The following is a 144,179-nucleotide window of genomic DNA, read 5'->3' on the forward strand; positions in this document are numbered from 1 at the left end:
TCAAACACGCTATATACCAAAGATTCTCTTTGTCTTTATTTCATGTTTTTTTCATTATAAAAATTTGTTTTATCAGTTTATACTCAAATCAGCACTTATTCGTACTTTCAGACTTCTGTCGGTAACAAAAAGTTGAAAGATACAATATTCTCTAAGTAAAAGCCTTCCCGGGTACACGGCTGCCTAAACATAGAGCAGAAGGTGTATAAGAACCCACATAGGCAACATCCAAATTTGTCATATTACATATACCCTCCCTTTCATTAGAAGCATTTATAAATACAGAGATAACTAAACCAAGGTATTCTATCCCTGGGAACAAAATAAATAACCTGTCATATATTATAGACAGACTTTTTCCCAGTTAATGTATTAATTGCAAACAATTTTCACCAAGGCATTTATTCTCACGACATTTATTTAAATAAATTGTCAAGAAAACCTATATGTATCATTATTTGTAAATATATTTTTACAAACTGTCACTTTATTTTTAGTACAATTATTAAAAGTTACGTTTTAAATATCTAATATTTGATGAAGAGTGCCCCAACATAGAGTCTTTCTCCTCTCCTGTGTTAGTGATTCAAATTTACTGACTCTGGGAGCACCACCTACTAGTAATGGGTACACTTTGTGTACATTATTAGTTTAAAGTCGGTCACAGACCAAGAACCTATATTGGTCCATGTCTGTATCAATAACCAGTTGCGGAACTATCCCTGTAAGATTCATATTAAAAAATCATACAGAGCAGATGATTGGTTGCCATGGGCAACTTCTCTGTAGTCTCAGTGCTACGGGGCAGTGAGTGGGAGGAGTGTCAGTGATACCATCATTCCTGGCAGAGACTGAGCCACTCCCAGTGTATGGCAGTGTGGTAGCCACTAGTATTAGGTATGCAAGATCTGCAGTCACTGTGTATAGTACATCACCCTTACCTTGCCCCGGCTGGTCATGGGTTCAGGCACAGTTACCAGAGGGTCCCCTGAAGAATCAGGTCTTTAACTACAAGTACATTGTGGGTGTGGACTACAGGTGTCGGTGCAGCGCATAAAGAATTGGGCGCCAGGCCATCTCAGATAAACAGCATAAAGTTTATTCAAACATCAAACAGGGAGATTGCAGGGATAACTTGTGAACACTCCTCCAGCACAAAGCATAAGTTACAGTGGATCACATATCAGGGCACCTCCTCCAGCGCATTGCTTAGTCGCAGCGGCATATACATGGCAAACAGCATTACGTACCAGGGCATTCTGTGACCAGTAGTGCTACACATCAGGTGACCGTCTCTCTCTCTCTTACTTGGCGAGGATTCTTTTCCTTGGGGGCGCTTACTCACGCCGCGTGGCTTTCCGACCACTTCACCCAGATACCTCTTGAGATACTTTTCCATGGGGGCGCTTACTCACGCCACGTGGCTTCCGACCACTTCACCCAGATACCTCTTGAGACTCACACCATTAGCACACTTTTCTCCTGGCATCACCCTTTCACTGGATTCTGCATACTGCTGCTCTCACACTGTGATGTCTCCCTCTGTCATCAAGTGCTTTGCTGTGGCTGGCATCACTCCCCACCTAAACATGTGGGGAGCCCTCACTGGGGCTACATCTTTCTGGCTAAATTCACCTCACTGTCTGCTCACTCTCCTCACTGACTGTCCTCCTCCTAGGCTGCTGCAGGACAACCTTTTTATAACCCTGCATTCCCAGGTACACATTCTATCTGGTGAGTCATGCCCTTTGCATTTTGCAGACTAATCTGTATAGCTTTGAGCTGTGCTGTTAACTCCTTCTGTGCTGCAAGCCGTAGGCTGCTGGCACAGTGCTATGCAACTCCAGCAAACATTTTACTTTTATTAAAGTCATGCTGGCACCTGTAGTGCCACGGTTGATTTGGGCTGCAGTTTCAGGGTATCACAGCAGCACTAAGGTGGGTATTCAATTAGGGCAGCTTCTTCGCATAGGCCACAAAAACTGCACTTTTTGATATTTTTTTAGAGTGAATGGAGATTCACCCTATTCAATAGCAGGGCTGTTTTGTTTCCTAGGTGAAAAAATCAGCAGGAGTGAAAAACATGTGGATTGGCGAATCCATGTGTTTTCACACCTGTGGAAATGCAGGCAGTTTTTGGCGATTTTGAGACATTTTTCACCAATGCCTTTTTCGCCATAAAAAAAGGGAAAAGTCATTGCCGCAAATGCCTTAAAAGCGGGCAAAAACAGCCAGCAATTGAATACGCAGGGGGGTGAATTTGATAGCTCCGAAATTGTCGGAGCTAATTGGATACCCCCTAAGAGTGCAGTCGGTGTCTCAGCTTGTCCAATGATGCGTGCTGAGTATCGGTGGAGAACAGACCACCCTCTTGTGTCCCCCTGTCCTTGTATGCAGCTTCCTAGTTCCCTGTGGAATCCTGCAGATCCCAGGCAGTCCCAAGCTCACTGCCCGTCATCGGCACTCCGGTTGGTTAGCGTGTCGGTGGGAACTGCACCGGGGTATCACCATTAATCAGTTTTAATCAAAGGGAATCAACACCATTCTGCAAGTGTTTGCTACTGGATACATGTGTGTGTCAGAGTCAGTTATCCATGTACTTTAGGACAGATGGGCACAAGCGCCCATCAACACGGCATTAGAGAGCCTGGCCCGGCCCAGATACTTTTCAGGGGGCGTGGCTACTCATGGGAGGCGTGACTCTGCACACTTAGAAAAAAAAATCAGAAAAAAATAGTGTTTTAAGTGCCTCTCTCCTGTCACACTGCAGTCCAGCACACGCTGAGGAGAAGAACTGCAAGTTCTGCGGCCAGGTAAGGAGGAGGGGACTTGGGCCCCCTCTGGGCTCCTCCATCAGGCCTGGGCCGGGTAAATAGTACCTGATCCCTTGTTTAGTGTGTCCCAGTTCATCTAGCAAAATGCAATCTGAAAATGACTGAGAATGTGATAAAGCTAAATATTTATCTTATATAAAACCCTTTATGAGGTCTAAGAACACTGTACGCTATTTACGTATGGAGTACCGTAAGGGTACGCTCGTTGCGTAACAATCGCTTAGCCGTGGTCGAGACGCTCAAGCGTCACGTTCGCTCACGGCCAAGAGATCACAGGCAGGCACGCTATTGGCTGCCGACTAACGTAATGATTCGCTATAGCGAAGCGGACGCTCGGGACCACGAGGAGATCACCAGCGGCGCTGACGCTCACAATGTTAAACCTTTATATCTAAACCATAAACAATGTAATATGCTGTAAAACCTTAGTGTAGAGATAGGGTGTAGATGCAACACAGTGTAACCTTATTAACTTAAAAGCTGTTTGAGCGTCACCGACGCTCTGAGAATACTTAACACTATAAGAAATACACAGATACCGTGCTTAGGGTCCAACGCCTAATATATATATATTATGAATGTTATACTTGCAAAAGAATTAATACAATACAAGTCATACACTACAATATAACATAGACTACCTAACCAGATAACTACACATGAAATACAATACTATTACGTTTAAGAGAATACGAGAGAAAGAGAAGAGAGAGAGAGAGAGATATGGCCCATAACAACAAGAAAGACAATATGATTGCGGAGAAAACTTACGCACAAAGGAAACGATCGCATGCGCCTCTGGACATCCAGCTCCCGATTTTCAGCAATGATAACCGTTGAAGAGTGAGCTGGATGTGATCGGCTTGTCTATTTATGCCCCACACACAATACAATTCAATGGTCCCTACAATCTCATTGTTCATTGGACACAGGAATTCCTCCTCGCATTATAACAAAAGGTCATAGGTTGATTCATACAGGTGGGCTGTGACAATTTCCAACTGCTCAGGTGGGAGGGAAACTGGGTTTCCCGCCGCATGGATAAGTAAGTGCAAATAATAGTAAATGGACATAAACTTCATATGTCCATAATTATTCGCACGAGCGATTAATCCGCTTCAAACCAACACCGGAATATTGCTAATTAAATACTCTTCCGATGGATACTAAACACCACTGTATTACTCCTGTCTGACCCTTCGTATCAAACAAAGGGGGATTTCTCTGTTCATGAACATTCTACATTAACCAAACTTTCAGAATCTATCAAAGGGACCATGATCTACAAAATACATTATATAGTGAAAATATGTAACGATTGAGTCGCACGCTACGAACACATGAACTCTACCGTAAATGCACATACCGCGCGCCCGCGGGTGCCCGCAACAGCGAGTATGCGCACGCACGGGAGAGCACACGCATGCGCAGCGCAGACCTGTGTGAGGTGCAAATATGGCAGTGTGCATCGTGATATTTTTCTGACTTTGACAGTCCACCCTTTGGCAGTCAACAATAACTGCCACTTCCTAAAACCTTTCAAAAAGAGAAAAATATATGTCAGGGGTTAATACATTTACATGGTTGGGTAGGGGAGGAGAGGAGAAGGTAGGAAAAGGGTATGACCTAGTGAGATAGCAGAAGCATGTGTGTATGAATCCGTGTTTGGGGGTCATGTATCATCGTGCCGTACGTGTTTTAAATCAAGCTTCGAGGTATTGCGAAGTATACATTTGAATTCCTTCTTATCCCGCGGTACGGGTCTGTGGATGGGCTGTCAAACTTTACCGAGCTCTTTTCGGCTGTGGTTGTAACAAAATGGGGAGCACATTTTAGTTGATGATACATGAATGGGGGAATATGTGATTGCTGATATCTGTGCCTGTATTCCCTATACTATGTGTGTAATTACCTGAAGGTTGTAGAGATGAAGAAAAGACATAATTACGGTAAATGCAGTGGTATTCTATGTCAGGTAAATGAACATTTGTCGGTTGAAGTCTTGTTCGGTGTCTGTTGAATGCAGTCTTCTTTGTGCTTTTGCCCATAAGGTGCGAGCAAAAGCTTTGTCAATGTCCATAGATTTACAAAAGTGTTGGGCTAGCGTAATTTTAAAATTTCTAGGGAAACTGGGGATCTATGGCAAAGTTCATCAAAAATCTGTGTATCAGGTTGTTAAAACTTCTTCTTTAATCCATCTGTTGTCTGTATATCGGCTCATCAAATTCCTCGTCCAAGTGGGTCTTTTTACCTTGGAGAAAACGGAAAAGCAGGTGAAAGAAACGGACCGTAGAAATCGCATTTTCATCACATCATTGTTTCTACATTTGGGTCATAAATCAAATCCATTGCAATTACAATTTCCTCACTCCTTAAACTCATCACCCTGGTACTTTGTTTACACTTCGTTAAAGCCTGACCGCATCTAAATATCAAGCCAATCGTTATGATAACACCTAAGATACATAGGAGAAACTTCCCTACATCCATTATGACTCCTTGAGCCCATTCTCCTAAACCGGAGAACCAATTTCGCGGGTTCAACCATGACACCCAACCAGTCAGCTCATTACTCACAGCAGCAAGGGCGAGATTGTGTCTCCTGCGAAATTCCCACTTCAATTGGAGAATATCGTCCATCTTTTGGTCTATGACCTCGACCGGGTCCTCGGTACTATTTGTAATATATGTGCAACATTTCACGCCGTACTGCGTTGCCAGTGTGACACAATATCCACCTGTTACTGCCGTGAGGTAATTGAGAATCATTCTATGCTGAACCAGTTCTGTTTTATAAGCTTGAAGTTCTCTTCCAGTATACCTAAACGTGTCATCATACATTTCTGTGATATTGTCTAACAAATTTGCGAGCGCAGATATGTATTTATAATTCAACACTCCTCTGGCGGTGCGAGTGAAATCTAACGCGATTAGAAACTGAATCCCGGTGGATTCATGGATCATGTCAGAGGCCGGATGCTCTGTTCTTTCTATCAGGAGCCGTTTAACTACGTGCTCGTAATGGGTGTGAATATAAGGAGCTTGGGCAACACGGTGTATATCTTTCATTTTGGCATGTGATACAGTCATTACTTCAGGCAGTACTTTTCCAATATAACACAATCCTTCAGAGTTTGGGGCAAGCCACTTATACGCCTTCCTCCCGCATATGAAATATGCATCATCGGGGAGAACATATGGGACGGAGTAGGACATAACCATATTACACATCTTCCAAGTGAAATCTCCTAACCCTAATTCTCCCATCTGTCTAGTACACGTATCAGCTTGTACGATATGTGCACAGTATCCTGGTGATACCTCTCCAACTCTTGTAATCCTATTTCCTAGGGTATACCTATATCGGAAAGATTTTCCTCTACTGGCTATGTGGCGTATAAGCTCTGTATCTGTCGGCATTCTATCTGCTCTATATGAAAAGGTCATGGTTTGGTTACTCCATGACACTTCCCAATTTCCCGGCTTTCGGGGATTGGAAATGTTAAAACATATTAGGGATCTGTCCACATGATATTGGTGGAGCTTCAAACTAGGAGGACTGGAGATATTAAACCTCCTGTCCACCGGCCTCCCACCACTTAGCTCAAGTACCTCCCCTATCGTTAAAGGAAATGGTACTAGTCCTGATTTGCTATGACCTTGAGGTACTTGAGAGCATACCCAACAATCTGTTTGATTTAACACACTACCCACTAAGGAGTGATAGTCACTCAATGGATGCCGGTCCATGTGGATATTAAAACTGGATTGGCATTTCTTAATGCACCCATCCTCGACTACATTGTCACAGAGCCTACAGATACAGTTTTCCTCAGCTAACAATCCTTCACAATTCCTTCTATGGTCAATGCTATCGGATCGTTTTCTGATACTCGCCTTTGCTTGTTGGTTAAGTTGTTCTTGGAAAACTACGCCTCCATCTCTGTCATCAGAACTCATTCCAGAACCTCTCTCGACCTCCATGGTACTCTCGCCGGAACAGACTGCTCTAGTCAACATCATGGTCAACAGGAAAATCCGGATAACAGTCTCTTGGGGCAAGTCCATCTTATAGGAGGAAACGAAGAAGAATGAGGAAGGGGAAAAATAATTTGAGGGAGAGGGGATGGGAAGTGGAGAAAAACAATAAATGGGAACAGGGAATCGACAACTGCTTTTGATCTTGTGATTCTCGGTGCTCAGGTGCCGCCTCAGTCCTCCTGGAACAGACACTCCAGTGATACAACGTCCTCTACCGTCTGTTCCTTATCACGGGACCTCTCTGGATCAGCAACCTTCTTACAATGGGACGAATGAACCCAAGTCTCTCTCTCGGCAACTTTCAATGCTGTAGTGCTAGTCAATAAGACTTGGTATGGTCCTTCCCATCTGTCAATAAGGCAACCTGAGCGTAGAAAATTCCGTATCATTACATAATCCCCAGGTTCAATGTCATGACAATTACTATCTGGTAAATCAGGAATCACTAACTTCAAATTATCATTTTGATTCCTTAGCTGTTTACTCATGTTAATCAAGTACTTTACAGTCACTTCATTGTTACACTTCAAATCATCCTGAGGGTTAATCATAACATGCGGTTGTCGACCAAACAAGATTTCAAAGGGAGACAGATTAAGAGGGGACCTGGGAGTGGTTCTGATGCTGTATAGTACAATGGGTAAAGCTTCTGGCCATGTCAATCCTGTTTCTGCCATAACTTTGCTCAGTTTATTTTTAATGGTGCTGTTCACTCTTTCCACCTTCGCACTCGCCTGTGGACGGTATGGAGTGTGCAGCTTGCTATCAATTCCCATCAACTTACACATTCCTTGAAAGACATCACCTGTAAAATGGGTACCCCTATCACTTTCAATTATTCTAGGGATACCATATCTACATACAAATTCCTGCACAATTTTCTTAGCAGTAAACATAGCGGTATTTGTGGCCGCAGGAAATGCTTCGACCCAATTTGAGAAAACATCTATACAAACAAGTACATATTTCAAATTTCGACAAGGGGGTAATTGAATGAAGTCAATCTGTATTACTTGGAAAGGGCCGCCTGCAGGTGGGATATGAGATGGTTCTGTTGGTATTGCCTTTCCGATGTTCTTTCTCAAACAGGTAAGGCATGACATTGCTCTCTTACTTGCATGAGATGAAAATCCTGGGGCGCACCAATATGCTCTTACCAACTTGCACATTCCTTCCTTGCCCAGATGAGTCAGCCCGTGTGCTGCCTCAGCTAAACATGGAAGATATGCTCTGGGGGCCACCGGTTTACCTTGTCCATCCGTCCAGAGTCCTGAGGACTCCTGGCCATATCCCTTTGCCTTCCAAACTGCCTTTTCCTGTGTGGAACACAAATTTTGCATCTCACACAACTTCTGTGTGTTGATGGTATTAAATACCATCAGTTGTGTGGTGTCTGTCTGTCTGGGGGTACCAGCTGCTAACTTAGCTGCTTCATCTGCTCGGCTGTTACCAAGTGATACTGGGTCTTGGCTATATGTGTGTGCTTTACACTTGATAACAGCCACTCTGTCGGGTTCCTGTATCGCTGTTAGAAGCCTTTTGATGTGAGCTGCATGCGCTATCGGTGTACCAGCTGCCGTCATGAAATTTCTGAGGCGCCATAGGGCTCCGAAATCATGGACTACCCCGAATGCGTATCTAGAGTCGGTGTAGATATTGGCTGATTTGCCCTTAGCCAATTCACATGCTCTGGTTAGGGCGACCAGTTCAGCAACCTGGGCTGAGTGAGGTGGGCCTAGCGGTTCCGCTTCTATGGTGCCTTGGTCATCTACGACTGCGTATCCAGTACACAAGTCTCCCGAGTCTGACTGTCTGTGACAACTACCGTCCGTGTAGAAAGTTAGATCTACATCTTCCAGTGGGTTGTCACTGATGTCAGGCCTTGCGGTAAAATTTTGGGTCAAATATTCCATACAATCATGTGTGTCTTCCTTTGTGTTAAATTCTCCTTCCCCACCACTCTCATCCTCCACCCTTTGTGCCTGTCCAGGCACACCTGGGAGATATGTTGCAGGGTTTAATGCACTGCATCTCCTTATGGTGATGTTTACGGGGGCCATTAGTGCCAATTCCCATCTTGTAAACCGCGCTGATGAGACGTGCCTGGTTTGGGCAGAATTTAGCAAGGCTGACACTGCATGTGGTGTATGAATTGTGAGGTTGTGACCTAGCACTACATCTTCGCTTTTCGTTACTAGCAATGCTATCGCAGCAACGCTTCGCAAGCATGTGGGGAGGGATCGCGCTACCGTATCTAGCTGAGCGCTGTAGTATGCTACTGGCCTGCTGGCATCACCGTGCTTTTGGGTTAAGACGCCTGCCGCGCAACCCGCACTTTCTGTTCCGTACAGCTCAAAGGGTTTCCCATAGTCTGGCATACCTAATGCTGGTGCCTGCGTTAGGCACTGTTTAAGTCTCTCAAATGCCATCTCGGACTCGTCTGTATGCGAAATCCGATCAGGTTTGTTTGAGGAGACCATCTCCTGCAAAGGTAACGCTAGAATGGAAAATCCTGGGATCCAGTTACGGCAATACCCACACATTCCTAAAAATGTTCTGATCTGTTGCTGGGTTTTTGGCAGAGTCATGTCTCTAATTGCTTGAATTCTATCAGCGGTCAGGTGTCTCAGTCCTTGTGTTAGACAGTGTCCCAAATATTTTACCTTAGTTTGGCATAATTGCAACTTGTCTTTGGAAACCTTGTGTCCTGTGTCTGAAAGATGAAACAGGAGCTGTTTCGTATCCTTCAGGGATGCTTCCAATGAATCAGAACACAGTAGTAGATCATCCACGTACTGTATTAATACTGATCCACTCTCTGGTTGGAAAGACTGTAAACAATCATGCAAAGCCTGGGAAAAGATACTTGGACTGTCTATGAACCCTTGTGGTAATCGAGTCCATGTGTATTGGACTCCTCTGTATGTGAATGCAAACAAATATTGGCTGTCAGGGTGCAGAGGTACCGAAAAGAAAGCGGAGCAGAGGTCAATAACAGTGAAAAATTTCGCAGTGGGAGGGATTTGCATAAGGATGACAGCTGGATTTGGCACTACGGGGAACTGACTCTCAACTATTTTGTTAATCCCCCTTAGATCCTGCACTAGCCGGTAACCCCTCCCCCCACTCTTTTTAACAGGGAAGATGGGACTATTGGCAGTGCTGGACGTTCTTACCAGAATGCCCTGTTGTAGCAAGCGCTCTATTACGGGGTACACTCCTAACTCCACCTCTGGCTTCAGAGGGTACTGTGGGATTTTTGGAGCTATCCTACCATCTTTTACTTGAACAACTACCGGAGCTACGTTTGCCATTAATCCAGTGTCCTGTCCGTCTTTAGTCCAAAGTGACTCTGGTATCTGGGATGTCATTTCCTCTACTTGGGATGGAGTCCTATTTGTCATAATGGTATGTGACATTAATTTTGACGGGGAGTCTAACATGTCTCGCACTTCCTGAGCGTGATTCTCAGGTATGTCCAAGAATACACCTTCAGGAGTACAATAAATGACGCACCCCATTTTGCACAATAAGTCTCTTCCCAGGAGATTAGTCGGTGCCGATGCAGCCAGCAAAAAGGAATGCTTGGTATGTAACGGCCCTACTGTAATCTCGGCTGGTTTGCTAACAGGGTAGTGCTGGACTACTCCTGTTACTCCTATGGCTGGAATTGTCTTACCAGTGGTTCTCATGCCCACTGTCGAATTTATCACTGATTTGGCCGCCCCTGTGTCTACAAGAAAGTTTAATGATTTACCAGCTACATTGATTGCAATTTCTGGTTCACTCCCAAGACTTGCAATCAATTTTACTGGCTGCAGATTACAGGTATGGCCACACCCCTATTGGGTATGGTGACCTCCCTGAATCCCGCTGGCAGCAACTACTTGTGAAGGGGTGAAATGGGAACTACCAGTGGCTTGCCAGTCTCTGTTCGGGGGGTATCTTTTTGTTTCCCCTGTATGTGGCTCATAACTCCGTCTCTGCGGACCTTGCTAACAATGTCGTGTGTCGTGTCGTTGTCTAGGGGGTTGGTATGATCTTTGCGAATTTTTCGTTCTACAGTCTCGTGCTATGTGTCCCTGTTTATGACAAAAATAACATGTTACCACATTTGACTTACCCACAGGGTTTGGTGATATAAACACAGGCTGTTTTGTGGTCAGGGCCTGTATACTTACTGACATTAACTTATCACCTTGCGACTCCCTGTGTCTGGTGATATTCCGGTCGTGATCAATAGCAGCCTCTCTCAAAGTAGCCACCGACAGACCTCGCCAACATGGTTGTGTGGTCTGTACCCTGGTCTTTAATGCCTCTTTTAAACCATCCATTAGCACAGATACTGCTACTTATTGATGGTTTGCATTGGTCCTAATGTCCTCTATGCCAGTGTACTTTGCCATTTCTAATAATGCCCGGTGAAAATAATCAGCAGCTGTTTCTGACTCTTTTTGTTTAATGGAAAAAATTCTATTCCATTTGGCTACAGCTGGGAAATACTCCTTTAATGTAAGTTTATTCTTTTTACGTTATCTTTGTTGTACACATCTGTAAGAGGTACATCCTGATCCAGTCCACAGTCAGCTAAAAATTGAGCTGCGTCGACATTGGAGGGTAAACATGCCCTCAGCAATACCTGCCAATCTTTGTTATTGGGCTCTAAAGTGTTTCCTAGGTCTCTGATGTATTTTTGGCTAGCAACTAAGTCTTTTCTGGGGTCAGGGAATTCAGACACTATGGTCCTTAATTCCATTCGGGAAAACGGGCTGTACATGGCAATGTTCCTAACAGGAGTGACTCCTGAAGTGTCCGTTTTCCCATTTGGCACTACTATTACCTTAACAGGATTAATTCTAACAACATCATTCTGTGTAGATTCTACAGCCTGTGGTGAAATAGTCTCAGCATAGTGTATGGTGCCGTACTTACCCGTTGATACGACCTCACCTGTCCCTCCGCTAGGGGGCTTTGTTACTAATCTTATGGGTTGGGCCGTGCCTACTGTCGTTTCTGATATGGTGGCTGCTAGAGAGAGCGCCGATATTGTTGCCGATTCGTCTTCCTGATCACACTCCTGGGGAAAGTTCAAAACAGGGTACAACTTGCACGGGTTAATACTTGCATGGGTTAACTTATTAACATTATCCTTAACATTTATACAGTTGCTAAGTGCCTGTTTGTTACCCCCTGATGCGTCATTCTCCGCAACCAATTTCTCTCCTGATATGTATGGTGGCGGCGGGGCCGTGGCTATCAGTTTTCTGATAGGGCCAGATCCCGCCGCCTGAGCCAATCCTCTCTGTATTTCACCCTCCTGTTGCCATAGCTGCAAATAATCATAATGTTGGATTCGTCTCTTTGCTGATTTAATGAGACATATCCTTCTCCTTAAATTCATTAACACTTCTGGGCTGAAGCTACCTACTCTTGGGAATTTCTCCCCGTCATGTACAGTCATTTTCTCCCATTCATCACATAAAATTTCTGTGTGCCTTCCGTATTTTTCACACATTACGTACCTTGCCGACCCGACTGGTCGGTTTACAGAATCAACCCGAACCGAGGTTGATCGCCCCCTTCTTGAACAACTGGCCCCCATAATTTGCAGGTGTTGCTTGCTCTACCTCTGACCTTTATATCAGGGTCTTCAGCGAACCCTTACAAAAAAACAAAATATGCAAAGATAGGTTGACGGTGAAGTTTACCGAGCACCTCACTCACTCGCCCACGCCGACCAATATGCCCACACACTGATATAGTGCTGGCGTACTCGAACCAGGGCCCCTATTAACCTGAGTTTACTGGAACATGTGGGTGTGATCCGAAGAGCATTAACCCTTTCCAGTAAAGGTGGGGTTGTCGGATAATTCCTGAGTGACCAGAGAATTTCCCTTTTTGGTTAAAATAAAAAAATTCACAAATCACGTTAGAATGTACAAATAGCGTTTATGACCGGGTTTGTACACAAATGGTACTGGTCAGGTTACTAACTAATGCACACAATTACGTGCGGTACAATCGTTCAGTACATAAGCAACTAATCTTATGTACGGAGCGACCAGTGGAATCGACATTCAGCAGCTGCGAATTCCTTCAGCCTGAGCTTTATTTTCCTATATAGGTGTGTCGCAACAACCCTTCTTTGGTGTTGTGCCTTGTTTCTATAGCGGACTTCCTTGTCTGCTGTACCTGGACCTCCTGGTCTGTTATGCGACCTCCTGGTCTGACCTCCTGGTCTGTTACAGTATGACCTCCTGGTCTGCTACACTCTAATGCTCAAATTTTATATATGTTTAACCAGAGATGCCTCCCTAGCCACCATGTATGTCACTTACACGTATGTACCTTCACGAGAACTCGATGATTTCTGTGGTTCAATCCCCAAAATTGTAAAAACAAACACTCACTCATCACATGTACACTTTTGTTTCTATTTCTATTTCTGCGCAAAAATTTTTCTTTAGACCAGATGTGTTGTAATTTTGGAGAAGGATCTGTTAATTTAAATTTCGGATTTAAAATAGATTTGCGCTATTTATCGCCTGATGCGCTATTTATCGCTTGTTGCGTTACTTATCGCCTGTTGCGCTGCTTATCGCCTGTTGCGCTACTTATCGCCTGTTGCGCTACTTATCGCGCCTGTTGCGCTACTTAAAAATCAACACTATCGTGTGACTTGAGTTACGTGGGCGTACCCAGACGCTCCGTTGCGTAATTTACGCTGCGTGCGTCGGCCTTTGCGTACGCGAGTCTCAGTCCTTTGTTAGAGACACGTGTACACAAAATCAATGTCCACCGTAACACAACTAACACGTTTATCAATGTAGATGATCCTCGATCGTCTACAGCGCAACACACCAATCTCTCCTTTTACCTTTAGGTAGAGCTGTGTGTGCTTTACACTTTACCTTAACGCATTACTTTTACACTTTAACTATGAAATAGCGACAAATCTCTCTTAGCACGTTTTATCAATTATAAAATGGCAAACAGGAGAGTGATATATGAAAATACACGAATGAAAAAGAAGTGCAGATATGTGCGTGTGTACGCAAGACAGAAATAAACAGTTTTAAAAGACACTAGCGTGTTGTTCTTACCTCCGGTTCCGGATTCCTTCAGCACCCTTTACTAAGCGAAGCAGACGCTTATCCCGTCAGCACTGCGAAGAATATGATCTCCCGCCCTTTGCTGATGGATAATGTCTGCTGAAATTACCTAGCAGAGATATGTGAAGGACAGGACGAGCCGCCAATTGATAAAGCTAAATATTTATCTTATATAAAACCCTTTATGAGGTCTAAGAACACTGTACGCTATTTACGTATGGAGTACCGTAAGGGTACGCTCGTTGCGTAACAATCGCTTAGCCGTGGTCGAGACGCTCAAGCGTCACGTTCGCTCACGGCCGAGAGATCACAGGCAGGCACGCTATTGGCTGCCGACTAACGTAATGATTCGCTATAGCGAAGCGGACGCTCGGGACCACGAGGAGATCACCAGCGGCGCTGACGCTCACAATGTTAAACCTTTATATCTAAACCATAAACAATGTAATATGCTGTAAAACCTTAGTGTAGAGATAGGGTGTAGATGCAACACAGTGTAACCTTATTAACTTAAAAGCTGTTTGAGCGTCACCGACGCTCTGAGAATACTTAACACTATAAGAAATACACAGATACCGTGCTTAGGGTCCAACGCCTAATATATATATATTATGAATGTTATACTTGCAAAAGAATTAATACAATACAAGTCATACACTACAATATAACATAGACTACCTAACCAGATAACTACACATGAAATACAATACTATTACGTTTAAGAGAATACGAGAGAAAGAGAAGAGAGCCCATAACAACAAGAAAGACAATATGATTGCGGAGAAAACTTACGCACAAAGGAAACGATCGCATGCGCCTCTGGACATCCAGCTCCCGATTTTCAGCAATGATAACCGTTGAAGAGTGAGCTGGATGTGATCGGCTTGTCTATTTATGCCCCACACACAATACAATTCAATGGTCCCTACAATCTCATTGTTCATTGGACACAGGAATTCCTCCTCGCATTATAACAAAAGGTCATAGGTTGATTCATACAGGTGGGCTGTGACGATTTCCAACTGCTCAGGTGGGTGGGAAACTAGGTTTCCCGCCGCATGGATAATTAAGTGCAAATAATAGTAAATGGACATAAACTTCTTATGTCCATAATTATTCGCACGAGCGATTAATCCGCTTCAAACCAACACCGGAATATTGCTAATTAAATACTCTTCCGATGGATACTAAACACCACTGTATTACTCCTGTCTGACCCTTCGTATCAAACAAAGGGGGATTTCTCTGTTCATGAACATTCTACATTAACCAAACTTTCAGAATCTATCAAAGGGACCATGATCTACAAAATACATTATATAGTGAAAATATGTAACGATTGAGTCGCACGCTACGAACACATGAACTCTACCGTAAATGCACAAACCGCGCGCCCGCGGGTGCCCGCAACAGCGAGTATGCGCACGCACGGGAGAGCGCACGCATGCGCAGCGCAGACCTGTGTGAGGTGCAAATATGGCAGTGTGCATCGTGATATTTTTCTGACTTTGACAAATGATACAAGTGATAAATAGACACACATACTGTAGTAATAAACGTAAATACACCTAATACTGTAAATTCCATCAAAAACGACCTCTACAGACATACAGCTGTGTCCTCACACACCCAGCCTCAATATGCCCAGCACTGTGCGATGCCCGGTGTGAGTGAGGCACCAGGTGTCGTGTGCCTCTGCTAATGTCAGGTTTCTCTCTGCATATTGTTTGACGACTATGGCCCTCATTCCGAGTTGTTTGCTCGCTAGCTGCTTTTAGCAGCATTGCACACGCTAAGCCGCCGCCCTCTGGGAGTGTATCTTAGCTTAGCAGAATTGCGAACGAAAGATTCGCAAAATTGCGAATAGAAATTTCTTAGCAGTTTCTGAGTAGCTCGAGACTTACTCCTACACTGCGATCAGCTCAGTCAGTTTCGTTCCTGGTTTGACATCACAAACACACCCAGCGTTCGCCTAGACACTCCCCCGTTTCTCCAGCCACTCCCGCGTTTTTCCCAGAAACGGCAGCGTTTTTTCACACACACCCATAAAACGGCCAACGGCCAGTTTACGCCCAGAAACATCCACTTCCTGTCAATCACACTCCGATCACCAGAACGAAGAAAAATCCTCGTAATGCCGTGAGTAAAATACCTAACTTTTGAGTAAAATAACTAAGCGCATGCGCTCTGCGAACATTGCGCATGCGCAGTAAGCGACTAATCGCAATATAGCGAAATTCGGCAACGAGCGAACAACTCGGAATGAGGGCCGATGTGTCTTAGTCAAAATATGATGTGACTAGGACGCACCTGGAGTCTGTGTAGGAAGCACAACGGAACTTAGCTTGGAAAAAAGCTGCAGCCGCTGCCTCGTAGCACTTTGTATACAGATTCAGACTCAGTCACACACAGATATTCAAGTGTTGCACATGAAATTACTCTCTAGTTATCTCAAAACCTTCATTGTAGACAAATTGGGATTAACAGTCAATTCCTGTATCCATAACATCTCTCTCGCTCTCTCAGATAAAAGTTTGTCCCTATCTCCCTCTCTTTTTATTAAAACAAGATGCTCTATTGCTTCAAACTTTCATTTATCAGGGTTGGAACTGTGCAAACTAATAAAATGTCTACATAATAGATGAGTCTCTGCTTTGTTTTTTATGCTACGATCGTGTTCTTGGATACGAAAATTTAAGTTGTAATATTTTCTTTCCAATGTATTTTATTTTTTGCTCTCGTTTGTGCTCCAAGTGGGTATCTCTCTGGGAGCCTGATGTACTAAGTGGAAAATGCGGTAAACCCCCTGTTTACCGCATTTTCCTGATGTACTACTAACCCACGTCCGGCAGGTCAGCGCCGCGGCGGGGTTCGCCAGCTTTAGCTGGCGATAGTCCATAGAAGCCTATGGGCTTCTCTCTGCGGCGCTGTGTGAGGGATCCGATCAGATCCCTCCCAGCATGCCCTGCGGCCGCCCCCGTCACCCCGCGCATGCGCAGACTGACTCCTGGGGCCGAATACCGGAAGTCAGGCTGCCGCTGCGCATCGCGGAGGACAGCTCTTATCGGAAGAGCTGTCCTCCGCAATGCTGATCGCATATGTTAGTACATATGCGATCAGCATCGTGGCGCAGGGCGGCGATGGGCAGTGATGTACATTATTACATCCCGCCCTGGGAGAGAGGGGACCAGACACTGGTGTATTTATTATTGGATGCAGTGTGTGTGGTGCACACGGCCCCCCTGCAGGGCCCACACCGCATACCATCTCTTTTTTAATACTTACCCTCCAGAGTCCCGCGGTGGCAGAACCAACACTGCAGAAGCCACTGCGGACATTCTCCCGGAGTTTCACACATGCGCAGTAAGAAAATCAATGGAGCCATTTTCCCGGAGACCTGCGTATGCGCACTAGACTCTGGGACAGCACTAGGGTCCCCAAGTGACCCTAGTGCCCAGAGTCTACAGTTCAGCTGACTAAAGGGGAGGGGGTCCAGATGGAGTCTGCATAGGGCCTCCTGCTCTCTTGAAGCGGCCTGGGACAGTGATTTGTCAGGGACAGAACCGGCCCTAACCAACATGGTGCCCTAGGCAAGATTTTGTCTGGTACCCCCTAGCACCACCACTAGTTTTGCCTCTGACCCTGCACCCCTTGTCTGCTTGGATACAGATGCCACAATACGTCATGCAGCAGGAGATGCCCCGCGTGAGTCAGCTCTGCTAACGTTGGGCACCCTTTTTTAACGAAAATGCTGCTTATTTGCATTACTATGTGGCTAGGATGCAAAAGCATCTTCTGCTGATTAAAATGATATGCGGCATGACTATATTCTGTATGTGACTGTGGCTATATCTGCATACGAAATGCTACACTACAGTGATTTCCAGGAATACACTGTAATGTTGAATTTCGTATGCAGATACAGCCTCAGTCACACTCAGAATATAGGCATGCTGCATATCATTTTAATCAGCAGAAGCTGCTTATGCCCCTGGGCATGCCAAATGCCCTGGGCAATTGCCTAGTTTGCCTATGCCTAGGGCCGGCTCTGGTCAGGGGTCCTGTGATTTGTATGGGTAGACCTAAATATAGATCAGGAGTGTTGACATGCTAGTGTATGTAGTACTCTAAGGCAGCTGTAGACTTCTTTGTCATCTGTATCATTTACCATGCTTTGGTATTTTGTGTTACTGGTGTAAATATGGCTACAAAGTATAGTGCTTGCACTGATACCTGCACAGTATGTATCTAAGGGGGTCATTCCGAGTTGTTCGCTCGTTATTTCTCTATCGTCCTAGTGGATGCTGGGGTTCCTGAAAGGACCATGGGGAATAGCGGCTCCGCAGGAGACAGGGCACAAAAGTAAAGCTTTCCGATCAGGTGGTGTGCACTGGCTCCTCCCCCTATGACCCTCCTCCAAGCCAGTTAGATTTTTGTGCCCGGCCGAGAAGGGTGCAATCTAGGTGGCTCTCCTAAAGAGCTGCTTAGAAAAGTTTAGCTTAGGTTTTTTATTTTACAGTGAGTCCTGCTGGCAACAGGATCACTGCAACGAGGGACTTAGGGGAGAAGAAGTGAACTCACCTGCGTGCAGGATGGATTGGCTTCTTGGCTACTGGACATCAGCTCCAGAGGGACGATCACAGGTACAGCCTGGATGGTCACCGGAGCCTTGCCGCCGGCCCCCTTGCAGATGCTGAAGTAAGAAGAGGTCCAGAATCGGCGGCAGAAGACTCCTCAGTCTTCTAAAGGTAGCGCACAGCACTGCAGCTGTGCGCCATTTTCCTCTCAGCACACTTCACACGGCAGTCACTGAGGGTGCAGGGCGCTGGGAGGGGGGCGCCCTGGGAGGCAAATGAATACCTATTTTGGCTAAAAATACCTCACATATAGCCTCCGGAGGCTATATGGAGATATTTAACCCCTGCCAGAATCCGTTAAGAGCGGGAGACGAGGCCGCCGAAAAAGGGGCGGGGCCTATCTCCTCAGCACACAGCGCCATTTTCCCTCACAGAAAGGCTGGAGGGAAGGCTCCCAGGCTCTCCCCTGCACTGCACTACAGAAACAGGGTTAAAACAGAGAGGGGGGGCACTAATTTGGCGTTAGAAATATATAAAAAAGATGCTATAAGGGAAAACACTTATATAAGGTTGTCCCTATATAATTATAGCGTTTTTGGTGTGTGCTGGTAAACTCTCCCTCTGTCTCTCCAAAGGGCTAGTGGGTCCTGTCCTCTATCAGAGCATTCCCTGTGTGTGTGCTGTGTGTCGGTACGTGTGTGTCGACATGTATGAGGACGATGTTGGTGAGGAGGCGGAGCAATTGCCTGTAATGGTGATGTCACTCTCTAGGGAGTCGACACCGGAATGGATGGCTTATTTAGGGAATTACGTGATAATGTCAACACGCTGCAAGGTCGGTTGACGACATGAGACGGCCGACAAACAATTAGTACCGGTCCAGACGTCTCAAAAACACCGTCAGGGGTTTTAAAACGCCCGTTTACTTTAGTCGGTCGACACAGACACAGACAGGGACACTGAATCCAGTGTCGACGGTGAATAAACAAACGTATTCCTTATTAGGGCCACACGTTAAAGGCAATGAAGGAGGTGTTACATATTTCTGATACTACAAGTACCACAAAAGAGGGTATTATGTGGGATGTGAAAAAACTACCGTAGTTTTTCCTGAATCAGATAAATTAAATAAAGTGTGTGATGATGCGTGGGTTCCCCCCGATAGAAAATTATGGGCGGTATACCCTTTCCCGCCAGAAGTTAGGGCGCGTTGGGAAACACCCCTTAGGGTGGATAAGGCGCTCACACGCTTATCAAAACAAGTGGCGGTACCGTCTATAGATAGGGCCGTCCTCAAGGACCAGCTGACAGGAGGCTGGAAAATATCATAAAAAGTATATACACACATACTGGTGTTATACTGCGACCAGCGATCGCCTCAGCCTGGATGTGCAGAGCTGGGGTGGCTTGGTCGGATTCCCTGACTAAAAATATTGATACCCTTGACAGGGACAGTATTTTATTGACTATAGAGCATTTAAAGGATGCATTTCTATATATGCGAGATGCACAGAGGGATATTTGCACTCTGGCATCAAGAGTAAATGCGATGTCCATATCTGCCAGAAGATGTTATGGACACGACAGTGGTCAGGTGATGCAGATTCCAAACGGCACAAAGGTGTATTGCCGTATAAAGGAAGAGGAGTTATTTGGGGTCGGTCCATCGGACCTGGTGGCCACGGCAACTGCTGGAAAATCCGCCGTTTTTACCCTAAGTCACATCTCTGCAGAAAAAGACACCGTCTTTTCAGCCTCAGTCCTTTCGTCCCTATAAGATCATATCTGCCCAGGGATAGAGGAAAGGGAAGAAGACTGCAGCAGGCAGCCCATTCCCAGGAACAGAAGCGTTCCACCGCTTCTGACAAGTTCTCAGCATGGCGCTGAGACCGTACAGGACCCCTGGATCCTACAAGTAGTATCCCAGGGGTACAGATTGGAATGTCGAGACGTTTCCCCTTCGCAGGCTCCTGAAGTCTGCTTTACCAAGGTCTCCCTCCGACAAGGAGGCAGTATGGGAAAAAATTCACAAGCTGTATTCCCAGCAGGTGATAATTAAATTACCCCTCCTACTACAAGAAAAGGGGTATTATTCCACACTATATTGTGGTACTGAAGCCAGAAGGCTAGGTGAGACTTATTCTAAAAAAATTTTTTGAACACTTACAAAGGTTCAAATCAAGATGGAGTCACTCAGAGCAGTGATAACGAACCAGGAAGAAGGGGACTATATAGTGTCCCGGGACATCAGGGATGCTTACCTCTATGTCCCAAATTTGCCCTTCTCACTAAGGGTACCTCAGGTTCGTGGTGCAGAACTGTCACTATCAGTTTCAGACGCTGCCGTTTGGATTGTCCACGGCACCCCGGGTCTTTACCAAGGTAATGGCCGAAATGATGATTCTTCTTCGAAGAAAAGGCGTCTTAATTATCCCTTACTTGGACGATCTCCTGATAAGGGCATAGTCCAGGGAACAGTTGGAGGTCGGAGTAGCACTATCTCGGATACTGCTACAACAGCACGGGTGGATTCTAAATATTCCAAAATCGCAGCTGATCCCGACGACACGTCTGCTGTGCCTAGGGATGATTCTGGACACAGTCCAGAAAAAGGTGTTTCTCCCGGAAGAGAAAGCCAGGGAGTTATCCGAGCTAGTCAGGAACCTCCTAAAAACAGTGCATCATTGCACAAGGGTCCTGGTAAAAATGGTGGCTTCCTACGAAGCAATTCCATTCAGCAGATTTCACGCAAGAACTTTTCAGTGGGATCTGCTGGACAAATGGTCCGGATCGCATCTTCAGATGCATCAGCGGATAACTCTATATCCAAGGACAAGGGTGTCTCTCCTGTGGTGGTTAGAGAGTGCTCATCTTCTAGAGGGCCGCAGATTCGGCATTCAGGATTGGATGCTGGTGACCACGGAGCCCAGCCCGAGAGGCTGGGGAGCAGTCACACAAGGAAAAAATTTCCAGGGAGTGTGATCAAGTCTGGAGACTTTTCTCCACATAAATATACTGGAGCTAAGGGTAAATTTATAATGCTCTAAGCTTAGCAAGACCTCTGCTTCAAGGTCAGCCGGTATTGATCCAGTGGGAAAAACATCACGGCAGTCGCCCACGTAAACAGACAGGGCGACACAAGAAGCAGGAGGGCAATGGCAAAAACTGCAAGGACTTTTCGCTGGGCGGAAAATCATGTGATAGCACTGTCAGCAGTGTTTCATCCCGGGAATGGAAACTGGGAAGCAGACTTCCTCAGCAGGCACGACCTCCACCCGGGAGAGTGGAAACTTCATCGGGAAGTTTTTTCCACATGATTGTAAACCGTTGGGAAATACCAAAGGTGGACATGATGGCGTCCCGTCTGAACAAAAAACGGGACAGGTATTGCGCCAGGTCAAGAGACCCTCAGGCAATAGCTGTGGACGTTCTGGTAACACCGTGGGTGTACCAGTCGGTGTATGTGTTCCCTCCTCTGCTTCTCATACCTAAGGTGCTGAGAATTATAAGACGTAGAGGAGTAAGAACTATACTCATGGCTCCGGATTGGCCAAGAAGGACTTGGTACCCGGAACTTCAAGAGATGCTTACAGAGGTCTTATGGCCTCTGCCGCTAAGAAGGGACTTGCTTCAGCAAGTACCATGTCTGTTCCAAGACTTACCGCAGCTGCGTTTGTCGGCATGGCGGTGGAAAGCCGGATCCTAAGGGAAAAAGGCATTCCGGAAGAGGTCATTCCTACCCTGGTCAAAGCCAGAAAGGAGGTGACCGCACAACATTATCACCACATGTGGCGAAAATATGTTGCGTGGTGTGAGGCCAGGAAGGCCCCACAAAGAAATTTCAACTCGGTCGTTTCCTGCATTTCCTGCAAACAGGAGTGTCTATGGGCCTCAAATTGGGGTCCATTAAGGTTCAAATTTCGGCCCTGTCGATTTTCTTCCAGAAAGAATTGGCTTCAGTTCCTGAAGTCCAGAAGTTTGTCAAGGGAGTATTGCATATACAACCCCCTTTTGTGCCTCCAGTGGCACTGTGGGATCTCAACGTAGTTCTGGGATTCCTCAAATCACATTGGTTTAAAACCAGTCAAATCTGTGGATTTGAAGCATCTCACATGAAAAGTGACCATGCTCTTGGCCCTGGCCTGGACCAGGCGAGTGTCAAATTGGTGGTTTTTTCTCAAAAAAGCCCATATCTGTTTGTCCATTCGGACAGGGCAGAGCTGCGGACTCGTCCCCAGTTCTCTCCCTAAGGTGGTGTCAGTGTTTCACCTGAACCAGCTTATTGTGGTGCCTTGCACCTACTAGGGACTTGGAGGACTCCAAGTTGCTAGATGTTGTCAGGGCCCTGAAAATATGTTCCAGGACGGCTGGAGTCAGGAAAACTGACTTGCTGTTATCCTGTATGCACCCAACAAACTGGGTGCTCTTGCTTCTAAGCAGACTATTGCTAGTTGGATGTGTAATACAATTCAGCTTGCACATTCTGTGGCAGGCCTGCCACAGCCAAAATATGTAAATGCCCATTCCACAAGGAAGGTGGGCTCATCTTGGGCGGCTGCCCGAGGGGTCTCGGCTTTACAACTTTGCCGAGCAGCTACTTGGTCAGGGGCAAACACGTTTGCTAAATTCTACAAATTTGATACCCTGGCTAAGGAGGACCTGGAGTTCTCTCATTCGGTGCTGCAGAGTCATCCGCACTCTCCCGCCCGTTTGGGAGCTTTGGTATAATCCCCATGGTCCTTTCAGGAACCCCAGCATCCACTAGGACGATAGAGAAAATAAGAATTTACTTACCGATAATTCTATTTCTCGGAGTCCGTAGTGGATGCTGGGCGCCCATCCCAAGTGCGGATTATCTGCAATACTTGTACATAGTTACAAAAATCGGGTTATTATTGTTGTGAGCCATCTTTTCAGAGGCTCCGCTGTTATCATACTGTTAACTGGGTTTAGATCACAAGTTGTACGGTGTGATTGGTGTGGCTGGTATGAGTCTTACCCGGGATTCAAAATCCTTCCTTATTGTGTACGCTCGTCCGGGCACAGTACCTAACTGGCTTGGAGGAGGGTCATAGGGGGAGGAGCCAGTGCACACCACCTGATCGGAAAGCTTTACTTTTGTGCCCTGTCTCCTGCGGAGCCGCTATTCCCCATGGTCCTTTCAGGAACCCCAGCATCCACTACGGACTCCGAGAAATAGAATTATCGGTAAGTAAATTCTTATTTTTTTTCTCGCAACGGAGCGATTAGTCGCTAATGCGCATGCGCAATGTCCGCAGTGCGACTGCGCCAAGTAAATTTGCTAGGCAGTTAGGTATTTTACTCACGGCATTACGAGGTTTTTTCTTCGTTCTGGTGATCGTAATGTGATTGACAGGAAGTGGGTGTTTCTGGGCAGAAACTGGCCGTTTTATGGGTGTGTGCGAAAAAACGCTACCGTTTCTGGGAAAAACGCGGGAGTGGCTGGAGAAACGGAGGAGTGTCTGGGCGAACGCTGGGTGTGTTTGTGACGTCAAACCAGGAACGACAAGCACTGAACTGATCGCAGATGCAGAGTAAGTGTGGAGCTACTCAGAAACTGCTAAGAAGTGTCTATTCGCAATTTTGCTAATCTTTCGTTCGCAATTTTGATAAGCTAAGATTCACTCCCAGTAGGCGGCGGCTTAGCGTGTGCAAAGCTGCTAAAAGCAGCTTGCGAGCGAACAACTCGGAATGAGGGCCTAAGCTCTGTATTTAGGATGCACAATTGCACATATCATAAGATGCGTCTTAATAAAAAATGCAGATTCAATTTCAGAGTCAGAACTGCGCCCTGCACATTTGTACGTATGCAAAAGGTCATTTTTTAAGTCCACCTCTAAATCACCCTGTAAGGCTGTCAGGAACACTTTCAGGGAGAAGTGAATGTTTAATGTTAAAGTTTGTTGCGCCGTGCCATTAGCATTTGTCAGATACATATTTTATTCATTTCAATCCTCCATTTTTTTTTTTTAAAGCCCCAGATGCGTGTGTCTGAGGACAGAAGCCATTACTAGCAATATGCTAAATTATTGGCATACAGAACAGCGACGGTTTGGCAACTATGAGACAGATGTATGAAACAAATTCCCACTTAAGTTATTTCTCTGTGACTTTGAAATGCCCCTTCCAGAGTAACAGGCTTTATATGAGATGTACAGTATAACATCACCATTAAGACAGACGGGTATTAGTTGGTTTATTTTTTTACTCCTGCTTTGCTGTTTAATCTGCTTTTATATGTTTATGAGGACAGCCAGACAAGTAAAGACTTAATAATCCCAAGACAAAAAGTAACAGTCGTATCTCTGGCAGTAACTGGCAAGTTCTGCGAGGTTCTAAAGATCAATTTACATATTTTATTATTTTACAACATTTTTTTCACGTGGGTACAATAAGGCTTCTGAATGTACGTTGGGCCTAATTCAGAATTGATCGCAGCAGCAAATTTGTTAGCAGTTGGGCAAAACCATGTGCAGTGCAGGTGGGGCAGATGTAACATGTGCAGAGAGAGTTAGATTTGGGTGGGGTTTGTTCAAACTGAAATCTAAATTGCAGTGTAAAAATAAAGCAGCCAGTATTTACCACGCACAGAAACGAAATAACCCACCCAAATCTAACTCTCTCTGCACATGTTACATCTGCAGCACCTGCAGTGCACATGGTTTTGCACAACAGCTAGCAAATTTGCTGCTGCGATCAACTCTGAATTACCCCCGTATTCCACAAATGCTGGACACTGCAATGCACATCTGAATGTGGACACACCCCTCTGAAGTCAGACTCTCTCTTTGCACATGTTACATCTATCCCATCACCAGTGCAGCATGTTTTTCCCAAGGTGCACAGTTACCTGCTCTCTTCTGCTTTGCTCCTAGCACAGAATGAGGCCCTATGTACCTGGTTCAGATACGGTCAGTAGCGGATCTTGCCACGGGCAAGCAGGACTTTTGCCCAGGCGCCGCCTCCCGGAGGGCGCAGGGCGCCATCCGGAGGGCGCCGCACCAGGGCAAGATCCGCTGCTGCTGTGTGCCCCCCGCTGCCCGCCTGCTACCACTGGCCGCTGCCCCCCCCGCCCCCGCTGCCGCTGTGAAGGGAAACTAGACGCGTACGCGTCTAGTTTCCCTTCGTGGAGAGGTCCTTTACTGTGCGGTGCGCGATGACGTCATCGCGCACCGTACAGCAAAGGTCCTCTCCACGAAGGGAACTAGACGCTACGCATCTAGTTTCCCTTCGTGGAGAGGACTTTTGCTGTGCGGTGCGCGATGACGTCATCGCGCACCGCACATCATTTCAGTCTGTACAGGGGGCGTAAATGACCACGTCCCTTGTATGAAGCCACGCCCCCTAATGCCGCCTGGGGCGCTCAGAGCGCCAGAACCGGCCCTGAATACGGTCACAAGGCGGCTATTGTACGCAAACCGTTCTTGTTGTTTTTACGGCGCATGCCTCTGAGCTGCAGTGCACATCTATGGTGTTTTAATTGCGATTGCAGTCGCAGCGAGGAGTTAGCGACAAAGTGAGTGACAGGGAGACAGCGTTTGGGGCAGTATCGGGGAGTGGTCGGGTAAACGCAGACGTGTCGTGGCCGATCAGACAGCGTTTACTGGGCGTGCATAAATTAGCAGTTGCCATCTCACTTGCCGCTGGAGAACTCTCTGTGTCCTGGGAGAGCCGCATAGCCTGCGCGTCTACAGAGGCACTCAGACTCTGCGCCATAACCAGATGTGCAGCGATGATATCGATGTACGCCATCGGCCGGAAATAATGCGATAGCAGTGGCTGTCTATGCTCAGGTTAGCTTCTGCCCATAATAGCATAAAATCGCAACTGCACACAGCAAGAACACCCGCATCTTAATTAGGCACCATGCTGTCTTTTTGTATTGCACACGCCCTGGGATGTCAACGGAGGAGCTGTGCTAAACATTGGAGAGAGATAAAGCACCGACCAGTCATCTCCTAACTGCCATGTTACAGGCTGGGTTTGAAAAATGACAGTTAGCAGCTGATTGGCTGGTGCGTTATCTCTCTCCACTACCGCAGCTAATTAAATATCCCCCTTTATCCCGTATATTGTGTTAATAATATGTAGATGTTATGGAATCAATGGCCCTCATTCCGAGTTGTTCGCTCGCTAGCCGCTTTTCGCAGCAGTGCACACGCTAAGCCGCCGCCCTCTGGGAGTGTATCTTAGCTTAGCAGAATTGCGAACGAAGTATTCGCAATATTGCGAAAAGATTTTTCTTTGCAGTTTCTGAGTAGCTCGAGACTTACTCTGCCAGTGCGATCAGTTCAGTGCTTGTCGTTCCTGGTTTAGACGTCACAAACACACCCAGCGTTCGCCCAGACACTCCCCCGTTTCTCCGGCCACTCCCGCGTTTTCCCCAGAAACGGCAGTGTTTTTTCACACACTCCCATAAAACGGCCAGTTTCCGCCCAGAAACACCCACTTCCTGTCAATCACACTCCGATCACCAGAACGAAGAAAATACCTCGTAATGCCGTGAGTAAAATACCAAACTTCTTAGCAAATTTACTTGGCGCAGCCGCAGTGCGAACATTGCGCATGCGCAGTTAGCGGAAAATCGCACCGATGCGAAGGAAAATAACGAGCGAACAACTCGGAATGAGGGCCAATGTTTATTAGGCATTTGTGAGGTATTTTGTTTTTGAATGGAATGCTGCACAGGTTAGGGATGAGAAACTCACCATCAGATTCTATGCTACGGGTGAGCACATGTGCATACCCTCCACCACTGCCGAACCCACCGAAAACCGGTACAAATTTAGAAAGGGGATATGGCCACAGGTAAAGGTGACGTGGCCCGGCGACGCTCCCATAGGAATGAATAGCATTGGAAGACGCCAAAACCCCTTACAAAGCCCTTTTTGTCTGGTACAAAAAAAAAATGGTACTGTACCGGACAAACAGGTACAGCTGGAGGGTATGCATGTGATGTCTGGCTGGGACCATGAGGGAAGTAGAAAATGGATGAATTACCCACAATACCCTGAGAACCCAGCTATGGTGGGATGTGAGCTGCAGTACTTCTGTTCTGACCACTAGATGGCGCTGATAACACAAATGACAAGTCCATAACAAATACATTGATTGATATAATGGGTGTGGTATGGAAGGTCGATAGTAACTAGGTCGACCACTGTTAGTCGACAGAGTCTCTAGGTCGACATGTTCTAGGTCAACAGTTCAAAAGGTCGACATGAGTTTTTTTATGTTGTTTTGGTGTCGTTTTCTCCATACAGTGACCGTGAACCCCAATTAGTGCCCTGTGTCCCCTCGCATGGCTCACCATGCTCTCGGCACAGGTTACTATTCCCAATCGTAGTCCACGTGGATGGTTAAGTATGAAAAGGTTCACAAAAAGAAAAAAATTGTGAAAAACTCATGTCGACCTTTTGACCTAGAGACCCCGTTGACCTAGAAACCCTGTCTACCTAGTTACTGTCGACCTAGAGACTGGATCCCGATCTAATAATGTATATCTCTGGCAACAGAAGCTTACAAAGTCCGGTGCTGCTGGTTTGGTCTACCCATGCTGCCAAAACTCTCCAGTACCCTCCTCTTCCTCATGCAGCAGCCTTCTTTTCTCAGTTACCACGCTTATCATGCCAATACCATCCTCAATGTCTATAGGAACTGGCACCCGGCATTTTCTTTCTTTTTGTACCTGCAGTCAGCTGACCCATGATGTCAGGAAGGTGGAGAGTTCCTATTGGCTGCTGCTGTATTAAGGCTCCCCGCACCGTTCCTGGTTCCTCTTTGTCTCACCCCCTTGGCTCAGTTCTGATACACCTAGTTTTAGCCTGACGTGTTATCTGACTATTCCTCTGCTTTCTCCCATTTGGCTTTGATGTTCCTTCAGCGTTTCCAGACCTGGCTTTATGGCTACTTGAGCTATCACGCTCATTGCTGACACAGGGTGCTCCGAACTGTGTGCTGGGTGCAGATAAGCCCCTAATGGGCAGAGGTGGTTGCATCTTGGCATGCGTACAACCCTGCACTAGATGGAAGTAGGGTTTTTTTTATGGACACTTTTATAAATCAGTGTACAGCCGATTTATACCCAACCCTGCATCGGGCCCAACAGTACTGAAGACAAATACAAAAAACAATATTGTTTTGTGTCTGTCAGTCCGATGTAGAGTTACAGAATTCCAGATCATATTTATTGCAGAGTCTTGATACTGGGGATTCCAGACATAGGGCAGGATGTATCCAAAATGTGAAAACTGCTGTTAGCCTAATACATATGGATCCCCAAATGTAGTAAAATGATCTTCATCAGGTTCCACCGCACAGCAAACCCCATAAGGTCTACCTTGTGCCCACATGCACTAAGCTCCAGAGAGCGTTACTTTCCAGAGTGCGTAGAATTATCAATAGATGGCGTTGCATGCATATTCAACCCCTGAGTCAGGAACCAAAAAGTTACCTTATTGTAGAGCTGCCCTTAGATGATAATACTCACGGTGCCAATGGGCGATCCTGGAGGTGAGTATTCAAAAATGTCCATTAATGATCACATCATACTCTAAAGAATCCATATTTCCACACTTGCACCCCCTCGATCCCTATTTCCATTCATAGGAAGTAGGAAGAGAAAGCAACATACAGCTCCAAACTGTAAAACTTATTGCGCATCCACCATAAACCAAAGCAGATTTTTGCAGCCCATAATTGGAGTCCCATCCTGCTCTGACGAGGCCCTTACTGCGTTACCTGGTGAGATACCTCAGATCTTTGCTAGTCCTGTCCTGGGGAATACGCTGCATGCACCTTTAGATGAAAGCAACTTTCTTCCCAACTCTGGGGAATTTATTTTATGATTCAATGAACTTCAGACGGATTTGTGCATGGTGCCCGTGCAGGTTTATATGTGCTAATGAGATTCCTTTGCACTGTTCTGTCCCAACTTCAGTAACCTGTCCTCTTTGTACTTCTCCTGCTTCCCACATATTGCATTGCATGCTCATTCCAGGATATTTGGGGGAATTTGTGTTTTCTTTTTGCTGTTTCCATATTGTGCTAATTGCGTAATGCCTGTGTTATCCCTACTTGTGCTGTGACATGGAATTAATGAATTAGAGGAATAAATTATATGGTTATTAGACATTTGCATTCTTTTTGCTTTCTGGAAATCATCAGGGAAATAATAATGAATATATAATGCATCGGGTTTCATTGTGATGAATTAACGAGGACGCTGATTTAAAGCTTTTTAAATTACTTCTGAAGATGAATTTTAATGCCGGCAATTTTCAGATATGTCATTTGTTATGTTTCATACAAAAGGACCACATCCAGATGGCTAATGCATTGTAAGATTCATTCTAGGAATTCCCCGCTGTATCTGCCCCGACGCCTTGCGTCCGAATCACGTACAACGTACTTTCATCAAATTAAATAACGTTTTACAGATCATGCTACAAAACACTGTTTTCCTTTAACCATTTCAAAATGATTCAGATTGTGGAAAAAAACGTTTTCCCTCTGCACGCTGGGATCACACTGACTACTATAGTAACAGAGAGGCAGGTAAAGTGCAATTCATTTTAAAATATCCTTAGAGTTGATAGTAGAGGGATTGTGATCAGCGGCTGCTCCTTTTTGATAAATAACAAAATAATCAGAAAAAAAAAACAGGATCGGAAGTTTGTATGGTAGATAAAAACAACGCAGTGTCCATGTTTAGGCCTCAAATAAGGAGAATGTTTCAGGATGTTCCAATTATGCTGTTAATTATAATGAATTTTTCAGTATTCTGAGAAAATACAATTTAGAGATGAAAACTTTTGGGCGGTATCCTAATAGCCCCAATGCAATTTCGGCCAGTCAAAACAGATGGATATTGCAATTAATGACCGATGGTCGTTATTGTAGTATCCACTTAGAGACCGTTTTGATTGGCCGAAATTGGAGCTGCGATTGCATGAAAACGAAAGGGATGAAGATGCGTCATCGCTTGGAGAGTAATAAAATGGAAAGTGAAAAAGCACCAGCCAATCAGCTCCTAACTGCCATGTCAAAGGTTCTGTTTTAAAAATGACATATACAGATGGAGCCCTGCTCATCTATCCCTTAAATAAGATTAGTTGAGCCAGGGCAGTTGGACTTAATCCCCTGCTGTAATTACTTAATCCCCTGCTGTATTGTTCTCTCTGTATTGTATTGCAGCTGAGAACAATAGATGAAAAGGCTTATGCTAATAAGCCTTGGTGCACCTAGGTGCAGCAGAGGAAGCCTAGGTGAGCGAGGCTCTATCTGTAGCAGCTGATTGGCTGGTACTTTTTCACCCTCCGTTTTATCACTCTCCAAGCAATGACGCCTAAATCTCGGGAATGGGGGGGGGGGATCGGGAAAGATGTTGTGCCGCACCCAGCAAGTGGCACCCCTAGGCACGTGCCTAGTGGGAAATCCACCACTGCATCTCTTGACAAATTACAGCTGCTGTGGCATTAGCATATTTTTGGGTCTACCTCTGAATCAGGCACTATCACTATCACTTGTGTGTTTAATCCTCTGCATCTCCTAAGAAATACAGTATCGTAGGTTTATGTGGTTTGTCGCATTGTTATTATACACCAAAAATATATGTTGTGACGGTGAATAATGGAAAAGGAAAAATACTTTAGAACACATATTCAGTCCAGATAAAATGGGTTTAGATTGTGAGTGGGGAAAAAAATTAGAGATGAGCGCCTGAAATTTTTCGGGTTTTGTGTTTTGGTTTTGGGTTCGGTTCCGCGGCCGTGTTTTGGGTTCGAACGCGTTTTGGCAAAACCTCACCGAATTTTTTTTGTCGGATTCGGGTGTGTTTTGGATTCGGGTGTTTTTTTCAAAAAACACTAAAAAACAGCTTAAATCATAGAATTTGGGGGTCATTTTGATCCCAAAGTATTATTAACCTCAAAAACCATAATTTACACTCATTTTCAGTCTATTCTGAATACCTCACACCTCACAATATTATTTTTAGTCCTAAAATTTGCACCGAGGTCGCTGTGTGAGTAAGATAAGCGACCCTAGTGGCCGACACAAACACCGGGCCCATCTAGGAGTGGCACTGCAGTGTCACGCAGGATGTCCCTTCCAAAAAACCCTCCCCAAACAGCACATGACGCAAAGAAAAAAAGAGGCGCAATGAGGTAGCTGTGTGAGTAAGATTAGCGACCCTAGTGGCCGACACAAACACCGGGCCCATCTAGGAGTGGCACTGCAGTGTCACGCAGGATGGCCCTTCCAAAAAACCCTCCCCAAACAGCACATGACGCAAAGAAAAAAAGAGGCGCAATGAGGTAGCTGTGTGAGTAAGATTAGCGACCCTAGTGGCCGACACAAACACCGGGCCCATCTAGGAGTGGAACTGCAGTGTCACGCAGGATGTCCCTTCCAAAAAACTCTCCCCAAACAGCACATGACGCAAAGAAAAAAAGAGGCGCAATGAGGTAGCTGTGTGAGTAAGATTAGCGACCCTAGTGGCCGACACAAACACCGGGCCCATCTAGGAGTGGCACTGCAGTGTCACGCAGGATGTCCCTTCCAAAAAACCCTCCCCAATCAGCACATGATGCAAAGAAAAAGAAAAGAAAAAAGAGGTGCAAGATGGAATTGTCCTTGGGCCCTCCCACCCACCCTTATGTTGTATAAACAAAACAGGACATGCACACTTTAACCAACCCATCATTTCAGTGACAGGGTCTGCCACACGACTGTGACTGATATGACGGGTTGGTTTGGACCCCCCCCAAAAAAGAAGCAATTAATCTCTCCTTGCACAAACTGGCTCTACAGAGGCAAGATGTCCACCTCATCTTCACCCTCCGATATATCACCGTGTACATCCCCCTCCTCACAGATTATCAATTCGTCCCCACTGGAATCCACCATCTCAGCTCCCTGTGTACTTTGTGGAGGCAATTGCTGCTGGTCAATGTCTCCGCGGAGGAATTGATTATAATTCATTTTAATGAACATCATCTTCTCCACATTTTCTGGATGTAACCTCGTACGCCGATTGCTGACAAGGTGAGCGGCGGCACTAAACACTCTTTCGGAGTACACACTTGTGGGAGGGCAACTTAGGTAGAATAAAGCCAGTTTGTGCAAGGGCCTCCAAATTGCCTCTTTTTCCAGCCAGTATAAGTACGGACTGTGTGACGTGCCTACTTGGATGCGGTCACTCATATAATCCTCCACCATTCTATCAATGTTGAGAGAATCATATGCAGTGACAGTAGACGACATGTCCGTAATCGTTGTCAGGTCCTTCAGTCCGGACCAGATGTCAGCATCAGCAGTCGCTCCAGACTGCCCTGCATCACCGCCAGCGGGTGGGCTCGGAATTCTGAGCCTTTTCCTCGCATCCCCAGTTGCGGGAGAATGTGAAGGAGGAGATGTTGACAGGTCGCGTTCCGCTTGACTTGACAATTTTGTCACCAGCAGGTCTTTCAACCCCAGCAGACCTGTGTCTGCCGGAAAGAGAGATCCAAGGTAGGCTTTAAATCTAGGATCGAGCACGGTGGCCAAAATGTAGTGCTCTGATTTCAACAGATTGACCACCCGTGAATCCTTGTTAAGCGAATTAAGGGCTGCATCCACAAGTCCCACATGCCTAGCGGAATCGCTCCCTTTTAGCTCCTTCTTCAATGCCTCCAGCTTCTTCTGCAAAAGCCTGATGAGGGGAATGACCTGACTCAGGCTGGCAGTGTCTGAACTGACTTCACGTGTGGCAAGTTCAAAGGGCATCAGAACCTTGCACAACGTTGAAATCATTCTCCACTGCACTTGAGACAGGTGCATTCCACCTCCTATATCGTGCTCAATTGTATAGGCTTGAATGGCCTTTTGCTGCTCCTCCAACCTCTGAAGCATATAGAGGGTTGAATTCCACCTCGTTACCACTTCTTGCTTCAGATGATGGCAGGGCAGGTTCAGTAGTTTTTGGTGGTGCTCCAGTCTTCTGTACGTGGTGCCTGTACGCCGAAAGTTTTTCTGGCCACCGACAGCATCTCTTGCACGCCTCTGTCGTTTTTTAAAAAATTCTGCACCACCAAATTCAAGGTATGTGCAAAACATGGGACGTGCTGGAATTTGCCCATATTTAATGCACACACAATATTGCTGGCATTGTCCGATGCCACAAATCCACAGGAGAGTCCAATTGGGGTAAGCCATTCCGCGATGATCTTCCTCAGTTGCCGTAAGAGGTTTTCAGCTGTGTGCGTATTCTGGAAAGCGGTGATACAAAGCATAGCCTGCCTAGGAAAGAGTTGGCGTTTGCGAGATGCTGCTACTGGTGCCGCCGCTGCTGTTCTTGCGGCGGGAGTCCATACATCTACCCAGTGGGCTGTCACAGTCATATAGTCCTGACCCTGCCCTGCTCCACTTGTCCACATGTCCGTGGTTAAGTGGACATTGGGTACAACTGCATTTTTTAGGACACTGGTGAGTCTTTTTCTGACGTCCGTGTACATTCTCGGTATCGCCTGCCTAGAGAAGTGGAACCTAGATGGTATTTGGTAACGGGGGCACACTGCCTCAATAAATTGTCTAGTTCCCTGTGAACTAACGGCGGATACCGGACGCACGTCTAACACCAACATAGTTGTCAAGGACTCAGTTATCCGCTTTGCAGTAGGATGACTGCTGTGATATTTCATCTTCCTCGCAAAGGACTGTTGAACAGTCAATTGCTTACTGGAAGTAGTACAAGTGGGCTTACGACTTCCCCTCTGGGATGACCATCGACTCCCAGCGGCAACAACAGCAGCGCCAGCAGCAGTAGGCGTTACACGCAAGGATGCATCGGAGGAATCCCAGGCAGGAGAGGACTCGTCAGAATTGCCAGTGACATGGCCTGCAGGACTATTGGCATTCCTGGGGAAGGAGGAAATTGACACTGAGGGAGTTGGTGGGGTGGTTTGCGTGAGCTTGGTTACAAGAGGAAGGGATTTACTGGTCAGTGGACTGCTTCCGCTGTCACCCAAAGTTTTTGAACTTGTCACTGACTTATTATGAATGCGCTGCAGGTGACGTATAAGGGAGGATGTTCCGAGGTGGTTAATGTCCTTACCCCTACTTATTACAGCTTGACAAAGGGAACACACGGCTTGACACCTGTTGTCCGCATTTCTGGTGAAATACCTCCACACCGAAGAGCTGATTTTTTTGGTATTTTCACCTGGCATGTCAACGGCCATATTCCTCCCACGGACAACAGGTGTCTCCCCGGGTGCCTGACTTAAACAAACCACCTCACCATCAGAATCCTCCTGGTCAATTTCCTCCCCAGCGCCAGCAACACCCATATCCTCCTCATCCTGGTGTACTTCAACACTGACATCTTCAATCTGACTATCAGGAACTGGACTGCGGGTGCTCCTTCCAGCACTTGCAGGGGGCGTGCAAATGGTGGAAGGCGCATGCTCTTCACGTCCAGTGTTGGGAAGGTCAGGCATCGCAACCGACACAATTGGACTCTCCTTGTGGATTTGGGATTTCGAAGAATGCACAGTTCTTTGCTGTGCTGCTTTTGCCAGCTTGAGTCTTTTCATTTTTCTAGCGAGAGGCTGAGTGCTTCCATCCTCATGTGAAGCTGAACCACTAGCCATGAACATAGGCCAGGGCCTCAGCCGTTCCTTGCCACTCCGTGTGGTAAATGGCATATTGGCAAGTTTACGCTTCTCCTCCGACAATTTTATTTTAGGTTTTGGAGTCCTTTTTTTACTGATATTTGGTGTTTTGGATTTGACATGCTCTGTACTATGACATTGGGCATCGGCCTTGGCAGACGACGTTGCTGGCATTTCATCGTCTCGGCCATGACTAGTGGCAGCAGCTTCAGCACGAGGTGGAAGTGGATCTTGATCTTTCCCTAATTTTGGAACCTCAACATTTTTGTTCTCCATATTTTAATAGGCACAACTAAAAGGCACCTCAGGTAAACAATGCAGATGGATGGATTGGATACTAGTATACAATTATGGACGGGCTGCCGAGTGCCGACACAGAGGTAGCCACAGCCGTGAACTACCGCACTGTACTGTGTCTGCTGCTAATATATAGACTGGTTGATAAAGAGATAGTATACTCGTAACTAGTATGTATGTATAAAGAAAGAAAAAAAAACCACGGTTAGGTGGTATATACAATTATGGACGGGCTGCCGAGTGCCGACACAGAGGTAGCCACAGCCGTGAACTACCGCACTGTACTGTGTCTGCTGCTAATATATAGACTGGTTGATAAAGAGATAGTATACTCGTAACTAGTATGTATGTATAAAGAAAGAAAAAAAAACCACGGTTAGGTGGTATATACAATTATGGACGGGCTGCCGAGTGCCGACACAGAGGTAGCCACAGCCGTGAACTACCGCACTGTACTGTGTCTGCTGCTAATATATAGACTGGTTGATAAAGAGATAGTATACTCGTAACTAGTATGTATGTATAAAGAAAGAAAAAAAAACCACGGTTAGGTGGTATATACAATTCTGGACGGGCTGCCGAGTGCCGACACAGAGGTAGCCACAGCCGTGAACTACCGCACTGTACTGTGTCTGCTGCTAATATATAGACTGGTTGATAAAGAGATAGTATACTCGTAACTAGTATGTATGTATAAAGAAAGAAAAAAAAACCACGGTTAGGTGGTATATACAATTATGGACGGGCTGCCGAGTGCCGACACAGAGGTAGCCACAGCCGTGAACTACCGCACTGTACTGTGTCTGCTGCTAATATAGACTGGTTGATAAAGAGATAGTATACTCGTAACTAGTATGTATGTATAAAGAAAGAAAAAAAAACCACGGTTAGGTGGTATATACAATTATGGACGGGCTGCCGAGTGCCGACACAGAGGTAGCCACAGCCGTGAACTACCGCACTGTACTGTGTCTGCTGCTAATATATAGACTGGTTGATAAAGAGATAGTATACTCATAACTAGTATGTATGTATAAAGAAAGAAAAAAAAACCACGGTTAGGTGGTATATACAATTATGGACGGGCTGCCGAGTGCCGACACAGAGGTAGCCACAGCCGTGAACTACCGCACTGTACTGTGTCTGCTGCTAATATATAGACTGGTTGATAAAGAGATAGTATACTCGTAACTAGTATGTATGTATAAAGAAAGAAAAAAAAACCACGGTTAGGTGGTATATACAATTATGGACGGGCTGCCGAGTGCCGACACAGAGGTAGCCACAGCCGTGAACTACCGCACTGTACTGTGTCTGCTGCTAATATATAGACTGGTTGATAAAGAGATAGTATACTCGTAACTAGTATGTATGTATAAAGAAAGAAAAAAAAACCACGGTTAGGTGGTATATACAATTATGGACGGGCTGCCGAGTGCCGACACAGAGGTAGCCACAGCCGTGAACTACCGCACTGTACTGTGTCTGCTGCTAATATATAGACTGGTTGATAAAGAGATAGTATACTCGTAACTAGTATGTATGTATAAAGAAAGAAAAAAAAACCACGGTTAGGTGGTATATACAATTATGGACGGGCTGCCGAGTGCCGACACAGAGGTAGCCACAGCCGTGAACTACCGCACTGTACTGTGTCTGCTGCTAATATAGACTGGTTGATAAAGAGATAGTATACTACTAATATTATATATACTGGTGGTCAGGTCACTGGTCACTAGTCACACTGGCAGTGGCACTCCTGCAGCAAAAGTATGCACTGTTTAATTTTAATATAATATTATGTACTCCTGGCTCCTGCTATAACCTATAACTGGCACTGCAGTAGTGCTCCCCAGTCTCCCCCACAATTATAAGCTGTGTGAGCTGAGCAGTCAGACAGATATATATAATATTATATATAGATAATAGATGATGCAGCACACTGGCCTGAGCCTGAGCAGTGCACACAGATATGGTATGTGACTGACTGAGTCACTGTGTGTATCGCTTTTTTCAGGCAGAGAACGGATATATTAAATAAACTGCACTGTGTGTCTGGTGGTCACTCACTATATAATATATTATGTACTCCTGGCTCCTGCTATAACCTATAACTGGCACTGCAGTAGTGCTCCCCAGTCTCCCCCACAATTATAAGCTGTGTGAGCTGAGCAGTCAGACAGATATATATAATATTATATATAGATAATAGATGATGCAGCACACTGGCCTGAGCCTGAGCAGTGCACACAGATATGGTATGTGACTGAGTCACTGTGTGCTGTGTATCGCTTTTTTCAGGCAGAGAACGGATTATAAAGTAAACTGCACTGTCCTCACTAGTAAACTCTCTCCACTCAGTCTCTACACTTCTACAGTAACAGTACTCCTCCTAGTCAGCTCCAGTAAATCTCTCTCAGTCTCTTATAATCTAAATGGAGAGGACGCCAGCCACGTCCTCTCCCTATCAATCTCAATGCACGTGTGAAAATGGCGGCGACGCGCGGCTCCTTATATAGAATCCGAGTCTCGCGATAGAATCCGAGCCTCGCGAGAATCCGACAGCGTCATGATGACGTTCGGGCGCGCTCGGGTTAACCGAGCAAGGCGGGAAGATCCGAGTCGCTCGGACCCGTGAAAAAAAACATGAAGTTCTGGCGGGTTCGGATTCAGAGAAACCGAACCCGCTCATCTCTAAAAAAAATATGTTGTTTATTTGAAGGCGAGGGAAGTCTGGCCTTTTAGTCTCCAGAACAAGACATCTCGCAACACTTGACCTTTTTACTGCGATATAAAAACAAAACAATTCAGATGTTCTGAAAGGTCAGCACAGACAATGATAAGAGGCTTCGTTGGGGGGAAAATAACTCAAGATAGTCTATCTCTCCCTTTCTCTCTCTCTCTCTCTCTCTCTCTCTCTCTCTCTCTTTCTCTCTCTAGATATATATATATATATATATATATATATATCAGCCATAAAATGAACACCACCTGCCTAATATTGTGTAGCCCCCCTAATGCCACCAAAATAGCTCTGATTCATTGAGGCATGGACTCCATAAGACCTCTGAACGGGTTTGGTATGTGTGACCAGCAGACAGCATACCGACACTGGTATCCCTGCATCAAAATGCCGACGGGAGGGGGGGGCAAACGCAACAAAACCCTTGCTTGGCAGGCTCGGTAGCTCACTGCGCTCACCACAGGTTCTATTCCCACTCTATGGGTTTTCGTGGACACCCACGAGTGGGAATAGTCCCTGTTGGTCGGCATAACTGCAACCTCTCTGAGGGTATCCCGTAGTAACTGGAATCAAAATGTTAGCAGCAGATCCTGTAGGTCCTGTAAGTTGGGGTGGTGGAGCCTCCATAGCTTGGAGGCCAAGTTAACACCTTGATCTCTTTGTCATGTTCCCTACACCATTCCTGAACAATTTTTTGGCAGAGTGGCCGGGCACATCACCCTGCTGAGAGAGGCCACTGCCGTCAGGGTCTACCGCTGCCATGGTGGGGTGTACTCGGGTCAGCTGAAGTTATTAGGTAAGTTGTACTTGTCACAGCCACATCCGCATAAATGCCAGGAACCAAGGTTTCCCAACAGTACATTGTCCACGCTGCCTCCGCCAGCTTGCCTTCTTCCCATAGTCCATTCTGGTGCCATCTCTTCCCCAGGTTAATGACACATAGTGACACATGCACCCAACCGTCCACATGATGTATCGTGATTCATCAGACCAGGCCACCTACTTCCATTGCTCCATTGTCCAGTTCTGATACTCACCTGCCCAGTGTAGGCCCATTCGGTGGTGGACAAGGCTCAGCATGGGTACTCTGATCTGTATACAGCTATGCACCCCGTACACAGCAAGCTGTGATGCACCGTGTGTTCTGACACCTCTCCATCATAGCCAGAATCACGTTTTACAGCAGTTTGTGCTGCAGTACTGTAGCTCTTCTATGGGATCGGGCCAGATGGTGTAGCCTTCGCCTTCATGGAACGTCTTTTTTTTATATGTTAGGTGTCATCTGATTGCTTTGTGATTTTTCAGAACATTAATGATTCTGCAACACATCAAAAGTGACATTTTTAGGTATGTCTATTGAAAGTAAATAAAAAAATACAGTAATAATGGACTGCGGATTTGTTAGGAAAAGGTATTACCTCTCCTCTTCATTACAGAGAGCTGATGGTATCTGACACAGAAAGTTATAGGCCCTACACACTGGGCGATAATTCTCAAAGATATGAACGATCTCGTTCATTAATGAACGAGATACCGTTCATATAATGCAGTGTGGAGGCTCCAGCGATGAACGATACGCGGCCCCGCGCTCGTTCATCGCTGGTGTCCCGTCGGCTGTGCATGCAGGCCAATATGGACAATCTCGTCCATATTTGCCGGCACTTCTATGGAGCCGGGTGACGGGGCCCCTGTCACTGCCCCCCGCCGCCGGGTCGCCCGTCTGCCGTATGGGCAGTCGGGCAGTTCGGCGGTGTATCGCCGTGTCTGTAGGGCCCATTAGATTGTAGCCTTTTTTATTGCTGTGTTATCACTGGCACTACCATTTATAAGAATGAATGAATGAATCAATCAATCAATCAATCAATCAATCAATGAATCAATCAATCAATCAATGAATCAATCAATCAATATTTCTACCTGTATACCGATAGTTGCAGCACAAAGCAGTATGGGGGTTATTCAGAGTTGTTAGCAAACCAGAAAAAGTAAGCAATTGGGCAAAACCATGCTGTACTGCAGGTGGGGCAGATGTAACGTGCAGAGAGAGTTAGATTTGGGTGGGTTATTTTGTTTCTGTGCAGAGTAAATACTGGCTGCTTTATTTTTACACTGCAATTTAGATTTCAGTTTGAACACACCCCACCCAAATCTAACTCTCTCTGCAGTTGTTACATCTGCCCCACCTGCAGTGCAGCATGGTTTTGCCCAATTGCTAACTTTTTCTGGTTTGCTGACAACTCTGAAAAAAACCCTAAGTTTGCAAAGCTTGTTTTTAAAATAATTGGTCAGGACAAAACCGACTTCTGTTTGCTCATTGTCTTCTATATACACATAGGGGTATATTTACTAAAATTCGTATTTGTGCCGATTTGGAGGGAGATTCATCACGAATGACATCGAATGTGTAATTGTGCAACTTTTTGTATCTTTTACGCCTCCTTTACTAAGCTGCCGTATTTTACATTTTCGTGTTTTCCAATGTCGATGTCGTTCGTTTTTTTTGGCAGTGTTTTACGGGAGTGAATAGTAAAACACTGCCAACATTACAACAATGAAACTCGGCCGGATCTGTGAGATCCGTGCAGGGTTTCATTGTGCATCTTTAAAAAAATGAAAAATAGTGTAAAAGTATGAAAAAAAAATGCGTGGGGTCCCCCCTCCTAAGCAAAACCAGCCTCGGGCTCTTTGAGCCGGTCCTGGTTGTAAAAATATGGGGGGGGGGGGATGACAGGGGTTCCCCCATATTTCAACAACCAGCACCGGGCTCTTCGCCTGGTCCTGGTGCAAAAAATACAGGGGACAAAAAGCGTAGGGGTCCCCCGTATTTTTTAAACCAGCACCGGGCTCCACTAGCCAGGTACATAATGCCACAGCCGGGGGACACTTTTATTGTGGTCCTGGTGGCCCTGGCATTACATACCCAACTAGTCACCCCTGGCCGGGGTACCCTGGAGGAGTGGGAACCCTTAAATCAAGGGGTTCCCCCCCCTCCAGCCACCCAAGGGCCAGGGGTGAAGCCCGAGGCTGTCCCCCCATCCAAGGGCGGCGGATGGGGGGCTGATAGCCTTGTGTAAAAAATGAGAATATTGTTTTTAGTAGCAGTACTACAAATCCAAGCAAGCCTCCCCCGCAAGCTGGTACTTGGAGAACCACAAGTACCAGCATGCGGTGGAAAACCGGGCACGCTGGTACCTGTAGTACTAGTACTAAAAAAATACCCAACAAAAAAACAGGACACACACACCGTGACAGTATAAGTTTATTACATACATGCATACCTCCAAACATACATACTTACCATGTACACACGAGGGTCGGTCCTCTTCTCCATGTAGAATCCTCGGGGTACCTGTGAAAAAAATTATACTCACATAATCCAGTGTACCTTCTGTTCTTTGTATAATCTACGTACTTGGCAAAATAAAAAAACGGAAACCCGACCACGCACTGAAAGGGGCCCCATGTTTACACATGGGACCCCTTTCCCCGACTGCCAGGACCCCCCCTGACTCCTGTCAAAGAGGGTCCCTTCTGCCAATCAGGGAGCGCCACGTCGTGGCACCCTCCTGATTGGCTGTGTGCTCCTGTAGTGTCTGTGAGGCAGCACACGGCAGAGATACAATGTAGCGCCTATGCGCTCCATTGTAGCCAATGGTGGGAACTTTGTGGTCAGCGGTTGACCGAAAGTAACCTCACCACTGACCGCAAAGTTCCCACCATTGGATACAATGGAGCGCATAGGCGCTACATTGTATCTCTGCCGTGTGCTGCCTCACAGACACTACAGGAGCACACAGCCAATCAGGAGGGTGCCACGACGTGGCGCTCCCTGATTGGCAGAAGGGACCCTCTTTGACAGGAGTCAGGGGGGGTCCTGGCAGTTGGGGAAAGGGGTCCCATGTGTAAACATGGGGCCCCTTTCAGTGCGTGGTCGGGTTTCCGTTTTTTTATTTTGCCAAGTACGTGGATTATACAAAGAACAGAAGGTACACTGGCTTATGTGAGTATAATTGTTTTCACAGGTACCCCTAGGATTCTACATGGAGAAGAGGACCGACCCTCGTGTGTACATGGTAAGTATGTATGTTTGGAGGTATGCATGTATGTAATAAACTTATACTGTCACGGTGTGTGTGTCCTGTTTTTTTGTTGGGTATTTTTTTAGTACTAGTACTACAGGTACCAGCGGGCCCGGTTTTCCACCACATGCTGGTACTTGTAGTTCTCCAAGTACCAGCTTGTGGGGGAGGCTTGCTGGGATTTGTAGTACTGCTACTAAAAACAATATTCTCATTTTTTACACAAGGCTATCAGCCCCCCATCCGCCGCCCTTGGATGGGGGGGGGGGGCAGCCTCAGGCTTCACCCCTGGCCCTTGGGTGGCTGGAGGGGGGGACCCCTTGATTTAAGGGGTTCCCACTCCTCCAGGGTACCCCGGCCAGGGGTGACTAGTTGGGTATGTAATGCCAGGGCCGCCAGGACCACAATAAAAGTGTCCCCCGGCTGTGGCATTATGTACCTGGTTAGTGGAGCCCGGTGCTGGTTTAAAAAATACGGGGGACCCCTACGCTTTTTGTCCCCCGTATTTTTTGCACCAGGACCAGGCGCAGAGCCCGGTGCTGGTTGTTGAAATATGGGGGAACCCCTGTCATTTCCCCCCCATATTTTTACAACCAGGACCGGCTCAAAGAGCCCGAGGCTGGTTTTGCTTAGGAGGGGGACCCCACGCATTTTTTCCCCCCTAAATTTAACACTTTCCCACCCCTTCCCACTGATAAACATGCACGGATCTCACGGATCCGTGCATGCCTATCAGAACACGATAAAAAAAAGCAGGTCTGTTTTAAAACTGCTTTTTTTTACGATTTGTATTTTTTCACGGCAGTGTTTGGCTATTGCCGGCAGTGTTTGTGAAATACACTTTTTAGTAAATTACCGAGTTGTATCAAAAAACAGTAATATTTGACCAATGGTGTATTCATTCGTATTTTTTTACTTTGACTTACAAAAAAATACGAATGCCCTCATCACTGCCGAGATTTGAGTTTAGTAAATTCCCGAGATGACACTTTGAAGAAAAAAACACCATCACCATCACAATCGTCAGCTTAGTAAATATACCCCATGGTGTTTGATTTGTCAGACATTTATATGTATAAGCTTCATAAGCCCAGAGCAGACACACAGTACAGTATATAATAATGAAATAACATTGAGACATCAATGTCTGCCATAAGCATTGTATAGCCACCTGGCCGTGAATGCAGAATGCAGCCGCTGGACACAAATTGTTATTTACATTGCATGGTGGCGGCAGTAATGCCTCTGTCCGTTTATGTTAGAGCCGAGAGGTTTTTTAATAAATGTTGCTGAAATGAAACCACTTTGACTCTAAAGTGAATTACATTAGCAATTTTCATTATCCCGGCCGCTAAAATAATACAAATGAGATTAGGTTTCCATCCATGTCAGCTATTCACTGACAGTAACAAACCAACACCAAATTCTCTCCTCAATTTCACCTCCAATTTCTGAGAGGACATTCCATCTGTCTCACATTTACTGTGCATTAGAGACGAGCGCGGATTTATATTTCCTCATTCACTGGAACGGTACTTCACACTTTGGGGTAAATTTGCTAAGGTGGGAGTTTTTTTAGAACTGGTGATGTTGCCTATAGCAACCAGTCATATTCTACTTAACATTTAATTAGCTGCTTCTAGAAGATAATAGGTACAATCTGATTGGTTGCTATAGGCAACATCACCAGTTCCACAAAAACTCCCACCTTAGTAAATTTACCCCTTAATTTCTAGATTTCTATTCCTCAGTTTTCTGAATTGATTGTCTATTAGAGATGTGCACCGGAAATTTTTCGGGTTTTGTGTTTTGGTTTTGGGTTCGGTTCCGCGGCCGTGTTTTGGGTTCGAACGCGTTTTGGCAAAACCTCACCGAATTTTTTTTGTCGGATTCGGGTGTGTTTTGGGTTCGGGTGTTTTTTTCAAAAAACCCTAAAAAACAGCTTAAATCATAGAATTTGGGGGTCATTTTGATCCCAAAGTATTATTAACCTCAATAACCATAATTTCCACTCATTTTCAGTCTATTCTGAACACCTCACACCTCACAATATTATTTTTAGTCCTAAAATTTGCACCGAGGTCGCTGGATGACTAAGCTCAGCGACCCAAGTGGCCGACACAAACACCTGGCCCATCTAGGAGTGGCACTGCAGTGTCACGCAGGATGGCCCTTCCAAAAAACACTCCCCAAACAGCACATGACGCAAAGAAAAAAAGAGGCGCAATGAGGTAGCTGTGTGACTAAGCTCAGCGACCCAAGTGGCCGACACAAACACCTGGCCCATCTAGGAGTGGCACTGCAGTGTCACGCAGGATGGCCCTTCCAAAAAACACTCCCCAAACAGCACATGACGCAAAGAAAAAAAGAGGCGCAATGAGGTAGCTGTGTGACTAAGCTCAGCGATCTAAGTGGCCGACACAAACACCTGGCCCATCTAGGAGTGGCACTGCAGTGTCAGGCAGGATGGCCCTTCCAAAAAATACTCCCCAAACAGCACATGACGCAAAGAAGAAAAAAAAGAGGCGCAATGAGGTAGCTGTGTGAGTAAGCTAAGCGACCCTAGTGGCCGACACAAACACCTGGCCCATCTAGGAGTGGCACTGCAGTGTCACGCAGGATGGCCCTTCCAAAAAACACTCCCCAAACAGCACATGACGCAAAGAAAAAAAGAGGCGCAATGAGGTAGCTGTGTGACTAAGCTCAGCGACCCAAGTGGCCGACACAAACACCTGGCCCATCTAGGAGTGGCACTGCAGTGTCAGGCAGGATGGCCCTTCCAAAAAATAGTCCCCAAACAGCACATGACGCAAAGAAGAAAAAAAAGGGGCAATGAGGTAGCTGTGTGAGTAAGCTAAGCGACCCTAGTGGCCGACACAAACACCTGGCCCATCTAGGAGTGGCACTGCAGTGTCACGCAGGCTGGCCCTTCCAAAAAACACTCCCCAAACAGCACATGACGCAAAGAAAAATGAAAGAAAAAAGAGGTGCAAGATGGAATTGTCCTTGGGCCCTCCCACCCACCCTTATGTTGTATAAACAGGACATGCACACTTTAACCAACCCATCATTTCAGTGACAGGGTCTGCCACACGACTGTGACTGAAATGACGGGTTGGTTTGGACCCCCACCAAAAAAGAAGCAATTAATCTCTCCTTGCACAAACTGGCTCTACAGAGGCAAGATGTCCACCTCATCATCATCCTCCGATATATCTCCGTGTACATCCCCCTCCTCACAGATTATCAATTCGTCCCCACTGGAATCCACCATCTCAGCTCCCTGTGTACTTTGTGGAGGCAATTGCTGCTGGTGAATGTCTCCACGGAGGAATTGATTATAATTAATTTTAATGAACATCATCTTCTCCACATTTTCTGGATGTAACCTCGTACGCCGATTGCTGACAAGGTGAGCGGCGGCACTAAACACTCTTTCGGAGTACACACTTGTGGGAGGGCAACTTAGGTAGAATAAAGCCAGTTTGTGCAAGGGCCTCCAAATTGCCTCTTTTTCCTGCCAGTATAAGTACGGACTGTCTGACGTGCCTACTTGGATGCGGTCACTCATATAATCCTCCACCATTCTTTCAATGGGGAGAAAATCATATGCAGTGACAGTAGACGACATGTCCGTAATCGTTGTCAGGTCCTTCAGTCCGGACCAGATGTCAGCATCAGCAGTCGCTCCAGGCTGCCCTGCATCACCGCCAGCGGGTGGGCTCGGAATTCTGAGCCTTTTCCTCGCACCCCCAGTTGCGGGAGAATGTGAAGGAGGAGATGTTGACAGGTCGCGTTCCGCTTGACTTGACAATTTTCTCACTAGCAGTTCTTTGAACCCCTGCAGACTTGTGTCTGCCGGAAAGAGAGATCCAAGGTAGGTTTTAAATCTAGGATCGAGCACGGTGGCCAAAATGTAGTGCTCTGATTTCAACAGATTGACCACCCGTGAATCCTTGTTAAGCGAATTAAGGGCTCCATCCACAAGTCCCACATGCCTAGCGGAATCGCTCTGTGTTAGCTCCTCCTTCAATGTCTCCAGCTTCTTCTGCAAAAGCCTGATGAGGGGAATGACCTGACTCAGGCTGGCAGTGTCTGAACTGACTTCACGTGTGGCAAGTTCAAAAGGTTGCAGAACCTTGCACAACGTTGAAATCATTCTCCACTGCACTTGAGACAGGTGCATTCCACCTCCTATATCGTGCTCAGTTGTATAGGCTTGAATGGCCTTTTGCTGCTCCTCCAACCTCTGAAGCATATAGAGGGTTGAATTCCACCTCGTTACCACTTCTTGCTTCAGATGATGGCAGGGCAGGTTCAGGCGTTTTTGGTGTTGCTCCAGTCTTCTGTACGTGGTGCCTGTACGCCGAAAGTGTCCCGCAATTCTTCTGGCCACCGACAGCATCTCTTGCACGCCCCTCTCGTTTTTTAAATAATTCTGCACCACCAAATTCAAGGTATGTGCAAAACATGGGACGTGCTGGAATTTGCCCAGATTTGATGCACACACAATATTGCTGGCGTTGTCCGATGCCACAAATCCACAGGAGAGTCCAATTGGGGTAAGCCATTCTGCGATGAACTTCCTCCGTTGCCGTAAGAGGTTTTTAGCTGTGTGCGTATTCTGGAAAGCGGTGATACAAAGCGTAGCCTGCCTAGGAAAGAGTTGGCGTTTGCGAGATGCTGCTACTGGTGCCGCCGCTGCTGTTCTTGCGGCGGGAGTCCATACATCTACCCAGTGGGCTGTCACAGTCATATAGTCCTGAGTCTACTCTGCTCCACTTGTCCACATGTCCGTGGTTAAGTGGACATTGGGTACAACTGCATTTTTTAGGACACTGGTGAGTCTTTTTCTGAGGTCTGTGTACATTTTTGGTATCGCCTGCCTAGAGAAATGGAACCTAGATGGTATTTGGTACCGGGGACACAGTACCTCCAACAAGTCTCTAGTTGCATCTGCAGTAATGATGGATACCGGAACCACGTTTCTCACCACCCAGGATGCCAAGGCCTCAGTTATCCGCTTTGCAGCAGGATGACTGCTGTGATATTTCATCTTCCTCGCAAAGGACTGTTGGACAGTCAATTGCTTGGTGGAAGTAGTAAAAGTGGTCTTACGACTTCCCCTCTGGGATGACCATCGACTCCCAGCAGCAACAACAGCAGCGCCAGCAGCAGTAGGCGTTACACGCAAGGATGCATCGGAGGAATCCCAGGCAGGAGAGGACTCGTCAGAATTGCCAGTGACATGGCCTGCAGGACTATTGGCATTCCTGGGGAAGGAGGAAATTGACACTGAGGGAGTTGGTGGGGTGGTTTGCGTGAGCTTGGTTACAAGAGGAAGGGATTTACTGGTCAGTGGACTGCTTCCGCTGTCGCCCAAAGTTTTTGAACTTGTCACTGACTTATGATGAATGCGCTGCAGGTGACGTATAAGGGAGGATGTTCCGAGGTGGTTAACGTCCTTACCCCTACTTATTACAGCTTGACAAAGGCAACACACGGCTTGACAAATGTTGTCCGCATTTCTGTTGAAATACTTCCACACTGAAGAGCTGATTTTTTTGCTATTTTCACCAGGCATGTCAATGGCCATATTCCTCCCACGGACAACAGGTGTCTCCCCGGGTGCCTGACTTAAACAAACCACCTCACCATCAGAATCCTCCTGGTCAATTTCCTCCCCAGCGCCAGCAACACCCATATCCTCCTCATCCTGGTGTACTTCAACACTGACATCTTCAATCTGACTATCAGGAACTGGACTGCGGGTGCTCCTTCCAGCACTTGCAGGGGGCGTGCAAATGGTGGAAGGCGCATGCTCTTCACGTCCAGTGTTGGGAAGGTCAGGCATCGCAACCGACACAATTGGACTCTCCTTGGGGATTTGTGATTTCGAAGAACGCACAGTTCTTTGCTGTGCTTTTGCCAGCTTAAGTCTTTTCATTTTTCTAGCGAGAGGCTGAGTGCTTCCATCCTCATGTGAAGCTGAACCGCTAGCCATGAACATAGGCCAGGGCCTCAGCCGTTCCTTGCCACTCCGTGTGGTAAATGGCATATTGGCAAGTTTATACTTCTCCTCCGACGATTTTATTTTAGATTTTTGAGTCCTTTTTTTACTGATATTTTGTGTTTTGGATTTTACATGCTCTGTACTATGACATTGGGCATCGGCCTTGGCAGACGACGTTGATGGCATTTCATCGTCTCGGCCATGACTAGTGGCAGCAGCTTCAGCACGAGGTGGAAGTGGATCTTGATCTTTCCCTATTTTTGGAACCTCAACATTTTTGTTCTCCATATTTTAATAGGCACAACTAAAAGGCACCTCAGGTAAACAATGGAGATGGATGGATACTAGTATACTTATGGATGACGAGCGACTGCCGACACAGAGGTAGCTACAGCCGTGGACTACCGTACTGCGTCTGCTAGTATAGACTGGATGATAATGATATAAAAAATATATATATATCACTACTGCAGGACAGGTATATATTGTATAATGATGGACCTGCTGGACACTGTCAGCACTGCAGACTCCTAAACTACTAGTATGAAGAAGATGGAAAAAAAAAACCACCACAGGTAGGTATACAATTATGGACGAGCGACTGCCGACACAGAGGTAGCTACAGCCGTGGACTACCGTACTGCGTCTGCTAGTATAGACTGGATGATAATGATATAAAAAATATATATATATCACTACTGCAGGACAGATATATATTGTATAATGATGGACCTGCTGGACACTGTCAGCACTGCAGACTCCTAAACTACTAGTATGAAGAAGATGGAAAAAAAAAAAACCACCACAGGTAGGTATACAATTATGGACGAGCGACTGCCGACACAGAGGTAGCTACAGCCGTGGACTACCGTACTGCGTCTGCTAGTATAGACTGGATGATAATGATATAAAAATATATATATATCACTACTGCAGGACAGGTATATATTGTATAATGACGGACCTGCTGGACACTGTCAGCACTGCAGACTCCTAAACTACTAGTATGAAGAAGATGGAAAAAAAAAAACCCACCACAGGTAGGTATACAATTATGGACGAGCGACTGCCGACACAGAGGTAGCTACAGCCGTGGACTACCGTACTGCGTCTGCTAGTATAGACTGGATGATAATGATATAAAAAATATATATATATCACTACTGCAGGACAGGTATATATTGTATAATGATGGACCTGCTGGACACTGTCAGCACTGCAGACTCCTAAACTACTAGTATGAAGAAGATGGAAAAAAAAAAAACCACCACAGGTAGGTATACAATTATGGACGAGCGACTGCCGACACAGAGGTAGCTACAGCCGTGGACTACCGTACTGCGTCTGCTAGTATAGACTGGATGATAATGATATAAAAAATATATATATATCACTACTGCAGGACAGGTATATATTGTATAATGACTGACCTGCTGGACACTGTCAGCACTGCAGACTCCTAAACTACTAGTATGAAGAAGATGGGAAAAAAAAAAACCACCACAGGTAGGTATACAATTATGGACGAGCGACTGCCGACACAGAGGTAGCTACAGCCGTGGACTACCGTACTGCGTCTGCTAGTATAGACTGGATGATAATGATATAAAATATATATATATATCACTACTGCAGGACAGGTATATATTGTATAATGATGGACCTGCTGGACACTGTCAGCACTGCAGACTCCTAAACTACTAGTATGAAGAAGATGGAAAAAAAAAAAACCACCACAGGTAGGTATACAATTATGTTCGAGCGACTGCCGACACAGAGGTAGCTACAGCCGTGGACTACCGTACTGCGTCTGCTAGTATAGACTGGATGATAATGATATAAAAATATATATATATCACTACTGCAGGACAGGTATATATTGTATAATGACGGACCTGCTGGACACTGTCAGCACTGCAGACTCCTAAACTACTAGTATGAAGAAGATGGAAAAAAAAAAACCACCACAGGTAGGTATACAATTATGGACGAGCGACTGCCGACACAGAGGTAGCTACAGCCGTGGACTACCGTACTGCGTCTGCTAGTATAGACTGGATGATAATGATATAAAAAATATATATATATCACTACTGCAGGACAGGTATATATTGTATAATGATGGACCTGCTGGACACTGTCAGCACTGCAGACTCCTAAACTACTAGTATGAAGAAGATGGAAAAAAAAAAAACCACCACAGGTAGGTATACAATTATGGACGAGCGACTGCCGACACAGAGGTAGCTACAGCCGTGGACTACCGTACTGCGTCTGCTAGTATAGACTGGATGATAATGATATAAAAAATATATATATATCACTACTGCAGGACAGGTATATATTGTATAATGACTGACCTGCTGGACACTGTCAGCACTGCAGACTCCTAAACTACTAGTATGAAGAAGATGGGGAAAAAAAAACCACCACAGGTAGGTATACAATTATGGACGAGCGACTGCCGACACAGAGGTAGCTACAGCCGTGGACTACCGTACTGCGTCTGCTAGTATAGACTGGATGATAATGATATAAAATATATATATATATATCACTACTGCAGGACAGGTATATATTGAATAATGACGGACCTGCTGGACACTGTCAGCACTGCAGACTCCTAAACTACTAGTATGAAGAAGATAGAAAAAAAAAAACCACCACAGGTAGGTATACAATTATGGACGAGCGACTGCCGACACAGAGGTAGCTACAGCCGTGGACTACCGTACTGCGTCTGCTAGTATAGACTGGATGATAATGATATAAAAAATATATATATATCACTACTGCAGGACAGGTATATATTGTATAATGACGGACCTGCTGGACACTGTCAGCACTGCAGACTCCTAAACTACTAGTATGAAGAAGATAGAAATATAATGAATGACGGACCTGATGGACACTGTCAGCAGAATGCGTTTATAGAATAAAAAAAAAAAACACCACTCGAGTGTTTAACTTTTTCAGGCAGACAATATACTGGTGGTCACTGCTGGTCAGTCACACTGGCACTCTGGCAGCAAAAGTGTGCACTGTTAAATATGTACTCCTGCTATAACTGCTCCCCAGTCTCCCCCACAATTAAGCTGTGTGAGCAGTGAGCACTACTCAGCACAGTCAGATATACATAGATGATATTATCATGCAGCACACTGAGGCTGAGCACAGATACGGTATGTGACTGTGTATCATTTTTTTTCAGGCAGAGAACGGATTATATTAAATAATAAATAAAACTGGTGGTCACCACTAGTATAACTATCAGCAAAACTCTGCACTCTCTGAGTACTCCTAATGCTCCAGTAAATCAAGTGTCTCACTCTCTATCTAAACTGAGAGGACGCCAGCCACGTCCTCTCCCTATCAATCTCAATGCACGTGTGAAAATGGCGGCGACGCGCGGCTCCTTATATAGAATCCGAGTCTCGCGATAGAATACGAGCCTCGCGAGAATCCGACAGCGGGATGATGACGTTCGGGCGCGCTCGGGTTAGCCGAGCAAGGCGGGAAGATCCGAGTCTGCCTCGGACCCGTGTAAAAAGCGTAAAGTTCGGGGGGGTTCGGATTCCGAGGAACCGAACCCGCTCATCTCTATTGTCTATAAGTATCAAAGGGTCCAAATGAGGCTTAAATTGAATCTGGAGCTTCAGTAAGAATGAGACGGACCCAAGCATTCTCAGCGGAGGTCTCCACTCCGGTAGGGCCCGGGAGGGTGGGTGGCCTGTCATCAGTGGTGCAAGTAGACATATTTTCTTAGTGGTACTGAGTGACGAAAAATGGGCGTGGTCATGTGTTGTGAGGGGGCGTGGACACATGCTGCTAGTGGGAGTGGCTACATTACACTAGTCACACGACATCCCCTTTTTTAGGTGGGAATCTGGAGGCAAGGCTAAAAATATAGGAATGCCTCCAGTATAATAGAAATATATAGTAATGCCTCCAGTATAATAGAAATATATAATGAAACCTCCAGTATAATAGAAATATATAGTGATACCTCCAATATAATAGAAATATATAGTGATACCTCCAGTATAATAGAAATATATAATGATACCTCCAGTATAATAGAAATATATAGTGATACCTCCAGTACAATAGAAATATATAGTGATACCTCCAGTATAATAGAAATATATAATGATACCTCCAGTATAATAGAAATATATAGTGATACCTCCAGTATAATAGAAATATATAGTGATACCTCCAGTATAATAGAAATATATAATGATACCTCCAGTATAATAGAAATATATAGTGATACCTCCAATATAATAGAAATATATAGTAATGCCTCCAGTATAATAGAAATGTATAGTGATACCTCCAGTATAATAGAAATATATAGTAATGCCTCCAGTATAATAGAAATATATAGTGATACCTCCAGTATAATAGAAATATATAGTGATACCTCCAGTATAATAGAAATATATAGTAATGCCTCCAGTATAATAGAAATATATAGTAATGCCTCCAGTATAATAGAAATATATAAGCCACTTCCACATACAATGCTTCTCTTACTTCTGCTCTTGACTCTGTTGCTCCACCAACCACTATTCACCCTCGCAAATTAACACCTCAACCCTGGCACACCAAATGCACCAGATATCTGCAAAAATGCTCACGTACTGCTGAGCGACACTGGAGGAAATCACGCTCTAAGGCAGATTTCCTCCATTTCAAACTTATGCTCTCATCCTTCAGTGCTGCCCTTTCTCTTGCTAAACAGTCATACTTCAAGAACCTCATCTCCTCCCAGTCTTCCAACCCCCGGCGCCTCTTTGCCACTCTCAACTCACTCCTCTGCCCACCTCCACCTCGTCTCCCTTCCTCACTCTCTGCTCTTGACTTTGCCACTTACTTCACATCCAAAATTGACTCCATACGTCAGGACATCACATCACACCAGACCATCAGTAACCAGCCTTCTCCCATCCCTTACCAACCCTCCCCATCCCTAGCACCAACTCTGTCATCTTTCTCCCATGCATCTGGAGAGGAAGTCATGGCCCTCATTCGTTCCTGTCCCCTCACCACCTCCCCACTTGACCCTATCCCCTCCCGCCTCCTCCGCTGCCTCTCTTCTTCTGCTTGTTCCCATCTTTCCCACCTTCTCAATCTCTCCCTCTCATCAGGCACTGTCCCCTCTGCCTTCAAGCACGCACTCATCTCTCCTATTCTTAAAAAACCTACCCTTGATCCAAACACTCTCTCCAACTACCGACCCATCTCTCTCCTCCCTTTTGCCTCCAAACTCCTTGAGCGTATTGTCTACAACCGCCTTACTTCCTTTCTTTCCTCACACTCACTACTTGACACATTCCAATCTGGCTTCCGTCCTCTCCACTCAACTGAAACTGCCCTTACAAAAGTATGCAATGACCTCCATGCTGCTAAATCTAAGGGACACTACTCTCTACTTATTCTACTTGATCTCTCTGCTGCTTTTGACACTGTGGACCATCCTCTCCTACTACAAATCCTTCACTCCATTGGTCTGCGTGACACTGCCCTCTCTTGGTTGTCGTCCTACCTTTCTGACCGTTCATTCTCTGTCTCCTCTCATGACTCCACCTCCCCATCACTTCCACTAACTGTAGGGGTACCCCAAGGTTCTGTCCTTGGTCCTCTTCTCTTCTCTCTCTATACGTCCTCACTAGGTAAGCTCATTAGTTCTTTTGGTTTCCAATATCATCTCTATGCTGATGACACTCAAATCTATCTTTCCTCTCCAGACCTCTCCCCTAATCTCCTCACTCGTATCTCCAACTGTCTCTCTGCTATCTCTTCCTGGATGTCCCAGCGCTTTCTTAAACTTAACATGTCTAAGACCGAGCTGATCATCTTCCCTCCCTCCCGTATAACCTCACCTCCTACAATCTCATTATCTATTGATGGCACTACTATCTCCTCTACCCCCCAAGTGCGCTGTCTTGGAGTAATCCTTGACTTCTCCCTCTCCTTCAAACCACACATTCAGCACCTCTCACAAACCTGCCGTTTTCATCTAAAAAATATTTCCAGGATCAGACCCTTTCTGACCCAGGATGCTACTAAGACTCTTATCCACTCACTGGTCATCTCCAGACTGGACTACTGTAATCTCCTCCTGACTGGCATTCCTGACAAATACCTCTCTCCACTCCAATCTATCCTCAATGCTGCTGCCCGGCTCATTTTCCTCACCAAACGCACTACATCCACCTCTCCTCTCTTACTAGACCTTCACTGGCTCCCCTTCCCTTTCAGAATCCATTTCAAGCTTCTCACACTTGCTTACAAAGCCCTCACCCACTCCTCTCCCATCTACATCTCTGATCTTATCTCGCTTTACACTCCCACCCGTCCTCTTCGCTCTGCTAATGCTCGCCAACTCTCCTGCCTACGGATTACTTCCTCCCACTCCTACCTCCAAGATTTTTCACGTGCTGCACCACTTCTCTGGAATTCCCTACCTCTCCCTCTCAGACTCTCCACCTCTCTACAAAACTTCAAACGGGCTCTCAAGACCCACTTCTTCACCAAACCCAGCCAAATCTCATCCTAACCCTCTGTTCTACACTCTCTATGTACCCCAATTGTGTCACCCCTGTCTGTCTACCCCTCCCCTTTAGAATGTAAGCTCTCACGAGCAGGGCCCTCCTCCCTCATGTCCTTACCCTTTTCTTACTTTAATAATCTTCAGCTGCACCAAATCCAGCAGTCTTCTGCCACCTGATACTTATTCCAGTGTCATCTGCTGATGTAGCTATGTTTATTTACCCTGTACTTGTCCTATATTGTAGCCAACTGTAAGTTGCTGTTTTCCTAGTTGATTGTTTGTTTATGTACTCTGTAATTGGGCGCTGCGGAACCCTTGTGGCGCCATATAAATAAAGGATAATAATAATAATAATAATAATAATAATAATAATAATAATGATACCTCCAGTATAATAGAAATATATAGTGATACCTCCAATATAATAGAAATATATAGTGATACCTCCAGCATAATAGAAATATATAATGATACCTCCAGTATAATAGAAATATATAGTGATACCTCCAGTATAATAGAAATATATAGTGATACCTCCAGTATAATAGAAATATATAATGATACCTCCAGTATAATAGAAATATATAGTGATACCACCAATATAATAGAAATATATAGTGATATCTCCAGTATAATAGAAATATATAGTAATGCCTCCAGTATAATAGAAATATATAGTGATACCTCCAGTACAATAGAAATATATAGTAATGCCTCCAGTATAATAGAAATATATAGTGATACCTCCAGTATAATAGAAATATATAGTAATGCCTCCAGTATAATAGAAATATATAGTGATACCTCCAGTATAATAGAAATATATAGTGATACCTCCAGTATAATAGAAATATATAGTGATACCTCCAGTATAATAGAAATATATAGTAATGCCTCCATTATAACAGGAAAATACAGCCACTGTCGCACTCCCAGTAACTCTGACACAGTGGGAGGAGCCGTCATGCTGCCGAGCACCATGGTCTTGTTGCTTTGTGGCACATTATAATTGTGGTAGTGGCAAAGTGTGTGGCAGATGGTACTGAGGGCGGGATGTACTAATGTACATCGCCGCCCTGCGCCACGATGCTGATCGCATATGTACTAACATATGCGATCAGCATTGCGGAGGACAGCTCTTCCGATAAGAGCTGTCCTCCGCGATGCGCAGCGGCAGCCTGACTTCCAGGATTCGGCCCCAGGAGTCAGTTTGCGCATGCGCTGGGTGACGGGGGCGGCCGCAGGGCATGCTGGGAGGGATCCGATCGGATCCCTCACACAGCGCCGCGGAGAGAAGCCCATAGGCTTCTGTGGACTATCGCCAGCTAAAGCTGGCGTACCCCGCCGCGGCACTGTCCTGCCGGCCGAGGGTTAGTACATCAGGAAAATGCGGTAAACAGGGAATTTACCGCATTTTCCGCTTAGTACATCCCGCCCTGAGTACCCGCTGCCAAATTCTTATGGGTACTCCGCACCCGAGAGCGCCCGCATACTTGCACCCCTGCCTGTCATTGCCAGACTCCCCTCTCCTCTGGCCCCCTTGCACATATCATGGTTTGGCTTTGCGGCTGTATTTCCCAGTGTCTCAGTGTTTAATAGGCGATGTGATATATAGAGATGAGCGGGTTCGGTTTCTCTGAATCCGAACCCGCCCGAACTTCATGGTTTTTTTCACGGGTCCGAGCAGACTCGGATCCTCCCGCCTTGCTCGGTTAACCCGAGCGCGCCCGAACGTCATCATGACGCTGTCGGATTCTCGCGAGACTCGGATTCTATATAAGGAGCCGCGCGTCGCCGCCATTTTCACACGTGCATTGAGATTGATAGGGAGAGGACGTGGCTGGCGTCCTCTCCATTTAGATTAGAAGAGAGAGAGAGAGAGAGAGATTGACCTGATTTACTGGAGCTTAGGAGTACTGTAGAAGTGTAGAGAGTGCAGAGTTTACTAGTGACTGACCACAGTGACCACCAGACAGTGCAGTTTTATTTAATATATCCGTTCTCTGCCTGAAAAAAACGATACACACAGTGACTCAGTCACATACCATATCTGTGTGCACTGCTCAGCCCAGTGTGCTGCATCATCTATGTATATATTATATATCTGACTGTGCTCAGCTCACACAGCTTATAATTGTGGGGGAGACTGGGGAGCACTGCAGTGCCAGTTATAGGTTATAGCAGGAGCCAGGAGTACATATTATATTAAAATTAAACAGTGCACACTTTTGCTGCAGGAGTGCCACTGCCAGTGTGACTGACCAGTGACCTGACCACACTGACCACCAGTATAGTTAGTAGTATACTATATTGTGATTGCCTGAAAAAGTTAAACACTCGTCGTGTGACTTCACTTGTGTGGTGTTTTTTTTAATATTCTATAAAAAACTCATTCTGCTGACAGACAGTGTCCAGCAGGTCCGTCATTATATAATATATACCTGTCCGGCTGCAGTAGTGATATATATATATTTTTTATATCATTATTTATCATCCAGTCGCAGCAGACACAGTACGGTAGTTCACGGCTGTAGCTACCTCTGTGTCGGCACTCGGCAGTCCATCCATAATTGTATACCACCTACCCGTGGTTTTTTTTTCTTTCTTCTTTATACATACATACTACTACATCTCTTTATCAACCAGTCTATATTAGCAGCAGACACAGTACAGTACGGTAGTCCACGGCTGTAGCTACCTCTGTGTCGGCACTCGGCAGTCCGTCCATAATTGTATACCACCTACCCGTGGTTTTTTTTTCTTTCTTCTTTATACATACATACTACTACATCTCTTTATCAACCAGTCTATATTAGCAGCAGACACAGTACAGTACGGTAGTTCACGGCTGTAGCTACCTCTGTGTCGGCACTCGGCAGTCCGTCCATAATTGTATACCACCTACCCGTGTTTTTTTTTTCTTTCTTCTTAATACATACATACTACTACATCTCTTTATCAACCAGTCTATATTAGCAGCAGACACAGTACAGTACGGTAGTCCACGGCTGTAGCTACCTCTGTGTCGGCACTCGGCAGTCCGTCCATAATTGTATACCACCTACCCGTGTTTTTTTTTTTCTTTCTTCTTTATACATACATACTACTACATCTCTTTATCAACCAGTCTATATTAGCAGCAGACACAGTACAGTACGGTAGTTCACGGCTGTAGCTACCTCTGTGTCGGCACTCGGCAGTCCGTCCATAATTGTATACCACCTACCCGAGGTTTTTTTTTCTTTCTTCTTTATACATACATACTACTACATCTCTTTATCAACCAGTCTATATTAGCAGCAGACACAGTACAGTACGGTAGTCCACGGCTGTAGCTACCTCTGTGTCGGCACTCAGCAGTCCGTCCATAATTGTATACCACCTACCCGTGTTTTTTTTTTCTTTCTTCTTTATACATACATACTACTACATCTCTTTATCAACCAGTCTATATTAGCAGCAGACACAGTACAGTACGGTAGTTCACGGCTGTAGCTACCTCTGTGTCGGCACTCGGCAGTCCGTCCATAATTGTATACCACCTACCCGAGGTTTTTTTTTCTTTCTTCTTTATACATACATACTACTACATCTCTTTATCAACCAGTCTATATTAGCAGCAGACACAGTACAGTACGGTAGTCCACGGCTGTAGCTACCTCTGTGTCGGCACTCGGCAGTCCGTCCATAATTGTATACCACCTACCTGTGGTTTTTTTTTTTTTCTTCTTTATACATACATACTACTACATCTCTTTATCAACCAGTCTATATTAGCAGCAGACACAGTACAGTACGGTAGTTCACGGCTGTAGCTACCTCTGTGTCGGCACTCGGCAGTCCGTCCATAATTGTATACCACCTACCCGTGGGTTTTTTTTCTTTCTTCTTTATACATACATACTACTACATCTCTTTATCAACCAGTCTATATTAGCAGCAGACACAGTACAGTACGGTAGTCCACGGCTGTAGCTACCTCTGTGTCGGCACTCGGCAGTCCGTCCATAATTGTATACCACCTACCCGTGGTTTTTTTTTCTTTCTTCTTTATACATACATACTACTACATCTCTTTATCAACCAGTCTATATTAGCAGCAGACACAGTACAGTACGGTAGTCCACGGCTGTAGCTACCTCTGTGTCGGCACTCAGCAGTCCGTCCATAATTGTATACTAGTATCCATCCATCTCCATTGTTTACCTGAGGTGCCTTTTAGTTGTGCCTATTAAAATATGGAGAACAAAAATGTTGAGGTTCCAAAATTAGGGAAAGATCAAGATCCACTTCCACCTCGTGCTGAAGCTGCTGCCACTAGTCATGGCCGAGACGATGAAATGCCAGCAACGTCGTCTGCCAAGGCCGATGCCCAATGTCATAGTACAGAGCATGTCAAATCCAAAACACCAAATATCAGTAAAAAAAGGACTCCAAAACCTAAAATAAAATTGTCGGAGGAGAAGCGTAAACTTGCCAATATGCCATTTACCACACGGAGTGGCAAGGAACGGCTGAGGCCCTGGCCTATGTTCATGGCTAGTGGTTCAGCTTCACATGAGGATGGAAGCACTCAGCCTCTCGCTAGAAAAATGAAAAGACTCAAGCTGGCAAAAGCACCGCAAAGAACTGTGCGTTCTTCGAAATCCCAAATCCACAAGGAGAGTCCAATTGTGTCGTTTGCGATGCCTGACCTTCCCAACACTGGACGTGAAGAGCATGCGCCTTCCACCATTTGCACGCCCCCTGCAAGTGCTGGAAGGAGCACCCGCAGTCCAGTTCCTGATAGTCAGATTGAAGATGTCAGTGTTGAAGTACACCAGGATGAGGAGGATATGGGTGTTGCTGGCGCTGGGGAGGAAATTGACCAGGAGGATTCTGATGGTGAGGTGGTTTGTTTAAGTCAGGCACCTGGGGAGACACCTGTTGTCCGTGGGAGGAATATGGCCGTTGACATGCCTTGTGAAAATACCAAAAAAATCAGCTCTTCGGTGTGGAGGTATTTCAACAGAAATGCGGACAACAGGTGTCAAGCTGTGTGTTCCCTTTGTCAAGCTGTAATAAGTAGGGGTAAGGACGTTAACCACCTCGGAACATCCTCCCTTATACGTCACCTGCAGCGCATTCATAATAAGTCAGTGACAAGTTCAAAAACTTTGGGTGACAGCGGAAGCAGTCCACTGACCAGTAAATCCCTTCCTCTTGTAACCAAGCTCACGCAAACCACCCCACCAACTCCCTCAGTGTCAATTTCCTCCTTCCCCAGGAATGCCAATAGTCCTGCAGGCCATGTCACTGGCAATTCTGATGATTCCTCTCCTGCCTGGGATTCCTCCGATGCATCCTTGCGTGTAACGCCTACTGCTGCTGGCGCTGCTGTTGTTGCTGCTGGGAGTCGATGGTCATCCCAGAGGGGAAGTCGTAAGACCACTTTTACTACTTCCACCAAGCAATTGACTGTCCAACAGTCCATTGCGAGGAAGATGAAATATCACAGCAGTCATCCTACTGCAAAGCGGATAACTGAGGCCTTGGCATCCTGGGTGGTGAGAAACGTGGTTCCGGTATCCATCATTACTGCAGAGCCAACTAGAGACTTGTTGGAGGTACTGTGTCCCCGGTACCAAATACCATCTAGGTTCCATTTCTCTAGGCAGGCGATACCGAAAATGTACACAGACCTCAGAAAAAGAGTCACCAGTGTCCTAAAAAATGCAGCTGTACCCAATGTCCACTTAACCACGGACATGTGGACAAGTGGAGCAGGGCAGGGTCAGGACTATATGACTGTGACAGCCCACTGGGTAGATTTATGGACTCCCGCCGCAAGAACAGCAGCGGCGGCACCAGTAGCAGCATCTCGCAAACGCCAACTCTTTCCTAGGCAGGCTACGCTTTGTATCACCGCTTTCCAGAATACGCACACAGCTGAAAACCTCTTACGGCAACTGAGGAAGATCATCGCGGAATGGCTTACCCCAATTGGACTCTCCTGTGGATTTGTGGCATCGGACAACGCCAGCAATATTGTGTGTGCATTAAATATGGGCAAATTCCAGCACGTCCCATGTTTTGCACATACCTTGAATTTGGTGGTGCAGAATTATTTAAAAAACGACAGGGGCGTGCAAGAGATGCTGTCGGTGGCCAGAAGAATTGCGGGACACTTTCGGCGTACAGGCACCACGTACAGAAGACTGGAGCACCACCAAAAACTACTGAACCTGCCCTGCCATCATCTGAAGCAAGAAGTGGTAACGAGGTGGAATTCAACCCTCTATATGCTTCAGAGGTTGGAGGAGCAGCAAAAGGCCATTCAAGCCTATACAATTGAGCACGATATAGGAGGTGGAATGCACCTGTCTCAAGCGCAGTGGAGAATGATTTCAACGTTGTGCAAGGTTCTGCTGCCCTTTGAACTTGCCACACGTGAAGTCAGTTCAGACACTGCCAGCCTGAGTCAGGTCATTCCCCTCATCAGGCTTTTGCAGAAGAAGCTGGAGACATTGAAGGAGGAGCTAACACGGAGCGATTCCGCTACGCATGTGGGACTTGTGGATGGAGCCCTTAATTCGCTTAACAAGGATTCACGGGTGGTCAATCTGTTGAAATCAGAGCACTACATTTTGGCCACCATGCTCGATCCTAGATTTAAAGCCTACCTTGGATCTCTCTTTCCGGCAGACACAAGTCTGCTTGGGTTGAAAGACCTGCTGGTGAGAAAATTGTCAAGTCAAGCGGAACGCGACCTGTCAACATCTCCTCCTTCACATTCTCCCGCAACTGGGGGTGCGAGGAAAAGGCTCAGAATTCCGAGCCCACCCGCTGGCGGTGATGCAGGGCAGTCTGGAGCGACTGCTGATGCTGACATCTGGTCCGGACTGAAGGACCTGACAACGATTACGGACATGTCGTCTACTGTCACTGCATATGATTCTCTCACCATTGAAAGAATGGTGGAGGATTATATGAGTGACCGCATCCAAGTAGGCACATCACACAGTCCATACTTATACTGGCAGGAAAAAGAGGCAATTTGGAGGCCCTTGCACAAACTGGCTTTATTCTACCTAAGTTGCCCTCCCACAAGTGTGTACTCCGAAAGAGTGTTTAGTGCCGCCGCTCACCTTGTCAGCAATCGGCGTACGAGGTTACATCCAGAAAATGTGGAGAAGATGATGTTCATTAAAATGAATTATAATCAATTCCTCCGCGGAGACATTGACCAGCAGCAATTGCCTCCACAAAGTACACAGGGAGCTGAGATGGTGGATTCCAGTGGGGACGAATTGATAATCTGTGAGGAGGGGGATGTACACGGTGATATATCGGAGGATGATGATGAGGTGGACATCTTGCCTCTGTAGAGCCAGTTTGTGCAAGGAGAGATTAATTGCTTCTTTTTTGGGGGGGGTCCAAACCAACCCGTCATATCAGTCACAGTCGTGTGGCAGACCCTGTCACTGAAATGATGGGTTGGTTAAAGTGTGCATGTCCTGTTTTGTTTATACAACATAAGGGTGGGTGGGAGGGCCCAAGGACAATTCCATCTTGCACCTCTTTTTTCTTTTATTTTTCTTTGCGTCATGTGCTGTTTGGGGAGGGTTTTTTGGAAGGGACATCCTGCGTGACACTGCAGTGCCACTCCTAAATGGGCCCGGTGTTTGTGTCGGCCACTAGGGTCGCTTATCTTACTCACACAGTCAGCTACCTCATTGCGCCTCTTTTTTTCTTTGCGTCATGTGCTGTTTGGGGAGGGTTTTTTGGAAGGGCCATCCTGCGTGACACTGCAGTGCCACTCCTAGATGGGCCCGGTGTTTGTGTCGGCCACTAGGGTCGCTAATCTTACTCACACAGCTACCTCATTGCGCCTCTTTTTTTCTTTGCGTCATGTGCTGTTTGGGGAGGGTTTTTTGGAAGGGACATCCTGCGTGACACTGCAGTGCCACTCCTAAATGGGCCCGGTGTTTGTGTCGGCCACTACGGTCGCTAATCTTACTCACACAGCTACCTCATTGCGCCTCTTTTTTTCTTTGCGTCATGTGCTGTTTGGGGAGGGTTTTTTGGAAGGGACATCCTGCGTGACACTGCAGTGCCACTCCTAGATGGGCCCGGTGTTTGTGTCGGCCACTAGGGTCGCTAATCTTACTCACACAGCTACCTCATTGCGCCTCTTTTTTTCTTTGCGTCATGTGCTGTTTGGGGAGGGTTTTTTGGAAGGGACATCCTGCGTGACACTGCAGTGCCACTCCTAAATGGGCCCGGTGTTTGTGTCGGCCACTACGGTCGCTAATCTTACTCACACAGCTACCTCATTGCGCCTCTTTTTTTCTTTGCGTCATGTGCTGTTTGGGGAGGGTTTTTTGGAAGGGACTTCCTACGTGACACTGCAGTGCCACTCCTAGATGGGCCCGGTGTTTGTGTCGGCCACTAGGGTCGCTAATCTTACTCACACAGCTACCTCATTGCGCCTCTTTTTTTCTTTGCGTCATGTGCTGTTTGGGGAGGGTTTTTTGGAAGGGACATCCTGCGTGACACTGCAGTGCCACTCCTAAATGGGCCCGGTGTTTGTGTCGGCCACTAGGGTCGCTAATCTTACTCACACAGCTACCTCATTGCGCCTCTTTTTTTCTTTGCATCATGTGCTGTTTGGGGAGGGTTTTTTGGAAGGGACATCCTGCGTGACACTGCAGTGCCACTCCTAGATGGGCCAGGTGTTTGTGTCGGCCACTAGGGTCGCTTAGCTTAGTCATCCAGCGACCTCGGTGCAAATTTTAGGACTAAAAATAATATTGTGAGGTGTGAGGTATTCAGAATAGACTGAAAATGAGTGGAAATTATGGTTTTTGAGGTTAATAATAATATGGGATCAAAATGACCCCCAAATTCTATGATTTAAGCTGTTTTTTAGGGTTTTTTGAAAAAAACACCCGAATCCAAAACACACCCGAATCCGACAAAAAAAATTCGGTGAGGTTTTGCCAAAACGCGGTCGAATCCAAAACACGGCCGCGGAACCGAACCCAAAACCAAAACATAAAACCCGAAAAATTTCAGGCGCTCATCACTAGTGATATATACTGTATATATGGCCTAATTCAGACCTGATCGCTGTGCTGCAAATTACACCGTCCTGCGATCAGTGAAGATTCGCCCCGTGCAAGTATGCGAATGCATGTGTACGCTGTGCGAAAATTCCCCTCAGTCAGCGGACAGCTGCAAAACCGTTCCCATCACACTCACCATCGAATGTTTATCCCATTCTGTGCAGTGTGTGCAGTGTGTGCGTAGCTCAATACTTACTCCTCCAGTGCGAACACATCAGGCTAATCAGGGCTGAAGCTTTCGTCACCCACCCTCCCTGAAAACGCTTGGGAACGCCTGCGTTAACCCTGACACTCCCAGAAAATGGTCAGTTACCACCCACAAGCGTCCTCTTCCCGTCAGTAACCTTGCATACGCCGTGCAAATGAAATTTTCGGCCAGAATCATCGCTGCAGTCCGTTGCGCATGCGCACTGCGGTGCATACGCATTCGCAGTAGTTTGATAATCGCCCACTGTGCGAAAACGCTGTCAGCCTGGCCGCGTATAATCCCCAAGGCTGCAGCAGTTTCTACTGAAAGGGATGGACTGGTAGTAATTGTCGCTGACAGACAGGTTGGTTACCATGTGGGTGGAGTTAGGGTGTGGTGTAGGCTTTATCGGTCACTGATTCTTAGGCCTCTGTCCCTGAATTCTCACGCTTTCTCCTTTTCGGTTCTGTTGCGTGGTTGGGGTGGTTTCCTACTGGTGGGAAAGAACGACCGTTTAGTGATACATTTGTTGAGGTGCACTTGCGATTGGTTGTCATGAGCAACTTCTCCGCTGGCTCTCTTCTCAACTTTTATCACTGCTTAGTACATCTCCCCCTATATGGGAGTGCCTCTGGCATGTGCGGTGTCAGAATGGAGAGTGCCCGTGTGTTCCTCTCTTGTAGCGCAGCTTTGCACCAGAGGGCATGCACAGGTCTCCGCAAACATGGCGCCTGTGCCTTGCTCCTGGTGACACCGCTAATGCACAAGTGAAAATCACTGGGAAAATGGCCACACGCCATTGTCCCTGTGACTTCCATCTGCAGGGCCGGTCGCCGTGGGAATCCGAAGGGGTAAGTATAATTATATGGGTGCAGGGTGTGTGGTGTGGGCCCCCTGGACCTTGAGGCCTGTGTGCACCCATTATAGGTTCACCATGATCAGCATAGATTATATCAACCGAGATGCTCTAATCATTTCATTATATATGATTTTCCACGGTTTTTATTTCATGTAACTTAAGGTTGAGGACTGGAACCCCAAAGACTGTAGTGCTGAAGGGAGTATTGCCACACCATGTTCTCATGGGACGAGAAAGCTGCCACCTGGAGTTTCCTTAAGATGCTGCAGATGCGCAGCTCCTCCAAGGTCCAGGCAGCAGGCCATCACAGAGCCGCACTGAGCACGTAGGATGTTCCAGGTGCTGAACTTGTCCCTGGTGATGGCAGCAATCTGCCGCAGAGCCGCTCGTGTCATCAGCATCTCCTTGGTCCCAATGGTTCCTCTCCCACATTTTCGTCCTTGTACAAAACCCCCCCTCACCCCCCCCTGGGTAAGTGATATTGGGGTCTGTGGCCGGAGAGCCCCAGCCACGAGGGAAATGGCCGCCGCGGCACTGAAGGGGTTAACCCCTAGTGCCCGGCGCCATTTTAAGAGACAATGGGCACTTGGCGCCAGATTTAAAAATGCTGTGGGCGCTAGGCGCCGTGTTTTATGAAAATATATAAGACTGTACTTTTTATGTATGCGCCGTGGTCCCGGACCCCTCCGGAGACCACGGCAGTGAGAACAGCCCCCGGCGCGCTCAGCAGAGTGTGCGCGCCGGGGGAGAGGACAGCCGCTGACCGCCGGAGTCCGGGAGCTCCGCTCCCGGCAGCGGTCAGTGCAACCCCGGGCGCACTGGAGTGTGCGCGCCGGGGAGAAGGGAGAGCCGCCGCTGGGGGCCAGGAGCTCTGCTCCCGGCGCCTCAGCCCAGCACGGGTGGCCAGCCGCAGCAGCCGGGACGGACGTCCCGGGCTGCTGGGCAGCGAGGGGGGTGCGCCGCAGCCCCGGCTCCCCGCCGGACGCTGCGGCGAGGCTACAAGACAGGCGCCGCTCATGGGGGACCGGGCTAGCCGGCTCCCTAGCGGCGTGGGTGCAGTTAGGCTGATGAGCGCTGGGGTCCGGGAGCTACGGTCCCGGCGCCTCAGCGCTACAACAGAGCCAGAGTCACGGCGGCCGGGACAAGTGTCCCAGGCAGCCGGGCTTCAGTACAGGGGGGTGCGCCGCTGCATGCGGCGAGGCCACAAAGGTAGTGCCACACTGGGGGGACAGGGAGAGCCAGCTCCCTGGACCCCAGTGGCAGGCAGGCAGGCTGGAGGGTGGGGGAAGCCAGCCCCATACCTCCAGCACTGAGAGAGCCCTAGCAGCCAGGCTGCAGGGCTAGGGGAGCCAGCACAGACAGTATTCCACAAACCAGACATTGTTTAAATGTAGAAAGTACAGTGTGTTGTAAGGCACTGCAGTGCCTAGGTATGTGGAGCCTGTGCAGGCTCAGAGTGTATTGAAATGTATAACATATACAGTGTGATTTAAATGTAATGTATTTAAAGGTAAATTGCACTTACTTGTTTGTGTGTCCCAGGAGGGGGGAATCCATGGCTGTGCAGGCTGATGGATTCTCCCAGACCTTTTCCCCAAAAACGGAATGCTTTCCCATCCAGCCTCACACTTCCAAGGGACACAGTGAGAGAGAGAAGCAGCTCAGCTATGAAACAAGCTGAGTGGCTTCTAGGAGCTCCATGGAGATCACCCGTAGTGGCCGAGAGACCTGGACCGGGGAGCCAGGCTGCCCAGCTCTGGAGCCCAAATCCAGGCTGCAGCCAGTGGGCTGGGTCCCGGGCAGGTTTCTGGAAGTCAGTTTAGGAGGGAAAACTTTCCCCCAGCCAGACTGAACGGCACCGGGGAGTATCCTGATTCTCCAAGATGGGAGAGTCAAAGGAGACCGACCACTCCCCCCTGTCCATAGGGGACAATGTAAGCTGTGCATGAGACCAGGGCATGCACAGCTCATGGGTAAACATTGATTGGTTGTGCACCACAGGGCGGGCTTACCCCCTGTGGTAAGGGGTCTTGGAGAGGGATAAAAGGAGGGCAGTTGGCCCATAGGAGTGTGTATTATTCCATCTTATTCTGCTGAAAACATCTGAGTTATGCTGTTACCCCTAGCAATAGGGAGGAGCCTTTTTAAAGGTTATTGAGCAATAAACATCTTTGCCTCAAGAAGACTGCTTCATCTTGTGACCAACAGGGTTAGGCCAAACCTAGCCCCGTCCTCCGGCTGTCCAGGGAAGTACCTAGCGTCTCCAGTTCCGCCTTCCGCCAGCTACCGGTAGAGGCCTAGCAAGTGGCTAGTGGGGATTCGTCAGCACCACACAGCTGTGGTAAGGCAGTGCATCGGCACATACAGAGCAGAACCGTGGTTCCAAACGCCACGGCAGGTTAGGAGTTTGGTGGTGGCAGCGAGAACCCGCCCACAGCGCAGTGGGTGGAGTCAGTAACAGGCGGTTACTGACGGTAAGCGGGAATCCCCTATGTGGTCAGGCCTCGTGCGGCTTGACCATCCATTCTGTGCGCAGCCAATGGGACGCGAAAGCGGCGAGTGCTTTCGTACGGTACCGTCCTGTCACAGAAATTGGTGGCATAGTGGTGGGATATTCCCAGGCGGCTTTTCATCACCCGATTGGAGAAGCCGAGTTACTCAGGAGAGGAGTAACTGCAGCGCAGGAGAACGCACAAGATGGCGGAATTCAGCGGAATGTCCAAGGGCGATCTGGAGATCGTGTGCCAGGAGAAGGGTGTGGATATCCCTTCCAACGCGTCCAGAAGCGTCATGAAGGCGGCGCTCAGGAGCGTGGAGGAGTCTCATCGGGCGGAGGTGGAAAGCACTGACGGCGTCAGCATCGCAGAGGACGGCCCAACAGTGGACCTTCGTAAGGAACCGGTGAGAACCACAAGCCCCGCCCTCTCTCACAGCAGCAATGTTTCCCAGCAATCCCTAGCAGGGCCAGGATCCCAACGTCCCAGGGGGGGCGGCCCGGATAACCTAGCAGATCGGCTAGTGGAATTGGGGGAAAGGGCAACGGAGCAAGAGCGCTTGATCATCATTCAGATGTGGCGTGATGAACGGGCACCACAGGCTGTGGTACCCCGGGAGCCGTTGTCAGCTGTTGTACACAGATCGGGACGCATTCAGTTTGCCAAGTTTGCAGACAGTGATGGGGACGTTGATGGACATTTGCAAGTTTTTGAAAGGACTTGTAAACTACACGATCTACCCAAGTCAGAGTGGGTGAGACACCTTGTGCCCACTCTGCATGGAGAGGCCTTGGAGGCCTATCGAGGAGTGGCCGCGGAGGACTGTGGGAACTACGACGAAGTCGCGAAGGCCCTCCTCCAGCGATTCTTCATCACTCCAGAGTCTTACCGGAAGAAGTTCAGAGACTTGCCCAAGAATCCTAGCAGCACCCATGAGCAGTTCGCCACCCAGCTGCGGCAGTACGTGGTGAAGTGGGTGAAGGATTCTGAAGCCACTACATGGGACGCACTGATCGACCTGATCTGCAGGGAGCAGTTCTACCGCAGGTGTGCCCAAGAAGTGAAGGAGTGGGTGCTAGATCGGGAGCCACCCAGCTTAAAAATGGCTGCCCAATTAGCCGACAAATATGTGGCAATTCGGCCACGGGGCAGAAGCGCCCCGCCAGCAGCCAGCTCCAACAGACTGTACCACCAAGGGGACCACCCTCTTCAGCTCATCACCCCCAAAGACAAGCATCTTCCAACCCGGGTGCTCTTGGCCAGCAACCGCACCGCAGCGTCCCTGCAACTGATCAGAGATCATCGGTGCCACGACTGGAGAAGAAGTGCTACGGCTGTGGGAAAATCGGACATCTGAGGATGAACTGTCCTGCATCCCAAGCACCCCAGACTCGTGCCCCAAATCCGAGTGCTGGAGCCCGGCTTGCTTGTTTGACGAGAGGAGATGAGATTACAGAGACTGTTCCCCCTCCAGTCAGTCCGATGGAGTGTGGCGAGAGACAGGTGCACTCTGCGGAGAGAGTCACCTGCATGGCCAAACAGCCCCTACACAACATGTGGAGGCACCTGCAGCCAGTCCATGTGGGACCCCTGCAGGGGGAAGGCCTAAGAGACTCTGGGGCCTCGATCACTGTGGTGAGCCCCCACCTTATAGATCCTGCTGCAGTATTGCAGGGTCGCACTGCCACGGTCACCCTGGCAGAAGGAACAGAGAAAGCGGTTCCCATGGCAAGAGTCTACCTGGACTGGGGAGCTGGACCAGAGTTGCGAGAAGTTGCCGTCATGGATGGTCTCCCAACTGATGTGGTCCTAGGAAATGATCTGGGTGGTGGGATCGTCACTACGTTTGTTGGCGCCATTCCCCGGAGTCAAGTTCCAAACCCACCGTTGACATCAGCTACTCCAGCACAGCCCAGCCCAGCCCAGAGGAAAAGACTACAGCTGCTAGACAACTGCCAGCACAGCCAACCACAGCTTCAACCAGCCCAGAGGAAAAGATTACAGCGGCTAGATCAGCACATCGACCCCGCATGCCTTTTGCCTCTGGTATGCCCATGTCCACTAGCAACGCAGAGGATGTCGGTTCCAGCTCGTTTGATCCTGTGGGGGTGCCCAATGATGCTCCTGACCCAAGTGGTTTGCCAACTCCGGCGGTGAGTATGAGAAACCACACTGATTTTTCCATGACTGACCTCTACCAGACTGACCCTAGTAGTCCCCACCTAGATCCCCCTGTAGAGTGTCCCAATTTAGGAGAGATTGAGGGCCACAGGCAGGAGTTTAGGGAGGCTCAACTCTCTGACCCATCCCCGAAAGGCATGAGGCGCCACTCTGGCAGCGGCCTTGACAGGGTTGGGGCAGGAAGTTTGCCCTGGCGGGAAGGGTTAAGGTACAGGGTAGCCAGGAAAGTGGGAGGGGATAGACCAGATAGGGAATGTGTCCAACTGGTCCCCTCAAGGAACGTTCCTGCGCAACCGGTGTCGGTTGCCAGTGAAACCCCTTTGAACAGTAACCCGGGGACAGACCGTACCCTGAAGTGCCTGACACAGAGCTTACCCTGGTCTGGAATGTGGGATGATGCCCAGACCAACTGTAAGGCTGGTGCCATGCGTTGGCAGCTGGGGCACTCCAGCGGTTGTGTTGTCTCTGGGCCTCTGCCCATAGGAGAACCCTTGCAGCAAGTTGCTGTGGACATAGCAGGTCCCCTGCCTGTGCGCAGTAGATCGGGGAAGACACGCAGCCTCCCTGTAGTGGATGCCACACAGGATCCAGAGGCTGGTGGTCTGGCCGCCATCACTGTGGCACAGGTAGCGGACGAGGAGGAAGGAGTAGGCCTAGGTGACAGGGTAGGTTTCCCGAGTCATAGGTCGACAGAGGAGGATGGGAGGGCAGGTCTGACGGTTAGGGCAGACAGTTGCCAGTTAGGTATGACGGAGGTGCAGTGCCTGGGGCACCATGTGGGAGGAGACTGGGGTAGGCCCAAACCAGAGGGGGTGGAGGCAACCAGAGGCTGTCCCCGACCCACATCACCCAGACCGGTACTGACCTTAGAACCTGTAAGGCCCTACGGACATGTTGTCATTGAATTTAGTCCTGTAGTGAACCCCTTGACAGAGATGGCTAGGAAGGGCATTCCCAAGTCAGTGGACTTTGCACCCGCTTGCAAGTTGGCATTCCAGTCATTAAAGGAGGCTTGGGTACCCGCTCCAGTGCTGAGGGCGCACATTCTTGACCAGGACTGTGTGTTACGAACTATTGCGCCACTGCACGGACTGGGAGCAGTACCGAGCCAGAAAGAGCCATATGGGCAGGAGCACCCTGTGGCCTGGTTGAGCAGTATACTGCTATTGTGGGAGGTGGGGTATGCCACAATTGGGACACCGTGGGTGGCACTTGTTTGTAACGGCCCCCCACCGTGGTGACTTACCACCTACCTGTTAGGTGGCTGCAACCTACCTTGGGGGAATTGGACAGACTTTTGTGGTGGCGCCTTGAACTTGGACTTCAGGTGGACTATTTGAACATTGTGCACCCACGAAGAGAGGCCCACTACACTATGGATGAACTGTCTAGGCCAGAGCCTACAACCCCCAGGTAGCGTCCCCTTCACCCCAACGGACTGCGGGACCAGGACCCAAATCGTTGGGACATGGGTCCCTGGTTGACCCGCTTGAATGGGGGGGGGGGGAGTGTGGCCGGAGAGCCCCAGCCAAGAGGGAAATGGCCGCCGCGGCACTGAAGGGGTTAACCCCTAGTGCCCGGCGCCATTTTAAGAGACAATGGGCGCTTGGCGCCAGATTTAAAAATGCTGTTGGCGCTAGGCGCCGTGTTTTATGAAAATATATAAGACTGTACTTTTTATGTATGCGCCGTGGTCCCGGACTCCTCCGGAGACCACGGCAGTGAGGACAGCCCCCGGCGCGCTCAGCAGAGTGTGCGCGCCGGGGGAGAGGACAGCCGCTGACCGCCGGAGTCCGGGAGCTCCGCTTCCGGCAGCGGTCAGTGCAACCCCGGGCGCACTGGAGTGTGCGCGCCGGGGAGAAGGGAGAGCCACCGCTGGAGGCCGGGAGCTCTGCTCCCGGCGCCTCAGCCCAGCACGGGTGGCCAGCCGCAGCAGCCGGGACGGACGTCTCGGGCTGCTGGGCAGCGAGGGGGGTGCGCCGCAGCCCCGGCTCCCCGCCGGACGCTGCGGCGAGGCTACAAGACAGGCGCCGCTCATGGGGGACCGGGCTAGCCGGCTCCCTAGCGGCGTGGGTGCAGTTAGGCTGACGAGCGCAGGGGTCCGGGAGCTACGCTCCCGGTGCCTCAGCGCTACAACAGAGCCAGAGTCACGGCGGCCGGGACAAGTGTCCTGGGCCGCCGGGCTTCAGTACAGGGGGTGCGCCGCTGCATGCGGTGAGGCCACAAAGGTAGTGCCACACTGGGGGGACAGGAAGAGCCAGCTCCCTGGACCCCAGTGGCAGGCAGGCAGGCTGGAGGGTGGGGGAAGCCAGCCCCATACCTCCAGCACTGAGAAAGCCCTAGCAGCCAGGCTGCAGGGCTAGGGGAGCCAGCACAGACAGTATTCCACAAATCAGACATTGTTTAAATGTAGAAAGTACAGTGTGTTGTAAGGCACTGCAGTGCCTAGGTATGTGGAGCCTGTGCAGGCTCAGAGTGTATTGAAATGTATAACATGTACAGTGTGATTTAAATGTAATGTATTTAAAGGTAAATTGCACTTACTTGTTTGTGTGTCCCAGGAGGGGGGAATCCATGGCTGTGCAGGCTGATGGATTCTCCCAGACCTTTTCCCCAAAAACGGAATGCTTTCCCATCCAGCCTCACATTTCCAAGGGACACGGGGAGAAAGAGAAGCAGCTCAGCTATGAAACAAGCTGAGTGGCTTCTAGGAGCTCCATGGAGATCACCCGTAGTGGCCGAGAGACCTGGACCGGGGAGCCAGGCTGCCCAGCTCTGGAGCCCAAATCCAGGCTGCAGCCAGTGGGCTGGGTCCCGGGCAGGTTTCTGGAAGTCAGTTTAGGAGGGAAAACTTTCCCCCAGCCAGACTGAACGGCACCGGGGAGTATCCTGATTCTCCAAGATGGGAGAGTCAAAGGAAACCGACCGCTCCCCCCTGTCCATAGGGGACAATGTAAGCTGTGCATGAGACCAGGGCATGCACAGCTCATGGGTAAACATTGATTGGTTGTGCACCACAGGGCGGGCTTACCCCCTGTGGTAAGGGGTCTTGGAGAGGGATAAAAGGAGGGCAGTTGGCCCATAGGAGTGTGTATTATTCCATCTTATTCTGCTGAAAACATCTGATTGTATGCTGTTACCCCTAGCAATAGGGAGGAGCCTTTTTAAAGGTTATTGAGCAATAAACATCTTTGCCTCAAGAAGACTGCTTCATCTTGTGACCAACAGGGTTAGGCCAAACCTAGCCCCGTCCTCCGGCTGTCCAGGGAAGTACCTAGCGTCTCCAAGTTCCGCCTTCCGCCAGCTACCGGTAGAGGCCTAACAAGTGGCTAGTGGGGATTCGTCAGCACCACACAGCTGTGGTAAGGCAGTGCGTCGGCACATACAGAGCAGAACCGTGGTTCCAAACGCAGTGGGTGGAGTCAGTAACAGGCGGTTACTGACGGTAAGCGGGAATCCCCTATGTGGTCAGGCCTCGTGCGGCTTGACCTTCCATTCTGTGTGCAGCCAACGGGACGCGAAAGCGGCGAGTGCTTTCGTACGGTACCGTCCTGTCACAGGGTCTATTTATTAACATTATTTTTACTAAAATAATGTGAAAAAATAAGAATTTACTTACCGATAATTCTATTTCTCGTAGTCCGTAGTGGATGCTGGGGACTCCGTCAGGACCATGGGGATAGCGGCTCCGCAGGAGACAGGGCACAAAAGTAAAAGCTTTAGGATCAGGTGGTGTGTACTGGCTCCTCCCCCTATGACCCTCCTCCAAGCCTCAGTTAGGATACTGTGCCCGGACGAGCGTACACAATAAGGAAGGATCTTGAATCCCGGGTAAGACTCATACCAGCCACACCAATCACACTGTACAACCTGTGATCGGAACCCAGTTAACAGTATGATAAAACGTAGAAGCCTCTGAACAGACGGCTCACAACAATAACAACCCGATTTTTTTGTAACAATAACTATGTACAAGTATTGCAGACAATCCGCACTTGGGATGGGCGCCAAGCATCCACTACGGACTACGAGAAATAGAATTATCGGTAAGTAAATTCTTATTTTCTCTAACGTCCTAAGTGGATGCTGGGGACTCCGTCAGGACCATGGGGATTATACCAAAGCTCCCAAACGGGCGGGAGAGTGCGGATGACTCTGCAGCACCAAATGAGAGAACTCCAGGTCCTCCTCAGCCAGGATATCAATTTTGTAGAATTTTACAAACGTATTTGCTCCTGACCAAGTAGCTGCTCGGCAAAGTTGTAAAGCCGAGACCCCTCGGGCAGCCGCCCAAGATGAGCCCACCTTCCTTGTGGAGTGGGCATTTACAGATTTTTGGCTGTGGCAGGCCTGCCACAGAATGTGCAAACTGAATTGTACTACAAATTCAGCGAGCAATCGTCTGCTTAGAAGCAGGAACACCCATCTTGTTGGGTGCATACAGGCTAAACAGCGAGTCAGATTTTCTGACTCCAGTCGTCCTGGAAACATATATTTTCAGGGCCCTGACAACGTCAAGTAACTTGGAGTCCTCCAAGTCCCTAGTAGCCGCAGGTACCACAATAGGTTGATTCATGTGAAAAACAGAAAACACCTTAAGGAGAAATTGAGGACGAGTCCTCAATTCTGCCCTGTCAGAATGAAAAATTAAGTAAGGGCTTTTATATGATAAAGCCGCCCATTCTGACACACGCCTGGCTGAAGCCAGGGCTAATAGCATCATCACCTTCCATGTGAAATATTTTAAGTCCACAGTGGTGAGTGGATCAAACCAATGTGACTTTAGGAAACTCAAAACAACATTGAGATCCCAAGGTGCCACTGGGGCACAAAAGGAGGCTGTATATGCAGTACCCCTTTTACAAACGTCTGAACTTCAGGCACTGAAGCCAGTTCTTTCTGGAAGAAATTCGACAGGGTCAAAATTTGAACCTTAATGGACCCTAATTTTAGGCCCATAGACAGTCCTGTTTTCAGGAAATGTAGGAAACGACCCAGTTGGAATTCCTCTGTAGGGACCTTCTTGGCCTCACACCACGCAACATATTTTCGCCAAATGCGGTGAAAATGTTTTGCAGTTACATCCTTCCTGGCTTCGACCAGGGTAGGGATGACTTCATCTGGAATGCCCTTTCAGGATCCGGTGTTCAACTGCCATGCCGTCAAACGCAGCCGCGGTAAGTCTTGGAACAGACAAGGCCCCTGCTGGAGCAGGTCCTTTCTTAAAGGTAGAGGCCACGGTTCTTCCGTGAGCATCTCTTGAAGTTCCGGGTACCAAGTCCTTCTTGACCCATCCGGAACCACGAGTATCGTTCTTACTCATCTCCTTCTTATGATTCTCAGTACTTTGGTATGAGATGCATATGAGGGAACACATACCCTGACTGGTACACCCACAGTGTTACCAGAGCGTCCACCGCTATTGCCTGAGGGTCCCTTGACCTGGCGCAATATCTGTCTAGTTTTTTGTTCAGGCGGGACGCCATCATGTCCACCTTTGGTTTTTCCCAACGGTTTACAATCATGTGGAAGACTTCCCGCTGAAGTCCCCACTCTCCCAGGTGGAGGTTATGCCTGCTGAGGAAGTCTGCTTCCCAGTTTTCCACTCCCGGAATTAACACTGCTGAGAGTGTTATCACATGATTTTTCGCCCAGCGAAGAATCCTTGCAGTTTCTGCCATTTCCCTCCTGCTTCTTGTGCCGCCCTGTCTGTTTTCGTGGGCGACTGCCGTGATGTTGTCCCACTGGATCAATACCGGCTGACCTTGAAGCAGAGGTCTTGCTAAGCTTAGAGCCTTGTAAATTGCCCTTAGCTCCAGTATATTTATGTGGAGAGAAATCTCCAGACTTGATCACACTCCCTGGAATTTTTTTCCTTGTGTGACTGCTCTCCAGCCACTCAGGCTGGCATCCGTGGTCACCAGGGCCCAGTCCTGAATGCCGAATCTGCGGCCCTTTCATAGATGAGCACTCTGCAGCCACCGCAGAAGAAAACACCCTTGTCCTTGGAGACAGGGTTATCCGCTGATGCATCTGAAGATGCGATCCGGACCATTTTCCCAGCAGATCCCACTGAAAGGTTCTTGCGTGAAATCTACCGAATGGGATCGCTTTGTAAGAAACCACCATTTTTCACAGGACCCTTGTGCAATGATGCACTGATACTTTTCCTGGTTTTAGGAGGTTCCTGACTAGCTCGGATAACTCCCTGGCTTTCTTCTCCGGGAGAAAACATCCTTTTCTGGACTGTGTCCAGAATCATCCCTAGGAACATTAGACGTGTCGTCGGAAAAAGCTGCGATTTTGGAATATTTAGAATCCACTCGTGCTGTCGTAGAACTACTTGAGATAGTGCTACTCCGACCGCCAACTGTTCTCTGGACCTTGCCCTTATCAGGAAAGCGTCCATATTTCTTTTAGGAAGAATCATCATTTCGGCCATTACCTTGGTAAAGACCCGGGGTGCCGTGGACAATCCAAACGGCAGCGTCTGAACTGATAGTGACAGTTCTGTACCACGAACCTGAGATACCCTTGGTGAGAAGGGCAAAATTTGGACATGTAGGTAAGCGTCCCTGATATCCAGTGACACCATATCGTCCTGGTTCGCTATCACTGCTCTGAGTGACTCCATCTTGATTTGAACCCTTGTATGTAATTGTTCAAATCTTTCAGATCTCACCGAGCCGTCTGGCTTCAGTACCACAATATAGTGTGGAATAATACCCCTTCCCTTGTTGTAGGAGGGGTACTTTGATTATCACCTGCTGGGAATACAGCCTGTGAATTTTTTTCCAATACTGCCTCCCTGTCGGAGGGAGACGTTGGTAAAGCAGACTTCAGGAACTTGTGAGGGGGAGACGTCTCGAATTTCCAATGTCCACCTGGGATACTACGTGTAAGATCCAGGAGTCCACTTGCGAGTGAGCCCACTGCGTGCTGAAACTCTTGAGATGACCCCCCACCGCACCTGAGTCCGCTTGTATGGCCCCAGCGTCATGCTGCGGACTTGGCAGAAGCTGTGGAGGACTTCTGTTCCTGGGAATGGGCTGCCTGCTGCAGTCTTCTTCCCTTTCCTCTAACCCTGGGCAGATATGACTGGCCTTTTGCCCGCCTGCCTTTATGGGTACGAAAGGACTGAGACTGAAAAGACTGTGTCCTTTTCTGCTGAGATGTGACTTGGGGTAACAAAAGTGGATTTTCCAGCTGTTGCCATGGCCACCAGGTCCTATGGACCGCCCCTTTATACGGCAATACTTCCATGTGCCGTCTGGAATCTGCATCACCTGACCACTGTCGTGTCTATAAACATCGTCTGGCAGATATGGACATCACATTTACTCTTGATGCCAGAATGCAAATATCCCTCTGTGCATCTCGCATATATAGAAATGCATCCTTAAAATGCTCTATATTCAATAAAATATTGTCCCTGTCAAGGGTATCAATATTTAATCCGACCAAGCCCCCCCAGCGCTGCACATCCAGGCTGAGGCGATTGCTGGTCGTAGTATAACACCAGTATGTGTGTATATACTTTTTAGGATATTTTTCAGCTTCCTATCAGCTGGCTCCTTGAGGGCGGCCGTATCTGGAGACGGTAACGCCACTTGTTTTTATAAGCGTGTGAGCGCCTTATCCACCCTAAGGTGTGTTTCCCAACTCGCCCTCACTTCTGGCGGGAAAGGGTATACCTCCAATAATTTTCTATCGGAGGAAACCCACGTATCATCACACACTTTAATTTATCTGATTCAGGAAAAACTACAAGTAGATTATTCCCACCCTACATAATACCCTTATTTGTGGTACTTGTAGTATCAGAAATATGTAACACCTCCTTCATTGCCCTTAACATGTAACGTGTGGCCCTAAAGGAAAATACGTTTGTTTCTTCACCGTCGACACTGAAGTCAGTGTCCGTGTCTGTGTCTGTGTCGACCAACTGAGGTAAATGGGCGTTTTTACAAGCCCCTGACGGTGTCTGAGATGCCTGGACAGGTACTAATTTGTTTGCCGGCCGTCTCATGTCGTCAACCGACCTTGCATCGTGTTGACATTATCACGTAATTCCTAAATAAGCCATCCATTCCGGTGTCGACTCCCTAGAGAGTGACATCACCAATACAGGCAATTTGCTCCGCCTCCTCACCAACATCGTCCTCCTACATGTCGACACACACGTACCGACACACAGCACACACACAGGGAATGCTCTGATAGAGGACAGGACCCCACTAACCCTTTGGGGAGACAGAGGGAGAGTTTGCCAGCACACACCAAAAACGCTATAATTATACAGGGACAACCCCTTATACAAGTGTTTTCCCTTATAGCATTTTCACATATGTAATCATATCGCCAAATAAGTGCCCCCCCTCTCTGTTTTAACCCTGTTTCTGTAGTGCAGGGGAGAGCCTGGGAGCCTTCCTCACAGCAGAGCTGAGCAGGAAAATGGCGCCGTGTGCTGAGGAGAATAGGCCCCGCCCCCTTTTCGGCGGGCTTCTTCTCCCGTTTTTCTGAGACCTGGCAGGGGTTAAATACATCCATATAGCCTCCAGGGGCTATATGTGATGTATTTTTAGCCATAAAAGGTATTATACATTGCTGCCCAGGGCGCCCCCGGCAACGCCCTGCACCCTCCGTGACCGTTGGTGTGAAGTGTGTGACAACAATGGCGCACAGCTGCAGTGCTGTGCGCTACCTTCATGAAGACTGAAAAGCCTTCTGCCGCCTGTTTCTGGACCTTCAATCTTCAGCATCTGCAAGGGGGGGTCGGCGGCGCGGCTCCGGGACGAACCCCAGGGTGAGACCTGTGTTCCGACTCCCTCTGGAGCTAATGGTGTCCAGTAGCCTAAGAAGCCAATCCATCCTGCACGCAGGTGAGTTGAACTTCTCTCCCCTAAGTCCCTCGATGCAGTGAGCCTGTTGCCAGCAGGACTCACTGAAAATAAGAAACCTAAAAACTTTTTCTAAGCAGCTCCTTAAGAGAGCCACCTAGATTGCACCCTGCTCGGATGGGCACAAAAACCTAACTGAGGCTTGGAGGAGGGTCATAGGGGGAGGAGCCAGTACACACCACCTGATCCTAAAGCTTTTACTTTTGTGCCCTGTCTCCTGCGGAGCCGCTATCCCCATGGTCCTGACGGAGTCCCCAGCATCCACTTAGGACGTTAGAGAAAGGATGTTTTCTGTTTTCACACCCTTTTCACATTATTTTAGTATCACCTGAATGAATTATAGGGCATTTGGAGCAATTTTCATGAAAAACTGCTCCAAACCCTTTAATTCACTTTTGTTTTTAGTAACCCACATCGCATTCCCCATACTTATAATTAGTGATGTGCACCGGAAATTTTTCGGGTTTTGTGTTTTGGTTTTGGATTCGGTTCCGCGGCCGTGTTTTGGATTCGGACGCGTTTTGGCAAAACCTCCCTGAAAATTTTTTGTCGGATTCGGGTGTGTTTTGGATTCGGGTGTTTTTTTTACAAAAAACCCTCAAAAACAGCTTAAATCATAGAATTTGGGGGTCATTTTGATCCCATAGTATTATTAACCTCAATAACCATAATTTCCACTCATTTTCAGTCTATTCTGAACACCTCACACCTCACAATATTATTTTTAGTCCTAAAATTTGCACCGAGGTCGCTGGATGACTAAGCTAAGCGACACAAGTGGCCGACACAAACACCTGGCCCATCTAGGAGTGGCACTGCAGTGTCAGACAGGATGTCAGATTTAAAAAATAGTCCCCAAACAGCACATGATGCAAAGAAAAAAAGAGGTGCACCAAGGTCGCTGGATGGCTAAGCTAAGCGACACAAGTGGCCGACACAAACACCTGGCCCATCTAGGAGTGGCACTGCAGTGTCAGACAGGATGGCACTTCCAAAAATAGTCCCCAAACAGCATATGATGATAATAAAAATGAAAGAAAAAAGAGGTGCAAGATGGAATTGTCCTTGGGCCCTCCCACCCACCCCTCCCACCCACCCTTATGTTGTATAAACAGGACATGCACACTTTAACAAACCCATCATTTCAGCGACAGGGTCTGCCACACGACTGTGACTGAAATGACTGGTTGGTTTGGGCCCCCACCAAAAAAAGAAGCAATCAATCTCTCCTTGCACAAACTGGCTCTACAGAGGCAAGATGTACACCTCCTCCTCTTCCTCCGATTCCTCACCCCTTTCACTGTGTACATCCCCCTCCTCACAGATTATTAATTCGTCCCCACTGGAATCCACCATCTCAGGTCCCTGTGTACTTTCAGGAGGCAATTGCTGGTGAATGTCTCCACGGAGGAATTGATTATAATTCATTTTGATGAACATCATCTTCTCCACATTTTCTGGAAGTTACCTCGTACGCCGATTGCTGACAAGGTGAGCGACTGCACTAAACACTCTTTCGGAGTTCACACTGGAGGGGGGGCAACTTAGGTAAAATAAAGCCAGTTTGTGCAAGGGCCTCCAAATTGCCTCTTTTTCCTGCCAGTATACGTACGGACTGTCTGACGTGCCTACTTGGATGCGGTCACTCATATAATCCTCCACCATTCTTTCAATGGTGACAGAATCATATGCAGTGACAGTAGACGACATGTCAGTAATTGTTGGCAGGCCGTTCAGTCCGGACCAGATGTCAGCACTCGCTCCAGACTGCCCTGCATCACCGCCAGCGGGTGGGCTTTGAATTCTTAGCCTTTTCCTCGCACCCCCAGTTGCGGGAGAATGTGAAGGAGGAGATGTTGACGGGTCACGTTCCGCTTGACTTGACAATTTTCTCACCAGCAGGTCTTTGAACCTCTGCAGACTTGTGTCTGCCGGAAAGAGAGATACAACGTAGGTTTTAAATCTAGGATCGAGCACGGTGGCCAAAATATAGTGCTCTGATTTAAACAGATTGACCACCCGTGAATCCTGGTTAAGCGAATTAAGGGCTCCATCCACAAGTCCCACATGCCTAGCGGAATCGCTCTGTTTTAGCTCCTCCTTCAATGTCTCCAGCTTCTTCTGCAAAAGCCTGATGAGGGGAATGACCTGACTCAGGCTGGCAGTGTCTGAACTGACTTCACGTGTGGCAAGTTCAAAGGGTTGCAGAACCTTGCACAACGTTGAAATCATTCTCCACTGCGCTTGAGTCAGGTGCATTCCCCCTCCTTTGCCTATATCGTAGGCAGATGTATAGGCTTGAATGGCCTTTTGCTGCTCCTCCATCCTCTGAAGCATATAGAGGGTTGAATTTCACCTCGTTACCACCTCTTGTTTCAGATGATGGCAGGGCAGGTTCAGGAGTGTTTGCTGGTGCTCCAGTCTTCGGCAGGCGGTGGCTGAATGCCGAAAGTGGCCCGCAATTCTTCGGGCCACCGACAGCATCTCTTGCACGCCCCTGTCGTTTTTTAAATAATTCTGCACCACCAAATTCAATGTATGTGCAAAACATGGGACGTGCTGGAATTTGCCCAGATGTAATACACGCACAATATTGGTGGCGTTGTCCGATGTCACAAATCCCCAGGGAGTCCAATTGGGGTAAGCCATTCTGCGATGATGTTCCTCAGTTTCCGTAAGAGGTTGTCAGCTGTGTGCCTCTTATGGAAAGCGGTGATACAAAGCGTAGCCTGCCTAGGAATGAGTTGGCGTTTGCGAGATGCTGCTACTGGTGCCGCCGCTGCTGTTCTTGCTGCGGGAGGCAATACATCTACCCAGTAGGCTGTCACAGTCATATAGTCCTGAGTCTGCCCTGCTCCACTTGTCCACATGTCCGTGGTTAAGTGGACATTGGGTACAACTGCATTTTTTAGGACACTGGTGACTCTTTTTTTGACGTCTGTTTACATTTTCGGTATCGCCTGCCTAGAGAAATGGAACCTAGATGGTATTTGGTACCGGGGACACAGTACCTCAATCAAGTCTCTAGTTCCCTGTGAATTAACGGTGGATACCGGAACCACGTTTCTCACCGCCCAGGCTGCCAAGGCCTGAGTTATCTGCTTTGCAGCAGGATGACTGCTGTGATATTTCATCTTCCTCGCAAAGGACTGTTGGACAGTCAATTGCTTACTGGAAGTAGTACAAGTGGTCTTCCGACTTCCCCTCTTGGATGACGATCGACTCCCAGCAGCAACAACAGCAGCGCCAGCAGCAGTAGGCGTTACACTCAAGGATGCATCGGAGGAATCCCAGACAGGAGAGGACTCATCAGACTTGACAGTGACATGGCCTGCAGGACTATGGGCTTTCCTGTGTAAGGAGGAAATTGACACTGAGGGAGTTGGGGGTGTGGTTTGCAGGAGCTTGGTTACAAGAGGAAGGGATTTAGTGGTCAGTGGACTGCTTCCGCTGTCATCCAAAGTTTTTGAACTTGTCACTGACTTCTGATGAATGCGGTCCAGGTGACGTATAAGGTAGGATGTTCCTAGGTGGTTAACGTCCTCACCCCTACTTATTACAGCTTGACAAAGGCAACACACGGCTTGACACCAGTTGTCCGCATTTCTGTTGAAATAATTCCACACCGAAGTGGTGATTTTTGTTTGTATTTTGACCAGGCATGTCAATGGCCATATTCGTCCCACGGACAACAGGTGTCTCCCCGGGTGCCTGACTTAAACAAACCACCTCACCATCAGAATCCTCCTTGTCAATTTCCTCCCCAGCGCCAGCAACACCCATATCCTCATCCTGGTGTACTTCAACAGTGACATCTTCAATATAACTATCAGGAACTGGACTGCGGGTGCTCCTTCCAGCACTTGCAGGGGGCGTGCAAATGGTGGAAGGCGCAATCTCTTCCCGTCCAGTGTTGGGAAGGTCAGGCATCGCAACCGACACAATTGGACTCTCCTTGGGGATTTGTGATTAAGAAGAACGCACAGTTCTTTGCTGTGCTTTTGCCATCTTAACTCTTTTAAGTTTTCTAGCAGGAGAATGAGTGCTTCCATCCTCATGTGAAGCTGAACCACTAGCCATGAACATAGGCCAGGCCCTTAGCCGTTCCTTGCCACTCCGTGTCGTAAATGGCACATTGGCAAGTTTATGCTTCTCCTCAGACGATTTTGATTTAGATTTTTGGGTCATTTTACTGAGCTTTATTTTTTTGGATTTTACATGCTCTCTACTATGACATTGGGCATCGGCCTTGGCAGACGACGTTGATGGCATTTCATCGTCTCGGCCATGACTAGTGGCAGCAGCTTCAGCACGAGGTGGAAGTGGATCTTGATCTTTCCCTATTTTACCCTACACATTTTTGTTCTCCATTTTTTTATGTGTGGAATTATATGCCAGTAATATATCAATAGCAATGGCCTACTACTATATATACTGCGCACAACTGAAATGCACCAGAGCAGTGGCCTACTGTACCGTACTGCTATATATTATATACTGGTGGTCAGCAAACTGTGCAAAACTGTAATGCACCACAGGTATGGATGGATAGTATACTTGACGACACAGAGGTAGGTAGAGCAGTGGCCTTCTGTACCGTTCTGCTATATATTATACACTGGTGGTCAGCAAACTGTGTAAAACTGAAATGCACCACAGGTATGGATGGATAGTATACTTGATGACACAGAGGTAGGTAGAGCAGTGGCCTACTGTACCGTACTGCTATATATTATATACTGGTGGTCAGCAAACTGTGCAAAACTGAAATGCACCACAGGTATGGATGGATAGTATACTTGACGACACAGAGGTAGGTAGAGCAGTGGCCTACTGTACCGTACTGCTATACTGTCAAAGTCAAAAAATATTGTTATACATATCCCTTGTACTAACCCCTCATGCACATGCACGCTGCTCGTGCACCCAGTCCCCCGTGCGTGCACATATCCGCAAGTTGCGTAAGAGACGCTCCGGCGACTCGTGCGCATGATATGTGTATTTACGGCGGAGTTTGTGAGCATGTAGCGTGCTATTAAAACATAGCATATTTAATCCAAATAGTGCATTTAGTAGATGTAGTTCCCCTAGACCATGACAGCGAGTAATATTAGTTTAAACAGTTCCAGGACTAAGGGATTCGTCTTTGCATGATAGGAAGGGTCAGATAAAGGTTGTAAGGTGATGTCTAGTATCCAGCTGTAGGGTATTTTTAGGGTAACATTCCGGTGTTAGTTAGGAAAAGATCGCTTGCTCCTGCGTATAGTTATGTACAGAAGTAGATTATGAACATTAACTGTATTTGCTGTAAATTACACATGCGGCGGGAATCCAGAGGATACCTCCCACCAGAGCAGTTGGGAAAGGACATCGCCTACCTATTCAAATGCACCTATGACCTTTGCTGTAATGTAAGGACACATCCCTGTGTCCAATGAACAATGAGATTTCAGTGACCATTGTATTGTGAATGTATGTTGTGTATAAAAAGACCACTGTTGCCTGGCCGGACTAAAGACTCTGAAGGCTTTCTACCTGATAGCTGAGGACTGGTCCAGGACGCGCTTGCGAACGATTCCCCACGTATGTATATTCTCTGTAGCCATTATTCTCTATTATTCTGTTTAGATTTCCTTGTTAGCCTGTAGTGTATAACTTGTATCTGTTTACCTCTTTTCTCTGAATAATCCACTGCGGTGTTAGAGCCCAGTTGTTTACCACAAACCGGTGTTGTGTTTTCACTTTCCTGCAAAGGGCTTTTCATAGCGTATTAATCGGTATCAGGTGTATAAGCATTGTTAAGGTGTACGCACTGCGGGTACTTCATACCGCCAGCGCTACTTAAGGTTTTAAGGTATTACATTGTTGCAGTACTTGGCTGCTAAGGTTTAAAGTATAAGCATAGATTGTAAGCTCGCGAGCAGGGCCTTCCTACCTCTGTCTGTCTGTCTGTCTTTACCCAGTTTTGTTCTATAATTGTTGTTCTAATTGTAAAGCGCAACGGAATATGCTGCGCTATATAAGAAACTGCTAATAAAAATAAATAAATAAGCATATCCTTACATTGTTTCATTAATAAGGTTTGCAGCATATTAATCCGTGTGCATACGTGCCGCGGTGTGCGTCGTGCCCACGGCACAGCGTCTGATACGCTAAGTGCGTACCCATACGGTACTCAGTACGCAAATAGCGTACTTAGTACGTAGTGTGTGTAATAAGTCTAGCGGCCATAGCGGCTCCACGGTAATAGCGAGTCAAGTGATATAGCTTTGTGTTTTAAGGTAATATTTGACATTATCAATATATTAAACAAATCCCCTCTTGCGCTATAAATAATATGGTATGGCTCAAAAGTTCAAATAAAAACAAATTGATAATTTCATATAATCTATGTTTTTTATTACGTGAAAAATAGATATATGTATATATATATACTTTACAAATAAACTATTCGACCGGTCAATAAAATCACTAACAATGGCCCTCATTCCGAGTTGATCGGTCGCAAGGCGAATTTAGCAGAGTTACACACGCTAAGCCGCCGCCTACTGGGAGTGAATCTTAGCTTCTTAAAATTGCGACCGATGTATTCGCAATATTGCGATTACTAACTACTTAGCAGTTTCAGAGTAGCTCCAGACTTACTCTGCCTGTGCGATCAGTTCAGTGCTTGTCGTTCCTGGTTGATGTCACAAACACACCCAGCGTTCGCCCAGGCACTCCCACCGTTTCCCCGGCCACTCCCCCGTTTTTTCCGGAAACGGTAGCGTTTTCAGCCACACGCCCCTGAAACGCCGTGTTTCCGCCCAGTAACACCCATTTCCTGTCAATCACATTACGATCGCCGGAGCGAAGAAAAAGCCGTGAGTAAAAATACTTTCTTCATAGTAAAGTTACTTGGCGCAGTCGCAGTGCGAACATTGCGCATGCGTACTAAGCGGATTTTCACTGCGATGCGATGAAAAATACCGAGCGAACAACTCGGAATGAGGGCCCATGTCTTTGCATATCTAAAGGAGGTGGATCTAGGTAAACTCTGTGCACAGAGAATTAAAATTTTCAAAAAATGTATAAAACTCAGTCCATATATTGAAATATAAAACAAAATACCAGCTGTGATTTGCACCCTTGCTGTGTACTGAATTTCCTCTATAAGCTGCCACTCGGTAAAAGGAGATGTTATTGTGCAAAAACGATCGCTCCACACTGGAGCCTTACGTGTAGCTTACACCGGTTGTTGTAACACGGGAGAATCCAATGACAGACGAGGCGGTCTCGGGCTGCGGGAATGGCGCTGCACTGGCGCCTGCTGTGTTAAGTGTTTTACCCGACTTCCAAGCTCTATGAGTCCACACCTCTATGTGCCGTATGCAGACACCACAGTCGCGTTTATGTTCTCCCGATCTCCGGTTTGTCCACAGGTATTACCGCTAGCTGATTAGGTAATTTGGGGGTGCAAAGAAGGCTGGTACAAGGGTCCAATGATCTGCTTCTGACGCGTTTCGCTCCTCTCACGGGGGCTTCCTCAAAGAAATGCAAAATCACAGCTGGTATTTTGTTTTATATTTCAATATATGGACTGAGTTTTATACATTTTTTTAAAATTTTAATTCTCTGTGCACAGAGTTTACCTAGATCCACCTCCTTTAGATATGCAAAGACATTGTTAGTGATTTTATTGACCGGTCGAATAGTTTATTTGTAAAGTATATATATATATACATATATCTATTTTTCACGTAATAAAAAACATAGATTATATGAAATTATCAATTTGTTTTTATTTGAACTTTTGAGCCATACCATATTATTTATAGCGCAAGAGGGGATTTGTTTAGTGTTCTAGTGTTACCGGAGACTTTTAAGTGCCGGTTCTTAAACATCTTAGTGATATTTGGTGGACCCCTTTCTTTGAAAGTAAAGCCTTCATAACCAAGAACCAGAAATAACGACACAGAGACTTGAATTTTGGCAGAAAATTGTTAGCTATTTATTTGTCCCTAACCATTAGGAAACCTGTAAATAAAGAGATTAATTTAATATGCCGCTCCAGCTGGCATATGGTGGCGGCCCAAAAGAACGGCTCAATTAATCTAAATTAACCTTAAATAACTTAACCCTATAAATTTACTAAAAACTTACCATAAACCGGTAATAGGTGACAACTCAACCCCCACAGTGACTACCCACCGCTCCTGGGTGCCCTGCCGCTGCCTTCCCGGACGGGTGGTCAAGCGGCCATAAGTCGATGGAGGTGAGTGCACCTTAACCACAGCAAACTGTAAAACACTACAGTTTTCCCTACAATACCAAACTGCCGTTCTTTTCCGCCAATAAATAGCCAACGAAAACAGCCAACAACTATAAAGCCAAAGCACCACGTGCCAAAATTTCCAACTACCAGGGTGGGAGGGTGGGAAACCAAATCACCAAGAGACTTAAGATGGCTTCACCTTCCCTATATATATCAAGCCCTCCCCCTAAAGAAGGCTGTACTTTCCTCACAGCTAGGTCCACCCCTCCCCAGATGTTTAACTCTTTTCTCTCCTATGCAGTCAATACTCTCTCCTAAACATCTTAGTGATATTTGGTGGACCCCTTTCTTTGAAAGTAAAGCCTTCATAACCAAGAACCAGAAATAACGACACTGAGACTTGAATTTTGGCAGAAAATTGTTAGCTATTTATTTGTCCCTAACCATTAGGAAACCTGTAAATAAAGAGATTAATTTAATATGCCGCTCCAGCTGGCATATGGTGGCGGCCCAAAAGAACGGCTCAATTAATCTAAATTAACCTTAAATAACTTAACCCTATAAATTTACTAAAAGCTTACCATAAACCGGTAATAGGTGACAACTCAACCCCCACAGTGACTACCCACCGCTCCTGGGTGCCCTGCCGCTGCCTTCCCGGACGGGTGGTCAAGCGGCCATAAGTCGATGGAGGTGAGTGCACCTAAACCACAACAAACTGTAAAACACTACAGTTTTCCCTACAATACCAAACTGCCGTTCTTTTCCGCCAACAGCGAAAGACTCATCCCCAACAGTCTTTCGCACCGCCACCATAAACCTACCCTAACTCCTGCAAAGCGAAACCTAGATCCTCCAGAAAAAACATCATCCCCTCATTGGATAGATGTACTCCCTCGCGCCGGAAAAGGTGGCTGTCTCTGAACCGTATCCTCGGGTGGCGAACCACCCTCCCACCGTGGGACAGCACCCACTTTGCCACCGCTCCGTTCACCTTTTTCCGGGCCTCATCAATCTGGCGACCATCCGCCACACCCCTCCAACACAATCTTGGCACCATCATGGAAAAAACCAACACACAATTGGTCCATGCCGCGGTCACACTTGCCAGATCCTGTATCATGGCCCACCGCAGATCCAAGGATGTCCTCTTCCCCAAGTTGTTGCCACCTAGATGGACAACCAACACCTTAGGGACTCCATGCTTGCTGGCCTGACTCACTAACCTACTCCTCAGCTCACCCCACATCATTCCTCGCCAGCCAAGCCATCTGACACCCTGTACTCCAAGCAATGCCTGAGACCCTTCCGAGGCCACAAACCTGGCCGCCCAATAAATATAAGAGTGGCCAACCACCCAAATGGTCAAATTGTCGTCAAACCATCCTGAAGGGAAAAAGAGGGGTAGAATTGATTACTAAGAGGCTTATTAATTGTTTATACTGAAGGATCTGCCAAAAAAGAAAACTTTAGATCTCGCTATTGTAGCAGTCACGGCCTAGCCGACTGCACCATGTTTCGTAGCCAATTTAAGAGCGCAATTAAAGACACAAAAGGGAAAGATCAAATAAAACAAACAAAATAAAAAACAGGGGGGGGGGGAGGGGGGGGGGGGTATAAAATGGGAAACACATGTAATAACTCAGCTGGAGGTGAAACGTAAAGACCTGCTGAGGGACTCTGATTAGACCAAATTAGCCGAATTGTAGATTAGAATTCAGTCCGTCAAGTCAGGCAAAAAAATCGCAAATAACTCCAGACCCCCGCTGCCGACTCATGCCAGCAACGGCGAGTAGCTAATCCCTGAGTAGGATAAAACAAAAACAAAAGGGGGTAACATCAACAGACGCACAACACCATAAATTCACAGAACTGTAACAACATAATACATTGCAAATTTAAACAAAGCACCAAGCGCAAACCGCCCGCTCATGTTACGGGGCGAATATATCGTCTATAACTTGACGACTTCCATCGCCCCACCGCCTGTATTTCAGTTCCGGAGCAACCCGCCGCAGCAGCCGACGTCGCTGCGCCTATGCGAAAGGAATGGGTACCGAAAGCAGTGGGTGGGAGGCCCAAGCCCGCCAAACAGCGACTCAACATCCATCGAAACTGGTATTTCGTGACTGGCAGCCCATCATAATGCAACAGCCAAGACCCCTCCTTAACGGGTCGCACCACCACGTATTGCCTTGCCAGCCCCACCGGGCAAACGCTCTCCTCCAGCGCTGGGACCATTGTAACCCAGCGTCCTCTCCCCACTTGATCCGTCTTGGAGCGTCGCAACCTGCACAGCAAGGACCTCTCACCCACTACCACGTCTCCGACCAGCATGCGCGAATCCGCTCTCTTGGAAGGCGCTACCAACTCAGAAACTCGAAAGGCCCCGTGGTAAGCCATTGAGAACGCCAAACTAAACAAAAGCGTCTCAAACCTGGACGACGCGACTCGCCCTACTGCCTCGATGACGGCCGGCAACAACGCCGCATCGATGGGCCGCCTCCTATCCGGTGGCGACGGCGCGACTCGCGCCCACCCTTTCATTGCCTTCCGCAGAACCTCGCTTTTTGTTACGTCAGGGACGCCTCGCAGCTTGCAGAAAAATGATATGCCTGCCAAATACCGCGAAACCACTGCTCGTGACCTACCGGAGACGTACAGCTCCCACATAAAAGAAAGCATCAGCCTATGCCTGCTCTTACCTTGATGCTGACGCCCCTGGACAAACTCCTCCCATTCACTCCAAGCTTGTCCGTACACCTTGAGCGTGGCCGGCGCGATTGACCGCAACGCTAGACCCTCCAGTCCGGCCCGATCACCTGCCAAACATAACCAGGACAGTGAAAACCTTGCTCTTCGGCCTCAGGTGCCAAATCCCAAAATCTCTCCCACTGTCCACGCGACAACGCGTCTGCGATTCCGTTTTCCAAACCGGGCACGTGCTGCGCTCGGAACCATAGGTTCCTACGTAAGCATGTCAAAAGCAATTGCCCAAGTACCCGCAGTACCACTAGCGATTTCGCCCTCTGGTTATTAATCGCATGCACCACGCCCAGATTATCGCACCTGAACACTATGCTGCGGTTAGCTAACCGATCACCCCAAACTTCCAACGCTACCATAATGGGAAAAAGCTCCAGCAGCACCAGATCTCTTGTAAGACCCTCGCTATGCCAATTTGCCGGCCAAGATGCCGCGCACCACGATCCCTCCAGAAAACAACCGAATCCAGAGGCACCTGCAGCATCAGTAAAAAGCTGCAAACTCTCGCTGTCAACGGCTGGCGCTTGCCATATGCTCACCCCGTTGAAATCCTCCAGGAACGAAGCCCAGACGGCCAAATCCCTTTTTAATTCCGAGGACAATCGAACGAAATGATGCGGCCTGGCACACCCCGCTGTTGCCCTTTCGAGCTTCCGGCAGAAAACCCTGCCCATCGGTATCACCCGACAAGCAAAATTCAGCATGCCCAGCAAGGACTGCGCCAGCCGCAGCGTGACTTTACGCGAGCCGCTGAAACGGCCAATAGTTTCGCGGAGCTTTGACACTTTGTCCTGGGGCAGGCGACCCTCTCCCGCCACGGTGTCAATTTCAATCCCCAAAATTGATAGACAGGAGGCCGGACCCTCCGTTTTATCCCTGGCTACCGGGACACCGAAGTGGTAAAAAAGGGCTCGTGTGCTAAACAGCAAGTCGCCGCATCTTGTGTCATTAGCCGGCCCCGCACACAGGAAATCATCGAGGTAATGTGCGATCCCGTGACCGCCTGACGCAGCTCCACGCACCAATGAAGAAAAGTGCTAAAGCGCTCGAAAAACGAGCATGAAACGGAACATCCCATCGGCAGACATTTGTCGATGAAATACTCCGCCCCAATCCGAAAACCCATAAAGCGAAATGAGTCCGGATGCAATGGCATTAATCTAAAGGCTGACTCAACATCAATCTTAGCCATGAGGGCCCCGCTCCCGTAGCTGCGGACCATCTCTAGCGCCTCGTCAAATGACTGATACACCACCGAGCAATGAGCCGGTGGTATTGCGTCGTTGACCGATGCCCCTGGCGGGTAAGAAAGATGCTGAATGAGCCGAAAAGCGCCCGGAGTCTTCTTTGGTACTACCCCGACCGGGGAGATGACCAGGTCATCCACCGGGGGTGACTTAAACGGCCCCTCCATCCTGCCCAACCTGACCTCCTTATCCACTTTCTCCCGTAACACAGTCGGCAAGGCTCGGGCGGACTGAAGGTTCCTGTGCGCGCGCACTGAAACTTCGCTTGCAACAGGCAAGCGAAAACCAAACTTAAAACCGTCTAACAAAAACTTTGCATCCCTTTTATTGGGATACAGACCCAACCATTTACCCATAGTTTCCAACTTAACTGGCGTTGGTGCTCTGCTGAGCGGTCCCGCTCGCGGCCTGCTTAGGGTAGGGTTGTTTCCCCCGATTGCCTTGTCGTCCCCCTTTGAAACAAGAGGAGGCTGGGTGGGTTCCACCGCACTGCTGGCAAGAGTGGCGAAAACGACACTGTTTGCCAAATGAACATGTTCCGCTGTTAAAAGCGAAGCATTTCCCCCGAGGGGCAGACCGCCCGCCCATGCGAACGGCCAACCCGCCTGTCTTGGTAAATCCCCCGTCCGCGCCCGTTCCCTGCGCTGACGACCCCCCGCGGCGCCCACCCGTTCCCTGCTTCTGGGTCTCTTCCTCCCGCTGGGATGCCCGGGTCACTTTGAGCCAGACCTCCACGTCTTTGAACCCAAAGTCCATGACCCGTAACCCGTCCTGCTTCTCCCGAAACTCTTGGTCATATCGCCGCCATTCCGAGCCCGGGGATGTGCGCTGCATGTCGTGCACAAGATGAAGGTACCGGATGATATTCATGTGTTCTTCCGGCCTGTCCTCCAAATAGCAAGCCGCAAACACCCAAAACCCGGCCAGCCAGTTATCAAAAGACCTGAAAGCTTCCGCCCCCATGCCCTTCGTAGCGGCCGCCGCTTTGTAATCCTTCTTCATGGCCTTAGTCAAACCGAATAAGTCCACAAAGTCACCCCTACGTATCTTTTTGCGGCAGCTGTCTCGCAGCCCCCGCATAACTGCGGTGTACTCGCAGCGCACTACCCCCGGCAGGTCTCGCCTCTTCTTTGCCCTACGCTCCTCTTCACTAATTCGCCTGCGCCGCTTCCACCTTTTCTGCTGTTTTGCTGCCCTTTTGGCAAGTTTCTCGGCCTCCTTCCTTGCCCTAGCAATACTATCAGCCTCGGACGCTTGCGACGCCAAAGAGGAGGATGAGGAGGACGACGAAGAGCTACGCGAACTCGAGCTTGCGGTGGAAATTGAAATAGACTGTACCAACTCACCGGATGCCGTCGACCTCTCCGACCCGGATTGTTCGTCGTCTTCGTTCCAATCGTCGTCAACCGCAAAGTCTGCCGAATCCCTTTCACCTTGGTCCTCTGTGGAAGACAAAACAAAAGAGGGCCCGGCCCGCGCATGCGGCGCACGCCGGGCACCCCGTGTGGAATGCGCCGTGGCCGTGTTCCCCTGCCGCTCACGGTCTGATCCTAGCTCCAGCTCCGCCGCGGCAGCCCCCAGCTCTCGGCAGGCTCGTGCCACTCGCTGCGCCGCTGATGCCCTGACATTGCCTGACCCCCTGCGTCCCGCAGCTTGGCCGAAATCCGCCGTTGCCCTAGGGGAGGCCACTGCAGCTAATGGCCCCAGAGCCTCCACCACCGTGGCCAGCGCCGACGCTATGGCCCCAGGAGGATCCCATGCGGCGCGACCTCCGGAAACACCGCCCGAAGGACGACCGGTCCTTGGTTGGGCGCGAGCCCGTGCCCACCGACCGCCCGACGCGCCCCGGGGATCCTGCCCCTCATGCTCTAACCCGAAGGCAAGAGCCCCCCGGCCGGCCCAGTCGCTCTCCCTTTCCGATCCTTCCCCTTCCCTATCCAGGGAAGGAGAAGAATCCCCTGGTCCTGGGGAGGACCCGCTGTCGTGCGCAGCGGCCTGGGCCACGGCCCTGCGGCCGCTGACCCATTCTCTGTCTCCCCTCCTGCCGCGGGACCCGGTGCGTCCCGCGACGGTCACAGGGACCTGCTGCCCCCCCGCGCGTGCTCCCCCGCGTGTCACCTGACCCGCGGAGAGTGCACCCGCATGCTGCTGGCGGCCACCCCTTGCTGGTCCTGCTGTGTCCCCATCACTCTCTGCCCTGTCCATGCGCCCAGCGCTGCCTCCCCGAGGCACACGCTGCACCCCCCTAAACCTGTCTCTCCCCCTGCCGAACTCCGGCATCCGGGGAGAAGAAGAATGTGGCCCGTGCAATGCTGCCGCCGCTGCGCGCGCACGTGCGCGACCAGCGTCGTCCGGAGCGAGCGTGGGCGCGCACGCACCTCGAGCGCGCGCCCCACGTCCTCCCGCCAGCGGCCTCCCGGACCGCTCCTCCTCTCCGGCCGCCGCGCGAGGCTCCTGTATAGTCCCCGCGCGGCGACCGCCAGCTCCCTCAACCATCCTCTCCCCCCGCCCGGCCCGAACAGCCGACCGCGGCGGGGAAGGAGAGACCGTGTCTGACGCACTCGGGCGCCCCCCGCGGCGCGCACGCGCGCGCCCGCGGGCGCCCGCAATAATCCCGGGCTCGGCGGCTCCCGACGGGGACGGCCGCCGCCCGCTGACACTCGAGCGGCCTGCAGGGACCCCTGGTCCCCCACGCCGCCCTCGTCTGGCCGGAGTGCCCGACTCGGCACCCGGCGGCGAGTCCGACCGGGCCCCGCCAGCGCTGCCTACGGGCGCATTTGATGAGGCCCTAGGGGACGGAGCCCCGTCCCCTATGCCGCCCACCGCCGCCTCAGGGCCCGCTCGGCCGTCCGACCCACGGTACCGAGCCGGGGCCCTTAGCATGCGCTGGGGGCGAGCGGACATGCCAGCAGACACAATACCGGGAGGGTTAAGTAAATTCAAATACTAAAGGGATACTGGAGAGGAGAGTACCAAAAGAGGGTCAGACTATATACTAGCGACACAGCAATATTCAGCCCAATAAAACAAGATTTGCTGGCACTGCAGCACTCACCAAACCAAATCACCAAGAGACTTAAGATGGCTTCACCTTCCCTATATATATCAAGCCCTCCCCCTAAAGAAGGCTGTACTTTCCTCACAGCTAGGTCCACCCCTCCCCAGATGTTTAACTCTTTTCTCTCCTATGCAGTAAATACTCTCTCCTTTTGACTTGATTTACCCCAAGTCGAGCTCTCTCCTGCAGCGTAAGTATTTATTAATCATAGTACTATCTGTATACAAACTTTAATACTAGTAATTTGATCACCAGGATATGGTGATGATTTATTAGCGCCTGGTTATATTTTCTTATAGTATTATCAATATATTATATACTGGTGGTCAGCAAACTGTGCAAAACTGAAATGCACCACAGGTATGGATGGATAGTATACTTGACGACACAGAGGTAGGTAGGGCAGTAGACTACTGTACCGTACTGCTATTTATATAGTTATACTGGTGGTCAGCAAAATTCTGCACTGTCCTCCTACTATATACTACAATGTAGCACAGATATGGAGCGTTTTTCAGGCAGACAACGTATACTGGTGGTCACTGGTCAGCAAAACTCTGCACTGTACTCCTCCTATATAATATACTGGTGGTCCCCAGTCCCCACAATAAAGCAGTGTGAGCACAGATATATGCAGCACACTGAGCACAGATATGGAGCGTTTTTCAGGCAGAGAACGTATAATACTGGTGGTCACTGGTCAGCAAAACTCTGTACTGTACTCCTCCTATATAATACTGGTGGTCCCCAGTTCCCACAATAAAGCAGTGTGAGCACAGATATATGCAGCACACTGAGCACAGATATGGAGCGTTTTTTCAGGCAGAGAACGTATAATACTGGTGGTCACTGGTCAGCAAAACTCTGCACTGTACTCCTCCTATATAATACTGCTGGTCCCCAGTCCCCACAATAAAGCAGTGTGAGCACAGATATATGCAGCACACTGAGCACAGATATGGAGCGTTTTTCAGGCAGAGAACGTATAATACTGGTGGTCACTGGTCAGCAAAACTCTGCACTGTCCTCCTACTATATAATACTGCTGGTCCCCAGTCCCCATAATAAAGCAATTAGCACACTGAGCACAGATATTTGCAGCACACTGAGCACAGATATGGAGCGTTTTTCAGGCAGAGAACGTAGATATTTGCAGCACACTGAGCACAGATATTTGCAGCACACTGAGCACAGATTTTTGCAGCACACTGAACATAGAAACTGAGAGGACGCCAGCCACGTCCTCTCACGATCATCTCCAATGCACGAGTGAAAAATGGCGGCGACACGCGGCTCCTAATATAGAATACGAATCTCGCGAGAATCCGACCGCGGGATGATGACGTTCGGGCGCGCTCTGGTTAACTGAGCAAGGCGGGAGGATCCGAGTTGCTCGGACCCGTACAAAAAAAGATGACGTTCGGGTGGGTTCGGATCCCGATGATCTGAACCCGCTCATCACTACTTATAATGGGAAATGTGATGTGGCCGCATTTACTAAAACAAAAATGTGAAAAAATACCTCAGTGTGCCCTGTGATAATCTCGCCAGCTCAGGCTAGCGAGATCACAGGACAGCACTGCGATGTGCACCTTTTGCCCAGCTTTCTCTGCCCCTGGCATGCTTACCAGTCCAAGTAGCCAGTCCACTCTGCTCCGGTAATCCCCCATATGCTGCAAAGTGACCCCGGTGCAGTAAAGTGACGCTGCAAAGCGGCAGCGCACTTTACAGTAACAAGGGTCACCGCTGCGCACAGGATCCGGCGCCGGGCAGCCCAGCAGGAGCAACGCGGACCGGCTCCCTGGACCGGTAAGTATATTGATCTGCTAGGGGGGAGTTCCACGGCGCGCACAGGTAGTCGCGACGGGGGGGGGGGGGGGTCGACCAGGTGGTGGCAGTAGCGGCGATGTCGGCGGGGGCGGAGTATGCGCAGCGGGACATCGGGGTATTTTTTCCGAGTGTCATCGCAGGGACAGAGCTTGACCGCAAGCTCTGTCCCTGTGTGCGATAATTGATATATCCCTGCGATGCAATCAATTATCGCAGTGCGAGTTTGGGCGATTTTATCACCTGTCGTCCGCATCCTGGATGCAGATGGTGATAAATAGGCCCTATAGAGTTTACCATTGATAGTGAAGTTTAAACAAATGTCAAAACAACTTCAGTAAAATTTGACAAAAACAACAACACAAGTTACAGTAGATCTCGTTGTCTACAATGTATTTTGCGTATCTCGGTCCCTACTGGAGACCGCTGTCTCATCAGTATGTTACGCACAAAAATACCATGAAATGAGTTATAAAATGCCATCGTCAGATCAGGCACGGCTGCTAAATGTCGGGATGCGAACAAAGCATTTTTGTTAAAAAGCAAATTCAAAAAGAATCTATCAAAACAATTTCTATAAACCAATAAAAATACAGCAACACACATTTAAAGAGTGGTATTTGTAAGTGGTTTGTGGCCCAAGGTGACATCAGAATCACTATAAATGCAGCCATATAAATAAAGGATAATAATAATAATAATAATAATAATAATAATAAAAAGCAAATCCAAGAAGTGTCTGTCTGTCTGTCTGTCTGTCTGTCTGTCTGTCTGCCTGTCTGTCTGTCTGTCTGTCTGTCTGTCCATCTTTTCCAAATGACAGTATTCTAGATTTTGCTGAACACATTGCACAGTAACTATTAAACATCCTAGTGATACTCGGTGGACCCCCTTCCTTCAAAGTAAAGCATTCGTTACCTTCATACCCAGAAATAAAGACACGGTGACTTGAATTTTGGCAGAAAAATTGCTAGCTATTTATTTGACCCTAACCAATAGCAAAGCTGTAATAGAAAATTTTATTAAGATGCCGATTCAGCCGGCATATGGTGGCAGAAAAAAGAACGGCTCTATTAAACTGACGCTAACCTTAAAATACTAAAAATTCGAAACCATCCTAATTTGTACTACAAACTATCAAAACCGGTAATAGGTGACAACTCAACCCCCACAGTGACTACCCACCCTGATGGGTGCCCTGCTGCTGCCTTCCCGGACGGGTGGTCGAGCGGCCAATAAGTCGATGGAGGTGAGTGCACCTAAACCACACCAAACTGTAAATCACTACAGCTTACCATACAACTACAAACTGCCGTTCTTTTCCGCCAATAAATAGCCAACGATAAACCCAGCCAACAATTCAACGCCAAGGCACTCCGTGCCAGAACCTCTACCAAAAAGGGCGGGAGGGTGGGAAGGCAATTCACCACAAGAGAGAGCAAAAATGGCCTAGCCTTCCCTATATATATCAAACCCTCCCCTTCAAAAGGCTGTACTTTCCTCACAGCTAGGTCCACCCCTCACCAGATGTTTAACTCATTCCTTTCCCATGCAGTCAATTCTCTCTCCTAAACATCCTAGTGATACTCGGTGGACCCCCTTCCTTCAAAGTAAAGCATTCGTTACCTTCTGTCACAACTGAGGGCCTGAGCTGACGGGAGGCAGCCTCAGTTGTAGGGGCTGAGATGTACCGGAACCTGGGAGATTGTATCAGACCCCTGGGCATGTAAGTAACACGAATAATAACTGCCCGAAGGCGTGACCACGACAACTTGGATAAAAGTCAATGATGTTTATTATGACAACTCCGCAACACAGCAGCAGTAAAAGAAAACGTAAAAGTCAGCAAAGAATAAATACAGTTCCTGGGTACTACAGGATGGCAGGAGCCACAGGGCACTGGTAGTGTGAGATAGTTCTTATGATCTTCTAGATGGAAAGTCCTTACCAGGCCCGACTGTAGCAATGGAGATAACCCAGGATTGTGCCAGCTGGTGTTCCAGGAAAAGCTGGGTTGCTGAAGATAAAACAGCTGCTGTGGATACTGGCTGGAACCAGACTGTTGTTAGCACGGAGTGGATACTGGCTGGAACCAGTTAAATAATAAATGAACTTGGGAGCGATGAAATATGAACTGAAATGTAGAACTTGAGAGCGGAGAAATAATAATACCGGTGGAGAGTGGTAAAGTGTAGAAAGGACACCGGCCCTTTAAGGGAAGCTGTACTCTGCTGGAAGCTGAGCTGGAAGCAGGTAATGTTGTAGCTGGAAACAGATGAATCCACAATGGATTGGAGAGTCAGGCTACACCGCAGGTGGAATGCTGGTGCGGGTCTCTATGGTGGAAGTCTTGAGACAGGAGCTGGAACCTGGAAGACAATCACAGGAGAGAGACAAACAGGAACTAGGTTTGACAACCAAAGCACTGACGCCTTCCTTGCTCAGGCACAGTGTATTTATACCTGCAGCAAGGAAGGGATTGGCTAGGCAATTATGCAGATTATCAATACTGAGAACAGATTGGTGGAAATGATCAGCTGACAGAATCCAAGATGGCTGCGCCCATGCAGACACTTGGAGGGAAGTTTGGTTTGTAATCCATGTGGTAATGAAAACAGTGATGGCGGCGCCGGCCCCCGGAGACAGGAGGCGCCAGGCTGACAGATGCACATCCAACCACGCGGACACAGCGGAGGCCGCGGCTGACGTAATCGCCACTCAGACACTCTGCATGCAGAAGTTCAGGGACGGCGGCGGAGGCCGCGGGAGACGCCATGCCAGGTGTAATATGGCGTTTACTGTGACAGCGTCCCAGAGTGACAGGAGAGGATACAGGAATGTACACATCAGGATAACAGATGGGATCCGGTCCTGGAGCGCTGAGCCAGCCTTAGGAGGCATCTGATGGGTAAGAAATGGCGTCCAGATACCCGGATCGTGACAGCACCCCCCCCCCTTTAGGAGTGGCCCCAGGACACTTCTTTGGCTTTTGAGGAAACTTGGAATGGAATCTCCGGACCAAAGCAGGAGCATGGACATCAGAAGCATTGGTCCATGAACGTTCCTCAGGACCATAACCTTTCCAGTCAATAAGATATTGTAGTTGACCGTAACGGTGACATGAGTCCAGGATCTTGGCCACTTCATACTCCACGCCTCGTTGAGTTTGGACTTTCGGAGTTGGAGGAAGTGAGGAATGAAACCGATTCAAGATCAGCGGTTTCAACAGGGAAACATGGAATGTCCTGGGTATTTTTAAGAAGGGAGGCAACTGGAGTCTGTAAGCAACAGGATTGATGACTTGTTCAATCTTGAAAGGACCGATATAGCGAGGTGCAAACTTCATACTGGGAACTCTTAACCTCAAATTCTTCGTGGATAACCATACCCGATCACCCACCTTGAGAGCAGGAACTGCTCGACGCTTCTTATCCGCAAACTTCTTGTACCTGAACGATGCCTTGAGCAGAGCTGATCGTACGCTCTTCCAGATATTGGCAAACTGATGCAAGGTGATATCCACTGCGGGGACAGAAGTTGCTGGAAGCGGTTGGAACTCAGGCACTTTAGGGTGGAATCCAAAGTTAGTGAAGAATGGTGTTGAAGCAGATGAAGAATGATACTGGTTGTTATGACAGAACTCGGCCCAGGGAAGTAATTGAACCCAGTCATCTTGAGAGGAGGACACATAGATGCGGAGGAAGGCCTCCAAGTCCTGATTCACCCTCTCGGTTTGACCATTGGTCTGAGGATGGTAAGCCGTGGAAAACTTTAGCTTGACTTGGAGGACTTGACATAAACTTCGCCAGAATTTGGCTGTGAATTGAACTCCTCGATCTGAGATAATTTCTTCAGGAAGACCGTGGAGTCGGAAGATCTCTTGTATGAATACTTGAGCCAACTTGGAAGCTGACGGAAGACCGGTGAGAGGAATGAAGTGTGCCATCTTGGTGAACCGGTCAACTACCACCCAGATGGTATTGAACTTGTTGCACATGGGTAAGTCTGTAATGAAATCCATCGACAAGTGGGTCCATGGTCGACGGGGAACGGATAGTGGAACCAGTTGCCCCGCAGGCGACTGGCGGGATACTTTATGTTGGGCACACTTTGGGCAAGATGCAATAAACTCCAAGACGTCCTTTTTCAGAGTTGGCCACCAATAGGACCTAGAGATAAACTCCAGGGTTTTTTGGATACCTGTATGTCCGGCAAAACGGGAAGCATGGGCCCAATGCATGAGCTTCTTCCTTAGCATCGGCTTCACAAAACTTTTCCCTGATGGGGGCGTAGAGTCCATCCCTACCGTGGAGAATGCCAACGGATTTATAATAGGATGCTTGTCTGAAGACTCTGACTCATTTTCTTGCTCCCATGAGCGGGAAAGGGCATCGGCCTTGCGATTCTGAGAGCCCGGACAGAACTGGAGTTTAAAGTCGAACCTGGAAAAGAAAAGTGCCCATCTGGCCTGACGAGGGTTGAGACATTGTGCGCCCTTCAGGTATAAAAGGTTCTTGTGGTCTGTAAGTATGGTGATTGAATGAGAAGCTCCCTCCAACAGATACCTCCACTCTTCTAGAGCGAGCTTGATGGCTAGCAACTCCTGGTCGCCAATGGCATAGTTGCGCTCAGCTGGGGAGAACTTCCGGGAGAAGAAACTGCAAGGGTGTAAATGGCCATCTTTAGCCCTCTGAGATAACACCGCTCCTACTCCAACGGAGGAGGCATCCACCTCTAAGATGAAAGGAGAGTCGATGTCAGGCTGTTTCAGAACAGGCGCAGAGATAAACCTTTGTTTTAAAAGATGAAATGCTTGCATGGCTTCTTCAGACCACTTGGACGGGTTAGCACCCTTCTTAGTGAAAGCAGTAATAGGCGCCACAATGGTGGAAAAGTCTCGTATAAACTTTCGGTAATAGTTGGCGAACCCTAAGAACCTCTGGACCCCTTTGAGGGTTAAGGGTACCGGCCAATTTTGGATTGCTTGTAGTTTCTCAGGATCCATCTCTAGTCCGGAACCGGACACAATGTACCCTAGAAACGGAATGGACTTGACTTCAAAGACGCATTTTTCTAATTTGCAATAGAGATGATTGACACGGAGACGGGACAGAACCTCTTTAACCCAAAAACGATGTTCCTCTAAATCGTTGGCAAAAATGAGGATATCGTCTAGATAGACCACGACATGACGGTATAGAATGTCTCTGAAGATCTCATTGACAAAATGCTGGAAGACAGCTGGAGCATTGCTCAATCCGAAGGGCATGACGAGGTACTCATAATGTCCGTCACGGGTGTTAAAGGCGGTCTTCCACTCGTCACCCTCACGGATCCGGATGAGATTGTATGCACCTCGCAAGTCCAGCTTTGTAAAGATGGTAGCTCCGCTAACTCTGTCAAAGAGCTCAGTAATCAGGGGTAAAGGATAACGGTTCTTGATGGTAATGTCGTTCAAACCTCTGTAGTCGATGCACGGCCGCAGACCACCATCTTTCTTTTTTACAAAAAAGAAGCCTGCGCCGGCTGGAGAAGAAGAAGGTCGAATGAACCCCTTTGCTAGGTTCTCTTTAATATATTCCTCCATAGAATGCGTCTCAGGCAGAGACAACGGATAAGTTCGGCCTCGAGGTGGAACCTTCCCTGGAACGAGATCAATCGGACAGTCCCATTCTCTATGAGGAGGAAGGATATCAGCAGAAGCTTTACTGAACACATCCGTGAAATCTTGATATGGAGGAGGTGGAACATCAGACGACCTGGTGGAGGAAGAACAGACAGGCAATACTTTAAACAAACATGTCTCAGCACAGGAGGAACCCCATGCCAGGATTTGCGTAGTCATCCAATCAATTGTAGGATTGTGAAGACGGAGCCATGGAAGGCCCAGGACCACAGGATGTGTGGCTCTTGGAATCACTAAAAAAGAAATAAGTTCGGAATGAAGAACTCCCACTCTCAGACGAACTGGTAGAGTCCTTAAAGAAATAACTGCATCAAAAATTTTGCTGCCATCCACGGCAGTTAAAGAAATGGACGAAGGAAGTCTCTCGGTGGGTAGGGACCACCGTTTAACATAGGCTTCGGTAATAAAGTTCCCAGCTGCTCCGGAATCAAGGAGGGCAATGACGTTCCGATAACGTTGAGCAACTTGAAGCGAGACTGGGAGATTACAATCTTGAGGAGATGGAGAGGAGATCATTACTCCTAGCCGGCCCTCTCCTTGGCGAGCTAGGATTTGGAGTTTCCCGGACGTTTGGGACAGGCATTAATGGTGTGAGACGGAGCTGCACAATAGAGACAGAGAAACTCGGAGAGACGTCTTCGGCGCTCAGCAGGAGTTAAACGGGAACGGCCAAGTTGCATGGGCTCATCTTTAGATGGTGACAGTTGACGAGGAGGAGGAGCAGAAGATTTTGGAGCAGATGATCTTCCACGCTCAGTTGCTCTCTCTCTGAAACGTAAATCAACTTTCGTGCAGAGTGAGATTAGCTCATCTAACTTAGAAGGTAAGTCTCTGGTAGCTAACTCATCTTTAATACGCTCAGATAAGCCATGCCAGAATGCAGCATACAGGGCCTCGTCGTTCCATGCCAGTTCGGATGCCAGGATCTGGAACTGTATCAGATATTGTCCTACAGTACGTGACCCCTGGCGTAAACGGAGAATCTCGGATGAAGCTGAGGTTACCCGGCCTGGCTCGTCGAAGATGCGCCTGAATGTTGACACGAAGGCAGTGTAGGAAGATAGCAGGGTGTCGGACCTCTCCCATAACGGTGATGCCCAATCAAGGGCTGAGCCACTGAGAAGAGAAATAATGTAGGCAATTTTTGTACGGTCACTGGGAAAATTGCCAGGTTGTAGCTCAAACTGAATCTCACACTGGTTGAGAAATCCCCTGCAGAATCTTGGAGATCCGTCAAATTTTGCTGGCGTTGGAAGATGAAGACGTGGAGCAGAAATGGGTAAGGTGGGTGGGGTTATAGCTGGAGTCACTGTGGTTGACGCACCAGACGCGCCTGATCCACGGAGAGTTGTCTGAATCCCATCCAGCCGAGTAGAGAGATCCTAGTGACAGCGGATGATGTGGCCCTGTGCAGCCTCCTGATGTTCTAGTCGGGCTGCCAGTTCTTGCATCGGCCTGGCCGCTTGATCCTGGTCTCCGGCTGGATTCATTAGGTCAGTGCTTACTGTCACAACTGAGGGCCTGAGCTGACGGGAGGCAGCCTCAGTTGTAGGGGCTGAGATGTACCGGAACCTGGGAGGTTGTATCAGACCCCTGGACATGTAAGTAACACGAATAATAACTGCCCGAAGGCGTGACCACGACAACTTGGATAAAAGTCAATGATGTTTATTATGACAACTCCGCAACACAGCAGCAGTAAAAGAAAACGTAAAAGTCAGCAAAGAATAAATACAGTTCCTGGGTACTACAGGATGGCAGGAGCCACAGGGCACTGGTAGTGTGAGATAGTTCTTATGATCTTCTAGATGGAAAGTCCTTACCAGGCCCGACTGTAGCAATGGAGATAACCCAGGATTGTGCCAGCTGGTGTTCCAGGAAAAGCTGGGTTGCTGAAGATAAAACAGCTGCTGTGGATACTGGCTGGAACCAGACTGTTGTTAGCACGGAGTGGATACTGGCTGGAACCAGTTAAATAATAAATGAACTTGGGAGCGATGAAATATGAACTGAAATGTAGAACTTGAGAGCGGAGAAATAATAATACCGGTGGAGAGTGGTAAAGTGTAGAAAGGACACCGGCCCTTTAAGGGAAGCTGTACTCTGCTGGAAGCTGAGCTGGAAGCAGGTAATGTTGTAGCTGGAAACAGATGAATCCACAATGGATTGGAGAGTCAGGCTACACCGCAGGTGGAATGCTGGTGCGGGTCTCTATGGTGGAAGTCTTGAGACAGGAGCTGGAACCTGGAAGACAATCACAGGAGAGAGACAAACAGGAACTAGGTTTGACAACCAAAGCACTGACGCCTTCCTTGCTCAGGCACAGTGTATTTATACCTGCAGCAAGGAAGGGATTGGCTAGGCAATTATGCAGATTATCAATACTGAGAACAGATTGGTGGAAATGATCAGCTGACAGAATCCAAGATGGCTGCGCCCATGCAGACACTTGGAGGGAAGTTTGGTTTGTAATCCATGTGGTAATGAAAACAGTGATGGCGGCGCCGGCCCCCGGAGACAGGAGGCGCCAGGCTGACAGATGCACATCCAACCACGCGGACACAGCGGAGGCCGCGGCTGACGTAATCGCCACTCAGACACTCTGCATGCAGAAGTTCAGGGACGGCGGCGGAGGCCGCGGGAGACGCCATGCCAGGTGTAATATGGCGTTTACTGTGACAGCGTCCCAGAGTGACAGGAGAGGATACAGGAATGTACACATCAGGATAACAGATGGGATCCGGTCCTGGAGCGCTGAGCCAGCCTTAGGAGGCATCTGATGGGTAAGAAATGGCGTCCAGATACCCGGATCGTGACACCTTCATACCCAGAAATAAAGACACGGAGACTTGAATTTTGGCAGAAAAATTGCTAGCTATTTATTTGACCCTAACCAATAGCAAACCTGTAATAGAAAATTTTATTAAGATGCCGATTCAGCCGGCATATGGTGGCAGAAAAATGAACGGCACTATTAAACTAAGCTAACCTTAAAATACAAAAAATTCGAAACCATCCTAATTTGTACTACAAACTATCACAACCGGTAATAGGTGACAACTCAACCCCCACAGTGACTACCCACCCTGATGGGTGCCCTGCCGCTGCCTTCCCGGACGGGTGGTCGAGCGGCCAATAAGTCGATGGAGGTGAGTGCACCTAAACCACACCAAACTGTAAATCACTACAGCTTACCATACAACTACAAACTGCCGTTCTTTTCCGCCAACAGCGAAAGACTCATCCCCAAAGTCTTCGCACCGCCACCATAACCTATCCTAACTCCTGCAACACTAAACCCAGATCCTCCAGGAAAAGCATCATCCCCTCATTGGATAGATGCACACCATCCGGCCGAAAAAGGTGACTGTCTCGGAACCGAATCCTAGAGTGGCGAACTATCTTGCCTCCGTGGGACAGCACCCACTTCGCCACCGCCCCATTCACCTTCTTTCTGGCCTCATCAATCTGGCGACCATCCGCCACACCCCGCCAACTCAACCTTGGCACCATCAAGGAGAACACCAACACGCAATTGGTCCATGCTGCGGCCACACTTGCCAGATCCTGTATCATGGCCCACCGCAGCTCCAAGGATGTCCTCTTCCCCAGGTCATTGCCACCTAGATGGACAACCAGGACCCTAGGGACTCCATGCTTGCTGGCCTGACTGACTAGTCTACTCCTCAGCTCGTTCCACATCATCCCTCGCCAACCAAGCCACCTAACACCCTGAGCCCTAGGCAACGTCTGAGCCCCCTCCGAGGCCAAAAACTTGGCGGTCCAGTATACATAAGAGTGGCCGACCACCCAAATAGCCAAACCATCTTCAAACCAACCTGAAGAGGAGGAAAAAAGGGGGTAAAATTGGTTACTAATAAGTTTCATTAAATGCATTAACCTGAAGGATCTGCCAAAAAGAAAAAAAATTTAGTTCTCGTTATTGCAGAAGTCACGGCCTAGCCGATCTGCACAATGCTTCTAGCCAATTTGAAGCGGACAGAAACACACAATAGGAAAATTCAAATTAAATGAAAAAAAAATTAAACAGGGGGGGGGGGGTATAAAGTGGGAAAAAACATGTAAGAACTCAGCTGGAGGTGAAAGCGTAAAAACCTGCTGAGGGACTTTGATTAGAACTGATCAGCCGAATTGTGGATTAGAATTCAGTCCGTCAAGTCAGGCAAAAAATCGCAAAAGAACTCCAGACCCCCGCTGCCGGCTCATGCCAGCAACGGCGAGTAGCTAATCCCTGAGTAGGATAAAAGGGGGGAACAAACAGACGCACAATACTATAACGCACTGAACTGTAACAACATGAGTATACAATTGTAATTAACAAAATACCACGCGCAAGCCAACCTCTCATGCAACGGGGCGAATATATCGTCTGTAACTCGACGACTTCCATCGCCCAACCGCCTGGATTTCAGTCCTGGACAAACCCGCCGCCGCAGCCGACGTCGCAGCGCCTATGCGGAAGGAATGCGTCCCGAACGCAGCGGGTGGAAGGCCCAAGCTCGCCAAACAGCGACCCAGCATCCAACAAAATTGATATTTCGTCACCGGCAGCCCGTCATAATGCAGCAGCCATGACCCCCTTCTGTCGGGTCGTACTGCCTCATATTGCACTGCCAACCTTACTGGGCAAACGCTCTCCTCAAGTGCCGGAACCAAGGTGACCCATCGACCTCTCCCCACTTGGTCCGTCTTAGAGCGCCGCAATCTGCATTGCAAGGACCTCTCACCCACCACCACGTCCCCGACCAGTATGCGCGAATCTGCTCGCTTAGAAGGCGCTACCAATTCCGAAACCCTAAAGGCCCCGTGGTAAGCCATTGAGAACGCCAAACTGAACAATAGTGACTCAAACATGGACGACGCGACGCCTCCAACCGCCTTGATGACAGCCGGCAACAAAGCCGCATCGATGGGCCGCCTCCTGTCAGGTGGCGTCGGCGCGACTCGCGCCCATCCTTTCATCGCCCTCGGCAGATTACCGCTTTTTGTCACGTCAGGGACGCCCCGTATTTTGCTGAAAAACGAAATACCAGCCAAGTACCGGGATACCACCGCTCTGGACCTTCCCGAAACATACAGCTGCCAAATAAAAGAAAGCATCATCCGATGCCTGCTCTTACCTTGTTGCTTTCGTCCTCGAAAAAACTCCTCCCACTCGCTCCAAGCTTGTCCGTAAGCCTTGAGCGTGGATGGCGCGACTGACCGCAACGCTAGACCCTCCAGTCCGGCCCGATCACCTGCCAAACATAACCGGGACAATGAAAACCATGTTCGTCGGCCTCGGGTGCCAACAACCAAAACCTTTCCCACTGCCCTCGCGACAAAGCGTTGGCAATTCCATTCTCCAGACCGGGCACATGCTGCGCGCGGAACCACAGGTTCCTACGTAAGCATGTCAATAGCAACTGTCCCAGCACCCTCAGAACCACCAACGACTTTGCCCTCTGGTTATTAATCGCATGTACCACGCCCAGATTGTCACATCTAAACAAGATGCTGCGATGAGCCAGCTGCTCGCCCCAGACCTCCAGCGCCACCATAATGGGGAAAAGCTCCAGAAGCACCAGGTCCTTAGTTAAACCTTCGCGATGCCACTCCGCCGGCCAGGAGGCCGCGCACCAAGATGCCTCCAGATAGCAACCGAATCCAGAGGCACCTGCTGCGTCGGTGAACAATGATACAACAGATATTTACGGTGTAGATGCGCAACAAAACTCAGTGAGCAGCTACCGGTGTGCACAATAGAGGTGTATCCCACACATCAGAAAACAATTACATAGAGGCAAAGATTGTGTACATACAGATGGAGCGCTTCACCAATTAACATATTAACCCCATGTGTGACATGACGGACAAAGTGATAGGGAATAAATACATTCACCCTTAATAGGATGATGATCCTCAATGGAAAAATGAAATGGTAATTTCCTGAAAGGTTCTTTTCCTTCACATGCAAGGCATAAGTGGAACTGGTATATCCTGAAACAAAAAAGTACCTCTCTTCCCAATATGAATGAGAATTTTAGAGAGGTACTGAGAAATGGCAGACCATAGTGTAGTATGGATTAAAAACACGCACAAGTTTAATGCCACAGATTAAATTTACAAGAAGGTTAAAATAAAACAGCATATCAATAAAGACTCCATATATTTTCACAGTAGGTATATCACCAAGGAGGGCCCAGGACCACAGATGTAACCAGTGTGGGATGCAGACAGGCTTTCCGGATGCCTAGCAGCAACCAGGGTCGTTCTCCAGATAGGTGGTAAAGTCCGTTGGTGTCAATAATGAAATAGAACAAAGGTCACGCTTAACGCGTATTGGACGTAAAGTCCTTCTTCAGAAGCATGACCCATTCACTCCACAGAGCAGTTTATAACAGCCACCCATTAGGGTTCTCAGGTGATGTCCATCTCGTTGAACGACCGACGTCCAGAACGGCGCATGCGTCACTGCCGTCAATAACCGGAACCGGAAGTCGCGCTTGCGTTCCACGATTTCAATAGCCGGAACCGGAAATAGATTTTGCGTTCCATATGCGTCTCAGGCGATAGTGTTTCCTGTCCTAGAGACGCACAAATCGGTAGTTCATGGATACCGTCAAATAGGAAGTCCCTTAGCCATAGATATATCACCATATATATATATAGTGGCAAAGTCCCGGACTGACATATATTTTAAAAAACAAAACGAAAGAATAAAACAAAAATTAGCAGACTCATATCTAAAAGGTATATATGAAGCAATGCATAGTGGTGGAAACTTATCGAGACATGCACTAAGTGAGAAAACATTTTAACTCGAAATCCCCGTTGAGACCCCTGGGAGTGAGGGTACCCAAACGGTGTATAGATTTCATCTCAGCCTGCGCAAGTCGTTTTTCTAAATCCCTCGTTCTCCACTTCTGATATACCACCGCTCGCTGTCCACCGCTGGCGCCTGCCATATACACACCCCGTTGAAGTCCTCCAAGAACGAGGCCCAAACGGCCAAATCCCTTTTAATCTCGGAGGACAAACGCACGAAATGGTGTGGTCTGGCACACCACGCAGTCGCCCTTTCTAGCTTCCGGCAAAAAACCCTGCCCATCGGGATTACTCGACAAGCAAAGTTCAACATGCCCAGCAAGGACTGCGCCTGCCTCAGTGTAACCTTACGCGACCCCTCGAACCGGCAAATAGCGTCGCGGAGCTTCAACACCTTGTCCCGAGGCAGCCGACACGATCCTGCCACTGTGTCAATCTCAATCCCCAAAAAGGACAAACAGGAGGCCAGTCCCTCTGTTTTATCCACGGCCACGGGAACGCCGAAGTGGTAAAACAGAGCTCGTATGCTGAAAAGCAAGTCGCCGCATCGTGGAGAATTTGCCGGACCCGCACACAGGAAGTCATCGAGGTAATGGGCGACCCCGTGACCCCCTGACGAAGACTCCACGCACCAATGTAGAAACGTGCTAAACCACTCGAAAAATGAGCATGAAACGGAACATCCCATCGGCAAACATTTGTCGATGAAATACTCCGCTCCAATCCGGAAACCCATAAAACGGAATGAGTCCGGATGTAACGGCAACAACCGAAAAGCGGACTCAACATCAATCTTAGCCATGAGGGCCCCAGTCCCTTAGATGTGGACCATCTCTAACGCTTCGTCAAATGACTGATACACCACCGAGCAATGCGCCGGCGGTATTGCGTCATTGACCGACGCCCCCGACGGGTAAGAAAGATGCTGAATGAGCCGGAAAGCGCCTGGAGTCTTCTTGGGAACCACCCCCACCGGAGAGATGACCAAGTCATCCACCGGGGGCGATTGAAACGGTCCCTCCATCCTGCCCAACCTGACCTCTTTATCCACTTTCTCCCGCAGCACTAACGGCAAGGTTCGGGCAGACTGGAGGTTCCGCTGGGCCCGCACGGACACCTCGCTCGCAACAGGCAAGCGAAACCCAAACTGAAAACCGGAAAACAAAAATTTTGCATCCTCCCTATTCGGATACAAGTCCAACCACCGGCCCATAGTCTCCAAATTAATTGGTGTTGGAGCTCTGCGGAGCGTTCCCGCCCGCGGCCTGTCTGGGGTAAGTTTGCTTACCCCGGGCACCCTGCCGACTGCCTTTGAAGCAGGAGGAGGCTGGGTGGGATCCGCCACATTGCAGGCACGAGTGTCGAAAACGACACTGCTTGCCGAAGGAACATGCCGCGTTGTTAAACGCGAAACATTTTCCTTTTGTGTCGGCTCGCCCCCCTGCACGGACGGCCGACCTACCTGGCTTGGCCAATCCACCGTCCGCGCCGGACCCCTGGGCGGACGTCCCTGCGCGGTGCCCGTCCGCCCCCGGTTTCCGGGGCTCCTCAGCCTGTTGCGATGCCCGAGTGACCTTGAGCCAGACCTCAACGTCCTTAAACCCAAAGTCCATGACCTGCAAACCATCCTGCTTTTCCCTGAATTCCTGGTCATACCGACGCCACTCAGAGCCCAAAGATGTGCGCTGCATGTCGTGTATGAGATGCAGGTACCGAATTATGTTCATGTGCTCTTCCGGCCTGTCCTCCAGGTAACACGCCGCAAAGACCCAAAACCCGGCCAGCCAATTATCGAAGGTCCGGAATGCCTCAGCCCCGATGCCCTTATTTGCGGCCGCCGCCTTATACTCCTTCTTCGCGTCCTTCGTCAAGACGAACACATCCACGAAGTCACCCCTGCGAATCTTCCTGCGGCAGCTATCTCGCAGCCCTCGCATTACGGCAGTGTAGTCGCAACGAACGACCCCGGGCAAATTGCGGCGTTTCTTGGCCCTACGAGCTTCCTCGCTAAGCCGCTTGCGCCTCTTCCGCTTCTTCTGCTGGCCCGCTGCCCTCTTGGCGAATTTCGTCGCCCGCTTCTTTGCCCTAGTCGTGCTACTTACTTCGAACGCCTGTGACGACAGAGAAGATGAAGAGGAGGAAGAGGAAGAACTACGAGAACTAGAGCTCGTGGGGGAACCCGATACCGACTGCACCACCTCACCTGATGCCGTCGACTGCCCCGACATGGAATCCTCTGGCGTGGCCACCCCGACGTCTTCCTCCTCGTACTCTGCCATCTCCACTTCCCCGTGATCCCCTGTAAAAGAGAAAGAAGAGGGGGACCCATCCAGCACTCGCGGCGCATGCTGAGCCCTACGTGAGGGGGGCGTTGCCGCCGTGCGCCCCTGCGCGTCCTGCCCCGGACCCTGCTCCAATTCTGCGGCGGCCGCCCCGAGCTCCCGGCAGGCGCGTACCACTCGCTGCGCCGCCGAGGCCCGCCACCCGCTGGACCCGCCTGCCCCCGCAGGCGCGCCGGAACTTGCAGCCGCCCTTGGGGAGGCAGCCGCGGCTAGCGGCCCTAATGCCTCCACCACCGTGGCCAGGGCCGACGCCAGCGCTCCGGAGGGGTCATGACCGCCCCAAAACGCGGCATCGGACCCCGTGGGCCCTCCCGCCGGGACCGGCGCCCGACCCCGCGCCCGACGCCCGACAGGCGTGAACCGGCACCCGACGCCCGCTGCCCCAGCGGGAAAGCGGGGGCACCCCTGTCGGTGCCCGCGCTGCCCTCACTCTCCCCCTCCGAATACGCCTCCTCCCCTTGCGGATCGGAACTATCCCCCGCCTCTGGGGAGGACCCGCCGCGATGCCAAGCAGCGCGTGCAGCAGCCCTGCGGCCACTAATCCATTCCCTGTCCCCCCTCCTCCCCCGCAGGCCGCTGTATTCCGGCTCCGGGGGAGTGTTTTGGGGAGATAGGGAAACCCGCGGGAGATAGGGAAACCCGTTGGGCACACCTTGCACGCCCCTGCCATTCACTGTCACCTGCCAGCACCTGCTGCACCCCCTGCCTCTCCCCCCCCCCCTCCGGCCCCTGCCGGACTCCGCCGGAAGCGAGCGTGGGCGCGCGCGCACCTCGTGCGCGCGTCCCACTGTTTCCCGCCACAGAGCTCCCGCCCGCCGCACTTGTGAGACCCGCCGCGCGAGGCTCCATAACAAGCCCCGCGCGGCGAACAGCCGACCCCCGCCCGGCCTCCCCCCCCCCGCCCGGCACCTCCACCCAGCCGCGGCAAGGGGGAAGTGATAGAGGCTGAGTTTGGATCCATCGCCGGGCGCCCACCGCGGCGCGCATGCGCGCGCCCGCGGGCGCCGGACACCGCCGCTTCATCCGCCGCTCCCGGAGGCGAGGGCCGATGCCCGTCAACCTCCGGGCGGCCTAAACGGTCCTCCGGCCCACCCCGCCGCCCGAGCCCGCCCGGCAAAGCCGGCCCGGCCCCCAGCGGCGAGGCCTACCTGGTCCGCCGCACTGTGCTCCCGCCCGAGCCCGTGGAGGCCCCGGGGGACGGAGCCCCGTCCCCCAGGCCTGCCACCCCTTCCCCCGGTCCAGCTCCACCGCCAGAAGCGCGGTACCGAGCTGGGGGCCCGGCGGAACGTCGAGGGCGGGAAGCCATATTACAAGGGAATGCAGGGGAGCTATATGCAGGAAAGCAGTGAACTGTAAAACACCCAGAAAACTCGAACCGAATAACGTGGGAAATTCTGCACTGCAGCACTCACCCACTCTAAGGCAATTCACCACAAGAGAGAGCAAAAATGGCCTAGCCTTCCCTATATATATCAAACCCTCCCCTTCAAAAGGCTGTACTTTCCTCACAGCTAGGTCCACCCCTCACCAGATGTTTAACTCATTCCTTTCCCATGCAGTCAATTCTCTCTCCAAGATCACATCAGGGGAGTAGCCAGAACTTTGTGGGCCCCATAGCAACATTTTGAAGGGGCCCCCGTCCCAATGCTTCTAGAGAGATACTTCTCTGCAGCAGTTGGTAATTTTATGCCCTATAATAGTGCCCTAATTCATTCTCTGATCCATATCAGAGCCTTATTTAATGTTATACCCCATAGTAGCGCCCTAGTTTCTTTTATGAATCGTAGTAGTGATTAAGTTCCCCCTATGTCACATTTCAGAGCTGCCACTACACATTATGCCACACAGTACCCACAATTCACATTATTATATATAGTGCTCCCCGTTCATATTGTGCCTCATTACAGAGCCCCGGGTCATATTATATATCATTAAAATGCCCTCCAGTTTATTTTATACCACACTACAATGAGCAGGTGCAGGGGCAAACCTAGGCCCCAAGGAAAAAGCTTGGAAGGACCCTTATGTACCACCCAATGGAGAAAAATGTATATAACACATGTAACTTTGACAAGGAAGGTGTCCCCTCTCAGCTCTGGGCCCCATAGCAGCTGCACTCCCTGCACCTATGGTAGCTACACCCTGTATATAACACATGTAACTGTGACAGGGAAGATGGCCCCTCTCAGCTCTGGGCCCCATAGCAGCTGCACTCCCTGCACCTATGGTAGCTACACCCTGTATATAACACATGTAACTGTGACAGGGAAGGTGTCCCCTCTCAGCTCTTGGCCCCATAGCAGCTGCACTCCCTGCACCTATGGTAGCTACACCCTGTATATAACACATGTAACTGTGACAGGGAAGGTGGCCCCATAGCAGCTGCACTCCCTGCACCTATGGTAGCTACACCCTGTATATAACACATGTAACTGTGACAGGGAAGGTGGCCCCTCTCAGCTCTGGCCCCATAGCAGCTGCACTCCCTGCACCTATGGTAGCTACACCCTGTATATAACACATGTAACTGTGACAGGGAAGGTGGCCCCTCTCAGCTCTGGGCCCCATAGCAGCTGCACTCCCTGCACCTATGGTAGCTACACCCTGTATATAACACATGTAACTGTGACAGGGAAGGTGTCCCCTCTCAGCTCTTGGCCCCATAGCAGCTGCACTCCCTGCACCTATGGTAGCTACACCCTGTATATAACACATGTAACTGTGACAGGGAAGGTGGCCCCATAGCAGCTGCACTCCCTGCACCTATGGTAGCTACACCCTGTATATAACACATGTAACTGTGACAGGGAAGGTGGCCCCTCTCAGCTCTGGCCCCATAGCAGCTGCACTGCCTGCACCTATGGTAGCTACATCCTGTTTATAACACATGTAACTGTGACAGGGAAGGTAGCCCCTCTCAGCTCTGGGCCCCATAGCAGCTGCACTGCCTGCACCTATGGTAGCTACACCCTGTATATAACACATGTAACTGTGACAGGGAAGTTGGCTCCTCTCAGCTTTGGCCCCATAGCAGCTGCACTGCCTGCACCTACGGTAGCTACACCCTGTATATAACACATGTAACTGTGACAGGGAAGGTGGTTCCTCTCAGCTCTGGGCCCCATAGCAGCTGCACTGCCTGCACCTATGGTAGCTACACCCTGTATATAACACATGTAACTGTGACAGGGAAGGTGGCTTCTCTCAGCTCTGGCCCCATAGCAGCTGCACTCCCTGCACCTATGGTAGCTACACCCTGTATATAACACATGTAACTGTGACAGGGAAGGTGGCCCCTCTCAGCTCTGGGCTCCATAGCAGCTGCACTCCCTGCACCTATGGTAGCTACACCCTGTATATAACACATGTAACTGTGACAGGGAAGGTGGCCCCTCTCAGCTCTGGCCCCATAGCAGCTGCACTCCCTGCACCTATGGTAGCTACACCCTGTATATAACACATGTAACTGTGACAGGGAAGGTGGCCCCTCTCAGCTCTTGCCCCATAGCAGCTGCACTCCCTGCACCTATGGTAGCTATACCCTTGTATATAACACATGTAACTATGACAGGAAAGGTGGCCCCTCTCAGCTCTGGCCCCATAGCAGCTGCACTCCCTGCACCTATGGTAGCTACACCCTGTATATAACATATGTAACTGTGACAGGGAAGGTGGCACCTCTCAGCTCTGGCCCCATAGCAGCTGCACTCCCTGCACCTATGGTAGCTACACCCTTGTATATAACACATGTAACTGTGACAGGAAAGGTGGCCCCTCTCAGCTCCGGCCCCATAGCAGCTGCACTCCCTGCACATATGGTAGCTACACCCCTGTATATAACACATGTAACTGTGACAGGAAAGGTGGCCCCTCTCAGCTCTGGCCCCATAGCAGCTGCACTCCCTGCACCTATGGTAGCTACACCCTGTATATAACATATGTAACTGTGACAGGGAAGGTGGCTCCTCTCAGCTCTGGCCCCATAGCAGCTGCACTTCCTGCACCTATGGTAGCTACACCCTGTATATAACACATGTAACTGTGACAGGGAAGGTGGCCCCTCTCAGCTCTGGCCCCATAGCAGCTGCACTCCCTGCACCTATGGTAGCTACACCCTGTATATAACACATGTAACTGTGACAGGGAAGGTGGCCCCTCTCAGCTCCGGCCCCATAGCAGCTGCACTCCCTGCACCTATGGTAGCTACACCCTGTATATATTATAACACCTGTAACTGTGACAGGGAAGGTGGCCCCTCTCAGCTCTGGCCCCATAGCAGCTGCACTCCCTGCACCTATGGTAGCTACACCCTGTATATAACACATGTAACTGTGACAGGGAAGGTGGCCCCTCTCAGCTCTGTCCCCATAGCAGCTGCACTCCCTGCACCTATGGTAGCTACGCCCTGTATATAACACATGTAACTGTGACAGGGAAGGTGGCCCCTCTCAGCTCTGGCCCCATAGTAGCTGCACTCCCTGCACCTATGGTAGCTACACCCTGTATATAACACATGTAACTGTGACAGGGAAGGTGGCCCCTCTCAGCTCCGGCCCCATAGCAGCTGCACTCCCTGCACCTATGGTAGCTACACCCTGTATATAACATATGTAACTGTGACAGGGAAGGTGGCACCTCTCAGCTCTGGCCCCATAGCAGCTGCACTTCCTGCACCTATGGTAGCTACACCCTGTATATAACACATGTAACTGTGACTGGGAAGGTGGCCCCTCTCAGCTCTGGCCCCATAGCAGCTGCACTCCCTGCACCTATGGTAGCTACACCCTGTATATAACACATGTAACTGTGACAGGGAAGGTGGCCCCTCTCAGCTCCGGCCCCATAGCAGCTGCACTCCCTGCACCTATGGTAGCTACACCCTGTATATAACACATGTAACTGTGACAGGGAAGGTGGCCCCTCTCAGCTCTGGCCCCATAGCAGCTGCACTCCCTGCACCTATGGTAGCTACACCCTGTATATAACACATGTAACTGTGACAGGGAAGGTGGCCCCTCTCAGCTCTGTCCCCATAGCAGCTGCACTCCCTGCACCTATGGTAGCTACGCCCTGTATATAACACATGTAACTGTGACAGGGAAGGTGGCCCCTCTCAGCTCTGGCCCCATAGTAGCTGCACTCCCTGCACCTATGGTAGCTACACCCTGTATATAACACATGTAACTGTGACAGGGAAGGTGGCCCCTCCCAGCTCTGGGTCCATAGCAGCTGCACTCCCTACACCTATGGTAGCTACACCCCTGTATATAACACATGTAACTGTGACAGGGAAGGTGGCCCCTCTCAGCTCTGGCCCCATAGCAGCTGCACTCCCTGCACCTATGGTAGCTACACCCTGTATATAACACATGTAACTGTGACAGGAAAGGTGGCCCCTCTCAGCTCTGGCCCCATAGCAGCTGCACTCCCTGCACCTATGGTAGCTACACCCTGTATATAACACATGTAACTGTGACAGGGAAGGTGGCCCCTCTCAGCTCTGGCCCCATAGCAGCTGCACTCCCTGCACCTATGGTAGCTACACCCTGTATATAACACATGTAACTGTGACAGGGAAGGTGGCCCCTCTCAGCTCTGTCCCCATAGCAGCTGCACTCCCTGCACCTATGGTAGCTACGCCCTGTATATAACACATGTAACTGTGACAGGGAAGGTGGCCCCTCTCAGCTCTGGCCCCATAGTAGCTGCACTCCCTGCACCTATGGTAGCTACACCCTGTATATAACACATGTAACTGTGACAGGGAAGGTGGCCCCTCCCAGCTCTGGGTCCATAGCAGCTGCACTCCCTACACCTATGGTAGCTACACCCCTGTATATAACACATGTAACTGTGACAGGGAAGGTGGCCCCTCTCAGCTCTGGCCCCATAGCAGCTGCACTCCCTGCACCTATGGTAGCTACAACCCTTGTATATAACACATGTAACTGTGACAGGAAAGGTGGCCCCTCTCAGCTCTGGCCCCATAGCAGCTGCACTCCCTGCACCTATGGTAGCTACACCCTGTATATAACATATGTAACTGTGACAGGGAAGGTGGCACCTCTCAGCTCTGGCCCCATAGCAGCTGCACTCCCTGCACCTATGGTAGCTACACCCTTGTATATAACACATGTAACTGTGACAGGAAAGGTGGCCCCTCTCAGCTCCGGCCCCATAGCAGCTGCACTCCCTGCACATATGGTAGCTACACCCCTGTATATAACACATGTAACTGTGACAGGAAAGGTGGCCCCTCTCAGCTCTGGCCCCATAGCAGCTGCACTCCCTGCACCTATGGTAGCTACACCCTGTATATAACATATGTAACTGTGACAGGGAAGGTGGCCCCTCTCAGCTCTGGGCCCCATAGCAGCTGCACTCCCTGCACCTATGGTAGCTACACCCTGTATATAACATATGTAACTGTGACAGGAAAGGTGGCCCCTCTCAGCTCCGGCCCCATAGCAGCTGCACTCCCTGCACATATGGTAGCTACACCCCTGTATATAACACATGTAACTGTGACAGGAAAGGTGGCCCCTCTCAGCTCTGGCCCCATAGCAGCTGCACTCCCTGCACCTATGGTAGCTACACCCTGTATATAACACATGTAACTGTGACAGGGAAGGTGGCTCCTCTCAGCTCTGGCCCCATAGCAGCTGCACTTCCTGCACCTATGGTAGCTACACCCTGTATATAACACATGTAACTGTGACAGGGAAGGTGGCCCCTCTCAGCTCTGGCCCCATAGCAGCTGCACTCCCTGCACCTATGGTAGCTACACCCTGTATATAACACATGTAACTGTGACAGGGAAGGTGGCCCCTCTCAGCTCCGGCCCCATAGCAGCTGCACTCCCTGCACCTATGGTAGCTACACCCTGTATATATTATAACACCTGTAACTGTGACAGGGAAGGTGGCCCCTCTCAGCTCTGGCCCCATAGCAGCTGCACTCCCTGCACCTATGGTAGCTACACCCTGTATATAACACATGTAACTGTGACAGGGAAGGTGGCCCCTCTCAGCTCTGTCCCCATAGCAGCTGCACTCCCTGCACCTATGGTAGCTACGCCCTGTATATAACACATGTAACTGTGACAGGGAAGGTGGCCCCTCTCAGCTCTGGCCCCATAGTAGCTGCACTCCCTGCACCTATGGTAGCTACACCCTGTATATAACACATGTAACTGTGACAGGGAAGGTGGCCCCTCTCAGCTCCGGCCCCATAGCAGCTGCACTCCCTGCACCTATGGTAGCTACACCCTGTATATAACATATGTAACTGTGACAGGGAAGGTGGCACCTCTCAGCTCTGGCCCCATAGCAGCTGCACTTCCTGCACCTATGGTAGCTACACCCTGTATATAACACATGTAACTGTGACTGGGAAGGTGGCCCCTCTCAGCTCTGGCCCCATAGCAGCTGCACTCCCTGCACCTATGGTAGCTACACCCTGTATATAACACATGTAACTGTGACAGGGAAGGTGGCCCCTCTCAGCTCCGGCCCCATAGCAGCTGCACTCCCTGCACCTATGGTAGCTACACCCTGTATATAACACATGTAACTGTGACAGGGAAGGTGGCCCCTCTCAGCTCTGGCCCCATAGCAGCTGCACTCCCTGCACCTATGGTAGCTACACCCTGTATATAACACATGTAACTGTGACAGGGAAGGTGGCCCCTCTCAGCTCTGTCCCCATAGCAGCTGCACTCCCTGCACCTATGGTAGCTACGCCCTGTATATAACACATGTAACTGTGACAGGGAAGGTGGCCCCTCTCAGCTCTGGCCCCATAGTAGCTGCACTCCCTGCACCTATGGTAGCTACACCCTGTATATAACACATGTAACTGTGACAGGGAAGGTGGCCCCTCCCAGCTCTGGGTCCATAGCAGCTGCACTCCCTACACCTATGGTAGCTACACCCCTGTATATAACACATGTAACTGTGACAGGGAAGGTGGCCCCTCTCAGCTCTGGCCCCATAGCAGCTGCACTCCCTGCACCTATGGTAGCTACACCCTGTATATAACACATGTAACTGTGACAGGAAAGGTGGCCCCTCTCAGCTCTGGCCCCATAGCAGCTGCACTCCCTGCACCTATGGTAGCTACACCCTGTATATAACACATGTAACTGTGACAGGGAAGGTGGCCCCTCTCAGCTCTGGCCCCATAGCAGCTGCACTCCCTGCACCTATGGTAGCTACACCCTGTATATAACACATGTAACTGTGACAGGGAAGGTGGCCCCTCTCAGCTCTGTCCCCATAGCAGCTGCACTCCCTGCACCTATGGTAGCTACGCCCTGTATATAACACATGTAACTGTGACAGGGAAGGTGGCCCCTCTCAGCTCTGGCCCCATAGTAGCTGCACTCCCTGCACCTATGGTAGCTACACCCTGTATATAACACATGTAACTGTGACAGGGAAGGTGGCCCCTCCCAGCTCTGGGTCCATAGCAGCTGCACTCCCTACACCTATGGTAGCTACACCCCTGTATATAACACATGTAACTGTGACAGGGAAGGTGGCCCCTCTCAGCTCTGGCCCCATAGCAGCTGCACTCCCTGCACCTATGGTAGCTACACCCTGTATATAACACATGTAACTGTGACAGGAAAGGTGGCCCCTCTCAGCTCTGGCCCCATAGCAGCTGCTCTCCCTGCACCTATGGTAGCTACACCCTGTATATAACACATGTAACTGTGACAGGGAAGGTGGCCCCTCTCAGCTCTGGCCCCATAGCAGCTGCACTCCCTGCACCTATGCTAGCTACACCCTGTATATATAACACATGTAACTGTGACAGGGAAGGTGACCCCTCTCAGCTCTGGCCCCATAGCGGCTGCACTCCCTGCACCTATGGTAGCTACACCCTGTATATAAGACATGTAACTGTGACAGGGAAGGTGGCCCCTCTCAGCTCTGGCCCCATAGCAGCTGCACTCCCTGCACCTATGCTAGCTACACCCTGTATATAACACATGTAACTGTGACAGGGAAGGTGACCCCTCTCAGCACTGGCCCCATAGCGGCTGCACTCCCTGCACCTATGGTAGCTACACCCTGTATATAAGACATGTAACTGTGACAGGGAAGGTGGCCCCTCTCAGCTCTGGGCCCATAGCAGCTGCACTCCCTGTACCTATGGTAGCTACACCCTGTATATAACACATGTAACTGTGACAGGGAAGGTGGCCCCTCTCAGCTCTGGCCCCATAGCAGCTGCACTCCCTGCACCTATGGTAGATACGCCCTTGGATCACATTAACAATTACTTAATTCTGGGGAGAAATAGAGCAAATGAACGTGTATTAGAAACTAGATGCCTAATGCAGATTATACTTTGGCTTTTCATTGTGATAAATGATTGGCTGTAACCAGACGTCTCACATGGCTGCTTGCAAGGGAACATTTACCGTTTTAAAAAAATAGTTTAATAATCTCATTTACAAAATGTGTCAGGTGTTCGCTAATATAGATGAACTTCATTTTCTGTATTTCAGTTAAAGTTTTTCTGAGTACAGTAGCTGCATTACGTTTGAATAAAATATGTATATAAGTTTAATTCTGCTGTGATATCAATTTCTTCCATGCTTAGGATTCTGAGTGATGAAATAGGAACATGCAGAAAAATAGGGTCCCTTGACGTGGGCTGCAAGCTTCAATGTATTGATCAGTATATGAACTAGAAATGTGTGGTTTGGTTCTCCAGAAATCCGAACCCACCCGTAATTTGTGGAGCCCATCCGAATCAAAACCTGGTCCGGATCTCCCAAGGAGATCTGATCCTAACCGAGTCCCGATTCGGATCATCCTGCAGTTCAGTATTTGGATTTTAAATCAGAATTTCAGGTTTGGGATTGCAAAAATGGCATTTTACAGTAGCTTTTGTTACAGATTTCTAACAATGATTTCGTGTTTTTTTTTGCTCGTTTATAAGCTCAATCAAAATCCGAATCCAAACCAAAATACATCAGGGTAGCTTTTAAAAACCAAAACACAAGGATGGTTGACCACTTTTAACCTGTGGTTAGCCACATTGTATCAGTTCCCATCATAGGCTACTCTCAGTGGTGTCTTGGAGGCGCAGTGCCACTGCGGAGGCTTGGAGGCGCAGTGCTGCGGGGGCGCCGCCACTGATTCAATGCAGATTGACATGCGGACTAGTCGTCCGCATGTCAATCTGCTAAATGACCCTCCCAAAATGTCCGCCGCCATAGAGGAAACAGATGCTAGAGGTCAAACTGGCAGCAAGTATTACCCCTTGGCAACAAGCATTACACACCCAGCGCATGAGACCCCTGACAACAAGCATTACTTTATGGCAACGAGCATAACACCCAGCCCATGAAATCCCTGACAACAAGCATTACCCCCTGGCAACAAGCATGACACCCAGAGCATGAAAACCCCCAGAAACGAGCATGGAACCAAGAGCATAATGTATTACAGACATTGCAGTGTGTGTCATAATGTATAACGGGCGTTGTGGTGTGTGGTATAATGTATCACTGACTTTGCGGTGTATGGTATAATGTATAACGGGCGTTGTGGTGTGTGGTATAATGCGTCACAGGCATTACGGTGTGTGGCATAATGTGTAAAGGGCGTTGTGGTGTGTGGTATAATGTATCACAGACATTGCAGGGTGTGTCATAATGTATAACGGGCGTTGTGGTGTGTGGTATAATGTATCACGGACTTTGCGGTGTATGGTATAATGTATAACGGGCGTTGTGGTGTGTGGTATAATGTATCACAGACATTGCAGTGTGTGTCATAATGTATAACGGGCGTTGTGGTGTGTGGTATAATGTATCACGGACTTTGCGGTGTATGGTATAATGTATAACGGGCGTTGTGGTGTGTGGTATAATGTATCACAGACATTGCAGTGTGTGTCATAATGTATAACGGGCGTTGTGGTGTGTGGTATAATGTATCACGGACTTTGCGGTGTATGGTATAATGTATAACAGGCATTGCGTTGTGTGGCATAATGCGTCACAGGCATTACGGTGTGTGGCATAATGTGTAAAGGGCATTATGGTGTGTGGCATATAGGGGGTCATTCCGAGTTGTTCGCTCGTTGCCGATTTTCGCAACGGAGCGATTAAGGCGAAAATGCGCATGCGCATGGTACGCAGTGCACGTGCGCTAAGTATTTTAGCACAAAACTTAGAAGATTTACTCACGTCCGAACAAAGAATTTTCATCGTTGAAGTGATCGGAGTGTGATTGACAGGAAGTGGGTGTTTCTGGGCGGAAACTGGCCGTTTTATGGGAGTGTGCGGAAAAACGCAGGCGTGCCAGGATAAAACGCAGGAGTGTCTGGAGAAACGGGGGAGTGGCTGGCCGAACGTAGGGCGTGTTTGTGACGTAAAACCAGGAACGAAACGGGCTGAGCTGATCGCAGTGTAGGAGTAAGTCTCGAGCTACTCAGAAACTGCTAAGAATTTTATATTCGCAATTCTGCTAATCTTTCGTTCACAATTCTGCTAAGCTAAGATACACTCCCAGAGGGCGGCGGCCTAGCGTGTGCAATGCTGCTAAAATCAGCTAGCGAGCGAACAGCTCGGAATGAGGGCCATTGTGTAATGGGCATTAAGGTGTGTGGCATAATGTTCAGGAACCATTGCGGTGTGTGGCATAATGTGTAATGGGCATTACTATAAGGAGGAAAAATGACAAATAATGTAAGGGCATGTATCAGGATTATTTTTTGTCCTGTGGAGGCCAATGTCTGTGCGTGCAGGTTGGAAAACTGGGGTATAAGGTAGTCTTTTCCTGCAATGCCACGCCCCTTTATGCAAAGCCACACCCCTTTTTGCATGCATATATTCTTCACTTTTCTAATAACAATTTTTTTTATTTTTTATTTTTGGGAGGGGGGGTTGTATGGGGTGGTGCCAGTCATTTTTTGAGCTTGGGGGAGAAAAATCTCTAGTTATGCCACTGGCATATTTATCAAAAATTGTGGTATGGCCCTGAAAATGAAGATTCCTTATTGCCACATACAGTATCATGACAGTAAGGAATATTTGTTTTGGGGCAGTTACTGATAAGAGGCCATTCCAGCAATGAGTAAAGGGGGGTACACACAGAGAGATCCGTGTTTAAAATCTAAGCAATCTGACCAGTCGTGTGTATGCCCCCCAGCTATAGCAATGCACGGCCCCGCTCATCTCTGTCGCCGGTGCTAGATTGAGCCTGCATGCAGGCTCAATCTAGCAGGTGGCTCACTTCAGCGCTGTGTGAAGTGAGCGCCCCCCCCCCCCCCCCCCCCCCCCCCCGTTGTTGTCCCCTCTCGCTCAACACATCGCACTGTGCTGAGCGGGGGGAGAGATGTGTGCTCAGTGGTCTGTGAGAGATCGCTCAGCACACATCTCTCCCGTCAGTACTGGCCTTTAGAAGTACTGCCAAACACGTTTGATGTCCTTCACAGTCATCTCCAGCCCATGGTGATTCTGCTTTCTACTTTCTATCTTGCTAAATTCTAGTGACACTTTAGGTGGTTTCCGCAAGTATTAAAGGTAGAAACTACCTGTTAAATACTGTATGTCCCATAGAATGGTAGGAGAATTGTACATATCTACTAATAATCAATTTACAAGTAGACAGATAAGTCTGAAGCAATTATAATATAGGTGCTTACCATCTCAATCACATATATTTCATAATCTCTAAAACAGTGATGTAAGGTTTGGTTTCCTTGGAAACCAAAACCACCCAAACTTTCGGTATCAAATACATCCGAGTCCTCCTTGCTCAGATCCAAAAATCAGGCAAAACAGTCATCCTTCCGGCATTGGCAGTGTTTTGGATTTGATAAAAGTCCCTCCATCATGGTTTGGGCGCCTTTAACACTAAGGCTGAAGAACAAACTGTTTGTTCACAAATTCCTGAGTAGAGCCTAGGGTTTTCCATGTTAGCTATGTGTGTGCCTGACATTTCTGACACTGTACTCATAGAGAAGCTTCCTTCCACCATTTCTGCACCCTCTGCAAATGTGGGAGTGTGGAGTACAAGTAAAGATGGTGACATAACATAAATTGAGGATGCTAGTGTGGAAGTGCAACAGCATAAGGGGGATATTTGTGTTATATCTGATGCAAGTGAGGATATTGATGATGATGATGATGATGATGATGTTTGTGTAAGTCAGCAAGTAGTGGCAGCAGTTCTTGTTTGTTATAAAAAGAAAGTCATTGTGATGCCTAGGCATACTAACCAAAAAAAGCTATCTCTTATGTGTTGAATTATTTTTACTCAAATCGTGACAATATTTGTGATGTCATCTGTACCATCTGTGAGGCCAAAGTTAGTAGAGGTATGGACATTAACCATCTTGCACCTCCTCCATGTTACGTCATTTGCAGCGAGTTCATTAAACTATTTTGGCAAAATCCGAAACTTATGCTTGTGATTGTTTTGTATTCTAAATTGATCAAATTAATAAATTAAATACTTCTTTCAATCCTTGTCAGGAATCCTTTACTATTTAAAGTGTACTTTTAAGGGCTTTTCTTAGTGGCTACAAAACAGATGGAGTCGTGCTCATCTGAGGCGGCTCAATCGCAAATGAACACTCCCGGCGTGACTAGTTGATCCATTTGCCTAGTCACGCCGGGAGCACACAGAGACGCTATGAATGGGGGGCGTCTCCGGCGTGGGCGTGTACGCCCAGGCTGATGGGGATGCTTTCGGCGGAAGTGCACAGAGATGAAGTGAATGGGGTGCGTATCTGTCGTGGGCGTGCACCTCCAGGTGGACGGGGACGCTCTCAGCGATAGGCGCACCACGTCACAGACGGAGCCACGACTAGCGTGGTACCATCTGTATTGTTTTCTTTCTACAATAGGACTCAAGGCGCTTAATAGAATGAACATACAGTAATACAGTAAAGAAAGAACAAAGTACAGAAAAGCTTTAATAAAATACAAAATGACGCTGCTCTGTCACTTAGTTTAGCCAGCCAGCCTTTGGACTATGTTGGTGAACAATATCGTGAGCTGTGAGGTGGTTAAAATTGACTTGAAATTGCTTGAAATTACTGGAATCGACTGGAATTGAATGTTATTGAGGGTAATAAAACTGTGTTGTGCAGCTCTGTACTGCCACTCTGCCACAGAGTTTTGGATGGTAGTGCCTTGGCATGCAGATTATGTCACTAGACACAAATACCGGAATGAAGCAGAAAATTACTGTCCAGGTAGCAGTGGGTGGGTCCTAGCTGCTGGTAGTCAGACAGAGCAGGTAGTCTGAAGAGGCTGGGGTACAAGGAACAGCGAAGGCTAGTCACAGACTTGATGAACAAGTAGCTGTAGTTGGGCTGAGATGCTGGGGAGAGTATAAAATGACCAGAAGCCCAGCTACATGGGATGCTGTGGTAGATACGATGCAGAAGACGGCAGAATGGGCACATGCTTGAGATACACCAGAATGCTGTGGGGGCTGGAGTGCAGGTGGAGACCAAAGGGACTATGGATACTGGTCAGAGGCTGAGAGGCAGCGGATTGCTCTGGTGGCTGCAGTGCAGGAAGAGAACCAGAGACTGTGGAAGCTGTTTACAGGCTTGTGGCGGTGCTGAGTGCTGTTGTGCAGGCGGAGTCCCTGAGGGCTGTTGAAGACATAACATTTAGGTACAAATCAGGGGTTGGGTATGCATGACCGGCGGTCAGAATGCCGGCGTTCAGTATACCGGCGCTGGCATGCCGCCAATTGATATCCCGACAGGGGTGAGGTAGGGCTATTCTCCTCTCTTCCCTAAAGAGCATATCCTGAGTTTATTTATTAACACATTTTTATATAGCAAACACATATACCGCAGCGCTTTACACAGAATATACTGTACAAGTTTATATTTGGTCAGAAGCCCATTGACCTATAAGCATTTTTGAGGTGTGGGAGGAAACCAAAGTACCAGCAGGAAACCCTGAGAGAACAGACAAAATCAATTTGTATGTTGGTGGGATTGGAACCCAGGACCTTAGTGTTGTGTGGCTGCAAACTAACCACTTAGCCACCATGCTGGTACCAGTATTTAACTAAGCCCCTGCTCTCCACAGGATCATGGCAAAGAATCCAGGAAGGTTACGGGTGTGGTATAGAAGATCTACAATGTCTAGGTAGGCAGTCTACAGGTTGCCACCACATGGCCAACATGAATTAGGTTGACAGGTACAAAAGATCGACAGGTTAAAGATTTACAGGTATAAAAGGTCAACAGGGTTAAAAGGTTGACATGACAAATGTCAACACAAAATATGTAGACCCTTGTGGGCCAACTTTGCTCACCACGCTTCGGACAACGTTACTATTCCCAATGGTAGTCCACATGGATAGTAAATCAAGCAGATGTTGGGAAAACATGTGAAAAAAAACCCAAAATGTGTTGACCATTTGTGTGTCAACCACTGTCATGTCGTCATATTAAACCTGTTGACCTTTTGGTCAGGATCACAGTGGGGGAAACCCGAAAGTCGAAATACCGACACCAGAATCCCAATACTGATTGAAATGTCGGCTTCCGGACAAGGAGCACCATTCCAGCTCCGGAATCCTGACCACTGGGATCCCAAACAAGCATGGACCGGGCCACCAGGCGGGAAAGCGTGAAGGTGGGGGGAGGTTAGGATTCGGCCGCAGGGAGTGGGGGTTAGGTTTAGGCACCACCAAGGAGGGTTAGAGTTAGGCTGCAGGAAGGGGGGGTTAGGTTTAGGCACCACAGGGGAGGATTAGGGTCAGGCTGTTGGGGAAGGGGTAAGGTGTAGGCTGTGGGAAGGGGGGGTTAGGTTTAGGCACCATCGGGGAGGGTTAGGGTTAGGCTGCTAGGCTGGGGGGGGGTAGGTTTAGGCACCACTGGGGAGGGAAGGGGCATTGGGGTAAGGAAGGTATACATACCTTCCTTATGTCGCCATCCCAACCACCGGCATTTACTACCCAGAACCTTTAAGCAGTAGACACATGAACATGCTATATATGGGTATATGGTTTCACAGTTCGAACAGTAAGGAATCTATGATCACTATGCAAGAGGGAAATTATTCTGTATAAAGTATATAAAAAAATATCTTCCAGATTTTAGCTGTTGCAAAACTACATTTCCATTTTGTACAGTAATAATTATGCTAATGTAGAAACTACGGGTACTTGTATAATCTTGATATTGATTCCTGTCTTGGAATAGAGTACTTAGTGATTGAAGTTACATTTATTATATTCATCTCAGGTTCATTTTCACTTTGCAAAATGCTCACCTTAAAAAAACAACAACCTGTCATATCCATTTTTTTTAAATGTTTTCATTTTAACATTTTATGTAACAGCGCATAATACAGCAAGTCACCAATGCAGTGTCATTGTCCAAAGATGGTACAGAACTAAGAGGTCTATGTACTACGACTTGGAGAGAGATAAAGTGGGATGGAGATAAAGTAGCAGCCAATCAGCTCCTAACTGTTATTTTTCAAACAGTCTATGTACTAATCCTTGGAGAAATATAAAGTGGACGGAGATAAAGTACCAACCAATCAGCTCCCAACTGTCATTTTTCAAACACAGCCTGTAACATGGCAGTTAGGAGCTGATTGGCTGGAATATTATCTCCATCTACTTCATCTGTCTCCAAGGCTTAGTGCATAGACAAATCAGGTGTGGATTGTTATATTGACATTCAGGATGGCGACAAGGTCTAAATGTCAACATTATGATTGTTGACATAGATGTTATGTCGACATTTCAACCGCATTGAGATACTGGTGTCGACATTCTAAATATCAAGATAATGACTACATGCCTATTAAATCACATTACAAACATGACAATTTATAAGAAGTGTCATTTCCTGATTGAATTTGCCATAATCTGGCTCACAGTAGGTGTGCAAATTATTATAGGTGCCACTGGCATAACTGCAGCCCCAGCAGCCACTGTGGAGGATCTAGGCTTGGGAGGCACCGCAACTGTTTCTGAAGCAGATTCCCATGTGGACTACGCATCCGCATGTAAATCTGCTAAACGTCCCCCCTAAAATGGCCACCACCTTGGAGGGGACAGATGCTAGAGGTCATACTTGACCTCTAGCACTTGACAGGGAGCTAGGAAGTGCCGGGAGCACATAGCATTGGCGCCAATGTACATTAGACACCCCTGGCAACGAGCTTGACACCCAGTCATGAAACCTCCTGGCAACGAGCAATACACTCCTGGCAATGAGCATGACAACCGGAACATGAAACCCTTGGCAACAAGCACTAAACCCCTAGCAATGAGCATTATACCCCTGGCAACGAGCATGACACCCAGGGCATGAAAACCCTTGGCAACAAGCATTACACCCCTGGCAACAAGCATGACACCCAGAGCATGAAAACCCCTGGCAATGACCAATACACCCCTGGCAATGAGCATGACACCCAGAACATGCAACCCCCTGGCAAAGAGCATTACACCCCTGGCAACGAGCATGACACCCAGAGCATGAAAACCCTTGGCAAAGAGCATTACACCTCTGGCAACGAACATGACATCCAGAACATGAAACCCTTGGCAACTAGCATGAATCCAGAGAATGAAACCCCTGACAATGAGCATTACACCCCTGGCAACAAGCATTACACCCTTGGCAATGAGTATGACACCCCTAGCAACGAGCATGACACCCAGAGCATGAAACCCCTAGCAAAGAGCATTACAGCCCCAGCAATGAGCATGGAACCCAGAGCATAAAACCCCTGGTAATGTGCAGTTAATTTAAAAGTAATGTGTAAGGGGATTTGTGGAGCGTGGCATAATGTGTAAGGGGCATTACGGTGTGTGGCATAATGTGTATGGGGCATTACTATAAGGAGGAAAAATTATAAATAATGTAAGGGGTAATGACTCAGAATTTGTTTTACCTGTGGTGGCCAATGTCTATAAAATGTATAAAGTAGTCTTTTCCTGCAATGCCACGCCCCTTGCATGGGGCCACACCCACTTTTTGGGAGTGTGTTGGCCTAAGGTGCACGCAATTCCTTTAATTTTCAAATGACAATGGGGAGGGGCACCAGAAACGTTTTTGGCTTGGGAGGGGGGGGGCACATTTCTAGTTACGCCACTGATAGGTGCACTTGACAGTATTAATAAAAGGTTTACAGGTCCAGAAATCTCATCTTCTGTGCATTGAGAGATGGACATGGTTTAGCTGTCTGAATAGTTACACACTTCTTATATGTAATGAGGGTCAGAATACCACTTGCTTTCCCCCGGCTCGTCCTCTCCTTTATTTGCTAAAACACGCCTTTCCTTATATGGTCATTCAAAAACTTTAATATTTATTGATCACTGTAAAAGGGACAAAAGCAAAGTTTTTAAAAAGTACACAAAGGTTTTTTTTTTTTTTTTCAATATAGAGAATCAGAAAATAGTCTTAAAATAAAGATTTTTTTTTATTTTTTTTTGTTGACCGATGTTATGTTATTCACATCTAGGACACTTTTTGATTTTTTGGAATTTTAGAAAATTTACATTTTTGATAAATGATGTCCAAAACCAATAACGAGGTAAAAATATAAACTAAAAATTGATACTACTAAATAATATTGGCCCTCATTCCGAGTCGTTCGCTCGGTAATTTTCATCGCATCGCAGTGAAATTCCGCTTAGTACGCATGCGCAATATTCGCACTGCGACTGCGCCAAGTAATTTTACAATGAAGATAGTATTTTTACTCACGGCTTTTTCTTCGCTCCGGCGAACGTAGTGTGATTGACAGGAAATGGGTGTTACTGGGCGGAAACACGGCGTTTTAGGGGCGTGTGGATAAAAACGCTACCGTTTCCGGAAAAAACGCAGGAGTGGCCGGAGAAACGGGGGAGTGTCTGGGCGAACGCTGGGTGTGTTTATGACGTCAAACCAGGAACGACAAGCACTGAACTGATCGCAGATGCCGAGTAAGTCTGAAGCTACTCTGAAACTGCTAAGTAGTTTGAAATCGCAATATTGCGAATACATCGGTCGCAATTTTAAGAAGCTAAGATACACTCCCAGTAGGCGTAGGCTTAGCGTGAGCAACTCTGCTAAATTCGCCTTGCGAGCGATCAACTCGGAATGAGGGCCATTGTCAACATCTTTTTAGTAAATAGAGAGAAGAAAACTTGGTAGCAAAAAAAAAATTGTCTAAATGATCCTTATACAGTACAATTTGCAAGAATACTTGTCAACATTTGTTGACCTCAAAGACAACCAATATGGTTCTAGGAAAAAAAGAACAAGTGTAACTAAAACCCCTTCTCAATAAACAGAAAGAGTAAAAAATAACATTAAAAAACACATTTTTAAAACACATTTTAGAAAGTAAATGAAATAAAATCATATTTTCTTCTCTTTTGATCCCTTGTAATCTAAGTGGGAGGGGATGGGGTAAAGCCCCAAAAATTCCATAACTGCTGCGGCCCTCCAGATTTTGGAGGTTTTACTGATTTTTTTGTAATGATACATTCCAGCCAAAGTGAGAGCCATTTTTTATTTTGAACTGCCATATCTGCAGGTCATGTGAATAAAATCTGTTATTTGAAAACATTTTAAAAGTTAATCAAAACCATCAACTTTTCTCAACAATTGTTTTAACCCTTTGTGGCAGATCCATTTTTTTTATTATTTTTTTAAGAATGTATTAAAGTAGGTGTTCATGTTTTTGTACTCCTCAGACCAGAGGCTCTCAAATGCACCCAAGAGGTTTAAGTTTATCCATGCTTGGCCACAAGTGACTTAATTCGCACCTCAGTCAATTTGATTTAATCATCTGTGCTGAGCCATGGATATACCTAAAACCTGAACCACTGGGGTGCCTTGAGGACCGCATTTGAGAACCTCTGCCTTAGACTATGAATTTTGAAGTCCAGTCCTCTGGCTCCTGCAACAGGCCATGTTTTCAGGATTTTTGTCTGAGAAAACTGGTGGGGTAATTTCTAACCCAGCAAAAATAAACTCACCTATGGATGATTATAGAAATCCTGAAAACATGACATGTTTGGTGTGCATTATTTGGGGACTGGTGTTGAAAACCTCCACCTTACACCATGGAATTGAATTTTAGGTTTTGCTTGAGGACAGATCTTGTTTCCTTTTGGGTTCATGGGTTCAAAAAGTGTAGTTTTTTTTATTATGAAGTTGAACATGAGAGTAATTTTCCATGACCCTCATATTAATACCACATAGTTATAACCATATATTTAGCCCAAATATTTATTGACCATCTCTCCACAGTACATTGCAATATGGCACTAGTGCATATTTGTACAATCTACAGAGGTGTCCTCATGGGATCCGGTCTCTAGGTCGACAGTAAGTAGGTCAACAATGTTTAGGTCGACCACTATTGGTCGACAGTAACTAGATCGACAGGGTCTTTAAGTCAACCTGTCCTAGGTCGACAGGTCATAAGGTCGACATGAGTTTTTTTTTTAATTTTTTTTTTTTATTTTTTTGAACTTTTTCATACTTAACGATCCACGCGGATTACGATTGGGAATAGTAACCTGTGCAGAGCGCAGCGGAAGCAGAGCGAGGCATCTTGCCTGAAGCATGGCGAGCGAAGTGAGCCATGAGAGGGGACACGGTGCACTATATGGGGTTCCCGGTCACTGTACGGAGAAAACAACACAAAAACCCCCATTAAAAAAATCATGTCGACCTTTTGACCTGTCGTCCTAGACCATGTCGACCTAAAGACCCTGTCGACCTAGCATCCCTGTCGACCTACTTACTGTCGATCTAAGCATTGTCGATCTACTTACCATCGACCTCACATACCACAGCCGTCCTCATACCCCTAGGGGGGAATTTACTAAAGGCCGATTTTAATCTAATAAAAATTTATTAAAATCTATCTCAATTGAAATTAAGTTTCAGGGGCTGAAACACACAGTTGCTAACAGATGATTTTTTCATTTAATTTTTAAATATCAATAAATGTGTGTTTTGGCCATGTAAGTAGATCGACCTTTAGTACATTTCCCCCTAGTGTTTATACGTCATACGTCGTTAGACACCCAGTGTGACTGAGACGAATAGTGCGTCGTGCTTTTTAAAATGTTGCATATTATATGCATCGCAGATGCGGCAAAAAGCCACTCAAGACATCGAGACGCTGGCTGCGACATTGACCCCACAGATTTTGGGTTTATACACATACTGTACAAAGTTGCAGATGGAGCACAACGGAACCTGGCGTGAGAAAAAGCTGCGGCCGCTGCATCGTAACACCTTATTCACAGATTCCGTCTCAGTCACACACAGATGTACTAATGAAATAAAATGCAGTTTTGTCGCTCTCACTTCTTCTATTTATGCAAATAAGATGCACATTTTGGGCGAGACAGATGCCCGGCGTGGCCGTGTTATCCGGTGTCTGGTGCGTCAAGAGGTGCTAGCTGTCGCAACTGAAGCCACAGTGTTTAAGGACACGCCTGTAGCTGTGTGCACAGATTCTTAGTTTGGGAGGGATATAGGCAGGGATCAGAGCACTGGGTTCCTCATTCTTTGTGGCTTTCACACATATTGCTAAATATTTTATTTATTACAGGTGTCTGATTTATCTGGGTATTCTCCTGTCTCTTCCACTGTGTGAGATATAATTATACCAGTAGCGGATCTTGCCACGGGCAAGCAGGACTTTTGCCCGGGGCGCCGCCTTACGGAGGGCGCGGCACCACGGCAAGATCCGCTGCTGCTGTGCCCCCCGCTGCCACTGCCCGCTGTCCCGCTGCCCGCTGTGAAGGGAAACTAGACGCTACGCGTCTAGTTTCCCTTCGTGGGCTGCCCGCTGTGAAGGGAAACTAGACGTTACGTGTCTAGTTTCCCTTCGTGGAGAGGACCTTTTCTGTAATAATGTGCGGTGCGCATTGGCGTCATCGCGCACCGCACAGCAAAGGTCCTCTCCACGAAGGAAAACTAGACGCTACGCATCTAGTTCCCTTCGTGGAGAGGACCTTTGCTGTGCGGTGCGCGATGACGTCATCGCGCACCGCACATCATTTCAGCGGTGCTACTACTGTACAGGGGGCATAACTGACCACGCCCCCTGTATGAAGCCACGCCCCCTATGGTCGCCCGGGGCGCAAAAAGACCCTGAGCCGGCCCTGAATTATACCTACATGCAATAGTATGTATCGCCTTATCTTCCTGATCCCCTTTTCTCCTTTTTGCCTATTCCTTTTCTTTGTTTCATAAATCTTAAATCTTCCTAAATGCAGTGACTATGACTTGATATTAAAAAAAGAACTTTAAAAAAAATGTGAGGGTAAAAAACATAAACACATAGAGAAATATTAAATATAATACCCTAGAATCGGAGATTGAAGTGAAAAGTCAATTTACAGAATAGAACAAAGGGGGACATTCCGAGTTAAACGCTTGCTAGCAACTTTTTGCAGCGCTGCGATCAGGTTAAAATGCGGCAAAACTGCGCCTGCATATGCACCGCAATGCGCAGGCACGTCATACGGGTACAAAGAGGATGGGTGCTGGGCGATGGATTTAACGAAGAATCCATTCACACAGCCGATCGCAAGGGGATTGACAAGAAGGAGGTGTTTGTGGGTGTCAACTGACTGTTTTCTGGGAGTGTTTGGAAAAACGCAGGCGTGTCCAAGCGTTTGCAGGGCGGGTGTCTGACGTCAATTCCGGGACCAAAAAGTCTGAAGTGATCGCAGCGGCTGAGTAAGTCCAGAGCTACTCTGAAACTGCAACAAAGTTTTTTGTGCCGTCGGCTGCACACGCGTTTGCACACTTGCAAAGCGAAAATACACTCCCCCATAGGCGGCGACTTTCTGATCGCAGCGCTGCAAAAAGTTGCTAGCGAGCGATCAACTCGGAATGACCCCCTAAGTTTTATGATTGAAGATATTTAAGTTAATTAGTTAATAATTGTGTATTGTACTCTATTCCCTTTATTTGATTTACAGTCTAAAAACTGAATGTTTTGAAATCCAATTAAATGTTCTTATGACTTTTATAGTTTGTATATTATACTGGGTATTTCTATGTGTGTGTTTTTAAATGCATTTTGCTCTGTGTAAGCTACTTTTAGACTCTATTGCATAATGTTACCGTTGGGGAACTTTATATAATTTGCTCTTATATCTATTAAATATAAGTTATTCCTTTCTGCTCTGCACATTGCTCCCAAGTGGGAACATTCTTTTATAACACAATTTTCTTCTAAGACTTATATACACTGTAAGATATTTACTGTTGCAAAAAATAAAATCATATTAAAAAAAGCAATGATGCCAAAGAGGGTTAATTATCTGTCTTGTTCATACATATGTGGAAGACAATACAGAAATAATCCCATATGCAACTTCCATGTCCACTCTAAAGGACAGTACTCACCGGCAGATCTGGGGAGAGATGTGTGCTGAGCGAACCGCTCAGCACACATCTCTCCCCCTGCTTAGCACAGCGCGATGTGTGCAGAGCGTGTGGGGGGAGACGGGGGGCGCTCACTTCACCCAGCGAGTGAAGTGAGTGACCTGCTAGATTGGCCAATCTAGCACCATCGATAGCGAAGCACGGGGCTGCGCATCGCTATCGCTGTGAGGGGTACACACGAAGTGATCGCTGCTTAAAATCTAAGCAATCTAGTCAGATTGCTTAGATTTTAAGCAGCGATCGCTTCGGGAGTACCCCCCTTTAATTAGGGAGAGCAGTAAGAGATTGGTATAAAGTAGAGATGAGCGGGTTCGGATGTAACTCCAGAATTAACGCCAGTTCGGTTTTATCCGGATTTTTCTTATTGGCTATCCAAAACACGTGACATCCGTGAGCCAATAAGATACCGTTTTGAGAACCGAGTAAATCCGAGTAAAACCGAGTAAAACTGAACCTGCTCATCTCTAGTATAAAGTCTACAGACTAGACGAAACGCGTTAGAGTACTTTTTCCACTAGGAGCACCCGTACATAATTGATATCTGTCAGTAACAGAATAAAACCTTGTACTCGATTGCCCAAAGACTCAGGAACCTTTGAGCACACCAAAGTAGCCAGACCGAGCCGTGAGCAGTTACCCCTGTCTTCAGCAATACACACCACTGCGCTTACCAGGGAACACGCATCTGAATATGGACTTAGCTGGCAGAATTGGACTGTGACTTTGTGGACTGATTTATAGCCAAACAGTTCATAATACCAATTTTCCATCATTCTGGCAATTAATCCTCGTTCTCCTAATCAGGACTTGTATTATTTATGCATGTATGAACATTTCATATCAGACAATCTAAAAGTACCAACGTGTGACTGTACTCACCACGAATCCTCTCTATTTCATATCTTGAAGATAAGTGTAACAGTGAATGTTGATAATTAATTATCAAAGTTATTAGACCTTGCTAACAACTCATTTATATTCCGCATGCCTATTTGGGATAAGGCTTCTTCTGCAATCTGACAGTGAAACGGGTTCCCTGTCCCTGCCTGCCAATGAGCAGACATTTTTATAAATCCCATACATATCAATTTGAAGGTCTGCAATATGATATTCATAATGTGCAAAATGTAATTATTGTCTGCTGCACGGGACCCGTTTGCTGAAATGATATTTTATTAAATAATTATAAAAGTTTAATCGGTTTGTTGCACAACTAAACCCCGTCTTCAGCGCAGCTTTTCCTAGTTCCTTACAGGTTGGCAAACTTTTCTTATCTCCGGCTGCTGCTAGGGATGATTTCTTTATAACCAATTTAACGAGTGCTGATTACAATAATTCATTTTACTTGGACGTCTCTGATTTACACCCTGACAAAACCGGTTGCAGTGAGCCACCTCTAACGGCATATTAGATACTCTATTTTCACGTCTGTCTTTATTTTATTTATATTCTATTTCCATCGAGTATATTTGTTCAACTCAGCATCAGCCGTGTCCGGCCTCATTTATCAAGGCTTGGAGAGAGATAAAGTACCAACCAATCAGCTCCCAAGTGTCATTTTTCAAACACAACCTGTAACATGGCAGTTAGGAGCTGATTGGCTGATACTTGCACCGTGCAATTTATCACTCTTCAAGGCTTGATAAATGTGGGTTATGGGGGTCATTAAGACCCGATCGCTGCTGTGCGTTTTTGCACAGCAGTGGTCGGGTCTGAACTGCGTGACACCGGCGCATGCTTTAGCATTGCGATCGCCTCTGCCTGATTGACAGGCAGAGGCAGTCGCTGGGTGGGAGGGGGCGGGCCGGCGGCATTTGGCTGCCATTTAGGGGGCGCGGTCCGGACAACTCAGGTGTAGCCAAACTGTGCAGAGGATGGGCCGCGGTGGCTGTGTGACGTCACACCAGCCGCTGCAACCGGAGCAGCGACGAGCTGCGCTGGCAGGGAGTTACTCCTACAGTACAAAAGCATCGCCGCTGTGCGATGCTTTTGTACTTCTGCGACGGGGTAGGGCCTGACATGCGGGGCGGACTAGCCTTGTGCTGGGCGTCCCCCCGCCTGTCAGTGTGCCTGATCGTAGGTCAGATCTAAATTAGGCCCTATAGCGGTAGAAGCAAACCCATGTGGAGTTGGGCATACATACATATTTCATGTTATCCTAGATACGCTTTATAAGACAATTTACTGTATGCACGGAACAAATTGAAATAGGTAGGATGTGCAATTTTAAAAGGAAGACCCTGCAGGCTTTATCACTCCATAATGTAAACTAATACAATATCCAGAGGCTGACATACCCTTTACATATATATTGTGTTTTGCAGAGCAGGAGTTCCGATAGAAAATTAGTCCGCTTTATGTAAACCTCGCCAAACGTAGCGCCTCTGGATGAATGAAGCGTATCGGAGCTCAGTAAGTGGATATGGAAATACTGCTATACAATGACATCCGTGAACCCTCGTCGCAGCTGAATCCGATTCAGTTTAAATACAGTGGGAATCCAGCTGTACGGATAACGCACAAAGCACCTAAGGGAGAGCGTTATCATCTGGTTCTTGCTCTGTCATTGCAGATTACCAGCTATAAAAATGCTATTGGCAAGAGTTGGATCGCCATTTGTTTTTTATTTAATAAGCCAAATATGAAGCCAATTAATTTGTACTGTATAGAAGGCTGACATGGTCGTATATGTAACTATTAATAATTTGTTGGCAAATTCCTCTGATCATTAGCTCACAAGTTTCTTACTTTCAGCCAATTCTTTCCGCAAATAAAATATTAAAAAATGCTGTTATAAAATCTGTGCACAGAGCCTGTAAGATAGTAATCAGCCCACAGGAATCAGAGTATATTTCCCAGTACGTATAATATATTTTCCGGCTTCCGCTGCAATGGACTAGTTGTATTACTCATATAACTGTAGCTTTCTTAGAGGCTTAGGCATTTTCTCTGTAATATCTAAGTTGGTGAACAAACGGCTTCAGGTGCATTGGTGCTTGCATTGGTGGGTGCTTGGAATTGCACTTCTCCGATGAATGGGCTCCATTGCAAGTGTACACCTTTCCTTTATTTATTGTTGTACTATAACAAAGGTTCTCAAACACTCTCTCAAGGCACCCCAACGGTCCAGGTTTTAGGTATATCCATGGCTTAGGTCAGATTGTTAAATCAAATTGACTGAGGTACTAATTAAGTCACCTGTGGCCAAGCGTGGATAAACTTGAAAACCTTGACCATTGGGTTGCCTTGAGGACCGAGTTTGAGAACCTCTGCACTATAATATCAGAGTGAGTTCTGAGATCCAGGGGCAAGCAGAAGTTATGGTGTTTCAATCCAGTGATGCTGCTCCACTAGATTTACTAGTTAATTCAAATATATAATGAAGTGCTTAGTGCACCTTCATTATATATTTATCTTGTATGTATTGTGATAGGTGGATACCCAGATCCACTCTGTGAAGGCAGCCAATATATGACTTATGTCCTCGATTTAAAATCATTTCTATTCAATACCAATTGAGTTATATATACATTTATATATTTTTAACTTAGCGCCCGCTTTTCTATATATTTTACTATTTAATTGACTTTTTCTGACCATTGTTAGGTCGTATCCTCCATTTTGCTAATGTTAGGTCGTATCCTCCATTTCTTCAATGTTAGGTTGTATCCTCCATTTCTCCAATGTTAGGTCCTATCCTCCACTTCTCCAATGTTAGGTACTATCCTCCATTTCTCCAATGTTAGGTCCTACCCTCCATTTCTCTAATGTTAGGTCGTATCCTCCATTTCTCCAATGTTAGGTTGTATCCTCCATTTCTCCAATGTTAGGTCGTATCCTCCATTTCTCCAATGTTAGGTCCTATCCTCCATTTCTCCAATGTTAGGTCCTATCCTCCATTTCTCCAATGTTAGGTCGTATTCTCCATTTCTCCAATGTTAGGTCGTATTCTCCATTTCTCCAATATTAGGTCCTATCCTCCATTTCTCCAATGTTAGGTCCTATCCTCCATTTCTCCAATGTTAGGTCCTATCCTCCATTTCTCCAATGTTAGGTGCTATTCTCCATTTCTCCAATGTTAGGTCGTATCCTCCATTTCTCCAATGTTAGGTCCTATCTTCCATTTCTCCAATGTTAGGTCCTATCCTCCATTTCTCCAATGTTAGGTCCTATCCTCCATTTCTCCAATGTTAGATCCTATTCTCCATTTCTCCAATGTTATGTCCTATCCTCCATTTCTCCAATGTTAGGTCCTATCCTCCATTTCTCCAATGTTAGGTCATATTCTCCATTTCTCCAAAGTTAGGTCCTATCCTCCATTTCTCCAAAGTTAGGTCATATCCTCCATTTCTCCAATGTTAGGTCCTATCCTCCATTTCTCCAATGTTAGGTCCTATCCTCCATTTCTCCAATGTTAGGTCCTATCCTCCATTTCTCCAATGTTAGATCCTATCCTCCATTTCTCCAATATTAGATCCTATTCTCCATTTCTCCAATGTTAGGTCCTATCCTCCATTTCTCCAATGTTAGGTCCTATCCTCCATTTCTTCAATGTTAGGTGCTATCCTCCATTTCTCCAATGTTAGGTCGTATCCTCCATTTCTCAAACGTTAGGTCGTATCCTCCATTTCTCCAATGTTAGGTCCTATCCTCCATTCCTCCAATGTTAGGTCCTATCCTCCACTTCTCCAATGTTAGTCCCTATTCTCCATTTCTCCAATGTTAGGTTCTATCCTCCATTTCTCCAATGTTAGGTCGTATCCTCCATTTCTCCAATGTTAGGTCCTATCTTCCATTTCTCCAATGTTAGGTCCTATCCTCCATTTCTCCAATGTTAGGTCCTATCCTCCATTTCTCCAATGTTAGATCCTATTCTCCATTTCTCCAATGTTATGTCCTATCCTCCATTTCTCCAATGTTAGGTCCTATCCTCCATTTCTCCAATGTTAGGTCATATTCTCCATTTCTCCAAAGTTAGGTCCTATCCTCCATTTCTCCAAAGTTAGGTCATATCCTCCATTTCTCCAATGTTAGGTCCGATCCTCCATTTCTCCAATGTTAGGTCCTATCCTCCATTTCTCCAATGTTAGGTCCTATCCTCCATTTCTCCAATGTTAGATCCTATCCTCCATTTCTCCAATATTAGATCCTATTCTCCATTTCTCCAATGTTAGGTCCTATCCTCAATTTCTCCAATATTAGATCCTATTCTCCATTTCTGCAATGTTATGTCCTATCCTCCATTTCTCCAATGGTAGGTCCTATCCTCCATTTCTCCAGTGTTAGGTCCTATCCTCCATTTCTCCAGTGTTAGGTCCTATCCTCAAGTTCTCCAATGTTAGGTCATATCCTCCAGTTATCCAGTGTTAGGTCCTATCCTCCATTTCTCCAATGTTAGGTTTGGTGTTGCATGTTATTCTACTCCATGGTCTTTTTTTTTTTTCATTGGGAAACTTAAAAGAGCTCCATAACTTTAGGAAGATTACAGACTTCCCGGCTGCTTTCAGGTGATCCAATTTAATCAGCTGGCACAGCACAACATTATACTGTATTTGTGTTGGCAATATAAGGACTGAGGAATGAACATAACTGTAGGGATCCTGTTTTTTTTTTTGTTTTTTTTGGGTTGTTTAAATCTTGCACTTGTGGTTTGTGTAGCTGACAGCGCTTTTGTGTATATTCTGTGCCTAATTAGTATTTTATTATCTTTGTCATGTTCTGTATCTCAGTTGGATTCCATCATATATCAGGGTAGAAAGATACTCACCTGGCACTTGCTGACAGTAGGATACCTTTTCTTGGAGAAAATATAGTGGAAAACAATAGCTGTGTGAGAATGATAAAATAGCATTTGTCAGAACTGTTATGTGACAGATTTACATATATCCATCTTCTCCTTTTCCTGCCCTCCTTCTCTTCTCCTTTCCCTGCCCTCCTTCTCTTCTTCTTCTCCTGCACCCCATGTTATACCACAGTTATCCATCTAAACAGACAACACTCTTCTACACAATAATAGGGTCTGTTACTAGATTTACTTTACTCTTACATCCCATGCCAGTCGCACTCTTTATCCACGCCCTCCATCCACCCACCCACCTTTCAATATTTTTGTCTTCTTTTTATATTTCCACATACACTTATCTATACAATTTCACAATCATCCTTTTGGTGAATATTTCTCCACACTAACCCCACTTTTCTGACCCAAAGAAATATACAGTACCAATTGCACATCATTTGTATTATATAATCCTTTTATCTGTTATTTCAGTTTTTCATTTATAGTTACACTTTCTCATCATTTTTCATTTTATATATTATTTTAATATTTGGGAAGACATTTATCAAAGCTTGTACAGAGATAAAATGAAGAGCGATTAAGTACCAACCAATTTATTGCTTTTTAAGCTTTGATAAATGTCCCCCTTTATTCTTTATTTTACATATCATATGTTATTCCCTTCCTCCTATGTTACACATCAAAACACAACTACAGGCTCCATGTGTATGTGTAAAACCCCTCAGTAATCCAGATTAAAAACACCTATAGTATAGTGGACAATGGCTACTGACAGCTACAGTATGTACCATTTTTTTCTTGGCTTTAGTAGGTGGAGGACTCCATGTTTGTAGTATGTTTGTGATACCCTTGGAGCAATAGGAGCAAATGGACACTGAAATATGGGAGATTGCCAGCAAATGGGAGCAAATGGACACTGAAATTTGGGAGGTTGCCACTAGGTGGAGCTACATAGTTCTATAAAGAGACAATCTGGCAAAAGTAAAAGGGATTCACTTTTTTGCACATGTGCAATGCAGACTATGAGACACAGAGGAGGAGAGCTGGAGACAGGAGGGAGGTGCTACAGTTCCATGAGTCAGAAATGAGCAAGCGACAGTGCTGAGATGGGGCTAAGTGCCATGGGCCACTGATAATATGCTGGTGGTGTGCTAGGGACTGCAGTGGAAGCACCAGCAAAGTGACTGAGGAATCCATAAATAGTGTGACAGCACTGGGAGCTGCAGCAGAGAACCACGGAGGCTGTGTGAGTTAAACTGATAAGTCGAGGTGTCCCCATTGAGAATACTGTATACTGCAATACTGAGTAATTCTAATACCTGCGAGAGACTGAGCTAGAGATATAAATATGCTGACAGCATGATATATGTGCCCTGTTTGAGTTACTATTGAACCAGTGACTGAGTCTACCAGTATAAGAAGAGGAAGCCATTTTGTGAGAATTATAAGATGACTTAACTGCACTTTGGGACTGAGCTATTGATATTATTGAGTGCTGAAGATAACTGTGCTTCAAAATGTGAAACTGGTTATATTGTGTTTTATTACTTGAAAGCCAAAGCTTCTCTGTACTTAAGAAAGACCAGCATTAGATGCTAATACTTTTCCTATTGTTGATTAAAATTACATGCATATTATAGGACAGTGACCCCCTAGCAATAGAGTACTCTAACCGACTGAACTTTGTAAATGACTGATCAGTCTGGGGTTTTGCTAGTCTGCTGAGTAACAATTCATTGTGCTATTTCATTATACTGATGTGTCCACTTACATCTAGCTTCCCTGCACATTAAACAGTCCTTCTAGTTACAACATACCGTAGCATGACTCGGTAGTGCCGAGCATCTTTATGTGTTGTTTTTTTCATTAAAAATGCATCTGGTGCTGGAGATCGGGGCTGCAGCCTGCTTCTCACTCACTGGCAGTCACAGATGGCTGCCTGTGCACATCGGAGCTGGGATTAGCAGCAGCAGATGGTCCCTCTGTCCTTTACTCATCATTAGATCTCCTAGATCAGCTCCCTCGCTCTCCTCCAGTCCTGACTCCTCTACAAGTTGCCCCGCCCCCAGGTCTCCAGTAGCTCCTCCCTTCTCTCCCTGCTGCCCTGCCTGTGTGCTAGAAAGTCACTCAGATGAAAAAAGTTCCTCAGCTCTGCCTCTGCTCCAAGCCTCCCCATGCGTGTCTCTGCCCCTCCCACCCCATGCCTGTCTCTTCCCCCTCCCACCACATGCGTGTCTCTGCCCCCCTCCTACCCCATGCATGTCTCTGCCCCCCCTCCTACCCCATGCATGTCTCTGCCCCTCCCAACCCATGCTTGTCTCTTCCCCCCTCCCACCACATGCATGTCTCTGCCCCCCCTCCCACCACATGCATGTCTCTGCCCCTCCCAACCCATGCCTGTCTCTTCCCCCTTCCCACCACATGCGTGTGTCTGCCCCATCCTCTTATCCCATGCATGTCTCTGCCCCCCCTCCCACCGAATGCGTGTCTCTGCCCCTTCTCAACCCATGCATGTCTTTGCCCCCCTCCCACCTCATGCATGTCTCTGTCCCCACTCCTACCCCATGCATGTCTCTGACCCCCACCCACCCCATGTGTGTCTCTGATCCACCCTCCTACCCCATGCATGTCTCTGTCCCCCTCCCACCTCATGTGTGTCTCTGATCTACCCTCCCACCTCATGCATCTCTCTGCTCTGCCCCCCTCCCACCCCATGCGTGTCTCTGCTCCACCTTCCTATCCCATGCATGTCTCTGTCCCCCTCCCACCCCATGCGTGTCTCTGCTCTGCCCCCCTCCTACCCCATGCGTGTCTCTGCTCCACCTTCCTATCCCATGCATGTCTCTGCCCCCCTCCCACCCCATGCATGTCTCTGCTCTGCCACCCCTCTTACCTCATGCATGTCTCTGCCCCCTCCCACCCCATGCGTGTCTCTGCTCCACCCTCCTATTCCATGTGTGTCACTGCTCCACCCTCCCATCCCATGTGTGTCTCTGCTCCACCCTCCTATCCTATGCATGTCTCTTCCCCCGCCCACCCCATGCGTGTCTCTGCCCCTTCTCAACCAATGCGTGTCTATGTGCCCCTCCCACCCAGAGCCGGCCTTAGCTATAGGCAGGCTAGGCATTTGCCTAGGGCATTCAAGCATGTCTAGGGGCATCCAAGCATGTCCCTGCAGTATCTCATGCTGAGAGGGACAGTCCGCAAACTAACTGTTACTTTCCAAATGTATTCAATCAGTACTTGTATACACTGCTGTTTACTGAAGGGTTACCTCTTCTGTCTTGGTACATATTACTTTTTATATGATCAATTTCCTTATAATAAGTATAGTGTAAAAGTGAATATTTCTACCTCCCTAATGAAGGGTTAAACATGCTATATGAATTGTTATGTGTTTGAATAGACACGTACGCACTCTCTACAAGATGCCTTTGTCTGTTCATATAATATAAGGCTTGTGTGTGTCTTATCTTCAAGGACAATTACATACCAGATCAAAACTGTTACTTCTGTGTGTTACTAAAATATCCTGCATGTAATGTCGTATGCTACTTCTATTTATCCAATCATATGCTTGCACATATTGTATACACCCATGTTTCTTTTCTATATAGTACTCTGTAATTTATTAAATAAACAGTGTGAATTTTTACTGCTTGTGTTGTGCATGTAACTGATAGCGTAAAGGTTTACACTCCCAGACGTCTGAGAGGCCATCACATCGAGGGTTAAAGAATATAAGGGCAGATCCTTTCAGCTGGGGGCTATGTCCGGAATTCAGTGATCGTCCCTGAATGGTAAAAATAGAGAATTTATTGTCTGTCTTTGCCATACAGGATTGCGGTCATACACTGAAGCTGAATCCGTGTCAGTGTTCCGGGAACACGTGACAAGGTAATATTTAAGTCCGGGACTTAATATTACGAAGTTTTATGTAAAAGCATAAAACAGGTATCAGGGATACCATAGAATCTTTAATGTCTGGGACTTAAAGATACGTCTGAGAAAGGACCAGGCGTCCAAGCGCAATTCTCCAAAGACGTTAGTATCTGGGATACTTAAAAAAAAAAAAATAGACCTGGGGTCTATACATAACGTAGATTATACCTCGATCTGATCGTCTATATATATATTCTTGTATGTTGTAGTGAGATAAGTTCTTATATTTGGTTCAGACGGCTGGTAAGTTTTCGTCTGCCAGATATCTTTACTCAAACACTTTTCTTGCTTCCTGTTTAAAACGCTGTATTTTTCTGACATCTTGTACGAATGGTAAGC

Source organism: Pseudophryne corroboree, chromosome 7 (assembly GCF_028390025.1).
Source record: "Pseudophryne corroboree isolate aPseCor3 chromosome 7, aPseCor3.hap2, whole genome shotgun sequence".
Taxonomy (NCBI): domain Eukaryota; kingdom Metazoa; phylum Chordata; class Amphibia; order Anura; family Myobatrachidae; genus Pseudophryne; species Pseudophryne corroboree.